A 144,179-nucleotide genomic window follows, 5' to 3' on the forward strand; every position below is an offset into this window, starting at 1 on the left:
AGGCATCATATCTAAAGCTAATGTGCCAGCCTCCAGTGGATTCTGGATTGTTAAGAACTTATAACCTTTATATATAGTGTTTTATTTGGAGAATTGACAAAGTCTGAATAGACTGTAGATTAGATTAGATCATAATAGTGTACAAATGTCAAATGTCTTGATTTTGTGCCGTGATTGCTCATGAGAAAGTCTTTGTTCTCAGGAAATATACACTGAAGCATTAGGGATGAAACATCACCATGTCTGCCACTCAGTCTTAAGTGGTTCACAACAAAACACACTCACACCTGTCTCTTTTATCTCTTTCTCCAATCCATCTATCGATAGAAATAAAGGAAGAGAATAAACAAACAACTAGGGAAAGGGGCAAGCTGTAAATAATTGAATGTGAATAAAGGGCATGTCTTTGTTTTACAACGCTGTAATAGGTTGATAAGAATTTACCAAAAACATCTGCAAACTATGCAGTTTGGTTGCATATTTTTTCTATCGACACTGCCTCATTTCAATGAGGACTGAAACAGCTTCTTTCTCCCTTTTCCAAGTAGAAAAGTAGATTAAATAGCTTGAAGTGAATAGTAGCATATACAACATGCAAAATCAGAACTCTTTACCAAGGACAAATGGAAATCAGATTTATTAAAATCACTTTATTCTTAATTAAAGAGATTTTATGACTGCCTTACTTAACCATGACTAGTCCATCAGGTGCAAAACCGCAGAGGAGAATATTATTGCTTAGTTTTTTTTTTTTTTCTTTCACAAAGAGAAAATCTTCTAAACAGCTTAAACTTGCCTAAAGCAATTTCAAGATGACCTAACTCTCCCCAAGTGACTTCTCAAATTCTCAAACTATTATCTTTCTGTTCAAACCCCTTTTCTAACTTTTTCCCAATTATACCAGCCATATAATTGCTAAGCTGCGATTCCTATAGACTATCTCTATCAAAGGATCAGGATAGGGAATGATAAACCTCTTAACAAAAACTTAATTCTGATTCTTTTCCCAGATTAAGGTATCTTAGCAACCTGTGAAGCATTTTATCTGCTGATTCTATCATTTTGAGCACTTTGTTGAACCCTTGAATTGACCTTATACCTGTGTGTTTCCTCTCTTGTTGGCTTTATTGGTCCAGGTTATAAAAATGAGGTTGGCAAACAAAAAGCAATGTGACCACACATGTGTAAATGTATTTAGCCTTTAACATCAAAATTGGTTATTTATAAACTTATGGACCAGAATCTTTATTTCTGTTGTTTGTCTCCTGGGAATAACAGGTCTAGCCCTGCTCCATGGGTGGCAGTGATGAGGAATAGGGCTTGGTTTTAGCTAATACAAGGATTTGAGATGAAAGAAGGGTCAAAGCTAAATACAGCCACAGTTGCTTTAGCTGGGGAAGCCTGAGCTGTGAAGCACGCATTGCAGTCTAACCTTCAAGGCAATGTCCCTGGTTACAGTCTTGCAAGATGGGTGACTAATGATAAGACAGCATCCAACTTGTCCAAGCAGGTTCTAACTATTCTGGCTCAGAATCCCAGGCATACCAACTGCTGAGATCCAACAGCCACTGTCAGTGGTATGGGTAAATTGTGTGTGATATAAGCAACCACATTTGCCGTTTGTGACACTTTCTTCATCTTGCCTTTACCACACTGGCTACTCCGTCTCATCTCAGTCATGAATGAGTCATGAATCTCACTCCGCATCTCGCAGGCTGTGTGAGAGAGTTGCAGATTCTGTCTTTATCCTCTTTTCTTCTCTCTCTCCTCTCATTTACTAAGTGACTATATCCCCTCCCATGGCCTTAAATATCACTCATTAACTAGACACTCTTTTTTTTTTTTCCTGTAGCCCAGACTTCTCCAGGCTTAGATTCCAGACTCTTACAGAGAGCTTTACTGATACTTTCCAGGTAGATACATGTAATCGGTGTCCAAAACTTCACATATTAAGAATAAACTCCTGATTTTTAACTTCTACTATCTGTGATTCCTTCCACAGATTCTCAGCTTTCATAATGAGCCATTCCATTCTTCTTGTTACTCATGACAAATTAGTTTTTGACAATTTTCTTTCTCTCATACCCAACATGCAATAGTAGCAAGTCTGGAGGCAGTGCCTTTCAAAATGTCAAAACTCAGAGCACTTTTTATCACCTTTATCATCATCACTGTAGTCTGAATAACATGATGTTTCATCTGGATTATTGCAATAGCTACACACTGGTATACCTCATTCTACCCTTGCTCCTACCACAGCAGCCAGAGGGATCCTTTTAAAAAATATGTCAGTTCATGTCACTCCTCTGGTTAAGTCTCTCTGATAGTTAATCCAAACTTATTCTCATGGTGTGGTGTGGTCCCCACTCTCTGATCTATTTATTACCATGACAACAATTTTGTCATTGGCTCCAACTTAGTCTTACTGACCTTTTTGCCATTCTTTAAACAACCAAACATACTTTGAACTCCATGCCGCCACTGGCTGGGACGCACTTTCCCCAGGTATAAGCTTCTAGAGCTCTCAGAGAGTTTTCCTAACCACTCTCAAGTACAGCGGCAAGACCACCATCACTCAGGTCACTGCACGTTCTACTTTCCTATTTTATTTTTTCAGTAGGTATCATCACTTGCAAATTATTTATTTGTTTCTTGTCTTCCAACTCCACCATAATACCCACAAAAGCACAGACCTTTGTTTGCTGCTTTTCTTTATCCCTAGGAGAGTGTTAGGCATCAGTAGATGATCAATAACCAATATGTGTTAACGAATTAATTGCACTTATTTTCTATGTGGAAGAAGTAGTTATAATAAACAGCAAGCCTTTTCATATTTTAGATAACATTCTAGAATGGGTAACTGAAATGAAGACTTGTAATTATTGAAGAAAATATGAATTCTTGTTATTTGTGTGGCCTCTTTTAAGCTCATCTGTAAACTGGGGACAATCATATCTTCTAGACTACTGCAAAAAAAAATGATATGAGCATTAAATGAGATGACATCTAGGAAGCATTGGTTTTTATTCAATATTACAACATCTGGTCTTTATATGACCATCTTGTGCTTGAGAAGTCCTTTGTGCCTCACTGAACCTCAGATGTTTTTTCTGTCCTACTTTTTTTTCCTGTTCAGCAAAAGACTGTTTAACACAAACCTGGAAGATTTCTTAGTAGAAAGCAGCAGTATTTGCTTTGTCCAATTAACATTATTTTCGATAACCTAGATGAAATTTTTGAAAGTATGTTAAATTTCACAGATGCTGAAATTCTAGGAAGAATAGCCAATTCAATGAATTATGAAATTAATATAAAAAGTGTTGATGAGTGCAACTGTGGGCCAAAATATCATGCTGCACAAAAGGAAGAGAGAGCTGTACTTTGACATCATGCTAGTTATTTCACATTTATAGTTCATGTAATGCTCACGATAAAACTAAACAACTAGATATTATCATACTCTTAGCCAAACATTGAAACCAAATCTCAGAGAGGTTAAGTAACTTTTTCAAGGTCATGGAGCTAAAACCATGGAGACTGAATACAAATGGATAACTCTCTGACTTTGAAGTTTACGCTTTTTGCTTTATGATGCAAAGATTCGTTTGTACAATGTGAAAAACCCCACAACAGTCAGATTCAAAATGAGGGCTCGGTGGCAACACAGAAAAAAAATGATATTACCCTTAAGCCATTAGATGTGATTGTCAAAAGATGACCAAACTCAAGCCTGAATTGTTTTCCCAGATGTAGAGATGGAGGAGAGAAGCCAGATCTATACTGTGCTGGTCAGACCACTCCTGAAATTTTGTTTGAATTTGGATGTCGTATTTTAAAGATCATGGAATAGCTGAAAATTACTCTAAGGGAAAATAACTGGGAGACTAAAATCCTTACAAAATATAAGAAGAGAAATGGTTGATGGAATAAGGAATGTGTTAATTAGGGTAGGAGGGGGGAGAGAGTCAGAAGTTACTGACAGTCACATAGATCAGAAATTTCAGTCATTCAATACAGCTCCCCAAAATATTACTATGAAAGGCTAGGTTTCTTTTTTTTAATGTTTATTTATTTTTGGGAGAGAGAGGGTGAGAGAGTGGGGAAGGGGCAGAGAGAAAAGGAGACAGAGGATCCAAAGAGGGCTCTGCGCCAACAGCAGAGAGCCCAATGCTGGGCTTGAACTCACGAACCATAAGATCATGAGAGTGTGACCTGAGCTGAAGTCAGATGCTTAACCCAGAGAGCCCACCAGGTGACCTAGGAAGCTAAGTTTCTTGGGTGAAATATGCTTCTGCAGGAGATCTCAAGTTCTCTGTACCTGGAAGAGGTCAAAGAAAACACACGTGATCATGGTAGGGAAGTTTCAAGGGGCATCCAAGAGGAGACTGAACTAGATAAACTCTGGGTCTGTCCTGACACTCAGATTTCATGTTTTATTAGAAGAAGTGCATCCCCCCCCCCCTTTAGAGGGCTTAGGGCCAGAAATTGAGTGGCTATCTCATCCTACTTAGAACGATAAATGTATATATAATTAAAATGTTATCTGGAACTCAGCTGAGGTCTTTGTGCTCTCCAAGAGCAGAATAAAATAGACTTGAATTTTATTTTATAGAATATACCCCCAATTCTATGCCTTGAGGAAATCTGAGATACTATATTATGTAAATTATTGGAGGGAAAGACGGGTCAGGAGGAGAGGTTTGCATGTTTTAGATTGCCAGGTCCCTGAGCTAGTAAAGAACTGAAACTAAGTTTTCCTAAAATCCAGAGGAAATAAAGCAAAGCAACATTCCCACCACATTAGTGAGTTTAGTGAAATTTAATAAAGTTTAAAGGGGAGGTGGGTGGAGAGGAGGCAGGGTTTATATGGTAGCAAAGTAACTAAACTGGACATGAGCGAGGTCTGATTTTAAAATGTCTCTGGGCCATCAGCCACACTGGAATACTACCAGCCTTTTAATCCACATTGGCTTCATCTTCTTAAAACTCAATGACACTTCTTTCCCTTTCCTCCTCATCCCCATCTCTACTCATCTCCTGCTTCAGAATTGCCTCAAGAATTTCAATTTCTCCCCACTCCTGAAAGTCAGCTTCCCTAACTCTCAAACTCTCAAATTCACCTAGACTCATCATCACAAACGCTGACTTACTAAGGTGCTCAGTAGAGTTGGAGGGCCTGCTTATGGTAGAAATCACCATCTTTAGAAAGAGTATTAGCATGAGAACCATTTATTAACATTTCAAATTTTATTATTTTAGTTGGCAAACAGTAGAACGGATTTTTTAAAAATATGAAACATCTGGGGTGCCTGGGTAGCTCAGTCAGTTAAGGGTCTGACTTGAGCTCAAGTCATGATCATTCGTGGTTTGTGAGTTCGAGCCCTGTGTCAGGCTCTGTGCTGACAGCTCAGAGGCTTGAGTGCTTCAGATTCTGTGTCTCCATTTCTCTCTGCCTCTCCTCTGCCTGTGCTCTCTCTCTCTTAAAAATAAATAAACATTAAAAAATTAAGAAAATAAGAATACTAAACATCTGAGGATATTTTTTGCCAACCCGTCTATTTCAAGATCAAATAGAAAGAGTCAGCATAATGTAGTGATCTGGAGGCAAACGGATTTTATTACCAACTTTGATGCTGCTTGACCGGCTGTGCCACTTTGGGCAGGTTACTTAACTTCTCTGATTTTTTGTTTCTTTCGTCTTAAAATGTGATTAATAGCGATGTGTTGGTGCTGTCTGGGTTAAATCAAATGATGTGCATGTAGAGCACTTCACAACTCCTTGTCTTGTGGTCAGTGTTCTATAAGTGTCAACACCATTACTAAGAGAGTTTCCTCACTCAAAAAACCTTTTCAAATTTTTTAAACTCAAAATAATTTTTTCAATGACCACCAAAAATTTAGCTTGACAGACTTTGAACAATATACTGAGGATATTTACCACTAATATTTTTTCTTCTGCCTATCATTTGCCAAACTGTCACTAAGATTTCTTGAAAATGCACTTCAATGGTTTCTGTATTGAGAGCAATTTATTTGACTGGCAGAATGATAGACGAACTATTAGTTAAATACATTTTACCAATTCTATGACTTTCCCTGGTAGCATGGTATCAAGATTAGATACTACGATCCTAAAAATTCCAGCTGACCTTTGGCAACATTGTAAATTAGAAATAATTTAATTTAGTACCAACTTTCGTTTTACTAAATCCCTATCCCAGCCTTAGACAAAGCTCCAGTCCTGTGCTGAGGTATGATAGTCACTAGCACATGTGACCATACACAGTTAAATTAAAATTAATTAAAATTAGATAAAATTTGATATTTGAAATTTAGATACTCAGTTGGACTAGGCACATTTCACATGCTCAAAAGCCATGTGACTAGTGGCTACTATTAGAGCATGTGCATGTAAAACGTTTCCATCATTGCCCGAAAATTCGGTTGGACAGTGTTGCCTAAAACTCAAATAACTTGTATCCTTCCTCTGTCTGGCACCTTCAAAACTGCTTCTTGTTAGGTGTCATCACTCTCATGCCTTCTCCCTCTGAGATTTTCCTGTCCTTTGTTTTATATTATCTGCTAAGAGAAACTCAGGTGCTGAGGTGCTAAGGAGGAAGCTCTGGGATCATTTCCTGGTAAATGAATGGCTAACTATCCATCTTCTATAGTAGTATTTCTCAGAAAGTGGTTCTAGGGTGATTGCTATCGTAATCAACTGAAATAATTATTTACATGTGAAATTCTTGGCCCTCATCTTAAAACCTCTCAATCTGCCTTGTGAGTCCACTTTCTTAGTCATTGTTATGGAGGGCAGAAGTTTGAGAACCATTCCTGAGAGGAACAACCACTATCCATAGCCAGTAACCAAGAGCCTTATATGTTAGTTTGCATAGGAATAAATGCAATGCCAAGTTCAGGTAGCAGAGAAGATATTTTTGGAAGGATTGGGTTTGTTGACCTTCAAATTATACAATAGAAGGCCATTTGCTCTTAGGCTCATTGCAGACCTACTTACTAGCACAACACAGTTGGTAAAGCCCTCTTACCCATTAAGAGAATTTAAAAAAGAATTTACTCTTGACATGTATTTTCTTTATTAATGCTTTAAAAATCATGTTTACCTTGGGGTGTCTGGGTGGCTCAGTTGGTCCAGTGTCTAACTCCTGATTTCCGATCAGGTCATTATCACAGGGCTGTGGAGTCGGCACAGAGCCTGCTTAAGGTTCTCTCTCTCTCCCTCTGCTCCTTTCCACTGCTGGCATTCATCCCTCTCTCTGTGTCTAAAACTAAAAACTAGAAAATTAAAAATTAAATTAAATTAAAAATTACCTATTAATGCTTTCATTTTATTTTATTATTATTATTTATTTGTGTATTCACTTTATTATTTATTTATTTGTGGGAGGCTTCATGCATTTGTGTGTCATCCTTGCATGGGGTCCATGCTAATCTCTGTATCTTTTCCAATATTGGTATATGAGCTGCTGAAGTGAGCATTATTATTATATATTGAAGGACACTCGACAAAGTTGTAAGATTTTGAATCGTACAATGTGATGATTTGATTTATGTGTACATTGTGAAAGGGGGAGTCATGTTAACATCTGCAGCTTGGTTTTATATCATTTATAGTTTCATTTTATGTTGTTTAAACTTCCCTTAAGAAACAAATAATTTTAAAAGAATTTTTAAAGGAAAAATTAATGAAAGAGGAAAAAACAGGAAAAAACAAACAGAAATAGGCTTTTAAAATAAAATTGAAAATGACTTAACCAACTACACACACACACGAAAAGTCAAAACCTAAGCAGAAGCAAATAATGGAAAATTTTCTTTCAAGTCTCATCAAAGAAAAAAAGAAAGAAAAATAGTTAAACAATACTAAGAATAAGAAATGGAGAATGTAAACATGGATATAGACAATATTTAGGTGATTACAAATAAGGCAACTTGGTAGAAAAATCTTAAGTCAAGCTTTGTTTTATTAGTTATATAGACTTATCATAGGGCTATATAATAAAGCAGAGCAATTTGCCACAAATAGACTAGAACAATGGAATAGAGAACTTAGAAGCAAGCCTTCAAAGATGCAGAAGCTTCTGTAAGATAAGAGTGACATTGCTAAGCACCTGGTGAAAAAGTGTGGAAATAAGTAACTAGCCACTTGGGAAAATAAAACATTAAAGTCTGAGCTTGAATCGTAATACAACTTTAGGTGCATTAACGTTTTATGTTTTTTAGTGTCTATTTATATATTTTGAGAGAGAGAGAGAGCACGATAGTGGAGCCTGATGGGGGATTTGATCTCAAGAACCTCAAGATCATGATCTGAGCTGAAATCAAGCGTTGGATGCTTAACCAACTGAGCCATCCAGGAGCCTCTGGATGCATTAACATTTTAAATGTGAAAAATCAAACCAGTAAAATAAAATAAACTGGAAGCAGTTAAATGAACTACTCTATATTCCTTTCACCAAATCTGTCAATTTGATTACCTCTGAACCCTTTCTTCTGACAAAACGGATGAAGTATGAGATAGAATATACGATCACGGAAAGATCCTTATAATTATTGTTTGCAAAGCTAATTTATAGAAAAAGGCATTTTTGTTATCAAAAACAAACACAATGAAATGAAGCACATGTCCCAAATCTACATAAATATTTGGAGACCGTCCCAGTCAACATCTCAGATGTATAAGAAGTATCTAGTTATTTATCGTCTCTGTGTGTAGGTGAGTCAGACTCTAGACTCACCCTCTTTGTCTTATGGATGATTCAATTGCAGCTGCCTTGGGTCCTGCCCCCTTCTCACTGGTTGCTGTCCCACACGTGGGAGGAAGAGCTTATCTTCAGTCCATCCCTCTGAGCACCAACCATTTATGTTCCAGGTGAGAGATGGACAATTGAAATCTGGTGCCTTGCACATGGAGGGCAGAGGAATTTTTACTGAAGTAAGGACACTTGTCTGGGGCCCTGCCCTCTTAGGGGAACTCACACAGCCATCCTGGGAAGTTGGGATGCCTGGCCAGCAGGAGTCCTTCACTTATTCCCGAGATTTCCATCCTTTATTTGGGGGTAAAATTGTGCTCCCTGCTCTAGTAAACCTCAAAGATGGCCTGTTTCCCTTCTGGTTTCTTCAAACATACCTGGATCACCTCTTAAATGATTTAAACTTAGAAAAAAGCCTAGAAGAGACTGTATTAGAACCACTTTTGCTTGTACCTTAAAAAAAAAAGAAATCTTGAGGAAAATAAAGGTAAAATCTGTATAACTGATTGAATCAAAGATGAGCATGGTATATAAGATGAAGGAGGGAAAAATAAGGAACATAAACAGAATTGTGATGAATGTATGCTGATATTCTAATTGAGTATGTGTGTAGGAAAAGATCTAGAATTATACCAAATGTTTACAAATAATTACTTTTGAGATTAGGAGCACTTTTAACTTCATATAGAACTGTAATACTTTAAACAACTATAGGCATTTGCTACTTCTATGAATTATAAAAAAGGTAAACTCAAGAAGCAAACTAGACCAAACAAAAGAATAATTTTTATAAAATTTCAGTTTTATGATGATTAGGCCTGTAACTAAGTCAAGGAAGTGGTCTAAACTCCCTAAGATACTGTGCCCTCTAATGAAGATGTAGAGATAAAAGGCTGAATGTTTATTTAAAACAAATTCTTTATTATTTTTGAAGTATTTGACAAAATTCCAGTAAGAAAAAAATATGAATATAACATGTCTGTTTCCAAAGGGCACAATTATTTGTTTGTTTGTTTATGTTTATTTAGTTATTTTGACAGAGAGAGAGAGAAAGAGAGGGAGAGAGAGAGAGAGAATGAGAGAGAGAGAGAGAGAATGAGAGAGCATGGGAACATGAGCAGGAGAGGGGGAAAGAGAATCCTAAGCAGGCTCCGCACTGTCAGCTCAGAGCCCAGTGAGGGGCTCAAACTCAGAAACCTTGAGATCGTGGCCTGAGCCAAAACCAAGAGTTGGACACTTGGCTGACTTAAGCCACTGAGTTGCCCCAAATGGTACATGTTTTGAAGCTTTTGATGTCCTTGGGCAGGAGATAAAGTTCAAGTAAAGATCTAGCTCTTCCATGAAAAAGAAAAAAAGTTTTAATGTGCTTTGGGACACTGAGAAATGTCATACATGTTGATTATTTTCTGGAGACTGTTAGAAACACAAGCAAGATTCTGAGAGGCTAGTTTTGATTTGCTTTAGGACAATTTCTTCTTGCTCAGTAGAATATAGGCCTTAAACTCTGAGAGCTGGACAGAGGATATATGTTTGCCTCTGAATCCCAGAGTTCTTTGTTCTAGAAAATGCGAACGGCAAAGGGCCAAGTAACCAGAGTAATTTTTTTTTTTTTTAAATCAGTTGCTTCAGTGAAGGTTCAGAAATTTTACAGGTTCCAACACATGGACCCAGAGTCTACCTGTCTATCAGGAACCTGGAATTTGGAGATTTCGTTTGGGAAAAAACATGAAGTCCAGTTGGGCCATAAGAAGATACAACTAAGAACTAAAACCTTTTCTTAAGCCCCAAATGATGGTAGTTGAGCAAACCAACCACCTTCAACAACAAAGAAAAAGAGGTACGCATGGTTTACCATGAGTTAATTCAAGCGCTGAATGATTATTACACCATCAAAATTAAATCAGAAAACTTCATGATTCCAAAAGGGATGAAATATTAGGCTAGTGCAGTGTGGTAATAACAAAATACCACCAGATTCATGCTTTTCCAAATACTTTGCTTTGCTGCCTAAATTGCGAACAAAACAAAATTCTTGGCTCTAGCATCTGCCTCCCTCTCTGACTACAGCTCTTGCCATGGCCATACTTCCTGACATTCTTCTGCTCCTTCCATTCTGTCCTCCTTGCTCGTCCCTGAATAGGCTGAAGTCTGCCTCCGAAATGTTGCCTCTTGGAAACTAAACTGAAAAGCGGATTACTTATTTAAATTAAAAACAATGACCCAAAATTGGTGGTGTAAGTTATTGCATAATTTAAAAAATGACAAGTTTTCTTGGTTCTCAGCATGAGAGCACTAACATTAATCGAGCATGTCACTGTGTTGAGTCATTTCTCATTCAACATTCCATAAAGAAGCTGTAATTTTTATCACTGTAATACAGATGAGAAAACTGGGAAAAGCTAGGAAATGTCAGAGCTGACAGTAAAACTCTACCTCCTTAACCAATATTCTGTACTAATGCCCTGAGTTTATGTATGAATTGGGTTGTAGGTATATAAATGAAGATCCCTTGCAGACAGATACATTTAAAAAATCCCAAAACTTCTAGAGTTTTCTTGCAGTGTTGGGCATAAAATTTTGCTCATTCTCAATATAAAAGGATTCTTTGTCAGTGTACACACACACACACACACACACACACACACACTCATGCACGAGTACTATCCATGTTTTCCCTCAAAGCTATAAAAAGGTTACCTAATCTAAAAAAAAAGATATTCAGCTTCACATCTTATGAGATCCTCTATAGTTTTAATATCTGTCCTGCCCTGAAGCTATCCTCCAGCAATAAACTATACATAGGAATCATGGTGTAAGGGAAAAATAAAGATATATAGTGACACCACTATGTGAAAGCAAAACATCTGAAAATTCAGTGAAAATATTAATAAAATCAGAGAAAAATTTGGTCAAACTTTTTGATATTATATAGACAAAAATAAATGAATAGTTAGCTCAGTTGAATCAACATTTTGGTATTGTTTTAAAATAAATTGACCAAGTATTCTAACTATTGTTTCCAGATTAATCTTTTGTGAATTTTGCCATTTAATTTTAGTCTTTGGACTGTTTACTAACAGGTGAGGTATAAGTAAATGTTTAAAGTTTTGGTCAATGGATTGCATTCTCAGAGGAATAATAAATAAATTCTGTATTTCCAAGGTTTTCATTGCAAGAGGCATATTTTAGAATATTCATCTGGGAGTGATGGGACACATATAAGACATTTGTGTATGGTGGTCAATAGCTCAAATCTCGTGATCATATTAAACAAGTAGAGTCTTCTATAGATACTCTTCTCCTCCTAAAGGTGAGATGAGCCAGCTTAGGGAAATTTTGGCATATAGCCTTGAGGTAAAGTAGATGGCCAAAGACAGAAGGAAATCCCAGAGATGGACCCTGGGGATGAAAATGGTGGTGGTTTTGAAAAGCAACAACTTGGAGGAAATGGAGGAAATATGTGAGAATGTGTCTGGAGGATCCTGTGGACAGGTAGGGAAGTTCCCACAGAGAAGAGAAAGACATGTGCCTCCATTTTTACTTGGGTTTCTGATTTTTTTTATTATGGGAAAACACATATAAAATTTACCATTTGAATTGTTTTAGATATACAATTCAGTGTCAATAAATATATTCACTTTATGGACCATTATCCATCTCCAGAACTTTTTCATCATCCCAAACTGAGACACTATACCCATTAAATAATAATTCCCATTTATCTCTCCCTTAGCCTCTGATAAACACTAATCGACTTTTGGTGTGTATGAATTTGACCATTCTAAGTACCTTATCTGCCAGGGACTGAATATTTTTGTCCCTCCCAAATCCATATGTTGAATGGAATATAATCTCCGATGTGATGATATTAGAAGGTGGGCCTTTGGTGGGCTTTGCCATCATGAAGTTCCAGAAACTTACCTGGTCCCTTCTGCCATATGTGGACCCAGCAAGGAGATCACTCTCCCTGAACCAGAAAGCAGGCTCACGCCAGACACAGAATCTTCCAGTGCTTGGAACTGGACTTCCTAGTCTCCAGATCAATGAAAAAGTAGTATTTATTATTTATAAGCCAGCAAGTCTATGGTATTTTATCAGAGAAGCCCACACTAAAATATTTTGTAAGTGGAAATATACAATATTTGTCCTTATTTCACTTAGCATAATGTTTTCAAGTTTCTTCCATCATGTAACATGTATCAGAATGTCATTTCTTTTTAAGGCTGAATAATATTCCATTGAATGAATATACCATATTTTGTTTATCCATTCATCTGTTGATGGACATTTGGGTTGTTTCAATCATTGGGTTTTGTGAATAATGCTCCTATGAACATGGTATACAAATATCTTATTTGAATTCTTGCTTTTAGCTCTTTTGAGTATATACCCAGATGTGATGTTTTTAAATTTTAAATTTTAGAACTTTTTATTGACATATAGAATGGTGCACAGGTCATAAGTGTACAACTTAATGAATCATTCTTAAGCAAACACACCCATGTGATCAGAAGACAGATCAAGAAACTGAACCTCAAATTCCACCCCCTTTCAGCCCCTGTCCCTCCCCAACCTCCTGACTTAACCCTTGAGATCAGTCTTGTCTGGTTTTGAACGTCACTGAATGGAACCACACAATATGTGCTCATTTTTTGTTATGTTTATGAGACTATACAAATTATGTTTCTAAGGTTAACATTTGTGAGATTTAAAAAAAATTCATATTGTCACAATGTAGTTTTAGTTTATCCATTCTCACTGATACATACTATTCCCTTATGTAAATATTGCACAATTTATTTGCTCATTCCATGATTCATGAGAGTTGTGCTTCCATTCTTAACTTTTATTTTCTCCAGTTTTGTTGGAAAATAATTGACATGCATCACTATATAAGTTTAAAGCATACAACATGACGACTCAATTTACATATATTTTGAAATGATTACTGCAATGACTCTTATTTTTACAAATACCAGGTGGTAGAGAGTCCTTGTAGAGGGAATCGAGGTGTTGGACTTCAGGTCTTACCACTTTTACTTCTTCTACCATAAGAAAAGAAAATAAGGAGGCAGCTATAAACTTTGTCTTTTAAAAAGCAACCAGTTACCATTTGGCTTTCAACCCATAGGTCTGGTTCTCCTTAATCTGCCAGGATACCCATTCACATGGGGCTTCCCGAGACCAGAGAAATTCTCTTCTTTTATCCTTAACCTTAGGGATACCTACCTAGGCAATCTGGCAATTTTTCTTTTCCCCTCAGTATCAAAGGGTGAGCCAGTATTACTCATTCTATATTTTAATATGAATGCAGGTTAGAGGCCTTGCCATCGGTGTATTTCATAGAACTGAAGTGGGGCGGCAGTGAGGTGTTGGGAGGAAGAGCAGGTGTCCAACCTGGGCAGCCATCTCTTGCTTCTTCTATCATAGCCACAGGGTTTATGGGTCCTGGTACTCTCAGTGGACTCTGTGTGACTCAACTCTCCCTCCAAACCTCTTCTCCACTCTGTTAGCACCAGACCACCAAAGCACAGGGTAATTCACGATCATCCCACACAATCATCCCAGAGGGATTCTAGCTTATTTCTCTAGTTTCTACAGTCCCTTGCTACCCTAAGCCCTTACTCCTGCTCCCACTGACTGTGTTGAAGAGTTGCATATTTTCTTTTTTTCATAATTTTTTTTGGCATTTTTTAGAAAAGTAAGCCTTAATGCCCAATGTGGGGCTTGAACTCACAATCCTTAGATAAAGAGTTGCATACTCCACCAACTGAGCCAGCCAGGCACCCTGAAAAGCTGCATATTTCTCTTGGTCCAGCCTGTCTTCTGCCTTCAATTATTTGTGTCTTAAAAATACTCCTTTTGGATGGATAGCACATGACTTATATCTACTGTTTGCTTTATAACCAGAATTTTATATTTTGGATGATCAAGAAACTCTCATGATAGGGTACAGAATAGAGGGAGAATGGCTAAAAAGCCTCAAGATTTTGGGTAAGTCAGATTCAGAACTTCTCCTTTTTTATAGATTGCAGTAATGAACTCTATTCATGTTGGTTCATCTTGAGTTTATGGCGGTGAGATTCAGTGCAAAAACATGAATGCTACCGATTGAGTTGTGTCCCACCAAATTCATATGTTGAAGCCCTACCTACAATGTGACTATATTTTGAGATAGGGCGTTTAGAAGGTAATTGAGGTTAGATGAGATCATGAGAATGGGGTTTTAGTATTAGTGGCTTTATACAAGAGGAAGAGAGAGAGTTTTCTTTCTTCTGCCACCATGTGAGGGTACAGCAAGAAGATGGCCACCTGCAAGCCAGGAAGAGGGCCTTCACCAAGACCTGAATCTCCTTACACCTTGACCTTGGACTTCCCAGTTTTCCAGAGCTCAGAGAAATAAATTTTTACTGCTTTAACTATCCAGTGGGGCATTTTGTTATGGCAGCCTGAGCTAAGATACTGTGTCTTACAACTGAAACTCTTGAATGAGTCACTTCTGCTTATTAGATGAAGTTTTTAAATTTACAGATTGTTAGTAACAGTCCTTATTTCCCCCAAGTAGCTGGGGAACTCACTGAGATAACATATCAGGAGTATGACAGATACAGAGTAAATTTCTTAAAAGTTACTTCCTTTCCCCTCCCCTCCTTTGTTTTTTACCACCTGAGCACAACTGTAAGATGTAAAGGGAACCATAGGCCACCACCGCTTTCCAAACAGGCATAATAATGAAAATGGCTAAGACTTATTGAGAATTTACTATGGATCAGATGCTACAGCTACCACTTTATTTGCATTATTTTGTTGAGTCCTCACAGACACTTTAAAATAAGCATTGTCATTCCCTTTAACAGATGAGGAAACTGAGGCTCAGAGAAGACAAGTAACTTCTCAAGGTTGTATAGCTATTATATAGTGGATCTGGGATTTATATCCATGTCTGTTTGACTCCCTGGGCTGTGTTCTTAATCATTTTTTTTTATTCCTAAGTATATGATTATTGTTCATTCAACCCGAAGGGCACAGGAGATTGAATCACCGCTCTCATGCACCTCACTATCTAGTAGGAAAGGCAAAAGTGAAAATCAATAATCAGTAAATAGTGTGATCAATGTTAAATCTGCACAAGATGTTATTGAGTACAGAGGACAGATACCAACTGTCTGAGAGACCAGAAAATTCTTCCCCAATCAGTTTGCTGGACTGCCGAAGTTGAGAAGGACATTTCAGACTGAGGGAACAAAGTCTCAGAGGCATAAGGGCAAGGCTCATTGGCGATCCACATGTCATTTTGGGTGTGTGGAGCGAAGGACACACACTAGGGAAACATAGGAAATGAAGCAGGAGAGGTCTGGAGGAGCCAGATTGTAAAGAACATTTATATGACATACAAAAGCATTTAAACTCTGCTACAGAATATATGTTTTAGAAAGTCGTTCTTGTATGTCTTCTCCCTTGACACAACTTTATCATAGAAAGGAATGTGTCTTGTTTAACTCTGAGTAGCTAAAGTCTAGCAAAATAGCTCTTCAGCATTTATTTGCCTGAATGAAAAAGTGAATGGATGAAGGAGTAAATGAACAGCGTTAATCACATCACAATAAATATTTTGACTGCAGGGGTTAGAGGGTGCCAAGAATGGGGTAATAGATAAGAGTGAGGAGGAAATTATCCGGCAAAGGTATAGAGAGATGGATATTGGAAGGTTATTTAGGAAAGGGTCTGTCATTTACCAATATAAAATTATCTAGAGGGCTGGTTGGAGGCAGAGTGACGCAAGATGGAGAAGGAGAGAAGCGGCTTTCAGGAGAATACAGGTGGGTGTTGGATACGTTGAGTTGGAAATGACTGGATTTCTGGTTGTCACTTGAGTTTGGAAGCTAGAGGTCATGCTCTGAAAACCATAGCAATACTTGTTTACATTGAAAGAGAGTATGTACAGAGTATGTACAGACTAGAGTGAGTTCTGCGGTTGAAACTTAGGAAAACAACAAATGCTTTCCAGAGGTTAATTCATATTATAGAATCTTACTAGTCATCAAGGATAGAGAAAGAGGAGCCTAGAATGTGGGCTTAGGAGGAGTAAGGGATAAAACGAATCTCGTGGCATGAATCTAAGGACAATTCAAAGGGGTATGTATTCAACAGCATCATACTCTGCAGAGAGGAGTAAATTTGGCACTATTCTGTTACATGTTGTTTGACAGTATATTTATTGGGGAAATTATGTGATATCTATGGAATTAATTTTAAAACAATTTTAAGGGCCTGCTTTGCTTGGTACTATATTTTTTCCATGAGTTGGACGCATTTTATATTCAGCAGTGGAAACTGGGCATTTTTAAAAAGTAAATCATATCCACAAATGACAGTTCCATGAAAAAAAAAATGAGGGATGTTAATACAGTGTAATACCATGAGGATACAGTAAATGCAATTACTTGTTTGCTCAAGGCATCATTAGGTAAGCTGTTGGTAGGAGCAAAAAAATAAGAGACCCAAATGGAAATTTCAGAGCAACTGGTGTGTTGACTTTTCTGGGAGCAAGTCTCCTTAGGATGCCGACTGTAGTAAAATATCTCTGGAATAGATGGGAATAGTCTCAGAGGCTTTGAATAGATTGAAACTATTACAAATGGAAGCATCACTGAAGATTCCGCATAGTAATCTATTTACAAAAATAAGGATTGTTTTCAAGGTTGTGGAAAACAGTTAAGTCAGTTTCTAATTTTTTTTTGAAATTTGAGTTATCATAGTAATTCAATTTTTAAAATACTTGTTGAGACTAAGGGATGAATACATGTACCTATCTAGGTAAAGTATCTGTGCTATGCAAAGGAAAAAGAAGCCTATAATTTAAAAAAATTATTGAATATATAATATGTACAAAAAAAGTGTGCATAAACATACCACTCAATGATTCTTTTTTTACAAACACCACTGTAAAATCTACACCCAGATCAAGAAACAGACATCAACAGCACCCCAGATGTCTTCTTTAATCTGCCTCCCAGTCACCAAGAGTAAACACCATCTGGCTGTACAACATAAAATCTAAAATTTTAAACACTAGATTTTATCTGATTCTCTGCATTTGCTTGTTTTCTTCTTTATTTGGGCTTTAAGCTTGTCCATGATAGGGATTATGGCTTACGCTGCTCATCTTTGCCAAAAGGGCCTAGGGCACAGGTAGAAACACTGTAGGCATTCAATATTAAATTAACTAAGAAAAATGGAATGCAATGGGAGCAAAGAAAACTTGAGGACAGTTGGAGCCAGAAATTATTCCCCGTGTTAAAGGCGTTTTGGTCTTGGTGGCAATAAAGGGCCAACAATCACCTGGACCAGTTCTCATTCTGAGTGTGACTCAAGGTAGCACAGAGAGAGAATAACAGTTCTCTAGGGCTGGCTTTAGGCCTTATGTATGTTAGGATATCAGAGATGGGGGGTTGATAATAGCACCATTTAAGATATTCTAGAACAATCTGACAGAATTTTTCTGTAGTAGTGAATGTGGACAAGATTTTTTCTTCCATTCTTCAGGGAGGTTAAAATAGTCCCTTTCCAGAGACCACAGGAGGTTATAGTTGAAGGAGATGAATTTCATATGTCATTTAATATGTCATTACTGTTCTTCATTCTACATATATTTTAGAGTTTTCTCTCAGTGCATTTACTGATAAATATCAGACACAGTTAAAATGATACAAAAAAGGAGAATAATCAGCTATGTATTCTCTGCATTTAGTTACCTAAATGTTGTCAATAACCTTTGTTTTTATTACTTTATTGTATCACTGACATTTAATTCGATGATACTAATAATAATTAAGATTAAGTGACTGCTTACTATAAACCAGCCCTGTAATTTACATAAATGAGCCCATTATAGCCTCGTAATTATCACACCTCATATTATATGCTGTCCCCATTTTAAGGAAATGAGGCTTAAAGAAGTTCAGCTACTGGCCAAAGTCATAAATCAAAGTGGATCTTTGACTAGAGATTCAAATCCAGGTCTGTCTAGTTCCAGAACCTGGACTTCTACCTTCTATAAGATACTTCAGTATCTTATCAATCCTGACACTTTGGGCTTTTACCCATTATTCAATACTCAATACTATTTACTGAAGTTTTGTTTCGTTTAATGACTCAGTAGATATCTTTTTACTGAGAAAATACAGCAGTCCTGGGCGGTGGCTATCTCTAGTGTTGGTAGTCATTAAGAGAGATTTCTATAACACACCAGAAGGTTGGCTATAAATCTGGAGCAAGGATACAGAACTAGAAAGCTAAATCTTTAGTATTACATTCAACTTAAATTGGAATATTACGGAAGGGCAGTTTTGATAACTACATACACACATACAGCATTTTAGATTCTGACCAATTCAGTTAACTTTTTGGATACACTTGTTGTCTCTGGAAGTTTCAGTTCAAACTAAAAGGCTATCTGGTAATTTCCATTATTACTGCAACATGAATTAAACTAACACATTATAAGAAGCTTCAATAAAAAGTATCACACCAATGAAAGGCAAACTGCCAGGTAGGGGTGCTCAGAAAGACAAATTAGTCTCTTGAGATGAAAAGGCAACAATTTCTTAGGCTCTGATGATCTCCCCAATGAGGAAGATTGAAAGGAGAGGTGGTTGGTCTTCTCTGGAGATAATGAGAGCATAGCTCAAAGTGGCTTCTGTTCTTCTCCCGGAATAGCGTAGGTGACCAAGGTGAAATTTTCTTCTATATAAAACCGATCCTGGACTCCCTTTAGGATGAGTGTCCATTTCAACTTATCACCCAGCTCTTGGTGGCCAATTCTCAAGCCTGTTTCACACTTTGCTCTCACCATGGGTTTTTGGGCATCTTTGAACTTCCTCCAATGTACCTTCAGACATTTCTTAAAAGTGCTTGAGAACCATTTTGAAGATGGCAAGCTAATGCTTATGTCTATGCTTGCTAAATTTCCTAAACTACTCAAATTCCATGAAACAGGGTTTTGACTGCTGTCATCTACAACTGTCTCACGTGTAATTTTAAGTACGGCAAGACACCAGAGAGGTGACAAAGAAGCGGGTAGTAATAAAAGTAAAATACTGTTGTTTGGTCTTTTAAGAATGAATCACATGTGTGAAGAAATAAATCTATTCCTTTAAAGCCTGGTAGATTATTTTAGGGCATATCAGGAGAGAAATAGAATACGTTCAATTAAAAATGATTGAGAAATATTATTCTTTACTTTAAAATAGCTGTCACTTCAATTATTTATCATTTTTATTCTCAGCTCAAGAGTAAAAAGACAAATTTTCTATAACTGGATTGCTATTATAAAGCTAACCAGATACCTTTGTCTTTCTTCTTGCTTTTATATTAAGCCCTATAGACTAAGCGCTTGGCTATAAATAAAACTATTGATGTTAAAAGGTCATGGATGTGACCTTTCACATGTTTCTTCTCCACTGTATCTATATACACTGTATACTTTACCCAGAGAAGAGATTCTTTATTTAAGAGAGCTTAAACTGTTCAAATTTGTAATGTACTGGGGATTTTGGAATGTCTAGGGGACTTAGTGGATAAAGAACTGACCTTTCATCTCTGAACCCAGACACAGTCCAACCTCAGATAAGTGAAAAAGTTTTGTGTCAGTCGCCTGTATGATAAACTGGTACTATCCACTATCTTCCAACCCAATTAAGCATTACTGGCAGATCTGGCCTCAAGAGGCACATGGAGTATAGAAATGGAATTACTTCTACTCCTGGAGAGGGTGTCTGAACCTTCAAGATAGGATTTTAAGGTTATAAATGGGAAGCATTGGCCAAAGTAGCATCTACAGATAGAAATCCATAAGCCCATGTGAACACCAGCCCCCTGCCCCCGCCCCAATCAAATGCAAATTTGAGATACTGGGATATTTCCTAGGTTCATCATTTTAGCTTCCATTTGCTATGTCTTCAGATGCAATTTGTGAAATATTTTTATTTTAATCTACAGGAAAAAATAATTAGAATGTAGGAGACAGTAGCAGATGTATGTAGCAGTAGCCAGCAGTGAAATTTGGTGCTGGTAGAACCAGCCTAATGTTCACAGAGAAATGCAGACAAGAGTTTCTAAAATATTAAATAATGCACAAATTCCTGCATTTATACTGGGATACATTATATGAAGTTGTGACAAGTTTTCATTTTATTATTTAAGTTTTACTTACCTAACATTAAAATGAACTCCCTTTTCAAATAAACATTCGAAATAATGAAAAGAACACTGAAACTTCTTGAGGACATGATTGCTGTTTCTTGACATCTTTGATTTTTCAAATATGTGACCTCACAATGCAAAGATGATGCCCACTATCTGCTTTGTCATGAATGGATGAGTAATGGTTGAATGAGATACTATTGCATGTTAGATGGCCATTGTGAGTTAGAAAAAAATGGTTAAATGTTTCAGTGTTGAAGAATTAATGAGAGAGGGGAAGTTGAACAATTTCTATAAAAATATTCAAGCAATTTAAATTTTCAACAATGAAAGGTGTCAGAATTAACCTGAGAAGAGCCTTTTGTGGAAAGTAATACAGTGATTAAGTATCTTTATTTTTCTCCATTAGAGAGAAAACAATGGCCATTGTCATTTAATTTAGTTTAAGTAGAGCTTCATTTACATACTAATAAGAACTTTGTAATATGCAGTTATACAGCAACTATTTTAAAATTAACAAAAGAAAAAGAAATAATGTTTTTTTCCTTGGGGATATATGACAAGGAAAAACTTGAGTAGACTACTGAGTTAATCTCTTTGGTTGGATTAGAGTTATTTTTTTGTTTGAATTTCAATATTTTTCTATATCTCTAAGTGTTGTACGGTAAGCATATTTATTACTACTTTTTTAACCAGGAAAAATGACCTCCGAAACAAGCACTGCTCCCTAAAATCTATCTCATTACAACTTTCTCTATGTCCGTCATTCATGTTCGGAAAACTAAAAACAGTATTCATTCTGTAAATTTGAAAGTCACGTACTTTGGACAGCAAAGGGAGAATACTAGAAAATGTTTCTGTGAGTAATTTGATTTGAAAGTTGAGAGAAGGTGAACTCAATAAAGGTGAAGAATTCAAATTCAAGAGCAGGGGTAAGAAAGGCTGGAGGGGACCAGGAACTTAAAAATACTTGAGAAGAATTGCACTAAGTGGTTCCAAAGAAAAGACAGTAAGCCTATTTTGATCTATGTACATAGAGGATCTGGATACTTTCTATTATTGGTGTTAAAAGACAATACAGGAATCATAGACCCCAAATCATCTGCCTGATACATCAGCTTCCTTGAAACAATCTACTCTCTACTAAAAGTTTCCTTGCTCTGCCTCCTTCTGCTTATTAAAAGCCTTTGAGGGGCGCCTGGGTGGCTCAGTGGGTTAAGCGTTTGACTTCGGCTCAGGTCATGATCTCATGGTTCGTGGGTTCGGCCCCGTGGCAGGCTCCGTGCTGACAGCCAGCTCAGAGCTCGGAGCCTGTTTCAGATTCTGTATCTCCCTCTCTCTCTCTGACCCTCCCCTACTCACACTGTCTCTCTCCTTCTCTCTCAGAAATAAATAGAACATTAAATTTTTTTTAATTAAAAAAAAGCCTTTGAGCTCCTTTCTTTCTGCTGGATAGGACGCTGCCCTATTCATGAATCACTGGATAAAGCAAATTAGACCTTCAGATTTACTCAGTTGGATTTTGGTTTTAACAACAGATCTGGCCAAAACTGATTAAATTAACCAAATTATTACTCATATTGCTTTAGTTAAGACATTTAATGTGAATGGCAAAAATAGTAGCAAAACAGGAATATTAACAAAGAAAAGAAGTAAAATCTAGAAGGTAGGAGATTGAAAGATCAAGATACAAAATATCCAAACTGCCATCAAGTTGGAAGTGAGAAAATGGTCCCATATTTTGTCTTCAAAGAGTAGATTGGAAATACACCCTGAAAATCTGAAAAGGATTGGAGTATAACATTTTTGTGAGAAAAAACCGAAAGCCAAAATTCAGATTTTGTGACTAAGGATTTTTGGTTTTATGTCTTAAGATGATCTATTTTCTCCATATGGCTTTTCAAAGGGAGACTGGATGTAATCACTGAGAACCATTTAGATATGGCTTATTTTGGAAATATTATCTTCTCAACACTCGCAATTTTTCCTATCTCACGTGGGAAACTAAAAACGAAACCCCGAATTCTGATTCCAGCACACAAAAATTCCAGGCAAATCTTTTGCTCCTAGTTGGAGTTTTTGCTTGTTTTTAGAAACTATAGAAATACAGCTTGCAGTTAACTTTACTTGGGGTAAATCAGTGCATCCTCATAACAGAGGTATACAACCACGGATGATGCAAAAATCACATTCATGTGAATCACATATTTTCATAACCTTTCTCTATGCATTTCCTTTATAGCATGCATAACAATTATAGTTTAAAGAGCTACTTACTTAATTATTAATTTAATATATGTGTATCACACTGGGCACGAACACCTGCCTACTTTTGCACCACTGTATGCAAGGTGCACAAGTGCATGACACATAGTAGGTGCTTCCTAAGTGTGGAATCGATGAATAAATAAAGCACTTCTTCTCGAGCTTTCACTTTGACTTAACTGACACATGAGAAAACCGATGCCTGTAATCAAGTGGCTGTCCATTGCTCAGAAGTGTTTTTCACTATTTGAAAGAAAATAATACTTTTTAATTTTATCGACTTAGAGATATGGATTTTTCTAGAAACGAAACAGAAAGCGAATAGACAACCACAAACTCCACAGAAGATATTTAATGAACAAAATCCCAATTTCACTAAGAAAACGCAAGTCACTGATGACTGTTATGCATGTTTTCGTTTAAAATGTCTTCGTATTTCTCACATGCATAAAGGCTTGTTTAGAAATGTCATAAATGGTCATTTAAAACCATGTCCACTTATTTAATGTCCGCAGGCAGTCCATGCGTAGGAAAAGCCAAGAGAACGCCACTTGCTTTAAAGATGACAATACCTTTGGAATGTTAAGAGCGTCAAACTTTCTAAAGGAAAATTATTTCTTTTGCGAACAAGGAAAGAGTCAGGTTGGCTTAGTCCGTTTTGCACCTTTGTGCTAGGGAATCTCTGGGTTTAAATTACAGCAGCTTCAGTCTTTGCTTTTCAATCCCTTAATCCTCAAGGAGCATAGGTTTCAGTTCAAGACAACTTCACACAGAACATAAGAAAAGACTCTGTGAGCCTACCTCAAGTATGATGATCTTTTTTTCAGCTGTGATCTTTCACTTGCATCCCATAGTCAAAATGACTTTGAGGCAAACCAGTGTCAAATAATTAATGCATTTTCAATGAAGGACTTTTTTCCACTCTGCTATAATGCAATGCATGAACAGCAATAAATACTTTCATGTAAGCCACTTGTACCTGTGGTTTTCATCACTGTTTCACTGGGATCCTTCACATTAGAGAACCTTTGTGAGGTGCCTAAGCTGAAATGGAAAGAAAGGCTGGCCTCGGAGGTTTTACATCTGGTAGCCTACCCCATTACTTACAGGCTACATGTAAAAAAAAAAAAAAAAGTTATACAGGTTGAATTGGGGCAATTATGTTCTGATCTAAGACATATATATTTGTCGATTATTTCCAGGTGTTTCTTAAAAAAACATGTTTTCTTGATCTATAATTAATATTTTGCTGATGGTGCTCTAACAAAATGCCACAAAACCACTCACCATTTCTCCGCGCCGTAAATGATATGAACTAATAGCAACCATATTAAGATTCTTAGGTTTTTAAGCATTATCCTAGTTTGTGTCACAACTATTATTTAAAATTATAATAACCAGGTGTTGTATATGGTATTTGATCAAAGGGAATGGAAATGTAATGAGTTATAAGTTTTCTCCCTGAGGACCCAAACTGTACATAATGGGAGAGGGTGTGATTTATTTTCTGAGTCATTCTGGAAACAGTTAGAAAAACCTTTAGTTAAATGTTCGTAACCGGGGTTATTGAATCTGCTGATATTTACCACTTACAGGGGGGTTACAGGAGTGCTTTTTTCGAGGGGAAAACCGAACTAAAGAATCTTTACAAAAAACCTCTACCTATCAGAAAGCATTAGTATCACCTGCTGATTTTTTAACGAATATTTCCAGACTCCGTACGACATGTTCACAGAATCAAAAACAAACAAGCAAAAAAAAAAAAAAAAAAAAAAAAGACTTTGAAACTGACCTCTAGAGATAACAAAAAGTGACATTTGGGTTTTTTTTTTTGGATGGTGATGAATGCATCCTCTAAGTGACAATGAACAGTAGAGCTATAATTTTATGAGAACATTTCTAATTTTTCCCACATTAACCTTGTGTTAAGAAATGCTGACAACTTTGAATTATAGGACTGCATCCACTTCCCGTTCTTCACCATCAGTGAACATGATCAGTCCTTCCCCTTTAAGCAAATGCAATAAGGAAGCATCAGAAGTGGGTTGAACACTTTTTTTTTTATTTTTGATCTTCCTCAAATATTGTTTGACCTTAATCACTGTCTTCCAACAAGCTTAATGTGACATCACCTTGAAACAAAAACACAGAGCTCTCAAGTCTGGCTCTGGAATGAAAAAGCCCTGATTATTAGTCCTCTGTGTGATCTTTTCAGATTGCACTGATGAGATGAAGTTTAATCTCGTTTCTCTCCTCTCCAGCACCACAAACCACAGGCAGTTTAAGGCAGCCTGAAAATCTCTTACATCTGGAAGAGCAATAATTCATGGGATTTCGCCTGACAGCCATGACAGGCAGCAGGGCAGCCAGAAACAACCGTCTCTTATGTTGTGCTATTTGCAAAAAATCAGAAGAGGAGGAGTCGGCACAGGACCACATCCTTCTTTAGCATATGTTAGTGGAGAAAACCCTTTTATTTTCTGCCAGATGCTTCATGAATAGGTCCTAAATATTACATAGACAGTAGCTATCACTTCCAAACAAAATTCCTGGGTGTCTGCTAAGCTGCCGAGCATATGAAGGCCTATTGTCTGGCAAAGGGTCATGGTTAAATTTGCACAGATTTTTTAAAATAGATATCTCAGATTCTACATGTAATTTATAGGCGTTTGCACACCCTGCTGTGCATGAATATGATACCATCTTCTGAGCAGGATTATTGCATGAAATGTATATGGGATTTAGCTACAGTAACTTTTACTGGGCAGCTTTGAATGGCCAGCAAAGTACTAGAATTTACTGCAGCCCAGCTTGTGCTGTCAGGCTCAGGGTTGGTGTTTATGATTTCTGCAGAAGCAGAAATAAACAACTTCTCCTTAATGGCCTTCTTTATGTGTAAGCAGCAGTGGCCCTATCTGCTCTCACAACAGTAGCTGGTGCAGCGGTCTGTCCTAATTCATGTGGAACCAATGTCTGAACATTTGCATTTCTGCTTTTCTGAGTTTTCTGCGGCAGCCAGAAAGGGGGAAGTAGACTGCGAATGTCTGAATGGGTAGCATTCCACTCTACTGTTTTTAGTGCTATAAATACATTGTGGATAGAATGACTCAATTTTAAGACTCTTGACAGCAAGAAGAGAAGGAAACGACCGGATTTCTTTTCAGATTGGCCATTGCCGATAAATCCTGTAAAAATACTCATCAAAGAACATTTAAATGACTTCTTTGAGAGGCCTGTCTGTCCGCAGCCTGCCAGACAGTTAAGGCACCATTCAGTATGCATGTCAAGGTATGTGAATGCAATGGTCAGAATTGTCTGGGGCGTAAAGCGCAAGCGTAGGAATATGTGAGATAGAGACTTTTCTACTTAGGCGCAAACGTAAAGAAAGTAATTACAACCGTTTTTAAAGTTGTGAAGAATGTGGACCTACGTTGTATGTAGGAGCAGGCAGAAAATACATTTTTAAAAAACGAGACAACTGATTCATGCCAAAGAAAAACAATTCAGTTGCCAAACTACACATTGTTAACTTAAAATGTGTTCCATGTGGAAATAAGAAGACTGGTTTTAAGGAAAGGCTAGTGATCTGAAGTCAGCTGGCTCCGTGCCTGTCAACTACACATTTTGGCTTCTAGTTTTACAGCTAGAATTGGAAATATTTATTTCCCCTATTTAAGAGCAGTTCTTTTCCTTTGCCTAGTAAACCAATGAATTTGCCTGTAAACATGCATATAGGAAAAAAAAAAAAGACTTCCAGGCAATACGCGAGGGAAGAATAATTGAAAATCTCTTGTAGGCAACATATTATAGGTTGGAAAGATTGCATTTTTTTCTATTCTCATTTTGTCATGCCCTTTGGCCAGCAGTTTTGTATACTCATCACATTTTCTGGAAAGAAATCAAATCACCCAAACCTTCGGCTTTTGGGTTTGAAAGCTTATGACCACAAGACAGACACATATTTGGAAGACATATCTCTACCGATGACAATATTTACCTATCACCACTGTTTAGAATGATCGACGTCAACAAGCACGCAGAGAGCCTGTTACTGGCTTCTTTGACGTAGTCACCACATTGTCGTGGTCTTATGGTCTTATGCAGGTAACAGATGAATTCTCAGAGGCAGCATGAATCCACAGCGATGAGCCGCTGTTGGGAAGACCTTACAGAGGGAGTGAGTCCTGATAGTGTTAAAGAAAATACATATATCTAAAATTCCTTTGCTAGTCATACCACATTTACCTTGGATCACTTAACTTATCACACGTTTTTCAGTATTTGATCTTGGCAATAAGGAATGCAGGCAAAGGATTCATCACGAGTATTTTCGTGTTGTTTTACGTAATAGGACGTGGTGGGACTTAGACCTTCAAGTACGTGTAGTGTTGTAGCATTGATTTCAGTTTTCGCTGCCTAAAAGGCAAAGCCAGAGGCTTTCGGTAGCCAGATTTTAGCAAGTCTGAGTGGGCAAGAGCTATTTATTGCAATTCTGAGAGCATAAAGCTCCTCCTTTTCACACATACCCCTTTGCTGGAGAACCCAAGTTTTATTTATGATTTTGGATTTTATTTCACAGCATTCCAGTTCAGTTTAGCATGATGTATTTAATAACCATGTCGACTGTCTTAATTACCCTATAAAGCAGGGTTCCATTGGCATTTGACCCTCCACAGCATTCCAGAGAAACTGCAGGGCCATGATAATTACGAACCGCCTGTGAGAAAATTAAACAAAAAGGCCCAACTTTTAAACCACCATTTTAAACGACCTATTACATCTCAGGAATAAATCATTGATGAAATAGCCTGTTTAACAGGAAAATAGCTATTCCATAGCAAAGAATTTCCCCTTGCATGATCATGAAGAGAATATTAAGTATTCTTCAGCTCAAAAGGTTAGATTTTATGTCTGTCCAATGCCTTTTAATGACACATTTTTGTGTAATTTTACTGTAATCAAAGCCTTTTCCCACAGAGGTTACAGACGGTGGATATTTGTCAGTCTTAAACGTTTTGTTATCTGTGAAATATTTAACACACGCATATGTGGCCAGAGGGAAAAAAGCTGTTTATAATTGGAAAAAATTCAAATTAAAAAAAGATCTATGAATAGTCTTACTTCCTTTGATTAGCATGGGCACTCACTATAAATTTTGGGAAAAGTGCTAATCAATCACTCTGTGTGATAAGATTGATTTATTAATTGCTGCCATGGTCCAAAAAACGAGTGACCAGCTTTGAAGATCTAAGTGTCTGGATTAATTTGAGAGTGGTGTCAATATGTCATAACGAATCGTAATATATTGTTATATTCATTTCTGTGTAATAGTTCTAGCAGTCTGAAGCTCAATAAACATAAAGCTTAAGTTCTCCATCCCTTTACATTCCCCCCTGATAAATATTTGTTTTGTGCAAGTTGATATTTTACATATGTTCCCTATTATGGTTCCCCGTGTGACATTAGAGATATACTACATGACTCTTTTCTGATCTCACTATAATCCAATGATTAGGGTCATCACTTCTTTAACAAAACAACTGACTACAACTTAAGTAAAGACATACAAGAATTGTAGGCTTTTGTTCTATTTTGTGATAACTTTGACTCCGCAAAAAGGAAAATAAACACATGTGCCTTGAGGTCATGTAAAGTCCATTTCCAGGTTTCTAACACTGGCCACTTTTTTTTTTTTCCTACTGGCGAGTTGCCTGGGGCCCAAGGAAACTGGCCAATGGGTACTAGAAATAATTAGGCGAACAAGTATGCTTTTTTGGCAAAAATCGATGGCAGAAAAGACAAGTACTCAATCTGTTGTCAGGCACCCCAGCACCCCACATTTGTTCTGCTTAACAGCTGTGTGATCTTCAATATATTACTAGTCTTCTCTGTTTCAACGTTCTCACCTGCAAAATGGAAATGATGGTAGCAGCTATTTCACAAGGTTTGGGGGAGGATTAAATAAGATGATATGAGTAAGATGCCTACTGCAATGTCTGACTCATACTAGTTACTCAGTTTTTGTTGGATTGGGTTTTTTGGCTCTATCCCCAGCAGAGTTCACAGTAATCTGACTAATGCTTTGCTAAATGTTTTCTTATTGAAAGCCACTCAAAACTGCCAAGGTTTAACACTGAAAAGAGATTGCCAATTAGCAAGGAGTGGCTGATCAAGGAGCCTTAATCTATTTCCCGGACCATTCATGCCACATAAATTACTATGGCTGCCAATGCCAATTTTCAGTGGTACATTCCTCACTGTTCTTCAAAAATTTGTGCAAATCATAGATTATTTCCTCGGTTCTTTTTAGCACAGCTGAAAAGGGCTGGCGGCTTAAAATAATTTGAAAATACTATGAAGGAAAAAAGGTAAAGAAGGGAGACTTTTTAAAAATATTAGGTTCTTGAAGTAGAGATTTCTGACTCTTATCATAGTGAGCGCTCAACAAGGCCTGTCTTGTTCTAGATCTAAATCTAACATTGTGTTCATATGCCTTCAGTCTATGTTTCCATACTCTTATTTGTCCACTAAAAGAACTCTTTTTGACACATTCAGGGTTAGCGCTAAACATTTGCCTTGCCACACACTTAGGACTTTTCAACTCAAATCAAGGTTTACTTCTGAGAAACAACCTTTTCTCAATGGGAGGACATCCTAAATTATTTCACTTATCGGGTGAGACCTATAGGAAGTAGTTAGGTCAATGAAGCCACCACAATCTGATCCAATTCCCCAAGCTGCAGTTACTATAATATTTATGAAATGACATTTCTTATCAAAATATATCTCAGTATTGGCCCTGGTATAAAATTATCCTGGTGAAGATGGACAATCTTGATCCTGTAGTTCCTGAAATCCATTTTTAATTACGGTTCTTTCAAATTATGGCCTCACTGACGCTCTAGTGAAGCAGCGTCTGGAAGCCATGGACCCTAGAGAGATCCTCAATAGGTTTCGGTGGGACTGATGACTTGGGTGGGAAAGATTATAGCTTTATTTTCACTAACCTCAGACTAAAATTTATAATTCTGTTCAAATTTGAATATAGACAACAAAGCACAGAAACATTAACAATACCTGTGATGTTACTAAAGTAAATTGCAGGTATTTTCATATCACATAACACATATGACAGGTATCATCTACATTCATCAACATCTCAAAATTATATGAGGCTGTGAGTAGGTCTGCTACTGCATCTTATTACTTAATGTGTTAATAATGAAGCAACTTTGTTTCTGTATCACAAATTATTTTCAAAACATTCAATAGCTATACTTAAGTATCGTAGCTTTCCTTTGTCATCCTACACTTTACAGTTCATAGATATAAGTGCACTGTTTTTGGATGGGCTTTTTAGACTTCCTCAGACTGTCAATGGGCTTGTGGCCCAAAAGTTCGAGAACTTACCCTAGTGACATCATCTTTTTTTTTTTATGTTTCTTTACTTTGAGAGAGACAGAGACAGAGTGTGAACAGGGGAGGAGCAGAGAGAGAGAGGGAGATGCAGAATCCAAAGCTAGCTCCAGGCTCTGAGCTGTCAGCACAGAGCCCGACGCAGGGCTTGAACTCATGAACCGTGAGATCATGACCTGAACCAAAGCTGGACGCTTAACCGACTGAGCCACCCAGGCACCTCTATTGACATCATTCTCAACCAGGAAACTGCTCTGCCTCTGGTGGTAGACTCTGCTTTCCTCATCAATTAAGAGAGAGACAAACGATTCTAGCTGGGCAAGTTGTTTTCCCCCAAATTTTTCAGGCTAGAAATGGCAATAAAATGCTCTTTTCTTTTTGATGAAGCTGCGAGGATATGGGTCCACAGAGCCATGTTTATGAGTAGGTGGAGAAACTTCAGTGGTGGAAGGAAACAAAACACAACAAGCAAGATAAGAAAAAGAGGTGACGAGTAGAAACAGCCAGGTTTTCTTGAAGCCCAAAGTCATTCATGCCTCTCCTGTCTTGCTATGGGATGCAATAGTGTAAATGACACAGCTCCCTAGCTCAGTCATCTGCCCTCAGGACTTTCAAAGTTGTACCTCTTTTCTGTTTTCCCTCTTTTGAATGAACAAATGAGTAATGAGTGAACCAGATCTCTTTGAATTTGGCCCAAACCTAGGATTTACCTGCTATACCCACGACAGCTACTGCCTCAGCTGTTTACCTTTGTTCATTTTGCTTTTTACTCACCTTCCTCTTTCCCAAGCTCAGCAACGTTTGGCTCCCCGCACACTGTCATGTCAGGCTTGTAGCACAGTCCTTAGGTACAGGATAGAGATGTCAAATAGGAAAGGATGACAGTGGAAATAAGCTTAGAGAATGCAAGAAGAATAAAAATGTCTCAGTTCCCATACTCCTCAGGTGCTTAGTTGTCCAGTTCATTCTTAGAAAACACATCTGAATTATCAATACCCTCACCCCTAGGGCTGAGACATCTATTTGGCATTTTGATTTCCTACTTCTGGCCTATCTCCGAGCAAAGGACACCATCTTACAGGCATCATACAAAACGTCTTGGTACCTTCAGGGTCAAGACCAAGAAAGTGATATTTTCACAGACCCCATCAGATCTATACCTTCTCAGGTCTTATATCTAGTGCAAGAAGCTCTTTTGCCCCAACTTACTGTCAACAGGAAAACCTCAGATTTTACATGCCTTTTATACTTTTCAGACTCTCTGTATAACCAACATATTCCAGGTCTCTTTAGTCTGTGGATAAAAATAATTACATATGATTATTAATGACAAATTCTTTTTATAAATTAGGTTTCACACCCAGTGCAGAGTACAACACGGGCTTGAACTAACACTATGAGTTCAAGACCTGAGCTGAGATCAAGAGTCAGACACTTAACTGACTGAACCACCTAGGTATCCCCATGACAAATTCTTTTTATTTTTTAAAATTTTTTAAGTGTTTATTTATTTTTGAGACAGAAAGAGACAAAGCATGAGGGGGGAGGGCAGAGAGAGAGGGAGACACAGAATCTGAAGCAGGCTCCAGGCTCTGAGCTGTCAGCACAGAGCCTGATGTGGGGCTCGAACCCACAAACTGCGAGATCATGACCTGAGCCAAAGTCAGATGCTTAAACGACTTAGCCACCCAGGAGCCCCACCCCATGACAAATTCTTAATTCCAGATAAATATGTCATAGTATTGAGCACTTGTTCAGGGCAAGACACTGTACCGTGTGCTGGGGATATATTAGTTAAATGAGACAATAGTATTACTATCAGCATATTGTTAGCCACCTAAAGAGAAGGGCTGGCTTCAGACAAATCATTAAAAGCGTACAGAGTATTACAAATGTTTAGTGGGATTTAAACTAATCTAGGAGGTCAGAAAAGGCTCATCAGATGAGGTAACATTGAAGGATGAGCACTGAGTTAAACAAAGAATCTAGAGAAAGTCTTCCCAAACACAGTGAAAGAATATCCAAAAAGGACAAGGCAAGGGGATTGAAAGTGTCAGTGTGGCCAGAGCTTAGAAAAGCAAGAGGGAAAATAGCCCACGGGGAGACAAGGGAGGTGGGAAGGAGCCAGATTTTGGAGAGGCTGCTAAGCTATGTTAAGATTGTTTTTAATTAAAGTAGACTTGAGGAAAACTATCCAGATTTGGAACAGATGCTGTGGGAAATGGGAAATCGCTGTTGAGAGAGGAGCAAAGGGATTGCCAGTGTTTGTGAAGGCCCAGCTGAGGTTGGACATCATGACAATGTAATGAAAGCTATCAGCACGGCTATTCCATTTTTCCAACAACACTTAGCGGCCTCGAAATAGGCATGCTGAAAATGGACCCCTAGGTTGCCTTAGAGTTAGAGATTGGCTTGGGATGTGCAAATGCATGAAAGGAAAAGAAATGAAGGTTGTTAGTATATAAAAGGTGTTAAGATTAACCATGAGATCTCGTTTATGCGAGGAAGGAGTGTTTAGAAAAGACACACATCGTAATGAACACCAATACAACACTGGGGCCCTGACTGCCTTCTTCACCTCCCAAGGTCAACAGGCTCTCATCTGGAGGAAGTTAGTTCAAAAGTTTGAGCTACAAAGGGTAGCTTGGTAGGTCTTACCTAATGATTTTGTGGGGAGAAAAAACTGAGAAAACTAAAACAGTTTAGCCTGGGCCTAGCATATTGTAGATATTCAACCAATGTTATTTCATAAGGAAGAAAGACAAAGTCAGTATGTGAGAGCCTGAAAGACTTGAGGGAGAATTGATGCAGGATAAGTGGTCCTGGGGGAGTTGAAGCTCCACACTAGCAGATGGTGGAGGTAACAGAGATGGAAGGATTTCAAGAGAAAGTTAGAGACTGACCTGGTGAAGAACGGAAGTGACGTCACTTTGAGTGGTGCAAATCCAGACACCACAACAAAAGCAGCATTTCATAGGTTGTTGGCTTGCATCTCATGATGATGACAAAAGAGGAAGGGAAACTGTGAGCCACGGACCCATATCCTCAGTCAAATGCTTCATGGAAGGCATGTTGTAAGATCAGGTATCCTCTGCCATAGGATCAACGGTTGTTCCATTTCAGGCCTTCTCTCCCTTAATTGTCGCCTTTCCTTCTTGGGTCTTCGAGTTCTATTCTTCTTCTGACTCTTACCCCGAACCACCTCTTAAAATCCTGCTCTTGTGATGCAAGAGTAAAGGAACTTTACTCCTTGTCTTTCCTGGCTATGATTCTCATCTGCTCTCTCTGCTCAGAGACCAAGGTCATGTGCATGTGTTCTCCAGGAACTCTCTTCTTTTTCCATTGCCTGATCATGCTTTCCACAGGGGCGGCCATCAGGATTGTCTGATTGAAGCTTGCACTCCCACAATGCCTTTTTATTCACTACATTTCACACTCTGAGCATAGCCTGCACTCATTTGTCCAAAAATATTTATCATGAGAGTCTGTCAGTCCAGCTCGGGGTTGGGTCAGGTGCTGGGTCAGAGTCATTGTGGTAACCCCTCTGTAGCTTTTAACACTGGGTTTCCTCCATGTTGATGACACCCCCCATTTGTGACTCTACACCACCTAATTTCCCCCACTTTTCACGACTCCTTCAGTGCACCATTGTCCTTGACCAGTTTCTACAGAATGAATAAGCTTAATGTGCTGTCTGTGGTTCCTGATTTTCTCCCTACAGACTTACCTAGAAGATTTCTTTCAATTCTCCTTCATTTAGCTATCACGTTCCTACAGATAATTCTCAAAAAGACATTCCATTTCTGACCCGGTCCCCAAGCTCCAGTCTACATTGCTGATAACTCACCCAAACTAAAATTAAACGGATAATGACAGTAACTAATATTGACTCAGTGCTGTAGAATTTACAAATTACTCTCCCATAACTTCTCTTAGGGCTACTATCAAATTTATCGACATACTGAGTGATGTATATTTCCCTTCTTCCCTCCATCTAGATTCAGGATGACAAGGTTTTATTCTTCTCTTCTTTGTGATGTACGTTTCCTTTCATCTTACTTTGTTATGTCATCCCCCCATCTCACATGACAACTTTTGTCATCAATTGTTGCCACTTTCTCCTGGGTTTTCCATCTTGATGTTTTCCTTTGTTTCCTTTCTTCAGCCAGCAAATGTGCTCACAACATCCAGCCTCCCCATTCTGAAGATGACCTCCTTTCAACCTTGACTTCCCTGGCAACATGGCCTCACTTCTCTGCTCTTGCTTTCTCACGTCATTACTCTCAATTCCCTCCTCATTACTGTCCATCTTCTGTGCCCACCACATGAATGAAGCCTTAAAAATCATTGCATTGTGATGCAGGGCCCATAAGTGTGAACTTACCATTTTGAAATTTGACTATTCCTTCCATGTCAGGAAAAGAGAGGAAATCTGTTCATTCTTATACTCTACACCCGTTTCAAAGCAGACTTTGTCCTCTTCTAACCCAAAGGAAGTGATGTTATGGCCAAAATTCAAAGAGAAAGCAGGCAACTTAATTTTTTGCTTTTGTGTCCAAAGCCCAACTACTGAAGTCATAAGAAGTACTGAAAATTTCCTAGGATAAATTGGATGACATGAGGTTATCACTCTGATATAGATTTTATTTCATTTTAGTTTTTATCAGTCTTTTAAATGTTTATTTTTGAGAGAGAGAGAGAGAGAGAAGAGGAGAGAGACAGAGAGGGAGACGGAAGATCTGAAGCAGGCTCTATGCTGACAGCAGTGAACCCAATGTAGAGCTGGAGCTCACAAACCAACTCTGAGATCATGACGTGAGCCAAATTCAGATGCTTAACAAACTGAGCCACCCAGTCACCCCTAGGTACAGATTTTAGAATGTTTTCCCTGTAATCTGCTACTCTAACATATATCTTCATTGCAAACACCAATAATCTAAAATTTTCATCTTAGTTTTTAAAATCTTTTAAGTTTATTTATTTATTTTGAGAGAGAGAAAGAGCCTAAGTAGGGTAGGAGCAGGGAGATACGGAGAATTCCAAGCAAGCTCTGCTGTCAGCACAGAGCCCCACGGGGCTAGAACTCACAAACTGTGAGATCATGACCTGAGCCGAGATCAAGAGTTGGATACTTAACTGACTGAGCCACCCAGGCATTCCTCAAATTTTCATCTTATTTACTTGTTCTCATCTTATTTATTGCTTGACGGCACTTCTTAAAACATCTTTTTTCTTTGGTGCATAAAAACATCACCTTTTCATGTTGTATTTTTATCTCTCTAGCTACTATTAAATTTATTTTACTCCCTCATTTTATTTTATTTTTCCCTTTAAAAGTAATTTCCTCCAGAGTTCTATTCTCAACACTTAACCCTTCTTGCTGGCCCCAGTTTTTCTAAGCTGTCTCACCTTGTCCACCTAACCCCGGGTCTGTGTATTCCACTGCCTCGCAGGCATCTCCACCTGAATATACCAGAAACATCTTATACAAAATATGTCCAAATTTCAGCAACTCTGTTCTTTCTCAGGTTCCAAAGTGAATTTGAGTGCCGGTTCTGATATGAAAGTAGTGGTAGGGCTCCCTATCTTATCTCATGTAACAATGTCACCTGCCTACAGTCGCACAAGCTAAACATCTTATCATTTGGGACTCATTCATACATAACTCCACACATCAAACATTTTAGAGTTCTAATCTGTTCTACATCCTGGATAATCTCGAAATCTTATTGCTAAAGCATCCCTGCTATTTGAGCTATTATACTTCTCTTGTTTCTACTTATCCCATATTATTTCACTCAGACAAAATTATTTTATTTTAACAACCTCCAAAATATCAGTTTATTTGCAGCTTCAGTTCCATGTCTATCATAGGACACCTTGAGTTCTTCACTGTGGAACTTCAATCTTGGTGTTGAGGCAGAGCAAAAAGAAAGGACAGAACCATGTTAATAGGTCTTCAAGTTTCCCACAGAAGGGGTTAATGTTCTTCTTCTCAGTCACATTTCATTGGTCAAGGAGAATCCCAAGGCCAAGTTTTATACTCATGAGTCAGGAACTGTAATTTTCCCCACTGGGGCAGACCAGGAAGGGGTGCATTTGGTAGAAATGTAACCAGTAGGAAAGGGCAGTGAATATTTTGAACAAATACTGCAATATGCTCTACACTCTCAAAACATTCTGGTGATTGCACTCTTTGTTCATGTGTAATTCTATCTACTATTTAAGGTGATCTCACCGACATCCAGGTCCTCAGCAATCACTTACACATTGATGGCAGTCAAATCTATATCTCTAGGCCAGATACCTCATCCAACTTTGAGAATTTTCATTCCAAATACTATTAGCTAGGTCTATGTAGCAATGCCACAGGCAATTAAATTTCAGTCTGCCTCAAATTGAATATACATTCTTTCTCCAAATCTGTTTTACATTTGCTCTTACATTTCTTATTTTGATCAACATTTATTAAAGCACATGCCACATGATATTTTAATTGCATTGTTTATTAAACTCCCTTTCTCCTCCCTTTTGACCCCCACAAGACAGTGAGCTCCTTGAGCCTAGGACCATGTTTTTGTCTCTCTGTCCCCGGAGCCGGCTCTATGCGTAGTTCCTGACAAGTATGCAAAAAGTGTGTCTTTGTGGAATAAATGAATGATGTGAGCATTCTTCTAAGTGGTGGTCATCTAGCTGCTCTCTCTCCAGTGAAGAATGGTCTCAATAATGGCATTCTATTTCTTTTCGGAAACTTAGAATACATTGAATGGCATCCTATTGCTGGTATCAAGAGCAGACTCCTTAGCATGGCATCCAGTTTTCATTCCTCTACAGCTTAAATTTCCCTTTTTAGCCTAATTTCCCACCACATTTTCCACTTCATCCAACCCCCATCTAGCTAGTTGCATTGCCCAAGCCTGCTGGTTCTTTGCATCTTCCTACTTCCTCCACCTGAAAGAACTTAAACCCACTCCTCCTCACCACTTCTATTTTAGCCTCCTGCCAAAATTCTCAACTTTCAAAGTTAAATGTCAAATCATTAAAAAAACAATCTTCCTGCATGGTTTTCTTGATAGACCTGACAAAATTAATTTAGTTTCCTATTGCATTTCCTGTTTTATTATATGATTATACCTACTTTTAAGGTTTGCTACATTGTATCACAATTATTTACTTACAGGTTTCTTTCAATAGGAAGTAGAATTCTAGGTTTGGGGGACCAGGTCTTACCATCTTTAATCCTAATGAGGGCTTGGTTCAGAGTTCGATGGGAGCCAAACACAGGCCTGACTTCCTGAATAAATGAAAAGGCATGGTCCCCCATCTCTGGACCCATTTGAAGAGGAGCCAGAGACCGTGGGAGGGAAGGAATTTCCTATAGTTTTTTTCAGGAGGCTCACCCCAAGTAGTCTGCAACTTTTTTGAGAATCAGAGGGTTGGAAAGGGTTGGAGAGCTGAGGACAATGCTGAAAGCCTAAAACAAAGCATTGCCAACGTCCCCTGTAGTAGGAGTTCTCTGCATTAGGGGGTGCTAAAAAGCTCTAATTGGTCAGTTAACATTAAGGGTTATGAACTTTTCAGGAAAGTCCCAATGTAGACCTTTCCCATAATGCACCCTTCCTGAATGCCGAGTGAAAAAAATGAAATAACAGTGGTAAAGATTTGGAGACTGGCAAATTGTACATATATAGGGACTAGTAAACGATATCTGAAGCTCAAAAGAGCATTAAACATGAGCCTGTGAGGGTGTCCACAAAGCAAGGTGTGTCCCTGTGACAACTGATTGTGAGAATATGTCTAAAAATTTCCCTCCTTTGAGTGAATCAAACCTTCCAAGCATCACTTCTTATGTTTATTTGTAAAAGTATCACTCATGTCAATAGGCACTAAATAATTTATTCCAACTCATTTGGTTTTACACACACACACACACACACACACACAAACATATATATATATATTATATATATATAATATATATGTAATCTACATATCAATGTGTGTGAGTATAGAATTATACAGTTTTGATTCCCTAAGGTAAACAAACCTCCTTTGAAGGTTTCTTAAAGTAATTCTGATATTGCTATAATTGTTCTTATAATACTTATTTGCATATAAAAATTGCAGATGTCTGACAACAACCTTGAATATTTGAGGAACATAATAATGAAGATCAATTTTAGATTTAAAAACAATCTAAATTCCAGGAATAAATTCAGGTAGCAATTATAATTTGAAATAGCATCAATTAAAATACTTAGCATTGGTTAATAATCAATGCATATTATAATATAAAAGTACTATAATTTCCCAGACCAACACTGACACTCAGATATAAGGCTGTACATGAAAAGCAATTAAAATAAACATCATGGGACTTTAAATAATTCTGTTTTTGTAGAACATTTTTACAGTGACTGCAGTGTTCGAAATTATACCTATTTTGCAGTAACAGGAAACAAAACGATGTCGATCTCAGACTTCTCGACATGACATAGGAAGTTATAAAAACAATATAAAACAAATAAACAACAAAACAAAACACCTGGAATTTAATAGGGTAAAAAATCTTTATGTTTATTCCCAATAATTTTTTTTTTAAATCCCCACGCAGTGTGGTGTATTTGATTTGGAAACATAATTTTTGGGAGAATTTCTTGATGGAGTGTTGGGGAAGGGTAAAAGGAGTGGTTGTTAGGATATGCTAAGTTATTACGGGGAAGAGGATTGGGAGTGGAGGTACTAACCTTAACCCTAACCCTAACCGTAAATACCCAGAAAGGCGATGCATAGCTCATTCCGGGACTTGTCTTTTTTTCCCTTTTTTTTTTTTTTTAAGTTTATTTATTTATTTTGAGAGAGACATAGACAGTGCAAATTGGGGAGGGGCGGAGAGAGAGGGAGAGAGAAAATCCCAAGCAGGCCCGTGCAGAGCCCTGGGCTAGAACTCACAATACCAGGACATCATCATTTGAGGGGAAACCAAGAGTGTGCAGGTTAACTGACTGAGCCACCCAGGTGCTCCTGCTCATCTCAGGACTTTTCTAAACTCCTGTTCCTTCACCCTGTCTCAAGGCAAAGAAAGGACCAGAAATCAGAGCATCAATTATTTCCAAAACTGAGAAGGTAACCGTCTATGACAGAGATAAAATTTGCAGATTGGAATTGCTTATGGCAGAGATTTTGATATAACTAGATCAAAGAAGAATGAAAATTATGCATATACATTATCTAAGAATACCAGACTAGGTTTGCTTCAGATAAAAAAAATGACTCCAGTGAATTTAATTATTCATTTCCTTTTCTTATACCTTTATAGTTAAAAAAATAGTAAATTAAGAAGTCTGATTACATAAAGCTAAATTTGATAATTCAGGTACAACCTTAAGCTTTGTGAAAGAAAAAAGAAAAAAGACTTGTGAAATCATAAGTGTTCATGAAAATAGTCTTGCATGAAAAACATAACTTATAATTTGTAAATAAAAGTATGAATGAACAATTTATTAATTAATTTATGTTATTTGCTATGGGCATTTGACATGGCCAACTGTTACGCAGAGGAAGAGACACATTTCATATACAAACAAATACACAGAAAATCTAACTGTATATTCTTTTGTCTCTTGATTTCAGCGAATGGTCTTTTACAGCAGTTTAAAATAATTTTTTTCTTTACCTGATGTAAGCTGTCTCCTTTCAGGTTAAGGAAACATTCATAAAAGTTTATGAACTGGCCTTCTATCGTGAACATTTATAGGAAGAATAATAAATGTGTATAGCATAAGCCTAAGCAAATCAATTAAAAATTTAGGATTCTTCAAGAAATACTGGAAAACCTGGTGAGAATTAGCACATTGAATGTAGTATTTTTTAGGGTAAGCAAGCCACAGTTCTGGAACAAATGGACACAAAATGGACAATGGCTCAAATACAGTGAGTTAATGCCCCTTGTCTCACATAGCAATGGTCTTTCAGAGTGCTCCTCAATGTGGCCAATCAGGGCCGGCTCCTTCTTCCTAAACCTCTGGGGTCCTATCACGTGAACTCTCACCATTATCTGCTTCCTGTAGGAGACAGGAGAAAGAGAAGTGGAAGACAAACCTACTTTTTATAGACTGTGGCCCAGAGGTAGGGTGCAGCCATCTGCTCACCTTCCAATGGCTAGAAGCCGTATAGCATGTTTTACCGCAAGGAAGCCTAAGAAATATAGGAGTCCCTGGTGAGGCAATGCCTTTCTAGTTACAGCTGTTCATATATTATGAATGGAAGAACATTTGGGGGGAAAGTTAGCCTTTTGCCACAAGTATCTACATCTGCATTTGGCATTCAGTCTTAAAACTCAACAATCTTAATATGGCAAACTGTTTCATCTCATTGCCTATGCTTTTATATATAGGTCATATTTTTATCATTCGCAGCTCTCTGGTAGTTATGGTGGATAGATTTGGTCAATAAATAACAAACAGATTTGACATGGTTAGGAATCACAACTGATTTCCATAAGCAATTATTCACCTCTTTCTTGAGGACTGAATAGTGAATTAGATGACCTTCTGTATGTTTAACTCTTGTCTGGACGTTGATATGCAGGAGTAAGCAAGAAAGACACAAAGCTTATATTCTTGTGGGGGGGGGTATCAAAAATAAAACATATGAAAGCAGAAAACAAGAAAACAAATAAATAATAAGGCTAGTAGTGATAAGTGCCATTGAAGAGAGTGAATGGGAGCTGGTCAGAGAGAACGCTCTGAAAGATGGTGGTTACGTCACGATGTGAAAATGAGAAGGTGTAAGCCATGCATATGTTCAAGTGGAAAGTCCTCCCAGCCATTCTCCTTTGCCTCCTAACAAAGGCAAATAATGTTGAGTTGGGAGCATTTATCACAGTGTCTGTGGACAATGGATCGAAGCAAAACGATCCAGAGTAATGAGAGAGGGCCAAAGAAATAGGGACCAGGTCACATAGGGGTTTGGAGGCCATTGGAAGAACCCTGACATTTATTCTGTTTGGAATAGGAAACCACTAGAGGTTTTTAAGCAGGGGAGTAGTATGTTCCAGTAAAACGTTAAATTCTGCCATAAATAGAATAAGGGGGGGTACGGAAGTACGTGTAAGAGAAGGCTATATATGTATGTGTCAGATGTCCCATTCCACACAAATGGGCAACTGAGAGAGCCTTGCCGGAACAGGTGATGGGTGAGCTTGAGTTGTGGAGGATTAGCTTTAGCTGCACAGTCATGCTGGGTAAATCTGGCCAAAGAAGCAGAGCAGGAGATAGCAAATCGAGTGTAAAAAATTGTAAATCACACTGTAGCACAAGATGAGGTGCAGAGGCATCACCAGGACTATAGTCATGAAGGGCCTTTCATGCTATACTAAGGTATTTGGGTTTTAGATTCAAAATAATAGTGCGGTGGGTGTGGCATGATCTGCTTTTAGAGGGAGCCCTTGTGATACTCTGGAGAGAATGGGCTGGGTGGAGAGTAGTTGCTACATAAAAAGTAACCCAGGGTCTAAAGCCCCAGGCAGAGTCCACAGCTATGTGTGTGGAAATGTTAAACAGCAATGAGAAGAAAAAGGAAATGCCTAGAATATTTTCCAGGGCCATCTGGGTGGCTCAGTCGGTTAAGGTGCCGACTTTGGCACAGGTCATAATCTCACAGTCCACGAGTTTGAGTCTTGCATCAGGCTCTGTGCTGACAGCTTAGATCCTGGACCCTGCTTCGGATTCTGTGTCTCCCTCCCTCTCTCTGCCCCTTTTCTACCCATGGTCTCTCTCTCTCTCTCTCTCTCTCTCTCAAAAATAAGCATTAAAAAAATAAAATGAAAGCCTTAAAAAATAGAAGATTTTCCAGTTCTCTGGTGTTGTTCGCATTTTCAAAGGTAGAGAATACAGGAAGAGAAGCAAATATGAGTTGATTGGGGAGAGAAATGAACTGTCATGAGGCAGAGAGCTTAACGTGTGTAAGAGAAATCTTATTTGCAATAAGAAACAAGCTTTTAGGAACAAATGGTAATGTGATAGTTGGAAATTCGGGTACATTAAAAGCTATTGACTTTTTTCTATCAACTTGTAGTCTGTATATTTAAATAATACAAGATCATGTACTCAAAGTTAAATATTGTTGTTGTTGTTTAAAAATACATCTCATAGCAACATTTGCAAAGCAGCTTATGAGGGTATTTTAATATCAATCAACCAGTCTGGCAAAGATCATACCTACTATTTTGATACTATATTAACTCATTATGTTAATAATCATGTAAATAAGTAATAGCTAACATTTATGGAACACATGACTTGTCAGCGTGCTAAATATGTATATTAATAACCTTATTCAATCTTCTTAACAGTCTTGTCAAATGAGAACTAATATTATTCTTACTTACTATCTGTTGAAACTGAAGCTCATAGATGTGTAATTTGCTCAGAGTCACCAGCTAGTAAATGGCAGAGGCGGGAATCCTACCCTTATTTTGAACTACAAGGTAATAATCTCATCACATTTTTTTCAATACAACATGGTGAGTCCCTGAGATGTCTTCTTGGGGGAATCTTACCATACGGCAGGCTGTATTTAAACCAAGCTATTAGCTTTGGAATTAAAACAAATGTAAACTTGTTTTTTCATTGTAAGCCAATTTAACATCATTTTAATTAGGCAAAATCCCTACAAAACTAAGAGTCATCAGGATTGGTTTCTCTGGTGGAAAGAGCAAGGGTCTTGAAGTCAGCAGGTTTGGATTCAAACCCAGTTCAGCACATCCTGACCGGTTTATCTCAACCAAGTTTCTATTCTTCTTAGATTTCACATTGGAAAAAAAAAAAAAAGATTTTACATTTAATTGACAGCTCCATCCCAACTCTCTGCTGGGCACACAGTAGGCATTCAATAAATATTGATGGATGCTTTTATGGATTAAATACATTAAGTTGGAAGCAGAAACACTGAACTAACACTTTCCTCATCAGAACTGAAACTAGCGGTTGGTTGCAGAATTTTCTTTTTTTCTTTCTCTCTCTGTTTAAATCAAGATAAAGCATGGTCTCTTTTCCGGTCTTGGTAACTTTGTCAGTCTTTTATATTTCCCTCCCCCCCAACCCCCGTGAACAAAAACAACATTAAATGAGATGATGAACCCCGATCTTGGGATGCCGGGGCCAGGGACTGGAATCTGCCGTGAGTGTGCTTGTCACCAGCTCCTTCTCGCTTTCCACTTGGCTTTTTGCCCTCCTTTCCCATGTGTTGGCTGTTCTCATTTCCAGATCAGAGTTGACCTTTTTTGTAAGGTTAAAAAAAGCGTTAAAAGCCTCTGCCTTTTTACTGTCATACATTATTAGCTTTCTCATCACATCAAATAAAAGAGCTGCATTCCCCTTTACCCAGCTCTTGTGACTGATGTATTTAAAGGTCTTTCTCTCCTTTATTTTCTTACAGTTTACAAAAAAACTCCGAACATCACGAATAAGTTTAATGTAGTAAATGTAGTAAAGTAGTAAAATAGCCCTCTATCTCCGTATAGAACCCACGATAATTAAAAATTAATTCTGAGTTGCTTTGAGTCGATACCCTAAAAATGCCAACATAATCACAAAATCAGGGCAGAAGCTCTTTCAATGTCAAGTGCATATATTTTAAATATTTCAGTATAACTTGATGTATTGAGCGACACAAGTTGGCAACAAAAGATGATATTGTGGCATAACACAATTTTTGAGCTCTTTATTTTGAGATAATTGTAATTCACATGCAGTCGTAAGAAATAACACAGAGAGATCCCATGTACACTTTGTCTAGTTTTCACAAATATTTTTCAACAAAGTCATTTCTATTTGAGTGTGCCACTGCATAGTAACTTTGATAAGCCCAGTGTACTCGCTTTTGTTTGAGACCTGAAAAGAATTTCTTCAATGTCAATACAGTTTTTGCCTTCTCAGCAGTCACATGCTCACAAATATTAGTTCCTTTGTTCTCTGAGAGAGTTCTTGGGAAAAAAAATACCTAAAAATTCAATATAAAAACACCAGAATTATTTACCATAAATGCAGTTTTTAAAGTCCATAATATAATGACAATATTCAAATAAACTATTTTACCCACTCTAAAATGTCTGTTACTTATTATATAAAGCATGCAGAAAAGTTCTCAAATACCATTGTATTACAATTGGTAGTTACACTGTAACTTATTGTATGAGTGTGTGTGTGTGGTGTGTGTGTGTGTGTGTGTGTGTGTGTGTGTGTGTGTGTGTGTTTGTGGTTACTTTAATTTGTAGATCATAAATTGTGTGTGTGTTTAAAGTGGTAGTCTCTGTTATTTTTACTGTGACATTTATTTTATTGAATTTTCTACAGGATTAGAAATCTCTCCAAAGATGGCTATCTTTGGAGACAGACAAACTGAATGAAAGCTCTTTCAAAATAGAGGGGTTAAAACTCTCTTCAGAATTCTACAATGTTTTCCATGACCTAATCATAAAACTAAATTATCATGGTGACAGCCTTGCATAACTGGTTCCTCTGAGTCTCTTTAAATTAATTCAACACCATTACAATTCTGGGAAGCTAGAGGCTGTGACTAGAGTCCAATTAAAAACATAACATAATTTAACTATTAATAAAAAGATAATCTTAGAAAGTTCATTTTCATGGGAATTATTAAAAACTTGATATAGTCCACATGGGAATAACAATTTTATTTCACCCCAGGTAAGGAAAGTAAATGGAAATAAATTCAATTGTAAGTACAACTAAAAAAATTGCCTCCAAAAATATAATTTGGATACTTACACTGGTATTCTTGATGACTGACAGAAGAAATTCATGCTTTTCTTTCTAGGTTGAAAGTGGAAACACAACCAAACAAACGATAAACCTAACATAGCTTTAGCCCTCTGAATCTCACAAACCAAAACCGCTGAACAGAAACTTCTCAGTCCAGAATGGACAAAGCTACTCGATCAGCAAACAATTTTGGAAATGAATTTATAGACCATACGAGTTCTTAGTCATACTAATCGTTGAACTGTATGTGCAATAATTTGGGTTGACTATTAACAATGACTATCCCTGCTAATTAGGTAGACAATAACTCATTTTTGGTTACAGCCTTCGTTGAAGCACAAGCTTATAATATCTTTTATTAACTCCTCTATCAATTCTTAACTAGTGGGATTACACACTCCTATCTTCTGACAGTAGATGTCAGGAAATAGTGACTCTTACCCATTTTCTCCATTTGGCCTGGATTGGCTGACCTCTGGGCTTTGGCACGACAGAGGAAAGGGAAGAAGAAGACAGTCAAGGGAACACCCAGTAGGCTAAAGGGGAAACTGTGCCAAGGTTTTTATCTATTTTAAAAATATAACTTATTACTTTTGAATAGTCCACGAACCAGCTGTTTGTCCATAAAATACTATGTAAATAAAAACAATGACTTTCCACATTTGTACTGACTTAGACATCGACAGTGACCAAGTTTCCTATTACGATCTCTAAAAAGAAGATTTAACAAAACTAATAGTGCCAGTAGCGTCAATAAGCTATATTCAGGAAAATGTATTTCCAAATATTTGTTTTAAGCCTCTCATTCTTTCTACTCCAGCACCAACCATCCCCATCCACCTGCCCATCTTCCCCTTTGATCTTGAGCTCCAGAGCAGACTAAGTATTGAAGAAACTGATCCATTTATGGTAGCCCACTGAGGAGTCCAGACTGAAGGGCAAAGTGTGATGCCCTAAATTTAACACAGGTGCTTGATTTGGTTTATCAGTCAGTCACAGAATGCTGTAGAAACACATTCTAATAGGACCATACCAAGGGAAGCAGTTAGCAACAGAGAAAGCCACACACAGTGAAGGAAGATTTCAAACCGTGGTCTAGGGTGGAAGCGGGGTTCCCATAACTGAGGTGGGTGGGGGCTTGCAAGAACAAAGCAGCGTTATTCAGATTCTAGCTATTCTGTCGCAATACATCCTTCTGCGCTAGAGTTGGATGTAGAAGACATTGGGTTATGTGAAACCAGCACATTACAGTGAACTTGAGCACAGGGCCCTCTTAGCCTAGTAATGCATTTAGGATGAATGCCTTGAGGGAATATTGTAGAAGCCCCAGATGTTGCTCTAGGGCATTTTATTGTTGATTTAATGGTAAGGTCAGTGGGTAAAGAAGCTGAAGCAATGAAAGAACTTTCTACCTCAAATTCAGATTGAACTGAAAACTGGTAGAGAACATCTATCGTTGAAGGGAAGTAGATTTATTAGTGGGACACGGGATGCTATTTACTGGGCTGAGATGGGTGCTGACATTCAGCATTTGCTGTGAGCATCCAGTGAGGTTATATTATTTTTTAAAAAGTGTTTAGTTACTCATGAATCATTATTTTAATGTTGATTAATAGCTATTTCCGTAATACTTCCACTGACTCTAGTTTCTTAGGCAAATGACTTTAATTCACGAAGATGCACTCACGTGATTGTTGAATATACACAGTCTATTGAAACATCAGTTTCACTTTGCTGTTTCATCCTTTTTCCCCTTGCATACCAACCAGAAAGTGGCAGATCAGTACCTGAGGCCTAGATCCATTCGTATTTTCTTGAAACTTGTAAAATTGTAAGTAAGTGTGCTGCAAAGCCCCCAATATTTCTCTTAGGTTTTTGCTAACCTTTCTGGAAATTCTTACAAATTCTGCTTTTGACTCTTGATCTTTTTTTTTCTTTCAATGTGTGCTTTGCTTATGTGCCTTTCATGACACCATGCTACTGCTTGTTTTTTGCTTCTATTCTAAAGTTTATCTTTCCTGTGACTGGGTGCTCAGTCGGTTATGCTTCCGAGTTCAGCTCAGGTCATGATCTCACGGTTCATGAGTTTGAGCCCCGCATCGGGCTCTGTGCTGACAGCTTGGAGCCTGGAGCCTGCTTCAGCTTCTATGTCTCCCTCTTTTTCTGCCCCTCCCTCACTCATGCTCTGTCTCTCTCTCTCTCTCTGTCTCTCTCTTTCTTTCTCAAAAATAAACATTAAAATTTTTTTTAAAAAGTTTGTTTTTTCTGATTGCCTCACTGTCTTGGCCTCTGTAAAGATTGCTAATGTTCGCATGTGTGTATTTCTCACGTGGTCTCTTTGGATTCCTCCTTTATCACAAAAATTAATTCCATCCTCTCAGTTTTCACGGTGTGGCTTTTACTCCTTTTAGTACTACTTTCTTAATCTCAGCTAAAGCTACACCTTGTTGTATGGCGTGATTCTGAAATTCCTTTTCATTGCTTGCATGATAAATTTACTTACCTGTTCTGTAAGCAGGGATAGAACAGGGAGAAAAACAATTATTCTTATAACATTTTGGGTTCTAGCATACTTTGAGATCTGGTTAAAATTATCACAAACTCTCAAGAAAGAAAGTACATATACATACATATTATTTTTCATATTAATTTTAAGAGGTTTACCGCGAAGTCATGTATGAATCTATTATATTTGTCCAAGGGAGCTTGCACAAAGATAAGGTCTTTCTCATATAAAGAAAAAAATACTGATAAGCTCTGTAGATAGATCTGAGTACAAGTCCTGATTTTGCCTGTGTGATTTTTAAATGAACATGTCTCGAAGCTGAAGCTTCTTCTTCTGTAAAATAAGATTAACAACATTTATTTTTCTAAGTTGTTGAGATTAGAGATGATTTGGTTATGTCCTGGCATACAGATGTCCCTCAATAAACATAACAGAAAAACAATGTGTCTCATCACTTTCTGGTAGAACATTAGGTGGAACATCAAGTTCACAGTATTGAGTTTGTAGAGAACTAAGTTAAAATCATATACAAGAAATTGCTTTCCCATAATCGTTTCCCCATTAGATTTGAACTATGGGTTTTTGCTAATTTTCATGCATCATTACATTAATGTATATATGTGCTGGTTGTATAAATAATAATCAGTGTTGCATCGAACCTATAGTAAATGCTGTAAGTTCTATTTGGCAAAACTAAGGAGGATTTCTTAACTGAGTCTAAAGCAGAGCATTTCTGTATCTAAAACTTTGTTTCTTTAGGCTTTTCACTTTTAGTTGCAGTTTAATACATTGATTGAGATTCATAGAGATGTGTGTTCTAACCTTAAGTGTCTAATATCCACTTTTTTAAGTTCAGTTATCATTTCCATTCTGATTTACTAAATTGGTACCCAAAGGTTCTCAAGTGGAACAACAGTTTACATTGTAAAGTTTTGTTACATATATGGGATGAAAGGGCTGGAGTGTATCTAGATTAGTGCTGCTCAGGTCACAGTAATCGTGGCAATAGACTCTGGTGAAGATAGTGAGCACACACTTCCCGACCCACGGTGGGAATGTCGGAAAATGAGCTGTGAGGTTTCCTTCATCTACACTGATACACAACCACGTCCTTCTGGACTGAGAAGGAGAGCAGAATTATTTTCAGTTGTTTAAGCAGTTGGGGTATTCACTTCATCACACACTTACAAGTACCCCTTATTGTTCAGTCTCTGTGCTCAACCTTAGAGATATGAAGATGTATAACACATGGGTCTTGCCTTCAAAGGTGACGCGGAGAATGAGCCCTTGACTTTTATTTAATGAAAACCCGCAAAGCATAGTAGCCAAGCACACACACTTTACTGTCTGACAGACCTGTGTTTCATCCTGCCTTTAAAACTTACTGTTGTGCCAATTTAACTACATTACCAGAGCACTCAGAGGCTCAATGTTCTCATCTGGAAAATCGGGGAATAGTTTTTGAGTTGAAAGATTGTTGTAGGGATTAAAAAGAAGTAAACTATATGATGTGCTTAGCAAAATGGCGGGAACATACTAGTTGCTCAATGAACAATGGTTATTATTGTTGTATTATCTATGTCACCTTAACTCCAAAAATGGCCGTAGCTTCACAATGACATTATGGTAACTTAGGGAGCTGTGTTGTATTATTGGATGACTAGCACAGGCATGAATTGCTCTTAGGCATCTGTTACTTGATAAATGTTATTAAAAATAAGCAAACTAATGATTTCAACCCCAATGATCAGTTGCTAATGAAGAATTTCATCAGATATGCTTTGCTAGATATATTCTGACAATAATCTAAGGCTGAGGCATTCCAATTAAAAGAATCAATTTTGTGACTTGTTTTCCAAATCCAACTTCAAGAATAGGTACAGTGAAGGGAAAATACAAAATTAATTTTAAATAAAACCTGCCCAAGTGTTTTATTATCATAAACTCTGAAGCAAACCTGCTAGCTTACATTCTGTCTCTAAAATGCATCCAACTGGGGCTCCTGAGTGGCTCTGTAGGTTAAGCATCTGACTTTTGATTTCAGCTCAGGCCATGATCCCACCTTTTGTGGATTGAGCCGCCTGTTGGGCTCCACACTGACACTGTGGAGCATGCTTGGAAGTCTCTCTCTGTCTCTCTCTCTGTCTCTCTGTCTCTCCTTTCTCTCTGCCACTCCCCTGCTCCACTCTCTCTCTCACAAAATAAATAAATAAACATTAAAAAGTAAAATAGGGGTGCCTGTGGGGCTCAGTCAGTTAAGCAATCAACCCTCTCTCTCTCTCTCTTTTTTTCCCAGGTGAAATAAAACTTTGGGTTCTATTCACGGGACCAATTGACCCTTGATTTCAGCTCAGGTCATGATCTCATGGTGTGTGCCATTGAGCCTCAGCATTGTCAGGATTGAGCCTGCTTGGGATTTTCTCTCTCTTCCTCTCTCTCTGTCTTCCTGCATGGTCTCTCTCAAAATGAATGATAAACTTAAAAAAGAGTTAAAAAATAAAATAAAATGCATCCAACTGTTTCTATTCATAAAACTACTGATTTTTATATATACATACATAATGATATTTAGTTAGTAAGCGTCTCACTTTCTTGGTTAGACATTAGCAGCTATGTGGGGAAAACTGCACAATGTCTGTATTTTTTTCCCTCACCGTACAACTTGTAATGAAGGCAGGTGAAAACAAAATAACCCCAAAACTGAATTTTAAAATACTTCTTACATCAGCTCCCCGTTAGGAACCTTAGTTCCTAAGTGAAAATTCCTGGTTTCACAAAATATTATTAAAAATAAAATTGCCTTATTTCTGTTCTATATTATTATTATTGTTATTATTATTATATTATTTCTTATATTATGTTTCCTGTTATAGTATCTATATTTTCTGTTATATTATCTATTATATTTTCTCATATATATAATATATATCTGTAACAGTAATGTTATAAAATATGGTTTTATTGTCCATGTACATTATATATAAAATCGTCCATTTTTTATACATGTAATGCAATCATTTTAAAACATCATTATTAAAAACCGCAGTGTGCTTCTTCTGCTGCTGCTACTGACTCTAAAGTTATTGGTAATTTCTTGAATGTTTCCATGACACCTGACAAATATGTCTAAGTATTTCCATAATGCCTATCAGAGTGGTATCTAGGTATTCCGGAAGAAGTGTTAGACTCTAAACATAGTGAATTAGGGAGAGTGCAAAGCTCATGTGTTTCCACAACTCATTTGGAGCCGTTCAAATAGTTCTGGGTTAGGAAAAACTGTAGAGGGACAGTGCTTTCAGTTTATAAAGCTATAATTGCCATTTGGCTGGAAAAGGGAGAGAATTGCTACTTTCTTGCTTTGGTCATAGGACTTAGAAGGAGTTATAACCTTTATGAATTTTATAAATGATAAAACCAGTTTGATTTTTTAATTTTTAAAAGTTTTAATAACTTATTTGCAGTTCTACCTTGCTTTGAACAGGGTTTCCTGGTGGAATGACAGTGATGAAAGAAGGATTCAGATCACAGGGAAAGTAAGGTTGGTGAAGAAAGGTGAGGGGCTCCTGGGTGGCTCAGCCGGCTAAGCGTCAGACTCTTGATTTCTGTTCAGGTCAGGATCTCACGGGTTGGTGAGTTTGAGCCCCACATCTGGCTCTGCACTGACAGCATGGAACCAGCTTGAGATTCTCTCTCTGTCTCTCTGCCCCTCCCCCCCAAAAGTAAATAAATGAACCTTTAAAAAAAAAAAACGAAAAAGGCTAATAAAGTGGGATTGTCTAGTCTATACAAAAGCTATTAAAAACAAAAAGCAACAACAGTTAGTCAGCATGTAAATATTTATTATGTGGAATCATGGTGCTGTATATTTAAGTTGCACTTCACTTGGTCTAAGCCCTCTTTGCAGGATGTTTGTTATGCGTGGTATGCATGTTATGACAGAGGGAAAAAAATCAAGTAAAATTGGACTTACTGTTTGTGTTAGCACGAGGAAGTTGAGTTTTATATAAAGTAGAACTTCTGACTGTGACATTTATTAAGAATGAAAATGAGGGGCGCTTGGGTGGCTCAGTCGGTTAAGTGTTCGACTTCGGCTCAGGCCATGATCTCACGGTTTGCGGGTTCGAGCCCCGTGTCAGGTTCTGTGCTGACAGCCAGCTCAGAGCCTAGAGCCTGTTTCAGATTCTGTATCTCCCTCCCTCTCTGACCCTCCCCTGCTCATGCTGTTTCTCTCTCTCTCTCTCTTTCTCTCTCTCTCAGAAATAAATAAAACATTAAAAAATTGTTTTAAAAAAGAATGAAAATGAATTGATAAGGGTGATTGTGGAAGTTTTCAAAACTACCTGGTAGTTTTGAGGCTTTGTTAGAAGGTCAAGAAGTGGAACAGATGATCTGGCAAAGTCTCTTCTGTTTCTATAAAGTTCTACTTAACTGTAGTGTGAGGAGCACTTGGGTGTCTCAGTTGGTTGACTGACCACCTTCGGCTCAGGTCATGATCTCATGGTTTGTGAGTTCGGGCCCCACCTCTGGATCACTGCAATCAGAGACTGTCTGTGCAGAGCCCACTTAGGATCCTCTGCCCCTCTCTCCTTCCTCCTCTTGCAGTCTCCCCTAATAAGTAAATATTTATAGTGTGACATGATCTCAGGCTTATTTTCAGTTTTCCCATTGAGTGTTTGAATTTTGAAAACCAGAAAAGCGATTTCCAAGAGGTGAATGGCTGTTTTATTGGTAATTCCTGGCTATATTCCCAAAAGCTTACCAAGACATTCTTCCTCACCATCGGATCACCTCGAAAAAGAAACAGAATTGTTAACTAGAAGTACCTAGTACACATTAATTAAGAACAAGTCAGGCCCACCAGGGAACCAAAGGGTGATGTGCACAAGGCAATGGGAGACATTTGATAGCACATCTCAAGGAGACCCCGTGTGTGTGGCAGGCCGACACAACCCTAGAGTGGCACAATTGAGCCAAATTCTTTAACTGGCAGCCTCCTGCCACAAGACTCCTTGTTGGGGTTTTTCCAACTCAAACATTTTATTAATGATTTTAGTATGTGTGCTGCCGAAGCGGGCACTATTAATGATTTTGAAGAAGAGGGTTATGATTATGAGGAAGTGATCACATTTGTGGAAAGGCAAACAGCAAATGTCTTTTATAATATGGTAAGAGGCGATGTCAATAGTTAAGTCTGAAGGGGTAGAAGAATTTGCGTGAGGTCTGAGGAAAGACGATAAGGTACAAAATAGTCATCATGAGGAGTTTAAAAACTAGCCTCGTGAAGAAACACAGTATGATTGTGTGGAAGAGCTGAGCATCCAGTTGAGGCTTTTTGATAATGAATCTACAGTAAATTAATCATCTAAGGGTGGTTTACTCCAAACAACTGCCAGCACCTCAAAGCAGCAGGGTTCATCTGCTGTTGGGATTTTCTGGGGGAACATTATGAAGGAGGATAGGCAGGAGAGAGCTGAAGTTATTTTGAGAGAATGATTAAGTTACAGGATGTGAAATCTATATTTGACAATGAGGGGAATTAAGATAGCTATGGAGTTATGGATGGTGAAATAGATGTAGGGTAATGGGTTGGGAGCTCAAAAAACAACACTAGTGTCCTTACAGCAAGTTAATTTGTAGGATTATATGTAGTAATGAAGTGTCTGATACTGAGGCTTCAACACTGTTACAGTTTCCAATTATGATAACATCTAGGATGTGACCATGGCAGTAGGTCACTGAGGTAAAAGGAAGAAAATTGTCACTGCAGTTGAGGTCAAAGACTAGAAGACCAGGAGGTAGGGATGGTTGGTAACATGGATGTTAGGATGTTGGGTCAACACTGTGCATGATTTCTCTTTCTAAGTGCTCATGTGGTCTTAGGATGCATTAATGAAGGTATAGTGAGTAGAATAAGGGAGAATGATAATGATGTTCTGTGGAACCCTGGTAAGCCTTTGCGTTACTATTATGTTCAATTCTGTGTGCCACACTTTAAAATAGATAATGCCAAACAGGAAAAGAATCCAGGGCAAATGAAAAGAATAGTGAGGAAGATGTAAAATGTATCATAAAAGGGGTAGTTGAAGAGATTGGGGCATTTAGACTGGAAACGAGAAAAACTGTAGAGGAAACATGAGCATTGTTTTCAAATATTTAAAGTGCTGTCATGTGGCTAAAAAAACCTAGATTCATTCTGTCTAGTTTCTGAGTGAGAACTGATCAAATATTGGATGTTACAGGCAGGAATATTTCAGCGCAATGTTAAAAAAAAAAAGAAAGAAAGAAAAAGGAAAAAAAAACCCAAAACTTTTCTACAAAGTTGTCCAAAGGCAAAATATATTTCCTTGGAAAACATTGAAGTCTCAATATTCAAGAATCAGGGTTTAACAGCCTTTCATTTGTCTACTGTCTACATGGACCTCAAAGTCTAGAACATTCTAGCATTCAAAATCACAGTTTTTAATATGGTGATGAATCCTTTGTGATCTATGTATTTGGTTGTGTGATATATTTTACTTATTTTATTTCACCTTTTCAAATATCCATGACAAAGTGAGAGTGGTTGAGTCTTAAAATGATCAGAACTAGAATTAAAAGTGTCATAATTGAACTCCAGCTGTTGTGTTTATCTGTTCCTTAATTTTACTTAACTTCACTTTTACACAGATATAACATGAAAATAACTGCTGGTTAAGGAGGCTGTGAAAATAACTTTGAGAGAAACAGAGCCAAAAAAAAAATGTTAAAGGCCAAGCAAAAGTTATTCAGTTTTGTATAGATCAGTGACTTCTTCAGAAGAGGGTGGAGTAAATTAGATTTCTGTACAGCATACCAAGATCCTAGTAGCTTATGAAAGTTCTAGAAGTTTTTCTGATATTCCTACTGATGAAAATAAAGTAAAAACAAAAACAGAAACAAAAAAAGACTTTAGCCAAACCAATAGCCCTATTATCCGACCTAAATAATTGGCTCTTTTAATATTCCCAGCACTTGTAATAATTATTTCTTAAGTCAAGGTATCTAGCCTGAGAATATTGGTTTTATGACAATTTACAAGATGAGGAGTGCCAGAGCTAAGGTAATAGCGTGGTCACATCTCCAGGCACAGGGTCACAAGGGAGCTATTAAATATATAGAAGATGGTAGAAAACTAACTAACAACCAGCCTATACCACCCCGGAGACTTTATATAATAATATGCAACTTTCTCTACCAATCTTTCACATTTTTTACATTGACTATCTCTGTTACAGTCTTCCTATCTAAAGCTTGAGAAAATAGAGAAAAAAGATTTCAAATCACTCCACCACTTAATCCAAGTTAAAGAAAAAGAAAGCTATTTTGCATAATTTTGTCACCGAGGTTGAATATTGATTTGGCTGGACAGAGCCTCACCATGCCTTGGGGTGAAGGGCCCCGGATTTGTTATTAGAATAGTTTGGGTTTGAGTTCTTTTCTGTTGGGCATCTTTGGATTATTCCTTTAGTGTTCTTGAGCTCAGTGCTCTTCTAACATGGTAATGATTTTAGTGTTACCTACCTCATAGTTTTGATGTGAAGATCTAAGTAGAAGGGCTATATTTGGTGAAGGGGACTCTAGGTAGATGCGTATACATGTGTCATTTCTTTTCATTTCCCATAGATATTCTTCACGGAAGATATTGATTTGTACTTCCTCACCCCTCCCCCACCCCTGGAAATGATTACTGAGATTCAGAAATCTACGTCACTTACCAGAGGTCACAGGCAATAGCACAACCATCACTGAATACTAGTTTACTAATTTCAAAGCCCAAGATTTTTCCACAGCTTCAAAATGAAGCAGTCTGCACCAGAGGTTACAAACAGCAAAACATTTATTTACTCCAGGAAAAGCAAAAGGTTACCCCAGAAAGGAGACATAACCAGAGTATACACTATTAGCTCTGAAGTGAATAATATTTACAAAATTACAGGACAGCAAACCCTGGCTACTTATATAACTAAAAATAGCCATATTGACAGGACAGGATTTTGGAGGATAATGACAAAAATGGATAAACCAATAAGCAATGATATTAGCATGTTATTTAAAAATCCATAGATAATTACTAAAAGAAATTGGCTAAAACAATGACATTGAAAGTAAGGGGTTATACCAGGGGTGGAGGGCACAGGGATGGGTAACTAGCTTTTCATCGCTACTAAATTTTTAAACAATATCCACGTCTTACATTGATAAACATACAAAATGAAAAACAGAAAACTTTAAGAAGTTTAACAAGGCCACTTTGTAAATATGCTGCATTTTATGTGGAGCTTTGGGAGCATGGTAGAATTGATCTTGTTCTGCATATCTTCTCACTCTGACAATTTGGAGTATTTGGTGTCTCTTCAGATTTCAAACAGTGAGGGGCTATTATGTCCTGATGAAAAGTCCTCTGATGTTTGCAAAGTTGGAAAAACTGAGTTCTTCGTCAGGAGCCAGTATTTGATTTAACTATTGTTTAGAGTCAAAAGAGCACATTGCTTTCTCTGCTGCACAATTTGGTTTAAGGAGAAAAGTCAGAACAAGATGAATTTGGAAATCTATAGTAAAGCTGTCTGAAATGTTGGTTATGATATGTCCAGAAATACTCCCATAATTTCTGTTCCTTCAATTAGAGTGCCAAACTTCACTAGGTATTCTTGGAGTTTAGGTACAGGTAATGATGAAATGATGTATGAATTCCTTGAGGGCTGAAATTATATGACCAGGAGAAGACAAGCCTTTTCTGAATCACAATATGAATGTGACAGGTAAAGTACGGGGTCTCATGCCTGACCATACTCAAAAAGCATAGGAGAAATGGGCATCTTTAGCTAAAGGCATCTGTCTATTTTTAGTTGGCAGACGGATAAAATGAAAACAGGTGACAATGATGGTCATGTTTCCTAACTTTTACAGAGAAGGTTTTCCTCCATGTACCTGTGTATCTATATATAAGCACGCCCAGGCATAGGCATGATATACTTAGATTAAAAATATTAATATGTAAAAATTTATGACCATTTTTTAAACTTAACATACCAAAACTTATATATGTCAGTCCATGTTGTCCTTTGGAGAATATTCCTCTTGGAAATCTTTATACTTGTTCTAATAATCTCCCTAAATTTAGGAGTCTTTTGTTGTTGTTGTTTTGTTTTTGAATTGTCTCCTTTGAAAACACATTTTACCAAAGACCACTGAAGATAGGTATTGGAGACTCAATGATTTTGGAGAAGAGACAAAAGAATATGGAATGAAGCTTTATGAAGTTGAGTGAACAACCTGAATCATAGGTTTATGAGTAATCTATGAAGGTTGATGATCAAAGGTAAGATTACATTTCTTGTTGGTCAAAATATCCTCATGGGAAATCCCAAATCAAGCTCCCCATGTGCTTTTTTAAAGATGGCACCATCCTTGAGTTATGTCTTGAGTCTTAAATACTGGTCATGTGCAGTTGAAAATTGTAATTTTGCTAAATGCAACCTAAAAAGCAATCACACCCTACGCATGAATCCAGAAATGTTGGCAAGAGATAAATGTTAATAATACGACAGATGAATTAAAGACAGAAATTCTAGAGCTAAAGAAATCAGCCAGGGGGGAGGCAGAAAGAGATGCTTCGCTTGATAGCATGCAATAGGTCTGCTGATCATTTAGCAACACCCATGGAGGGCCTCCAAAGAAATCAAGACAACCCAGGGCCAAGGGGGAGAAAGCAAATGGTTCATGACAGTCCTTGTCTTCTTTGGTTCAGCTATGCCTGAAGACATATAATCTTTTTTTTTTTTAATTTTTTTTAACGTTTTATTTATTTTTAGGAGAGAGAGAGAGAGACAGCGTGAGCAGAGGAGGGTCAGAGAGAGAGGGAGTCACAGGCTGAAACAGGCTCCAGGCTCTGAGCTGGCAGTCAGCACAGAGCCCGACGCGGGGCTCGAACCCACGAACGCGAGATCATGACCTCAGCGGAAGTCGGACGCTTAACCGACTAAGCCACCCAGGCGCCCCTGAAGACATATAATCTTAAACTCCATAATTAAATAGGCCAATCAATACACTTTACAAATATTATTATTGTTACTATTATTACGATGGGGGAGGTAGTAGAGGAAGAGGAGGAGAGAGAAAGTGAAGGCAGAAGACTGGGTTTGAACAGAAAAGAATTGAAAGGCTGAATGTCCCCAGGGAAATTACTGCTACCTTAGAGAGAGATGAAAGAGTTGGGAAAACAAACAATTTTGCAGAATTGGAGAAACGAATAACCCAACATTTAAAAAGGCTTAATTTTGATGTTTTTTCCGAGGCGTTCATATTGTTTACTTCTGCTTATGTTTCAAGTGTCACCTCAATTCGAGAAGTTACAAGCTGAATGGCCCTTGCTTTAAAGTACTTTACTGTTTAATATCAAACATAGTTTCTATTTCCACAACCTTTTTAAAATAGGTACCATTATTCCTTGCATTTTCTAGATAGGAAATCTGGGGATTAGCAAATTTAAACTTGCTCAAACAGTACGTTTATGAGCTAGAATTTGATCCCATTCTTTTTGACTTCAGAGGACAAGTCCTGGAAATCTTTGTTATATATACACTTTCCAGCATATATATTTGCATTTTCTGCAACCTGAATTTCATTATATATTCCTCATATCTTTTGTAATGGATGTAATGCACTAGAAGGGAAACCTAAGACAGTTTGTATGGCTATAGATTTCAACTTAATAAGCTTGGTGAAACTAATAATAAACTTTACATGACTTGTCCATATTGTCTTGAAATGAAATAAATTCAGTGCTTCACTCCATGTTTATCTATAAAACCCAAACTAATAATATGTATAATTGTCATCAGTAAAATATCTTTTTTAAATAAGAAGACATTCAATCAATACTAGATATAAGATGACTACAGATTTCTAGCTGGAAATTATATCAGAAAAGTCTGTGTAATTCCAATGCACTCTAAATACTATACATTTGTCCCTGATCTGTGTACCAAACAAAATCTTAATGTTATTGCTTTTGCTTATCACTTTTACTCATAGCATCTCTTTGAACTAAGCTAATAGTACTATCTGCATGGTGCTTTCTACTTATTAAGCACTTGAATTATTAAAGTCTTTCTTTATCTTTCTTAGTACCACTGGTGGCAATGTCAGCACTAATCTACCCTTTACTCCAAGTAAAAGTTACTATTTCTTTCGTTTTCCTAAAATAAAAATTATTCTGCATAGAACAAGTTAGGGGGAAGGTATAAAAATGTCACAAGGAAAGTTAAGGTTTCTACACCTCTTCTTATGAGAAGACATTACCTTCATGGATAATCTGCATGGATAACCTCATAACCATAGAATCGTATAGCTGGCAGAAAAATGACAGATCATCAAGTCTATGTAACACTAATACAGGAAGCCCTTCTTCAGCAGTACTGAAATAAGCTTCAGCAAGAACAACTGAAATTGGAAATCCCTTTCTTTTGAATGACACCCATCAGTTTTGAAGATTAACATTAACTGAATGAACATGTTTCTTATGTGATTGGAAATCAGTTTCATTGATGCTTAACTTTTTAAAGCAGTAAGCTCAACTGACAAAAAAAGTGGGTACAATTGTTAACTCCTTTTGATATTTTTCCCTAGGGAAGGCATTTAAAGAGATATTAATTATAGCTGGAGAAAAATCTCCACAACTGTTAAAACCAACTATTGGGAATTCATCTTCTACTCATCACTTTCATAATAATTATTTCAAAGTCATGAAGTTTATATTTCTAAGACCAGTGGCATGCTATTTTAGGACTATACTCAAAGAAATGATTCTAAGATGTAGCACTAGTATTGTATTTGCATATGGATGAAATTAAAGCTAAAGATGGGTTTAAAAAAATACTAGAGGTATACCCAATCTCATACTTCATGGTAATGCTGTCAGAATTTCAAAGGTTTCTTACATGTTTAATGAACCACCTCACATGGTGTTTAAACGTTTTTCACCTTTTTAACAAGGCTTCACAGATATTATGAAATTGACATGATCTGTTAAGAATTAATGTAGCAATTTGACATACTCTTGAAATTTCAAGCATAGTCTAATTACTACGCAAGTAAAAAAACCCCAAAGATTATGCAAAACCATTCCTAAAGCTGGAGAGAGAGTTTCTTAAGCATTATTTCAATATGCTAGCTTTCGTTTCCATAAAGCTGCAGAAAACCATTGCCATTGTCTTTTCATCAGCCTGTGTGTCTGTTGGGCTGGAGGACGGACCACAGAATTAGACACTCTGTGGAACATCCAGGGTTGGTTTTAAGGTCAACGTGGATCATTTGAAGCATCAAGAAAAACAATGAAAAACTACAGTTTATAAGTATCGTTTTAGTTGTTCTATACTGTGTGTGTGTGTGTGTGTGTATGTGTGTGTATGTGTGTGTGTGTGTAAATAGAGGTAGTGGCTTTAAGAAGCACTGAGAAAGGTTGGGGATGATAAAGCTAATTAGATCAAAGTGACAACCCATCTGGATGATTTAGTCTCTTATGGGTGTTTCTTGCCCTGAATCGTACGGCTTTTCTTGTCTGTCCCTCTTTCTACAAACTTTGCCTCCTAGACCCAGTCACACTTGCCATGCAATTGGTTACAGCTTTGCCTCAGAAAACTGCTTGGGTCATGATAGTCCAGTGACCATGAAGAGGGTTTTTGGGACACAGGACTTTCAGTGCTAAAACTGGCAGAGTCCTGAATGTGTGTGCTCCGAGGAGCCAGGCACATTGGCTGCCTTTTATGATACCTGTGTCCGGTCTGCTCTTCTGCATTGTATAATTTCAACTGAAATCAATGCTTTATTTTACTGAAAAATATATTTCCTTACAATAAGAATGTATAAGTCACTCTATTTATCTAAAAGCAAGCAGAGAGGAAGAATCTGTATTGTCTCGTGTAATCTTTTTCCCTTGGAAAACTTGCGGCTCATGAGGCTGTGGTCATGATTCTGTTCATCATGATGCAGTTATTTGATTATAAACAAACCCTGCTCAGCAAAGGTGGCGAACTTGCTAAAATCATCTGACAGAACCGACATATGGAACAGCATTTTGAAGTGCATGTCCTGCCCGAGTTCCCCAGCCCCAGCCCAATATTCTCGTTTCTGCTCTGGGTAGGTAGCCTGTACATAAACAAAAGGATGCAGCAGTCACACGCGAGGGAAAAAAAAATGAAAATAAAACATAAAATTCTTTTGGAGGGTTTCTGTTTTCTTCGTTTTCTTATTTTCTTCCCTCCTTTAAATAGGTAGTTCATTTTATTTTAATGGTCATGTCTTGGATCCAGCAGGCGAACCTTTCTTACTGATGGGGTCTCTACTTAACTGGTGTCTCTGTCATCAGCCTGACCTTGCAGCTTTCTCTAGTGCCATTATACCCTGGGTGCTGGCTGATTTTCATACAGCAGCCCCCTCTGCTTGATCCCACTTCATCTACTTCACGGACACAGACATTTGTTGGGCTTATTAGCTCAGCAGGAGCCTTATCATATTTTGTATCTGAGGCTGTTGGAGATGTCAGGAGATGGAAATGCTGTAGCTTTTTATCCTCCTTTCTTTCAGTTTCTCCTAGAGCCCAACACTGCATTTGGATTCAGTACTCTCTTCTTCTGGCTGCTGAGATCTCTTTAAATATGTCTAGCTTTGCCATCTGTACCAATAACACTGCAAAGGCTTAGCCATGATTAGGCTGTCAAGATTTATTAAGTTAAAAAGTATCAAAGTTTCTTGCTGCAACCCCAGACCTTTTAAGAGTCTACCTTCTTTGGAATCCCTTCCCCCTCCTCTCTAACATTACAGTCAATGTGCTTTGCTTGACCTTGACCAAAATCTGCACCCAGGGAACACTAATGAATTTGGGCCAATTCATCTCCAAACTCCAAATTTAATCAAGCTGACATGCCAGGGAAAGCAGGCTATAATTAACTTCTAGCGTTTTAGGTAATCTGTAAATTTTCATAAATTTTACCTGATAGGGTTTACCATGCTTAACATTTCAGTTTTCTTTAAAAAGACACAATATTAAACTAATCCATGCATATTTAAAAGCTAATTTTCAATATTAGAGAAGCGAGTGAGTGTGTGTATGTGTGTATTTTTAATTTGAGAGTCATACTGAAATTCAACATGTCTTTACTCTGCAATAACACCCCGCACAAACCGCAAAACTGTTACAACTTTATTTCACTGTTTAGATTGTTTGTTTTTCAGGTATCTGTCATAATCATTTTAATGAACTTGCAAGAAATGGATGTTCACAATCATAAATAAATTCTAAAGGCATGTACTTAACCATTTTCATTTGGCCATCACACTATCAGACGGTAGTGTCATTTTTGTAAGATGTTACTGCATTTTTTATTGTTGTTGGACTTAAACAGGAAGGTTTTTAATTTGACAGAAACTCCCATGGCCCCGAATGAATTGGGCAGTTCCCATGTAATCATTTATAAATGTCATTAATTATTATCATCCCACATCATAATCCAATTTGTCCTTAATAAACCTATAAATGATGCAAGTCTGTGCAAGTTTGTTAGAGAAAGTAAGCCTGTGTGCCTTTGTCACTAAATGAGAATGATACAGTCTTCGACAATGTTGTCATTACATCACTTCTATTACGTCTATACTGGTGTTGTTTTTGAAAATGAGAACAGTAGTATATAATAAAAAGATCTTTAAATATCGAAGTATTCTGCATTGCAAGAAAAAGCATGATAACATTGTATTGTTATTTAATATCCTATTTTCTATAAACAACTCCAAAATCTAAGGGTGCTTTTTTTGTGAATGGTACATGGTAAGTATTTAAATATATTTAGTACTGTAAAGAACAAAATCTGTACAAATTTTCTGATAACTGCTTCAAAAATAGAGGAAACTAACACTGATTTCAAGAAACACAATTATAAATATCGTGTTTTTCAGTGAAAAAGTTCAAATTTGTGTATAGAAAACTCTACTGGTCACACATTTTTATTTTTATTTTATTTATTTAATTAATTTATTTTTTTAATGTTTTATTTATTTCTGAGAGAGAGCTAGAGAGACAGTGTGATGAGGGGAGGGTCAGAGAGAGAGGGAGATACAGAATCTGAAACAGGCTCCAGGCTCTGAGCTGGCAGTCAGCACAGAGCCTGACACGAAGCTTGAACCCACGAACCGTGAGATCATGACCTGAGCCGAAGTCAGACGCTTAACCAGTTGAGCCACCCAGGGGCCCCTGATCACACATTTTTAAACATGATACACATAAGGCTAATCTCATGTGTCTATACTGGCTAAGTAGAATAAAAATTTTGATTCAACATTTGCATATAATTTTTATAATATTGTTTGAAATGCATTTTAGCCTTAGTGATGTGCTTTTTACATGAGAGAAAATTTTGTCACAATTTACCTGAGAACCATAATATTATAACTATTAACATTGTATAACTAAATTTTGTATATTTGGAAACATTTGGAAGAAATGGAAGTTTAAATGATACCATTGTAATAGTATATTCTAATAAATCTTTCAAAATACTTCTTTGGAGGCAACTAATTCTAATATTTAAAAAATATGAGACAATTCTTTATGCTTTTCACAACTGTTAAATTCTTCTCAATTTTTTCAAGAGTCAACATTTTCTTCTTTCAATAAAAATGACATTACTTTCTTTTAATTTCTAAAAGAGATAAGCCAAGAATGGAAGTGCTCAACTACTAGTCACCTTAAATCTTTAATACGTTCATTTACCTAAGACCGCATAACCAAATTTTAACTTGTGGGCAACAGATATCAAATAACAATGAAAAAAATGTGTGCTTTATTATATTCCTTTTAAGTAGTTATATTGTTACTGTCTACTTTCAAATTTCCTTCATTTAACATTCTTCCTCATATAAAGAGCTTAGGTAAATGCATTTACTAACATATATCAGAAATCGACAAATGAGGCACCAAAATTTGACAAAACTTTCCTCAACTTAAAGGCCATACATTTTTGGAAGGTTGGTATTAACAAAGGAAGCAATCGTTGTTGGTTTTTTTTATTCCTACTTTATTGCTTTGTTCATAAAACCATGTTGCTCTATTAAAGGTACAAAAGAATGCAAACGATAGGTAGGAATGATGTAAAGTACGTAAGAGGGAGCGGGGGAGGGTTTCTTTGTTCATCTGTTTTCATTTTGTTTCCTTGATCTTACATATTTTGGTTTGAAAGCCCTGGTCAGAGATAAAAATGGTGTGTGAGAGAAAAATTCCTTGTTAAATGGCATCAGTATTAAATCAGAGATTCTCGTGGAGTGAAAAACATGTTACATTTATAAGGTCTGCAGGTGCTGTATTAATGTCATCATTCCTGTTCAATTGGTGGATAACCTAAAATGCCTAAGGAATTATTTAAGATGTTCCAGGTCTAATGTAAACAGTAGACTTGTACTTTCTAGAGATTTTCATATGTAGAAAAATGTCTTACTTAGATTTATATTTGTTTAATATTCACTGAGGAGTCATGTATAACTGGCTTAGGAACACTGATAGGGAATCCCTGATAGTGTTTCTGTTTATATAGGTAGATTTTTGGGGGGGCGTCTATGGATGCTATTTACATGGCATAGTCCAAATTATCTACTGGGGATTATGATTTTTTTAAAATTTGTAATGCTTTTTATTTATTTTTGAGAGAGAGAGAGAGAGAGAGAGAGAGAGCAGGGGTGGGGCAAAGCAGGCTCCAGCTCTGAGCTGTTAGCACAGAGCCCAATGTGGGGCTTGAAGTCACGGACCCTGAGACCATGACTGAGCCAATGTTGGATGTGTAACTGACTGAGCCACCCAGAGGCCCTGCGAGTGGGGATTATTAAAGTTGAAAACAATGTAAGCAAAAATCTCTGGTATTTTCATGCTAACAGTAGTGACAAAAGATAGTGCTGTGGCACATAACAGTGTAGAGCACTGTCACATACCTTTTGCTCATTTGATCCTTACTAAAATTGCATAAAATATTGAAATTCTTCAAGATGCCCCACAATGTCAACTTATGCCATCCGGTGAATCTGTGTTTACGTCTTTACCCTGCCACTAGTTTATTTAACTTGTCTAGTGAAAAGTATCATCTTATATACTCAGGATAAGTGTGTTTGGCACTCAGGTTAGCTGTTATCATTATTTGAAGACTAGGACAATGTAATTTTAAATTCATTCCGTCAGCTCCTCGCTTATTACCTAGTGAAGTACATAGGAATCTAGTTATGTTTGTTGAGTAAATGAATTTTAAATAGTTAAAACAGAGTAGCAGAGTCAAATGATGTATTTAAGGCTATGTACCCAGGAAGCAGCAGAGTTGAGAATCAAGTCCATGTTTCTTAAAGTCCAAGGTTTCCCTTGTTGGTTGCTTGTGCTGAAGAGTGTGACCACTGACCTGCCTTCCTATCTCAGGTGACGGGATTACTCTTTACCTACCAGTCACTGCGTAACCTTTTTTTTTTTTTTTACTACCTTAGCATCTTCACCACGGATATCCAGTAGTTATTTGTTGTTTCAAATCTTCAGCAAAGACTAAAATCTGGCACCAAATTATAAAAACCCAAGCAAGTAACCAAAGAAATTGCTCAAACTTATGCCATGATGTTGGATATACCACCCCCTTTACGTACAGTCTTGCCTCTCTGAGCGATGTCAGCTGATCATAGACGTATTATCAGGACTTTTCAAAGCAATCACATTTTCATGTAACACATCATGCTCTTAAAGAACAAGAGAGAAGAATCTCTTTCTGGTTATGAAACTACAAGAGGGGCACCTGGGTGGGTCAGTCAGTTAAGCATCCGACTTGGGCTCAGGTCATGATCTCAGGTTCATGGGTTTGAGCCCCACACTAGGCTCTCTGCTGACAGCTAGCTCAGAGCCTGGAGCCTGCTTCAGATTCTGTATCTCTCACTCTCTGACCCTCCCCTGCTCATGCTATCTCTCTTTCAGAAATAAATAAAAAATGTTTAAAAAATTAAAAAAAAAAAAAACCCAACAACTGCAAGAGCCAGAAGCATGTGCTATTCCACATTCGTGAAAAGCTAAAGATTCATAATACACTTGTACCTTGAACCCCTCGTAACAGAAACCAAACCTTAAGGAGAATTTGGGGAGCCACAATTCTATAAATGTAAACACAGCATCAAGATATTAGACACCCGAAGTCCAATCACCCTCAGGACGGTATAGAACAAAAAGCAGCAAAAACGTTAACGACAAAAAGCCTCACTACCCTCAACAGCAACAAAACCAAGAAATAAAACAAAACCACACAAGAAAGAAAGCAGAGAGGCAAGGAAACTTAAAATTTCAGGCATTGCCATCTCCTTAAGATGAATTTCTCTTTTACTTTCATATGATTTACTTGGAAAATATAATTTTATTCATAATTTTTTTCAGTAATTTTTAACGCTAAACTTCATATGATCAAGAAAGTCATTTAAAATGATCACTGAGTGGAGATGAATAATAGCTCTTATGGAATTCTCAATAGATGACACAAAATTTTTTTTTACTAGTCATACAATTCTAGCGAAGTACCTATAGTGCTGATTAAATCAACTGGAGATTAAAGCATGGAGAAGAAATATCTACTTTTTATATATAGGATGAATATAAACTGCTAGATTTGAAAATCTTTATTGGAAGAAAGGGAAAGGGCTATCTTTACGGTTGCTCTATCTTTTATTCAAAGATGGGAGCCAGCAAGATATTGAGAGAAGAGAGAGGAGGGAAAAAAAAGAAAAAAAGAATTGACTCTGTGCTATGTGTTCAGCAAAAAGTGCTTTGGACAAAAAATAATAATAAAAGGTCACAGTTCAAATTAAACTGCCAGGCAGTCTATACATGACCCCTGCTCATTATATATTTATTGTTTCTTGACTATGGAAAAATGATCATTATCATCATGGTTTTCACCTGACTTTCAAAAATGAATGCACATTATCTTTCGCATTATCTAAATAGAATAGGCTATGTTCCATGCGGTTGCTAAACTTAACATGATAGAATGTTCATTTAGCCCGTCTGTCTTACCCCCTCCTCCTGTTGGGAGGAAAGAAAAGGGGAGACAGTCTTTTCCTTTGGGCAGGCTGGTAAGCAAGCATTTGCTTCAGCAATCAATGCCAGTATCATCCTATGAGTCAGCAAGAGGCGTTTAACGCTCTCTTGGATGGGGGCTCACTCTATCACTCCCCAGGGCTTTAACCTCCTCTGGCCCAGTGCCAATGGAGTTTGAGCGGGGCCCCAAACCTCTGGCCAAGGTCGAATCTCACAGCTCTGCAGAGCATCCTAGACTGCCTACATTACCACACAGGACATTTGCCCATATGGCTAAATGAGGTCTCTCGTTTTCCACATACAGCTGACATTTTTAAAAAAAAGTGTTTAAAGAAAACCTTCTAATTTATGAGGCATGTACTAAAAACGAAAACCACAAGTTAAATATGATTTTAAAGGAGTCCGTTGTACCCTTTCGACTATTGTCTTCAACCCCAGTTGAAAATAACACAGGTGTTTTGCAATCTGCAGTTTAGGTCTGACATCTAGTTTTTGATGTTCAGGGTTAAATTTAAATCCACATGGTGGCCTGGTTACCAATCTCCACAGTTGCACCCAGGCAGGAGTGGGAAAGATTGATGATTGTGATTGCGAGATTAATCCTGTAATGTTTACAAGACTCCTGAGCTGAAACCTGGTTGGTCATATCATGCTACCCAGAGAAGGCCGCTTGGCTTGCCGGGGTAATTTCTTCTGATGCAGTAAATAACTAAGCATAATGAAAATACTCTGATGTATTCCATTGCCTGATTGATGCTCTGCATGTGATACGGTAAAAGCAGTGCACTTCCTATCACAAATTTACATATACAAACCAGCAGAAGACACATGATAATGTCAGCATCCTGCAGAAGCCCTGGGATGGTACACAATTTTATAGCAGTTATGAATTACTGTTGACCTTTCTGGCCTCTTCTCCCAGTATGCTAGACTTGAGCATATTGAAAGTCATCAGTCTGAAGCAGTCATTCTTTACATAATTATGGCTATTTGTGTGGGGGGAGGGCGGTGTTTCTTTTATTGTTAAGAATCAGCATTAAGGGATAGCACTGCTGTGGCCTACGACAGTCTCTGATGCTTTGTACACATTTTAATAAAAGCAAGAAAGAGGACACTGCAAATACTTCGGCAGTTTTTCAAAGCACAATCCTACCAAAACAGAAATGCTAACTGCTTTTCAATATGTTCTTAAACATCAGAGAAAAACAATCCTGGGAGCCTGTATTGATTTTTTTTTTAATGTAGTGGCTTAAAATTATTTTTTAGGATTTCTCTACAACACTTAAGCCAAATTTTCTTGTTGGATTTTGTGTGCCTGTGAAGTGGAAAAACAGTTGGTAAGACTGAAGAAGACTTTTGAGTCCATGCATAGATTACATTTTCGAATTCATGTAGATGTATTACTGAACACAGCTCCATACTTCATACTAAATATTTGAATAATCAGGCTTTCAGAACATCACTAAACGCAGCTCCTTATTATCATTTGCATTTTAATGTCCTTAAAATTATTACACTAAGGGAAATGTTTTTGATACATTACAGCATTTCCTCTAAATGTGTGATTATGTTAATGAGTTTTCAATCAGTATCCTAGCCTGACACCATAAGAAAATTTATGCAAAGTTCATACCCTGTCAGGGCCTTTAATCAGGACCATTTATTAGAGCCCTGCCTTCTTTGATGGTTTCTGCTGCCTTTATTAAATATACTGACTTGGCCATCTGAAGAAAAGGACAATAAAAGGTTACTGGGATGAAAGCATGAATGCTATTTGCTCATGTTTCCTTTACAGACACTTCTTCAATAATTAAGGAAGAGCTTTCTTTGGCCTTTTAGGCTTTTGAAGTGCATATCAAACATAACAGTTCTTGTTTTTATGAAATACTTAATACCTAGCATTTAGTCTTAAACACAAGTAAACTAACTTAGAGGTTGTAAGCACAGGAACAGACACACACACACATGTAATTTTTTTTTTCTCCACCAAGAAAAATCACAACAATCTGGTCAAATAATGTGACATTACACCACTGGGTTTTTTTTTTTTCCCTAAGGGGATCAGATATGCTTTAAATCAGATAGAAAATAATTAAGTCGAAAATGTTGCCCCTGTTTTTCCTTATTGAGGGTAGATAGCTTTTCCTTTCTTATTTTTCCATATGGGGACTTAGGCGGGGCCGTGGTTCTGGTGTATTAGTGAATTGTGAATTTGACAAAACAGCTTTCACTGAAAGAGGTGTATTTAAGCTTCTGCCATTAGCACTAGTGACTTTAAACAATTAGTTAATACACTGCCTATACATTTATACAGGGGTTGAAACTGACATGAACGGTGCCATTTTCCTGGATTACATGCAGAGAAAAACAAAACAAACAGAAGCCCTAGCTAAGCAGTATTGACAACCTGGGGTTTGGATACAAATTCAATATGAGAAAACAGACTCACTTCAGTGAAATACAAATAAACAACAAATTCTGTTTTAACATGTCTAAATAGGAGGGAGGTGACTGACAGGCTTGGGTCTCCTAGGAAAGCCATTAGTTGAGAACTTGATAGGAAAACGTTTGATTTGAATGCACGTGGCGTTTCCCCTCAGGGGGTGAGCTGAGTGGTAGAGGGGGATTCACAGGCACCCTTTCACTGAGCATGCCTGCTGGGCCATACCTCAGAAAATGAAATCTGTAGGGTCTCCTAATACTAACAAGTGTATAACTCTATCATCAATTGGGAAGGCATAGTAATTACAGTTGTCTGCTGATTGCTCATTTTCTTATCTTCCTTAAATCGAACTCTCTTTCCTTCCGTCCAAATTTTAGAGGCAATTTTATGGCTAGAAATGCATCCATCCTCAAGTAAAAATTAGTTTTCAGATTCGCATTATGTGTTGATTCTAAAAACTATTCATGCCCCTCCGAAGGCCATTTCTAAAATGTTTATTTAAAAGAAGATGGCTTGTCGTCTAAGATTTGGTAAATGAATTGAGTATGGCCACACTCTCCAAATGTTTTCTCTTTCCAGTTAGCGTGGCTAACTATATCTCTCTATTCAAGTCTATAAACAGCAACTGCTAAGCCTAAAATATTGTACCTTGAGTCACTGTTTTTTTGTTTTGTTTTGTTTTGATTAGTGATGCCTGTTATATTTTCCATCTGAAAAAATAAGCCTTCTACAGACAGGCTGCTAATTTAGTAATTTAGATTTTTTAAAATGCAAAAAATAAATAGTGACCTATTGGCTATATTGATTATTATTTGGACTCAGAGATTCATAATAATAAAAGTTATAACATTAGTCACGCCATAAACTTAAGCATTGGTGCACAAAAGAATTGGCATTTAAAGACATTCTGAGTTAATCACATTTATGTAGGAATGAAATTAGTTTAAAGAAAATCTTAGTAAATGAACCCTTTGACATCAGCACTGTGTTTAATTTTATGCATGTGTTTCTGATATACCGCGTCATGTAACAATCATTTTCTCTGACTGCTGGTCCATCTGTAGCCCCTCCCCCCTTACCTTCACCCTGCCGACACACACACACACACACACACACACACACACACACACACGCCAGGCAGACCAGATGAATCAAGAAGTGTCTACTGGTTTGAAGAAAAAAAATATATAGAATGCATTTCTAAGCACATCACAACAGCCCACATCACGTCTCTGTTATTATCTTCAATATATTATTATAGGGTGCTGAATTATTATTTCACTTATTTTGGAGTTAGGAATATATATGTCTTGGGCTTTATCAAATAAAAAGGAATATGGCACTTCAATTCACACGGAAGAATGCAGAGAGGATACATGAATATTAAAACTAATAAACCTTGACGACAAGATATATATTTTTGGCATTAGGTATTTATTCCTACCACTCTGTATATCTGGGCAAATATTCAGGCTCTTTCTAAATATGTATATGTAAAGGGAATGCATGTACACAGAGCTTCCCCTCGCCCTTCCCCCTCCCGGACGTTGGAGTCTTATGAGGTGAACAATAAGAATGAAAATCAGCTTCTGCAAAAGGCAGCAGCAATCCCATAATTCCATCTGAGCCAATCACTTAACATATCATTCATAATGCTAGCCTGTTCCCATCACATCCTTGCCCTGTCAGTAGTATCTTTCTTCATTTTCTTCTGCTCCTCAGTTCCAAGAAAGTGGAACCACTGTATCATTTACTGTCCACAACCTAAGCTGCTGATTTAAGGGTTGATTTGTTATTTTCCATAATGTCCTGTACAATTCTTTTTGATTTCAATGCAAAGTTTAAGTTGTAGAAAAGCCTGGGATAATTCTGACAGTGGCAGGTTTGGATAAGATTAAATTTATCTATCGCTTTGAATTGCTCTATATGGTTTTAGGCATTTTAAAAGATTTAAATAAGTGTTTTATGGTAAGTGGTCCTTTTCTCTTTCTAGACTATTATATACTAAGTGAACAAAACAAATGACCTCAGATATCTTTAGCACAAGTTAAAGGAAATCTTTCTTATCACTGAAAATTGGTGACTCAAACATGTCTATAATGAGAAGGAAAAGCATTTATTCACCATATCCTGAAATAGTTATGGTCCCATTATGTCTAACAAGGCCTCCTGAAGGCAAATTCGTTATAATTTGTATCTTTTCTTATTATTTTTCACGGTGGACAGTGATGACTCTGACTTAAAACCTAATCACCGGTGCCTATTAAATTTGGGTTTATACGTTGCTGAAGGTAGAACTGATTATCATAGCCAATGAAATACTTGTTTGGCCTATTCCCAGAGGGCAAAAAGTCATTCTTCAAGGTGATGCGTCTCATTTGAGGAATACATTAACAATTGAAGGCAGTTAAAAATACATGTGAAGTCCCAGTGAGGCAAATCTGAGGTTGACCACATATATTTACTGGCTCACTCTGGCCTCATTCAGGGAGGAAAGCTGTGATATGGAAGGCTGGTTTCTGCAACACGCCATACTTTAATTTACAACTCTCATGTAGCACATGGATCATGTGTGCTTAGAAAATATTTAGATTCTTAGTACTCTGTATAGGTTTGGTATGCTTGTGTATGTCATTCAAGTGATAGAAAAAATGGTTAAAAAAGGGAGGTCCCAACAGCATTAGAAGTCAGAAAGGTTTAATTAAAACAAACCTCTCATTTCCACAATGTACTGTGACTCAAATGATGTCAGAGCAAATATATAGGCAGGGATCCAAAAGCTTACGAGAAAATGCACAAGGTATAAATTATTTAAAAGACAGAATTATTGGTAACATAGAACAGGTTAGATAATGATTTTCTAATTTAGATTGACATCCCCAGTCAAACAGAGAAGACACGGTGTGATTAAAAACTACCAACATGAGTTAACATGCTTCTTCATTTTAATGTGCTGTTTTTTCTTTGGTACAAAAAAAAATACCAGAATTTAAAAGTGAAATTACAACTCTTTGAAAATGAAGAGGTAATTCAGCCCTAACCATAGGCTTTTCAGTCTTTATCATTCCTAACATATAACAGATCTAAAGAAATCTAAGAGTCTTCTAATCTAATATATATTGCTTTAAATGGCAACAAACCGCACAGAACTACCAGCAGTGAATTAATTTGTCAGTAAGCAAATTTATGAAAAGCTAAAATTTATATTAAAAATGTAAAACTATACATTTATTTGTAGAGTTCTGAGGCTCCCATTGCAAAAAAAAAAATCTTTTATGTATAGTGCTGTTTTAGAATGCTTTCTCATGAATTAGCTCAATTAGTTCCCATGAGGACTCTGGGGTGTGGACAGAGACATCCCATTGGTGTGCAAACCGAATATCAGAGGATATGCAACTCACCCAAAATCCAGAGTGTGGATATGCAACTCACCCAACATCCACACTGCTCCTTTTTTCATCAAGTAGAGACTGTGAACATATTTTACTCTGTGTGATGTATAGGTTTATTGGGAGAGTGACACAACAGAGCAGTGAAGTGCAAACCATAGAAATGAAGTCATGCATAAAGCTGTATAAGAAATATGTATATTGGAGTCCCATTTCATGAAGGTACTAGGGCCATGCGGTTTTCTATATTATTTATGAGCACATTGCTATTCCTATATTATTATTATTATTATTATTATTATTATTATTACTACTATTATTTGCCTTATCTGATATGCCATATTGTTTTAAATAAATTGTGCCTCAGGCAATATGAAATATGAATGGTGCACTTTGATTAAAAAAATGAGCGAAGAACATTATCCAGGTTCAAGTGCTAAGCTCCTCCCTTGCCACAATATGAGGGCATTCCAGGTTCATTACCAGGAGGGAATGTACTTCTGTCTCTAAGGAGGGCATCGTTTTCCACTGTGCTGTAAAAGCTGAGACCAGAAATGGCAGTGATTGAGGATATGAAGAAGTGAGGGAGATAGAGAAAACAACCAAAGGAGCCCCCATTGCCCTGAATGAAACCTACTGGTTTGACATTCTCTTTGGATCGATTTTGAAAAGCCTGACATTTCCTAATTCATTTCCATGTCATTAAAAGGAATATAAAAAATTTTTAAATGGAAGGAAAACTAGAAAGGATATGTAAAATACCTTCAAAAATATGATAGTACTGGCCATTTCTATTTTTCAGTGTGCATTCAAATTTGATTCTTACGATATTTTAGATTCCTTTAAAAAACCAGATGTTTGATGTCTGACCATTTTGCCTCTATTAATTTATAATATTAAAGTATTTTATTTAATAATTAATTTTTAGTTTAAAAATGCTATTAGGAGATTGAGTATACCATTTTACTTCCTAAATTAATTTAAAATGCAATATATTAATAACATGACTTTTATTTTTAAAAATAAAATCAGAAGTACTTATGAAGGATTATGTATGAAACACAGTAGCCAAAGACAATTTTAAAGATAAAAGGAGGCAGGGACGCCTGGGTGGCTCAGTCAGTTAATCACCCGACCTTGGCTCAGGTCATGATCTCACAGTCCGTGGATTCAAGCCCTGCGTTGGGCTCTGTGCTGACAGCTCAGACTGTTTCAGATTGTGTTTCCCTCTCGCTGCCCCTCCCCCACTCATGCTCTGTCTCTCTTTCTCTCTCTCTCTCAAAAATAAATAAACACTAAAAATAAAAAGGTAAAGAAAGGCAGTATAGCACATTACTAAAGAAATGCCCTCTGGAGTCAAAAGCCTAGATTCCAATGCCGGCGTCAGACAACTTTCTCTTTATTAGTTTTCTCATCTGTAAAATAGAGGAAAGTACAAAATCCTATTTCATAAAGTTGTTGTGAGGATTACATGCAAATACTTAGAACAGATCCTGGAAAATTTCAAATACTTAATACGTAACTTTTTTTTTTTCCCAGAAGTACACAGGCACATCTCGTTTTATTGCACTTTGTTGTACTTCACAGATACTGTGGGGTTTTTTTGTTTGTTTGTTTGTTTTTACAAATTGAAGGTTTGTGTCAGCCCTGCATCTCGCAAGTCCATTGGTGCCATATTTCCAACAGTGTCTGCTCACTTTTGTGTCTCTGTGTCACATTTTGGTAACTCTCAGAATCTTCCAAAATTTTTCACTATGTTAATTTCTTTCGTGGTCATTTGTGATCAGTGATCTTTGATGTTACTCTTATAATTGTTTTGGGGGCACCATGAACTGCGCCCATATTAGTTGAGGAACTTAATTGATAATGTTGTGTGTGCTCTGCTCCATCAACCAGCCATTTCCTATTTCTGTCCCTCTCTTGGGCCTCTCCCTGTCTGTTCTCTGAGACATGACACATTGATGTTAGGCCAATTAATAGCCCCATGATGGTCTCTAAGTGTTCAAGTGAAAGAAAGAGTCGTATGTCTTTCACATTAAATCAAAAGCTAGAAATAATTATGCTTAGTGAGGAAGACATGTCAAAAGTTGACATAGGCCCAACAGTAGCCCAGTTGTGAATGCAAACGAAATGTTCTTGAGGGAAATCAAGAGTGTTACTCTGGTGAACATACAAATGGTAAGAAAGTGAAACAGCCTTATTGCGGATATGGAGAAAGTTTGAATGGTCTAATAGAAGGTCAAACCAGCCACAACAGTCTCTGAAGCCAAATCCAGAGGAGAGCCCTCACTCTTTTCCATTCTATGAATGCTAAGAGAGGTGAGGAAGCTGTTGAAGACAAGTTTGAAGCTAGCAGAGGCTGATTCATGAGGTTGAAGGAAAGCAGCTATCACCATAACATCAAAGTACAAGGTGAAGAAGCAAGTGCTGATGTAGAAGCTGCAGCAGGTTTCCCAGAAGATCCAACTAAGCTAATTAATGAACGTGACTACACTAAATAATAGACTTTCAGTGGAGATGAAATGGTCTTCTATTGGAAGAAGATGCCATTGAAGACTGTTATAGCTAGTAAGGAGGAGTCAGTGCCCGGCTTCAAAGCATTAAAGGACAAGCTAATTCTGTTGTCGGGGATTAATGCAGCTGGTGACTTTCAGTTGAAACCAGTGCTCACACATGATTTCAAAAAACCTAGGGCCCTTCAGAATCATGGTAAATCTTCTCTGCCTATGCTCCAAAAATAGAACTACAAAGATGTATGATGGTACATCTGCTTACAACATGGTTTATTGAATATTTTAAGCCCACCCTTGAGATCTACTGCTCATAAAAAAGATTTCTGTCAAAATATGACTGCTCATTGACAATGCACCTGGTTACCCAATAGCTCTGATGGAGATGGACGATAAGGTTAATGCTGTTTTCATGCCTGCTAATACATCTAGCCTGCAACCAATGGGCCAAGAGTAAGTCTGACTTTCAAGACTTATTATTTGAGAAATACATTTTGTAAGGCTGTAGCTTCCATATATATATGTATATATATATATGTACATATATACATATATATGTATATATATGTATATATATACATATATATGTATATATATGTATATATATAGTCCATATGTATCTATATCCCATATATATATATATATATATTTCCTCTGATGGATCTGGGCAAGGTAAACTGAAAACCTTCTAAAAAGGATTCACCATTCTGGATGACATTAAAAGGATCTGTGTTTCATGAGAAGAGGCCAAAATATCAACATTAACAGGAGTGTGGAAGAAGTTGATTGCAGCCCTCATGGATGACTTTGAGGTGTTTGAGACTTCAATGGAGGAAGTCACTAAAGATGTGGTGGAAACAGCAAGAACTTAGAAGTAGAGCCTGAAGATGTGACTGAATTGTGGCAATCTTATGATAAAACTTGAACAGATGAGTTGCTTACTATAGATGAGCAGAGAAAGTGGTTTCTTGAGATGGAATCTGCTCTTGGTGAAGATATCATGATGATTGTTGAAATGCCAACAAAAGATTTAGAACATTATATAAGCTCAGTTGATGAAGCAGTAGCAGGATTTGGGACAATGGACTCCAATTTGGAAAAAACAATCGTTTATGCAAGGAAGAGTCAATTGATGCAGCAAACTTGATTGTTGTCTTATTTTAAGAAATTGTCACAGCCACCCCACACTTCAGCAACCATGACCCTAGTCAGTTAGTGACCATCAGCATTGAGGCAAGACCCTCTACCAGCAAAAAGCTTATGCTATACTGAAAACTCAGATTATGGTTGGCATTTTTTGGCCATAAAGTATTTTTAGTTAAGATATGTATATTGCTTTTATTTTAGATCTAATGCTATTATACACTTAATAGACTACAGTATATTGCAAACACAACTTTTATGTGCATTGGGAAGCCAAAAATTTATTTGACTCACTTTATTGTAATATTTGCTTTAATGTGGTGGTGTGGAAGGAGACCTTCAATATCTATGAGGTACGCCTGCACATTTAAATGGGGTTATATAATACAATTGAGCCCAAGGCAGTCTTGTCCCAAGAAAGGGTAGGAGTTTGAAAGATTCCAGAAAGAAGTGCTGTTCAAGCAGTTTATAATGAAAGAAGTAGGAAATTGGTTATAGCTTTGAAGTCAGGCAAGCATATTGTGAAGGCTTGTCTCTTATTAGACATATAACTTTACGTGTTCTTAAGCTGCTTCATCTGTAAAAATGAATGCTACTATATAGGACTTTTCTCTCACCTTCTCTTTTTTTTTTTTTTCCTTGCAGATAAAGAGAAAGACATCAATATAAATAATTAGCAAGTGCCTGAAGACAGTAGACTTTTGAGATATGATTGTTGTTATACTGGTGGTGGTGGTGGTGATGGTGGTACAAATCAGGCAGGAGGGAGAGCAATTCTAGAGATACAGAGCACAGAACACAGCGCAGTTACTTGCAGAACTGAAGCTGGGGTTTGATTAGATCCAGCTTGTAAACAGTTGAGACTCAATCTATCTCAACTCAGAAGGGAAGTTTTCCTGGGGCCCAACAGCCCAGTCAGCGTTAGAGAGATTGATTTGGGGCAGCACCAGGGATAGCTCCCAGTAGTCCTCTAAAAGGCAGGCCACTTGTGTTTCTTCTCCCAGTGTCGGCTTGGGCTTTCAAAGGTTCTTTTCCCTTTAAGACTATTTCCAACTTCTGGATAAAAACCAGATGAAGTCCCTCATGCATCCAGGAGCCTCCGTGATGATGAGATGAAGGCTATGGCCTGCACTAGATGGGGCCAAAGCAAGGTTTCTCTCTGTCACGATGAGAGTTGTTGCATAAGCCTTTTCATAATTCTTTTAGTCATCTTATTCCTTTAGGTTGGTGGACTCTTAAGGCCAATGTCATACATCACACAGGACGTAATTTTGCTAGGATCTGTTTTGAGGTTATGTTGCAAGTATTATGTAACCAATAACAAAGTCAGCCAATGCTGTAGTTTGTCAATGATTTCCATTTTAATTAATTAATCAATTAATTTTTTAAAGGCCGACAAGTCCAGTTTGTAGACCTATATTCATTTTTGAGAGAGAGACAGAGCATGAGCAGGGAGGGACAGAGAGAGGGACATACACACAGAATCCGAAACAGGCTTCAGACCCTGAGCTGCCAGCACAGAGCCCAATGTAGGGCTCAAACCCATGAACCGTGAGATCATGACCTGAGCCGAAGTTGGATGCCTAACCGGCTGAGCCAGCCATGTAAAATGATTTACATTTTAAAAGAAACAAAATATTTTTTGAATTAGAATTTTGAAGTTAGAAAGAAAATCATAGAAAGTGATCCATATTATGATAGAATTTCAAAAGAAATTCAGAAAAAGAAAATAAAATAACATGTTGCTTAGGAATATATACATACCTGGTGCTGAGTGAAAAAAAAGAGAGAAGGATAAACACAAAATTCAAGATAGAGGTATCTCTGTTTGGTGGCAGGTGAATCAAATCAGGGAGGAATTCACTGGTAGCTTTCTTTGTGCTGGTAATATATTTAATTTTCAGCAAAATATTTTACTTGACTTTTTTTCTTATCCCTATTGTTCTACATAAGATAATACAGAGCCATTGTGTCTATGTACCAGTTATGAAGGTAGACGTCTTTCCACCGAAATTCCATCAGGCTGGCTCCAGATGCATCAGCTTGTTCCCATATCATTTATTGTTCCAAGAATACTTGAGAATTTGTGCTAATAGTAAAAAGGCTTATAATGCTTATCATTATTTACTGTATAAGAAACTCATTGGCGCATATGCCTAGAGCTAAAGCTTTGGATAACTGGACTTCGAGCTCACTGCCTTAGAGCGGGATTAATTTTTATTGTTATCATTCCACAACTCGGGTGACATATAATATTTAAGGATGATTCAACCATGTCCAATTATGACTCCTTCTAGAGTTGATTATGGTGCAGAAGGGTTCTCTGTTTTTCTTTTTCTATTTTGTTTTCCTCTCCTTTTTGAATGCTGGGTGGCTTGTGGCCTTGCATTTCTTTGCTTTGAAGTTCCTGCCAAATCGATTGGGCTCATTGCCCAGAGAGATTAGAATCGAGAGGTGAGTAGATAAATTAACACCCAGTTGTGATCCAAGGGCCTTCTCAGGGACTAGTTTCTCAAAAAAAGGGCAGATTGGTGAGTGTTCAATAGAAAGTATCCTGAACTTGAAAAAAAGAATTCTTGAGTTCAAGTACAAACTCCAGATATTATCAGTTGCTTAAGATCCTGGTTAGGTCACTTAGCCTCTTCAGTCTGTTTACTCTTCTGTAAAATTGAGAGTAATCACAATTTTCACTTCTTCCATAGTGTCAGAATTGAGTGAAATAAACATAACAAGTTTTGTGTGCAGCAAATAGCCATGCTATTGTAGGATATTATGATTATCTTCCACTTCTTTTTTCTGTTCTCCTGTCTGATCTCTCGCATAGCCCTGTCAGTTTTATTTTCTAGATATCTCTAGTACGTGTCCACTTCTCTTCTTTCACTGCAGCTAAACTGAAGGTACCCTTTTGTTTCTAGTAGGTTATGGTTATAGCTTCTTATATGTCCTTCCTCTCCTTATTGTCATGCAGCTCATTTTCCTAACTGGAGCTGGGAGATCTTGTAAGAAATGCAAATCCGATTAGAACACTCTTCTGCTTAAAACCCTTCTCTGGCATCCCGTCATTACCAGGATAATGATACCGAACCTTAAGTTGGTCTAAAAACTCTGCATGGTCTGCCCCAAATAACTCCTCCTGCTTCATCTCACTCCATATTCCTCAAAGGCTTAGTCACAATGGTATGGCTATGTAGACAAGTTTCTTTCCATTTTTTTTTTCTTTTCCCCTTTCCCCTATTTGCTTGGATATTACAGAGCTCAATGCATTAATCGCAGTCTATTCATCACACACCCTACTTTAGGAAACAAGATTTAAAAATAAAACAAAAGACGCAGGAAGAGAGAGATGAGATTATATGTGCTGGGAACGTTGATGGGTCTCTGAACGTTGTTATTTTACCATTACCTTATTCTTGAATTCAAAGCATTCTGAAGATAATTCACAAGGTAATATATTTTGGGCAAGTATTTGATAGTGAGGTAGAAGGCCCCTTGATGGATGGGGCTGGGAAACCTTCATAAGCTCACGGATATTGACAGAATGACATTTTATTCTTCTGAGTAGTACTTACTTCCAGGTAATAGGTAGGGAAATTTAGTATGTTGCCTGTCTTTTCTAAAACATTTTTTTATGCTTTGACATGTTGAGTTGGATTGATTCACCTGTGTAATTGAAAAGTATAATTTGGTCTTAGTGTAATTGGTCTTCTCTTGGAATGCTTATCTGACAGGACAGATCAATTATTAGGTTGGTTCTGCCTTCTACCTACACACAGATCAGAACATATGTAAATTTTCCTGGAAATTCACTTATTAATTATATCCATATATAAACACACCTGTGAGGCTTCCATTATATCTACCTACTAGGTACTCTTTTTCTTCCTGTCTCTGCTTCTGTCTCTGCATATATATGTGTATTTGTACAAATATATACACATAAATTAAGTTTACATTCATATTTATTACTTCTCTTAACAATAATTTTACCATATTTCATAAGGTTCCACCAATATTTGTAATATGTAAATGCAGAAAAAGCAAGAAGGGTGGTTAATATTGATTATCTTATAAATTCTTAATAATTAATAAGCCAATATGAAAAATGCATAGGTCTTCTTATTCAAGTTACTGACTATCCATGAACTTAAAATTACTCTTACTCTTACATGTCTTCCTGTCCCAACCCACCTACTTTTAAAATAGCCATCAGAGTTAACTTCCTAAGAAACAAAAAACTAATGGTGTCACTCTCCTGTTTATTATGAATCTTGCAAACTCCCTATGACCTAATGTAAAAAGGCCAAACTTCAAAATCTCACCCTGCTTAACTAACATATGTTGCCATTCTTCCTTTATACACACCTCAAATCTCAGTCACAATGAACTTCTCAGTATTTTCAATGTAATCCGTATCTTGTCATGAGTTGGGAATTTTTACATTCTAGCAATACCTTTATTTTCTTTTATATCTAGAAAAATATTATTTATCCTTGAAGACCCAGCTAAATCTCTCTCTCTTTCTCTCTCTCTCCCTTTCTGTTTTTTGTTTGTTTGTTTGTTTGTTTCTGTGAACATTTCCTTGATTTCCTTAAGCAGAGTAAATTGATACCTTTTTCATGGAATACTCAGTTTATACTAGTTTTTAAAGCACTTGCCAATTAATACTGCAATCATTTGCTAATATATTTCTCTTTTTTTAAAAAAATATAATTATTTATTTTTGAAGGAGAGAGAGACAGAGGTTGAGTGGGGAAGGGACACACACAGAGAGAGAGGGAGACACAGAATTTGAAGCAGGCTCCAGGCTCTGTGCCGTGGGGCTTGAATTCATGATTCATGAGATCATGACTTGAGCCGAAGTTGGCCACCCAACTGACTGAGCCACCCAGGCACCTCTTTATTTCTCTTTTTTGATTGTAACTTCCTCTGTTGCAAGAACTTGATATTAGCTAGGATACAGTGAAGTTACTGTAACTAAAAAACAAATGGAGAAAAATAAAGTGGCTTAAAAAAGATAGGATTTTTTTTTGTATATATCTGATCAGAAGCAGTTCACCGTTGACATGGCAACTCCACAATGTCAAGACAAATGTTCCTTTTGTCTTTACCTCTTTTATTTTCCAAATATCGCTCCATCTTCTCATCTAAGGTACTTGCTCTAACTTCTGCCATTACATCTATATTTCAGTCTGTGAGAGAAAAGAGGAAAGATAAGGGCAGGTATAAGACCCAGATTTTGACTATCTACATCACTTCCAATAACATTTATTTGGAGGCTGGGAGATGGAAGGAGATTGGCTATCAATCTTTGCCTACTCAGGGGCACCTGCGTGGTTGAGTCTATTAAGTGTCCAACTTTGTCTAAGGTCATGATCTTGGAGTTTGTAGGTTCGAGTCCCTCATTGGGCTCTGTGCTGACAGCTCAGAGCCTGGAGCCTGCTTCTGATTCTGTGTCTCCCTCTCTCCCTGCCCGTCCCTCAATCATTTTCTCTCTCTCTCTCTCTCTCAAAAATAAATAAACACTAAAAAATTATAATAAAAAACCTTTGCCTACTCAAAATAATACAACCATTCAAGAAGTGGAGAAAAAATACTGGGCAAATATATGTCACTCTCTAACGTAGAAATGCATCTTTGATTTTCCAGTGCCTAGCATAGTGTTGGTTCATATTAAGAATCATTAAATACTTGATGAACAAATGGCTGAATTACGAAAATCATAGCAATTTAGAACCACAATGGATGTGTAAATCATCTAGCTCTACCCTCCCATTTCACAGGTGAGGCAACTGAAGATCTTGTGATTTTGCTGATTTTACTATATAACTGTTATGTTTAGAAACTTATTAGTAAAAAATCTTTTTCGAAGCAGTAAAATTACTCTGATAATTTCAAGAGATCTTGAATAGAAGAGTACTCTTTTTATTTAAAGAATTTCTTTTTTAAAATGTTTATTTTTGAGAGAGAAAGAGACAAAGCTTGAGCAGGGAAGGAGCAGAGGGCAAGGGAGATACAGAATCTGAAGTGGACTCTTGGCTCCAAGCTATTAGAACAGAGCCCAATGTGGGCCTTGAACTCACAAACCATGAGATCATGACCTGAGACGAAGTTGGGTGCTTACCCGACTGAGCCACCCAGGACCCCCAAGAATTTATTTTTTTAAATGTCTATTTAGTTTTAAGAGAGAGAAAAAAAGAAAGAGAAAGAGTGAGAGCAAGCATGAGTTGGGGAGGGGCCGACGGGGTGGGCACAGAGAGAGGGAAACAGATGACCAGAATAGGGCTCTGGGTTGACAGCAGTGATCCCGATACTGGGCTGGAACTCACAAACCATGAGTGAGATCGTGACCTGAGCCGAACTCGGTCGCTTAACTGACTGAGCCACCCAGGTGCCCCAAGAATACATTTTTTAAAGGGGAGATTATATCTCTGTTGTATTTCATTGAAAGCCTCTCTGTAATATGCTCCTTTATTTTCAGAGACAAATGGTAAACCAGAACCAAATTAGGCAAGTTTGGACTGAATCTCCATAGTGAAACATTTAAAAAATTAATATTTTGAACTTAAAAATGATTAATTTTTTTCTTAAATGTAATACAAGTAGAGGACAAAATTGACAAGGTGATAGTGTGAACAGTTGATGAGCTTCCACTCCTCCCACAGCCACCTGGTTTCCCTCCTCAGGGCAATCGTTGTTATCAGTTTCTCATATATCATTCCACGATATTCTATGCACATAAAGATGGATGATGACATGCAGTTTTGCATCTTGCTTTTTTTCACTTCATTTCTTTTGGAGATCTGATAAGGCATATTTTAAATAAAGAAAGGCACAAAGATGGAAATGTCGGTTTACTTTTTGTAATGAACATTTTGTTATGTTCAAAAGATAATCTTCAAAATATATTATATATTCTCCAAAGAGCCTTAAGCTTTGTTTTCCCCCCGTAGCTATCACCTCCTATTTTTCACTTCGGGCTCTTGATACACTACCTTTTTGCCAGTTTCAGGAACAAGCTGGCCCCTACCCAATTTTGACAGTTTTCGGGTTTCGGCTTAACTATGCATTCTTCAGAAAGGCTTTCCATACTGCTATTTCTGAGAGTATACTGTATGTTTAATTCATAGTACTCACCAAATCCAAAATTGTGTTGTGTATTTATTTCTTCACTTGTTTACTGCCGTAGTGAGCCACTGAAATATGATCTCTGCAGAGGTAGGAGAAATGTGTGTCTTGTCCACCTTGTATACCCAGCATCGTGCTTGGTACAAGGTCAGGATCAACGTGTATTTGGCAAATTAAAAAAAAAAAAAGTAAAACAAACACCAGAAAGCACATGAGTGATAAACAAATTCCTCTTTGAAGCCTGTTCTTTAACTAATCTGTGCCCCCATCTTCATTTTGCTGACTTGTTTTTTAATCCCTTACATACTAAGCTATATAAAATAAAAAATATGTAAAGACAGTTGTGAGGGAAGATATAATATCTCTTCCCTTTTGTCCCAATACATAACTTTACAGATATATTTGATCTGCTGAATCCCTTCACATAAGATTTCACACAGCATCAGATATTTCTTAAAGGGCAATATTTTCTCAATGATCTTGTCTCATCCCATATTTACATTAGCTGTTTTTTGAACTTCTCTGACATTAAGTAAGTTAACTACTACCTAGGAAACCTTGACAAATATGGGTGGCAAAGCATTTACCAAGATTCTTTTTTTTAAGTTTATTTATTTTGAGGGGGAGGGCACAAGCAGGAGAGGGGCAGAGAGAGAGAGAGAGAGAAAGAGAGAATCCCAAGCAGGCTTGTGCTGTCGGTGTGGAGCCTGATACAAAGCTTGGGTGGATCCCACAAACCGTGAGATCATGACCTGAACAAAATCAAGCACTGATTGCTAAACTAACTGAGCCACCCAGGTGCCCCAAGATTCTTTTAAAATAAAACTAGATAATCATTTCGAGGATCAACAAAGTGAATCGTAGTTCAGGGATGAAGTAAAGTTAATAATAGCGAGGCAGCAATTGAATGATGATATAATTTGATGTATCTATTAATTAATTTCACATCAGTATTTTTCACAACATCATAACTCAAGAGCCTAGGTGCTTATGATCAAGATGCATAAACAAATACTAAGCCATATGTGACTGTATGGAAGTCAGTACCACATACATGTTAAAATAAAAATGTCTATAGTTACCATTTGTTAACCAATGTCTTTGTTTTGTGTGTAAGTATATTATCCTTTTATTCCCTATTACAAATATTTCTCCTAGTTCAGTGCCTTAACATTTTTTTGGTTGTGCTTTATCTAAAGTTTGATTATATTTCATTCATGATTCTCTTTCTTTCTTTTCATTCTCCAACAAACATTAATTAGACACTTGTAATATATCAGGCACTGTGGGGACACGAGGGTATGGGATATGCTACGAATACCTAAGAGTAAAGCCCCTTTTTTTCCTATTGCTAAGACCTATGAACAGATTTTCAAATCTTTATTTTTCTGCCAAATTGAGTCAAAGACATTTCTTGCCACATACACAGTAACTTGTAAAAGGTATGTGTTTGAATTATCATTTTAAAATTAGATGTAGTATTATAGGTTCATTGGAGAAAAATTAAAAGTGCAAACAAAGAAAAAAGATAAAAGATACATAAAATGTGAGTAATTAGAAATCTATCTCTCTATCCTTCTAATCATTTTTCTCAAAATAGGTCCATGAATATATATGACTACACTATTTGTTTACAAAATGATTTTATATTACACATGCAACTATTTTATGTAACTTTTTCTTTTACATAACCATCTACTGTGAACATATTTGAATAAATAAATGAACATATTTATTAGGGACATATATGATTACCCCATTTATTACCACCATTTGTTTAACTAATCCTTACTGTGCATTATTATTCTGTTTTCCAATCTATTATACAAATCACCATGGTGAATATGTGTATGCATACATCTTTCTTTAATTATTTCTTAAGCTAAGTTTCCTGAAGGTATAATTGTGGAATGATAATAATAAAGCCTTACTAAATGCTTTAAAAATACTTACCCAGTTCTTGGTTTATATATTTTCACTCATCTAATCCTCAGAATGACCCTATAAGGTAGTTTCTAAGATACTGATACATAAAGAAGACCACATGTGACTGAATGAAAAGGCCATCAATGGTAAGAAACACATGACATGTGTTTAAAAAAGAAAGCAAATATTGCTGGTTAATTTCAGAGTGAATTCACAGGCTCAGAGATTATGACTACCTACTCAGGTAACCATATACTAGGGATAGGGAATACACTCATTTTTTTCAAGGGTTGTTAGATTCTGGGTCCAAGTTGTCTCAAGTACCTGGGTACTCAAAGTGCCAGTGTAGATCCCTCTTAGAGTAGGGCCACGAGTGAATAAGGTAACAAAAGGAGTTCTTAATCAGGTAGAACCCACAGTGGGAAGGAAATTTGTCAGTCACTTCCAAGTTTCCAAATGTATGTTGCAATAGACATACTTAACAGTTGGCAAAATTCTCATGCTTGATCCTTGACTTAGCAAGAAGAGGCATTATAATAAAATAAAAGCTATTACGGTAGAAAGGCCACATGAAAGTCCCTGAAACTGCTCTAACCTTCCCAGCCAAAATGGTGACTCAAAGACAGTATCATACCCTGGGGGAGATGACAGTTGAATGCTACTTTCAAAGATGAAGGCTTGGTGCTCCCCATCATAACCTATTTAATTTACCAGTTTGGCTCCTGCAAAAAATAAGATAGGCCAATGCAACTGACAATGTACTACTGTAAACTTTATTAGTGTTAATCCTAGTTTTGACTACTGTATATTGGTATCTCTACTGGAGTAGATTAACACAGTAATCTGATTAAACATGATATGTTGCATGTGAGTAGCCATCAAGTGAATGAGTGGTTTTATTATTTTTTAAAATGTCCGTCAAAAATTCCTCAGAAACAGTTCATATTCAGAGAATTTATTCATGGTCTTACCCAAGGGGACTCGAACTGTATTTCAACATTTTATAGAACAACAAATTGGTGCCACGATAACATATTAACTGGAGCAGGTTAGCAAGAAGTGGCGGGTATTCTATATGTCATCCCATCTGAGTGGCTGGGAGGGAAGCGGCAAGTAGGTATCTTGTCAATGCATCTGGGGCCTGGGCAGCTTGGTCAGTTAAGCGTCCGACTCTTGATTTCAGTTCAAGTTATGATCTCATGGTGCATGGGATCCTCTGTTAGTGCAGAGCCTGCTTGGGATTCTCTCTCTCTCTCTGTCTCCCTCTGCTTCTCCTTGTCCCCTGGAACATCTGCAGGAACACGTTCTCTCTCTCTCTCTCTTTCTCTCTGTTTAAAATAATAAAATGAAAAAATAATAATAATAAAGGAGATTTTGGATATGCATCAAGCTGCAGACAGGGCAGCTGGTCATCTATTCTGTAGAAAGAGAAAACTGGCCTGAGATAAAAACATTTATAGATTCACGGGTAATGGTGAATAGCATAGCTAATGTGTTGGGGCCCTCAATGAAGATGAGGCAAGGAAGTCCAAAGAAGTGGCATCTAAGTAGACCTATGGGGAGGAACAAAGTGTCTTTTATTTTTTTTAATCACACCAGACAGAATCCACTGTGGAAAAGACACTAAACAGCCAAGTGATCAGGATGAAATGAACAGTTGATGTCAATCCACCAGCCATCCACATACATCAACAGAAATTCTAGCTGAAAGGAAGGGAGTCTCTAAGGGGTGGGATAGAAAAGACTTAATGAAGATTAGTTTGGCCTCAACATCAACTACAGCAATAGTGGCTGGAGTTTGTCCAAATAACCCCCTTTCACAAATTCCCTTCAACTTTTGACTAATCAGAAATTATCATCACATATTTTAAATCCTATAAATGTATAAATTGTGCCAGAAAAATACTATGGCATATTATAAAACACTATTACATGCTCTTTCAGGTCATATATGAAATACTATAAACATTGCATGATTAATGAATCATTTTGTTTACCTTCTTGAATTTCATAAACACTTGGAGGGATAATTTACATGACTCATTTTTTAAAAAAGCAATCATACTTCCCCAAATTTCAAATAAAATATGAGATGGCTTTATAAAATAAGCAACATATATAGAAGAAGATATTTAAAATAAAGATAAGAGAGGTCTTGGAAATAATAGAGAATGATATAACTAGTTGTGTCAGAAATTTGAAACAGTTATTGTACTGGCCACTGTATTTCTTTCCAAAAGTGAAATTCCCAGCAACTAGGGCATAAAGGGAAATAAAATGATGAGAGAACTTGATGTGATACCAGCTATCATGTATTCATATAAAAATTTTAAAATATATTTTAAGTATATTCTTTAGGAAGAGCTTTTTATGATAATTACATAGTGAACTTCGAGCAAACATCATAAAAACTATCTTAAATTGCAGATTTGGCAAGGGAGGGGGAAGAAATAGAATTCGTTTTTGTTGAATAATTTGTATTTGTTAAGCATGTTTTGTAAGTGATGTTATAGAGATTTAGAGAGATTTTACAATTTATCCAAAGTTATGTAAGTGATATACTGTGGTCTGAACTTGATTTCAGTCTTCCAAAGCCTACATGTGTTCTTTCTACTTTATTAGGGTGTAGGATATAGATCATGTTCTTCATATGACCCTTCTGTATATTGATTTTTTATTAAAAATGGCATCCATAGTTTACATTTTGTAATATAACAAAGGCATACCTTGTGTATTTTAAGCTAATGTAGACTAAGTATAACATCTTCTTGATCTAAGTTAATGTAGGTTGAACCACATGAAATTGTCAACGTTGATCATTTTTGATGCACATAAATAGATACACAATATTTCAAGATAATAGGAGAATAAAGTTCTAAGAAGGAGAAAAGCAATCCCTAGTAGCTGAGCCTAACATACATGCCTTGAGGTTGCCAGGAGCTAGCTGGCCTGGCACCTATAGGTTGATTGGAGGTTACTTGTGGAACATAAACTATCTTAAAAGATAGTCAGACATGGTTGTTTTGTGAACATGGCTGTGAGACAAAAGCAAGCCTACTTTCATATTCTTTGAGCACGAACAAGTAGAAGGCCATTGTGCAAACTTTAAAAATGACCAAATATCCTCATATATCAGCTAATAAGACAGGCTGTTGCTTCTTTACCAATCACAGCTTCAACCCTGCTTTATTCCTCCGGTCTTTCTTTATAAAAATTATTAAGATACATAATCATAGTATTACCTCCCTTTTCTAAGAGCACCCAATCTAGAGCAAACCCTGCTTCCCTGAACTCTCCCTCAAAATCACCTTCAGCCCAAATCTTGGAAGTTCCTTCCAATTCCTGCCTGGTGAGACATCCCAACTTACCTAAGTGTGTGGTTTCCCTTGTTACAAAGAATGAAAAAAACCAATGTTTGACTTTCAGGTGTGTTGTTAGTATGCTCTGGCCTCAGGGCATGGGTAGAAGTGGAGGTTCCCAAAATTCATCTGAGATTTGCTGTCCTAGACCCAGGATCCACTACAGAATAACAGTGTACATGTCTGAGTACCCTTAGGTATCTAGCTGTTTGAGGCACCACTTTCTGTTCCTGACGATTTGGTCTGGATTGCTCATAGTCATTAGCTCAGAGAATCTGGACATATGTGCTCCCTCCAATAAACTATTTCCGTCACGCTGCTGCTGGATACTGGTTAGGTCAAAGGGGACCTCTTTGACAAATACCTCAATCATGGTATATTTTAGAGTTGATTACAGAAAGATATTGTAGAGAGATGGGTGAAATAGATAAAAGGGATTAAGAGTAAAAAAATAAAAGCTACTGTACTTCAAAACTAATGGAAACTGGTGCCAAGATGACATGGGACATTGAGAGTAGGGAGTCGAAGGCATCAGGCTGAGGCAGAGGATCATCCTACTTCTGTAGGAATATGGGCTATAAGTATATATATATTGAGACAAAGTCCAAACTGAGGAGGTATAATTTTCTTACCTACTAGGACTCACCCAAATGTAAATGAAATGCTGGTATACTGCCTTAAAAATCATGGAAGACCTTATCATGACCTAAAAATAATTCAAAGGTGAATATTATTAACTGGACACTTTGACCATAAGGTTGATTTCATTATGAAATATATAAAACATTTGATTTTCAATATATATCCTCAATAGCTGAGGGAGCAGTGATTTATTATGACTGCTTTAGCATTTGACAATAAATCTGAATATTGAAAATTGAGGGCTTTATTTTTTTTATAATTTGTAATTATAAAAATATTCCAAACATAATACTTGTATATCGAACCCAAAGAGAGTGGTATATATCACTCAACTTCAGCATTTTGCCATCTTGTTTTATTGGTTACTCCATCCTTTTCCCCTCCCTGGTGGATCAATTTAAGACAAATCCAAGGTGTGGTCTAAGTTCAACACTTTACTTCTGGAATGGATTATATGAAGATATATCCGAAGATAATTAGTCCAGGGTCTCCATGTATTTGAGGGATGTCTATTCTCATATATCAGTGAAGCAGTTTCATTTATTTAGAAAAGGCTTTTACCTTCTTCACATGCTTCTCTGCTAGGGCAAGTGGGAAAATATCACATTATTTAGATATAAACTGTAGAAGAAGTAGCAATGTCACTGGATTTAGACTATTTATTGCTTAATTTACAAAAGACATGTAAGTAGCAATATTCTACAGCATCTGAAAAGAAAAAAAAAACCTCTTCTGTTGATTTTCTAATTCATAGCTTGGTTCCATAGATACTGTGACTGAGTAATCAGACTGATGATAGATCAATAAACAGTGAGTCACAACCTTTTATTTCCCATCCTTAAAAGTAGTACAGGTTTATTCTAAACCATTTGGTAAGTAAATAAGAAAGAATACAATTTTTATATAAGCATGTTGGTGCATTTCCATTCATGATAAAACCTAGTTTGGGCGACTCCTTCAGAATTCCACTACACATACACACACTGTCATCTTCTCCTCCTCTTGGTGACATTGCTAATTTCTTGACCCTTCTCTTTTATTTCATAGAATTTATCACTTTTAATTTAATACACACACAGAGATAATTTTTGTCTCAACATCTTTTTATATTACTCTATTATCTATCTATGTATTTATCAACTATCTGTTATCTTTATCGTCTCACCTAGTCACTTCCTGTTCTAGATTTAAAGCTGCGTAGGGGCAGGGAATTTTGCCAATTTTAATTAACATATTTGAAACCCTTAGAAGAGTGCTCAGCATCAAGTAGGCATTCAATAAATATTTTTAAAAGACTTTCCAGGCATTTGTGTGGCTCAGTGGGTTAAGCATCCAACTCTCAATTTCAGCTCGGGTCGTGATCTCAGTTTGTGAGACCCAGCCCTGTGTTGGGCTCTGTGATGATACCGTGGATACTGTTTGGGATTTTCTTTTCCCTCTCTCACTGCTCCTACCCTCCTCCCCCCAAATAAATTAACACAAACAATAAAATAAAAGAAGACTTTCCCTAGATTCTATTCTTCCAAGAAAACACATGCAAATCATTTCAAATAATTTTTAATTTTGCCGTTTTTGTCTAGCTATGCATTATCTTGTCATTATTTTACAAAAGGCATAATTTTAATGGATGCACAATAATACAAACCATGCATTTATTATAATTTATTTTGATATTTTCTGGTTGTTAACAATTTCTATTTCAACATCTTTTTATAGAAGCCAAGATGCATCTTTTATATTATTTCTGCAAATGACCACATGGGTCATTCAGCTGTTCTGCATTATCCTCATAATAAATCTCAATATCTTTTGCAAGGCACACAGTCCTGTAATAATTAGCCCCTTCACCTTCTCTGCCTTATTTCTCCATTTCCCCATGTGATCCACTTTCTACCCATGTCAAGTTGCTTCTCCCCTCTTCTCCGGGGAACACTGAGTCCATACATGAAGGTTATAGTAAATAATCTCAGTTAAAATTGAAGAAAGGAGCTTATAGCATAGTATAACAAAAGCGGGTTAACATGAAGACTGATATTATATTTCCTTACATTAGAAAATATATATTCATCATACACACATTTACTGACCACCTACTAGGGAAAGCTATATGAGACAAAGAAATATGGAATGTGATTTAGCCTGTGTAGTAGTCAGGGCTCTCCAGAGAAACAATCAATATGAGACAATATGATAGAGATATAAAAGTAGAGATAGAGAAGAGAGAGAGAAAGACAGAAGGAAAAAGAGAGAGAGAGTGTGATTCTATGGAAGCTAAGTCCTCTGATGTGCTGGTTGCAAGCTGGAGACGCAGGTGTAGTAGAGTTTGAGATCAAAGGTGTAAGAACCAAAGGAGCCAATAGTAGCATTAGTCCTAGTTTGAAGGCAGGCAATCAATATCTCAGCTCAGGCATTCAGGCATAGAGAGCAAATCCTTCCTTCCTCTGCCTTCTTATATTACTCAGGCCCTCAATGGATTGGATGAGGCCCACCCACACTGGGGAGGTAAATCTGCTTTACTCAGTCTGCTGATCCAAATGCTAATCTCATCCAGAGAGACTCTCACAGATACACCCACAAATCATGTTTAACTAAATATCAGGGCACTCATGATCCATTTAAGTTGACACATAAAATGAAACATCGCAAGCCTGCAAATAGCTTATATTTTCCAATGGAAATCGGAAAATGTCAAATAATGGAATTTTGAGTATTAAGAGAGGAATACATGATCTATTAGAGGTATCAAGAAAAAAATGTTCCTAATACTAGGACGCATACTTTTTTCAATGCTATAAACCCAGTGCCTCTCAAACTTCTTGGGAGGGGCAGGTCATAGAAGACTTTCGATTGATATTTATTTTGATAATGAGTGAATGAGCTACAGATTTCATCTGGGAAAGGAGGTATAAAATAACCTGTGCATTTGTTAAGACTTCTTCAGGATTTGAACTGGTTAATATGTGTAATATTTTGTGTGTTCAATAAAATGCAATTTACCATTAGTAGGAGTTTTAGAAATATTGGATTAAGGAGATTTTAATCCAGTGGAAATCTTTCCTTTTTTCTTAACACTTTACCTTTGTGATTTCCTTAGTCCACCTTTTTTTTTTTCTGTCAACATATAAAAAAATATTTTTCTTTGAAAATCATTTAAGAAAGGGCTGTTGCCACTTTACTCTTACCACCTTCCATCTCAAGTCACAAAAGCATATATATTTTTTTAAAGAGCCAAGTGGATATAACTTCTGGGTGAGTTCCCATAGATTCACATCTTCTCTACTTTTGATAGTTTTGAAAGTTTTAATAATACATATTAAGGGATATGTTAAAAAAGATCAGATGAACTGCCTAAATACTGTGCATATGTGTTGATAACAGATGTTTAAAGTGATTATTGAGTTCACCTTTCTGCTAGTTTGCAGATTTGTATGCATATATGAGTGGGTTGGACTACCATGGGCATGCAATACTCGTATATTATTCAATGTTCACTTCTGTCTGATATTTGTCATCTACCCATGGAACAGTTTCTCATAAAGCATATGTAGGGAAAAAAGTTAAAAGCATACATTTGTTCATATTTTAAGATAATAAATATAAATGCCAAACTCATGCAAGAAAGGAATTTCTGAAAATTCACCTTTAATTAAGAAGTACATCAAATATGATAAAGAAAGGGGAAACTTTTTTAAAACTTAACGTAACCCGACATTCTAGATTTATCAGTAAATACAGATCAGGATTGGAAGAAGCAACATTTATATTTTATTGTGGGGGCATAACACTACTAATATAAACATACTACCATTCTATTTTTAAAAAATGTTCACGTTCTGTAAAATTGCTGATTGACTTGCTGACTGGTAAGGAAAGGATGCATGGTCCCCAAAATAAGGACTTGTTTCTGTGACATACATTTCTCTCTTTCTAAAGCAGGAAGATGATCTGAGTAGCATATGTATCAGCCTGAAGATGTATTTATTTTGCCACCTACATAGGACTAGGTAATTTTTTTTAGTAACATATGTTCCAAGTTCTAGAATTTAATTTTCTACATGCTGGAAGAGTGCTGATTTTAGAAGATCCTTAAGCTTAATATCTTTGACACATTAAAGCAATTTTGTTTATAACTTTAAGCTTCAGGTCTTATTGATTGATAGTCTCCCATAGATCAAAGATGCATGATTTCCAGGCATGAGAACATATGAGATTTCTCTCTTATTTTTCCTTCTACCTTGCCAATTTGGGGGGCAAACCTCTTAACATGTGGTTAGCTCCAGGTAAAAAATCAAAAGGAGACAGAATCTGGGGCAGGTGGCTACACGATCATTGTGCGTTAACTGAAAAGGGTCTGACGTTTTACTCTACTTGCAAACTAATGAGCAAACTTGCCGCAGTGTCACGCACGGCGGTGGGGACACTGGAGACTCCCGTGTCAGAGACAAATGTTTTTATTATTAGCAGCAATAGCAGTAGCCAGAGTTGCAGTCTGTGCCAGTTCTCTGAGCCCAATTTCCTGGAAGGTAAAGTAGAGTCAGGCAGCACCAGGGCACTCAAATTCAGAGGGCTGTGTTACAGGAGAGGAAGGAATCTGATCTCACGGAGCCGGAATCTTTTATGATGAGCAGTAAACCAGCCTAATGTTTGCCCTAGAGGGAGACATGATCTGCTCTAGAATGGACAGTCAGCACACCTGCCCTTTGCTCCTGAGAGAGACACAATCTGTCACTTTCATGTTAGTTACACAAAGATTCTTGGAAAGATAGTCCAGAGCAAAGGTAGTCTATGCCTCTGCTCATAAGATGTGCAAAAATCCAAGGGGCCCATTGTAAATCGTCTCTTGACAGACACAGAAAGAAAAACATGAAGAACGATTTTTTTCCTAGAGTAGTAATCAATTGTGTGCCACACACCAGACAGTGGCTAGAAACAGGAAGTTAAGGAAGCCCAAGAAGGAGAAGAATGACTCCAGATGGGAGCTGGAAATAGAAGAGTTGATTATGTTTACTGCTTGAGAAAAGGAACCAATAGAGAGAGGGAGACAGAGAGATGAGGAAAAGCCCACAGGAGTGTCTTTCCATGAGCGAATACTATACTCGTGTAGACAACATTGCTTTTTTTCCCCTCTTTGAAGCCTCCTCACACAGAGGATGCACATATCTCCAACTGAGCTTCGATAAGCTCTCACCTGAAATTCCTTAACTCCTGGACTTCCTTTGTTGTTAGAAGGCCAGTCAACTCTAACCTGTTCTCTTTCTCTCTGTCCTTAGGCTTTTCTCCAAAGATATAAGGTCAATTTAATTCAATTTAACTGATTTGACCTGTTGGTGTTTATTGATTGCTCTGCCACTGATTAAGCATCCTACCTGCTCTACTTCCTAATCATCCACAGTTTCTTCTTCCCTGGAGTTGGAAAGAATGACTCTCGGGCTGTTCAGGCCTCCAAGTCATTCGGGAGAGCCCTTCTTTGATGGAACTATGGATGAAGCCAGAGTTATCAGGTTGCCTTTAAGAAGGGATTCCCATTTCACTATTTTCCATGTATGAATTTTGCAGACAAAGGCATCATGTGTATGATAAGAAGTCAGGATTGATTTCCATTTCTTATTTGCAAATGAACAAAAAATAGTTTGTGAAAGGCACTAAATGAAAGTCTCAATTTTATCTTGGCAGGGGCAGATCTAAATATCTTAGTGAAACATAGTATCATATTTGTGCTGTTAATTGAGATGAAGACATTTCCCATCTTCTGCCTGAGACAATACACATTTATTGAAATTCAGTGGCATTGCCTTTTTCTCCTGCATTTGTGGAGGGGAAGTGTACATGTAATCTCCAACAGTGAGAAGAATGGGGAGGTTCCTTCCTGGGTGCACAAGAGACAGCCATTTGTACCATGTGCTACACAATCCCTGCTCTCACACTTACTGTGACTGGAACATGTCACTGAACTGACATTTTTTAAAAAAATTATTAAGAAAAAAAATTTTAATGGTATTTATTTATTTCTGAGAGACAGAGAGAGAGAGCATGAGCAGGGGAGGGCCAGAGAGAGAGAGAGAGGGAGATACAGACTCCGAAGCAAGCTCCAGGCTCTGAGCTACCTGTCAGCACAGAGCCCAACTCGGACTCGAACCCACCAGCCGCGAGATCATGACCTGAACCGAAGTTGTACGCTTAACTGACTGAGCCACCCAGGTGCCTCTAAAAATTATTTTTGAGAGAGAGAGAAAGGCAGAGGGGGAGAGAGAGAGAGAGAGAGAGAGAGAGAGAGAATCTTAAGTAGGCACAGAGCCCAATGTGGGGCTCGATCGCGACGTGAGACAAAACCAAGAGTCAGATGCTTAAGGTGACTGAGCCACCCCGGTGCCCCTGAACTGTAATTTTTTAAACTACATCTCAAATGAAGTGACAAATGCCTATCCTGCACTTATTAATATATGCAGAACACTGAGTCCAGTGTTGGTGTGTTAAAGAAAAAATAATTTATTTTGTTACTATTAATTGTTAAAGAGCTACCAAAGTTTCAGGAGGGGGAAAGAGATTTCGCATGATGGCCATCATCTACCCCAAAGATACATTCCTACTTGTTTGCTCAGAGGGTTTAAACAAAAATTCACACCGCCCTCCCCGATTAGAGTGAAACCCAATTCCTTTATTCATTCATTTGTTCACTGAGGAAACACTTCTATTTTAGCATGTTACAGGCTAGCTGAGCATGGGGGAGGTTGGTAGCCTTTCAGGGGTTAGGGAGCTTTGAGAATATGGTGTTAATCTTGAAGACTCAGCTCAAAAGTTTTCAACTCCTTAGTGGATATTTCCCCAAATCTCCACCCCAAACTTCAGTTCAATGTTTCTCCTCATTGTTACTTCTACACTTTGTTCTTGCACTGTCCCCCTGTGTTATGTTAATTATTTAGATACCTGTCTATCCACTTACATAATGAGCCCTCAGACCATGTCCTTGACCTCTAGCACTGGGAAGGTGCTCAATACTTGTGTGAATGAACTCATAAATAAATAGCGATCTGAATAAATTGATTAATGACAATAGAGAAGTCCAGAATGGGAATGAAACATTAGCCAAGTTCCATTACAGCAGGGAGTCTGACATCTTTACCTGCACCGGGACAGCACGAAGGCAGCCAGGCATGCCCCTAGGTGTTATCTGAGACAGCTATGTCGCAGGGGACCAAAACGAAAGGATGGGCCTTGCAGGGGATTGGGTTGAATTAGGGCCTTTTTCTCCTGGGATTCACTTTCCCACCCAGTCCCCTACCCCTCTTCACCCTGCATTATCCTGTTGAAAAGAGTGTGACTGAAGAGCAGTCTTGCTCAGTCCTAGTGAGTGATCTGGTGGCCATAGCAAGAGGCCAACGGGGCTGCAAAGCAAAGTAGACACAGTGTCGGGCGGGCAGCAAAAGAATCCTAGCCTGTTAAAGCAACCCTGCCCCAGGGGATGTAGTTAGCGAAAAGGGAATCGGATCCCTCAAATCGCCAGGTACAAAATAATCTCTCTGAATTATGATAACAACCCTTTAGGATGAAACTGGGGTGGGTAGCGATCTCAAGAAAGAGAAAGGAACAGCTCTGAGATATTTTTAGAGTTGATTAATAGTAATAAAGTTACATTTTATGAAGCATCTCCTGTGCTCCAAGATTAAGAGTTTTGCATGTTTTATCAGTTTCATCTTAAATTTAAACTCTATGACGTATGTGTCCTTGTACCCATTTTATAAGTAGAAATCAGGATCGTCGAGGAGTTAAACAGCCTGTCTCTGCTCCCAGAGTCTATAAGCCACAGAGACTAGGTTCAAACTGGTGTCATTCTGACACCAAATCCCTGCTCTACAAAAACTTTGAACAAAGCCTTCCCAAGTGGGGGGTAAGGAGGCTGCAAGTAAGGATTACGCCATGGTTTGAGTCATTATATCTAAAAAATGATGGTATTTTCAGAGCTTTGGTACAACAATTGGAAAGGATATTTTGAGGAAAGATCATTTGGATTTGTACATACTTTAATATTGTTCTCCAGTATATGATCAGTGGACCTTTGGGAATTAGCTACAGTTTAGTTCATTAATCTTGTAATGGATATATTTGTATTAGATTCCTCATAAGCTTGTTGTAAGGATGAACTCAGTATCATTATTATTATTCATTTATTATTTCTCATAAGTATTCGGTTAAAAAAAACAACACCATGTTTACTTCTGGTAATGAATATGCTTTTGTTTTCAGCTGTTTGAATAAATGTTCTGCATTTGACCAGCAATGATTTCCTTCTACCCTTAAAGAAAAATAGTATGTTAATGATAATAGTGTGTTATTCTTAATTGAGCCCTGTAAGTCAAACTCCATGTAAATGTTTTAATTACATTATTTCATTTACTTATTTCTAAAATTACATATATATCAATTAATGCTGGAGATAGATTTATTTTTTAAAAGCATCTTATGTGATGCCTGGGTGACTTAGTCGGTTAAGTGCCCAACTCTTGGTTTCGGATTAAATCACTATCTTTCAGTTCATGGGTTTGAACCACTTCTTGGGTTATTCACTGCTTGAGATTCTCTTTCTCTTCTCTCTCTGCCCCTCCCCTCCTCATCTTCTCTCCTTCAAAATAAATAAACAAAAAGTTTAGAAAATAAAAATAAGTACTTTTTACCACTAATATGTAGTTCATGGATGAGTTTCAGAAAATGATAAATTTAAAAAAATTCTAGATTGTGTGTGGCAGTGTGTATTTGATCTGTTTCTCAGTGGAGTCTTATTACCCACTTTCTCTCACCCAAGTGATTAAAAATTGCTCTTCTATAGGTACTGATTCAAATCCTTTTTGGAATGGAGCAGTGTTCATTTAATGCACTAAAATGAAATAATTGCAGAGTGCTTCACCTTCATGCAAATTTGTAGATTGTTTAAAGGGCTTCAGGAATAATAGCAACAAGATCTTTCTTCCGTATTTATGACAGACCTAAGTTATTAACAAATTCCCAGTGGAAGGTTTATAACACATATTTAATTATGATAGGATTCTAAGCCAATCCAGGGGGTGAAAGGGTTCTGTTCTTTTTCCAAAGTCCAAACAAAAATCCTTGGTGTTTCAAAACAAGGGAGCATGTACAATACTTTGAGGCTGTGGTATAAATATGAAGCAGGTGGTTCATGGCTTCGTGTTGTCATTTTGTATGTATCATTTATGCTAATCTTTTAATAGTTCTTTTTTTCTTTTTAACCAAGTATAAGGTCCAATTTAAGATTTAGAACTTTCCAATGATGCACAAAAAGAAGGAGTTGGTATTACTTGGTGTTAGTTCTAGCTAGAAGACAGCATCTAGACAGGAAAGAATTGGAAAAAGGACTTTTAATACTTCTCTTTCTAAGATTTTTGGTATAATAAGTAGTTAACATGTGCCAAAATTTTCTGTTTTTATCTTTCATTAAAAAAGTCAATTGTGATTTCTATCTTTATCAGTATTTTCACAGCACATAAAACAATGTGTCTAGTTTTTAAAAATAATTTTATGTCATTTGCCTAATTGTCTGATCCATTCAATCTGGTGGGGCAGAAAGCCTGAGCTATGCATTATCTTGAAATCATAGTTATGGTCCCATTAGATCTTTAGGTCTTTTCTTGAATTTCAGTGATATGTTAAAGATGATCTTGAAGATTTCTTTGAGCGCTGAGATTAGGTGATTCTTTAAGTGTTAGTTGTTGACTGGAATCAGAGTTTTAAAATTTAAAAGTATGTAAAAATCATCTACTTCTGGGGCTCTTGGGTGTCTCAGTTGCTTAAGAGTTGGACTTCGGCTCAGGTCATGATCTCATAGTTCCTGGGTTCGAGCCCTGAATCAGGCTCTGTGCTCACAGCTAGCTCAGAGCCTAGATCCTGTTTGAGATTCTGTATCTCCCTCTCTCTCTGACCCTCCCCTGCTCACACTGTCTCTCTCTCTTTCTCTCTCTCTCAGAAATAAATAAAACATTTAAAAAATTGCTTAAAAATATCATCTGTTTCCTAAGCACCAGAAGGTAACTTTTTGACCATGATTACTGTGTTAAAGGGGACAGCAGTCTCTACATTAGGTCTCAGTATTTAATCAGGTAAGTCTTCCCTGGCATGGAAATACTGGGACTTTGTCTCTGTGTCCCACATGTGAAACTCACATCCAAGGGTAATGTCATGAGGCCTCAGAGAAGGTTCCTCACAGAATTGTGTTTCGGTTATGCACAAAAATATCTCCAATTAGCTTTGTGTGTGTGTGTGTGTGTGCGCGCGCGTGTGTGTGTTTGGTAAAAAAATTTAGATTTAGATTTAGCAAGTTGGACTCTAAACTCTAAACGGATCCCTATTTTGTCGGCAGTATCCAAAGCATTGTAGTCAGGAGCCAGTAGAACATATGCCTTCTTCTCTCCATCAGGTTTGATCAGAGTGTTAACCTTGACCCCGTCATAGAGCTTCTTCACCGCCTGTTTGATCTGGTGCTTGTTGGCTTTGACATCCACAATCAACATAAGTGTGTTGTCTTCTATTTTCTTCATGGATGACTTGGTAATTAGGGGGAACTTGATGATACCATAGTAGCCAAGCTTGCTTCCTCTGGATACAAGGATACAGTATTTGGGCTGCCTTCAGATATGCAGTGTCTTGGGCTTTGGGGAGGTAGGTGACACACGGACCTTTTTTTTCTGACTCTAGATGCCTTTCACCACTCCTTTTGGCCCTTCAAAGTCTTTGCATTGACTTTGGTTTGGGGAGGAGCAGAGATTTCCTTCTTCACCTTTGGCGCCATCTTCATGAAGGGTCTCTAGTTAGCTTTTATGAAAATGAGGATTGGGTTATAATTTTGAAGAGGTAAGAAGTAAAATAAAGGAGAAAAGTGGTACTTATAATAGAAATAACTGGACTTTTGCATTGTTGTCATCTGTCTGCAGGACTCTGTAAAGTCTCTTCACTAGATATTTCTTTGAAAGATCTCTATTATTTACATTTCTATAGTGCTACTTATTTTTCTGAATTAGGATAATCCACATCTTTTAACAAACTTATTCACAGCCACTTTTATAGAAATCACCTCCTTAGTGCAGAGAGATATTGGAGCATGGCAGGGATAGTATGAGGAGAGAAAGATACTGGAAAGAAATGGGAGATATAAGGTTACTAATGTAAGTGACTTTTTAAGGAAGTTCCTATAAATTGAAAAAAATAAAATAATTATTATTGAAATCCTTTTTTTTCCAGGTATTTTGAAGTTAAACATTAAAAATATATTTTGTTTTTTTAATGAGGGCAATCTGTGACTAGAAACATAAATGAGAATGTTTACCTTTGTATATCTTTAAGAATTCAGTTTGTGCTGAGAGCTTTTTAGTTAATCAATGATCTCATATTCTTTAACTTAAATATCGTTTCAAGGAATATTTCCCCATCTACTCATGGGTCATCTTCTTTCTTTGAAGTGTGTGACACAAAAGGTGTAATTTGTAATATAAGTTTGTATGGAATGGAGACAGAGATAAATGACCTCACAAAAAAGGAAAGAAAAATGTAGGAACCCTTTAGGAATGGGGAAACATTCCTTGAATATGAACCTTTGTGGGAAAAATGGTCCTTGTCGTTCATTTTTGTATGAATGAAGGGGTTTTGTTTGGTTGGTTTGTGATAATAAATTTAAAAAAAATTAAAACTACAACCTAGCCTTCTCAAGGGCTAGATGTAGCATTCATTTATCACATGCAGGCTTTGAAATATTCCCATTCATAAAGTTCTTATAGATCCCTTTTTTCAAAAAAGATGTACTTTTTCACAAATAACATTTGGACATGGTACGGCTGTTAGGAAAAAAAAAAAAAGCAATGTATTAAAGCTGCTGATCAAGAGTAAATCTCCCTTCTGCAGATTGGACACATTGAAGTGTAAGAATAAATGGGCAGGACCGTAAATACCTAAGAAACTGGGTCCACAGAATGTGTACTTCGAGTTGTGCTGTTTCTCCATTAACAGCCCTACCATATGTCTCAGATTGAGCTGATTTTATTTTCAGAAGATAAAAGGCGCCAAATCATCCACCACACTGGCACCTTTAATGAGCTGGGGTTATTTTGCCTCTTAGCTTACATGTGAAAATCAATGGAAAAGCTCACCCTTTCGCTTTCAGTCAAGCCTGGACACACTGGGACTACGGGTGCAAAGTTTATTTGTGGTCCTATCATATACAATAAAGAAGCTGGAATGGTTATTTTTCTGTCACCTTTGTTTGACCTGAAAAATTTTAATAGGATCTAAAGTATCTCATGCTTGACCTATTACTGTCAAATAGCAATCAAGACGCTATGTTTAAAACTGACTTTAAAGCAGTATAACATCCCATTTGCTAAGCAATATTGAATGAAACGCAGACTTCTCAGTAGTTTCTAGTAAAATCATTGTTAGGTTGTGTAAATCCAAGCTTAAGGAATAGAGAGTAAGTATAACAGGAGGAAGCTTGACTTTTTTTACTTTTCATACAAGGTAACTCAAATCTTTGAAAATTAGTTACCTTTAGACATGTGTTCTTAAAAAACAAATAAATACACGTGTATCTGTTAGTTTAAAATATGTTCAAAAATAAAATAAAATAGGGGCACTTGGTGGCTCAGTCAGTTAAGCGCCTGACTTTGGCTCAGGTCATGATCTCACGGTTTGTGAGTTTGAGGCCCACATCGGGCTCTGTGCTGACAGCTCAGAGCCTGGAGCCTGGGTTTTGGATTCTGTCTGTCCCTCTCTCTCCGCCCCTCCCACCACTTGCACTCTCTCTCTCCCTCAAAAATAAACAAACATTAAAAAATTAAAATAAAATAAAACAAAATACAATAAAAGTATGTGTTCACTAATTTAACACGTTCAGAGCAAATTCTGAACTATTATATGCTACCCAGTAGTTATTTGTAACATTTATAAAATGCCACTCTGAGGGAGATATTTGATAGCAATAAGTGATCTAACCAATAGCCAATATCAATATATTTTAAAAATGAATTTGGAGAATTTATATCATGCCATAGTTGGTAGGAAGACAGAACGTACAGATTTCAAATGCTTAAATGTGTTATGTTTTATCATTCAAACATTGTCTAAGTGACATATAGTGCACAGACCCTTGATCTTCAGATGCACTTCAGCTTTTTTCCTTTAATTTTACTGAGGTATATAATGTTTGACATTTTGATTGCTCATGTGGAAGACTATGGTTAGCTGTCGGTTAATAGAAACAGTGTACCACGACTGCATACAGTAAGTGTTGAATCTGCTTATAACGACATGTAAAAGTGCACCCTGCTAGGAACTCTACTATTCATGCTGAGGTTTAAACACTGGAATTGGGTTCCCAGTGGATTTTCACTTTCACAAGTACTTAATGCAGCTTTAGGTGTCTCAGGGGCAAACTGAACTGGCCACTGAATATCCTTTTTAAGGGGAGTTAACAATGGCTTAGTTCTACCTCTCTTGAAATACAGGATTCATGTTTTTCTCTCTTAAAATTTAGTGTTCCTAGAGGCAGTCGGGAACATTAGAGAATGAGACTGTATTTATCCATCCCAAGCTAGGTACAATGCAGGTGAGGGCAATCCAATGTTCCCTGCGGTGCTTTGTCAAAGCTTTTTAACCCTACGCTGAAAGGAGAACCACTTCAGAGTGAGGTTACAATGGAAACTCCAAACCTATTAAAAACTTGGGCCTTTACATTGGTGCAGGCTTTTGATTATAAAAAAATTCTGTGTACTTTTGAGGATGTACACTTCTGTGCTAGAGGTGATATTGTGAACCCTGGACTTATTACAGGTGCAGCCAATTCTAGGATTAGAACCCAGACCTTAGATCCTTTCTTTTTGAAAGAGATTGTGATTTTATTTTGGGCTAGAAGAGTTATGAGGCAAACCAACTCAAGTGAAAGTCATAAAGTACACATATAAGTGGTGCTAGGGACCTGGCTGTCAGAGAAAATAGAAAAGTCATACATCGGATCCAAGATATCCCATGCTAAAAAAAAATCACACGTGCATATACACATATACATAAATAGATCATAGCAAAGAAGTCATGGCAGTATTGTGCTTTGGAAATAAAAAAAACCCACTTTGAATATACTAGTCAGGATAAGTTAGGCAATGCTGTGGTAACAAACAGCTCCGAGGTCTCAATGAATCCGAACAAATATAAAATATTTCTCTTTCACAGGAGTCATGGAGACCTTATAGGCATCTGTCTACCATTCGTAGTGATTCAAATTCCCAACATCTCAGTTCAAGTCTTTTGCCTTCATTTTTTTTTTTTCATGAAACGGGAAGAGACAGCCTGAAATCTCACCAGTGTAAATAAATGCATTCATCTGGAAATGGCACATTACTTCCACTGGCCATGTTTCACTAGCCAAAGACTATCTTTGGGGGCCGGGGAGGGGGGGGAAGGGAAGTTAAAAGATCGCTAAACTGAAGGACGAGAACTGGAAATACCAGTGAGTAATTCAAATCTCCATCAAATAAGAGGTGGTAGAATTATAGGCAGGAAATCTAAAGGGGGATTTTGATAGTATTCATAATGATGTCTCTATAAAAATCAATAACATAATTTTTATAGAAACCACACAAATATGCATATTTATAAAGTACTGCATTTCATTAAATATTCAAATGGCATTTCAATATTTAAACAAAATCCATAGACTAATTTCATTATCGTCACAGGCAGAATATTATATTACTTGAAAAGTGCTCAATAAGATTGATTTGTGTTCTCTGTAAAATGTAGTCTCCACTGACCACTTGCCAGGTTGGGTTACAAGAGCCTTTCAAAACCACAAACTGTGCTGTGGTCTTTACAATGCAATGCCTGGAATGCCTACACTAAGCTTTGAAACACTACAAAATATCAATGGCCGGTTCACAGCCAATACCCATCCAGGTGGAGGCACTTTGGTGCAGATCGTTTGAAGTAGCTATTACTGTAAATCAAAGGTTTAGCGTGTTCTTATTTTTTCCCCCTTTGCCCTTCTAGAATATTCATAAGCAAATTGTCTATCTCTGCACCCAGGAAAATACGGCCACCTGATAAACCTTTAGCTATCATAATTTAATCCCTCCTCCAACTTTTAAATAAACCCCATCAATACTATTAATTATTAATGAAAGGTAGGATGATTCCTGGATGAAGTTTTAGTTCAGGCTGCAAATCGATACTTCTGACCATGTCTGTTTCATTATTGACAACGTCTACCCACATTTACTCTTATAATTAAGTTTTAGTTCAACTCCTAACTTTTCTCAAGTGTTTGAAATGGCTATATGGTGTTCTTAATTTCAGCTGCTGTTTCATCTTTCTCAGTAGGTGCCTATTTTATTGTTAAAGGTCATACTCATTTGTCTGCTCCAACAAAGGCAGCCCTTAAAGTTGGCTGTGGTTTTGACAGACAGTGGTCCCTATAAGTGATGGCCTTAAGGACAGAGCTGGCACTGGGAGTCAGTCACCACAGCAAGGGGAATAACAGATAACAAATCATGCCACTATTTTTCCTCCTGGCGTGATTGACGACAGCACAGCGGGTGTAACTTTTCAATGTCCTCAGATTAAAAACCCCTCAAACAAATGAGTTCTGAAAATACTGCCCAGGGGCATTAAAGGGAGCTGTTGGCCTCAAAATACTTTTAAAAAATAGGTTTTTTTAAAAAAATGTACAATTTATGGCCACTCAATGCAATTATCTAATTTTAAGTGATACTTTCAATTTTATACACACAAAGCTCAGCTATAGATTTGAGGGGCTGTTGCTATCTAGGATGTGAAGCTTTTCAGAGAGAGTATACAGCGCTTTGCAAGGCAGAGCAAACGGCATTCTCAAGGGGAATTTGGTGTTTGTCAAAGCATCACGTGCATTTCAGGGTACTACAGGTTATTTTTAGAAGTATTGTTTACACAATTTATTAATTATCTTCTAAAGGAATGGTAGAAATAAAGATCATCAAGTGACCAAGTTACATGTTAAATCACCTCTGTATTTTCCTGGTCTGTCGTCAGCACACCCAAGGGCAGTGCAACATAAAATACACATATTTATGCTTGAATATATCAATTCCACTTTCCCTGACATAGTATCTTGTCGAATATTTTTTTTATTCACTGAAAAGTATAGAATGTGCAAATTCTATATTTCTAGTTTAAAAAATATAACTGGGTATATTTATTCTATACTTGTAAGTCTAATTACTATAAATGATTAGATAAATAGGACATATAGCAGTCATAATCTTATGTGTGTATATATAAAAATGGTGTGTGTATATATCACTCCGGTGTATAAACCATGAGAAAAGGACACCATTTGTCTGGAAGTTTTAGCCATTTTAATAGTTTATGCCTGAGCAGCTTGCTGTAAACAGTGATTATGGGCCTCTCTCCCAGGAAGATTGATTCAGCAGTTTTGAAATGAGGCTTGAAATCTGTATTAATGTGGGTCTTAGGTGATCTAGATATAACTTGATCGAGCTGTGATTGGGGAACCAGGGTAGGCACGTTGACGTTGGATTAGCACTCTTAGGTCACAGTGTTTTGTGCAGATGTGCTGGCTTTGGAGTCAGGTGGACGAAGGTTTGAATCTTGGTCCTGTCTTACTAGCTATGTGATCTTCGGCACGTTACTTAACTTCTCTGAACCTCAGTTTTATAGATAGTTCCGTGGCAATAACAAATTATATCTTGAAGGAGTATTGGGAGACTAATGAAGCTGCTGAATAAATGCAAGTTGCAAGTGGTCTTTACTTGCTGGAAATACAACTGAAATGCTTAAACAACACAATCAGGAGCTTGAATTCAAACATTTTCTTGGAAGATAAACGGCCTCTCCCACCTGTCCCTGCCCCACAGCCCCAGGACTATTCTAAGGCACCTTAAGAGTCGCCTGTATATATAGATGAAGTTATCTTGTCTCAGTTCCAAACTCTAAACCTAAGACCTAAGTAAGTCGAGTTGTTCAGATATTTAGTCACTCTCTCAATCTTGTATTTCCTTCGGGCTGCAGAGTGAACCTGGGCCTTTGGTAACCACTCATTCAACACACTTATTGAATCCTGACCATACACCAAGGCTCAGAATTTCCTCCTCAGAGGTTGACATGAGCCACACTCTCCACAGACCAGAAGCCCTTCTGGGTGGGAAGGGGGCTTGCTTTCCTTGTCTCACATCTCCAACTTTTAATAGTGTGGGGCAGGAGGCTCTAATTTCTGGTAGTGCCTCGATTTCCTCATCTTTCAATGGCAACAAGAACAAGCTTACCCATTGGAATAAGAATTAAATGAATCGATATATCTATAAAATGGCACCCAGGAAGTGACTTGCCCAAGGTCACACTACTGAGACGTATTTGTTGGATTTGAACTCAAGTGCTGGAGTCCAGCCATTGTACCTCTGCTTTTGCTTGGGTCGTTTACAACTCCTTGCTCTTACCTGACAGTGTAAATCCAACCAGAAGGGAGAGCAGGTAGTAAGACATCTCAAGTTATGTAACTAGACTTATATAAACAAAACGAGATAAGGCAATATATTTAAAAATAAAATGAAAAACTGTACACTATTTAAAATTTATTTACTTATAAAAATGTATATGAAGAATCATACTTTCTTGTCTGTTTTCTAACCTCCCTCTTTTTCCAACACAATGGGAGTACTATTACAGATTCCTGGGTCCCTTCAAGAGGTGTCGTCAACTATGCAGCATATATGTGTATAGATATTATGCTATGAAGTTGGATGTACCATACTATATTCACTCTTCTGCCCTCCTGCTTGCATTTGATTCTATATTTATTGTTATAAAATTTTTAATAGATTTTTATTTAAAAAAATTTTTAATGTTTATTTATCATTGAGAGACAGAGAGAGACAGAGCATGATCATGGGGGGGGGGGGGCGGGGACACAGAATCTGAAGCAGGCTCCAGGCTCTGAACTGTCAGCACAGAGGCTGATGCAGGGCTCAAACTCACAAACCATGAGATCATGACCTGAGCCGAAGTCGGACCTCAACTGACTGAGCCACACAGGCGTCTCATTAATAGATTTTTAAATATAGAAGTATATAGAATATAAAAGGTCTTTCAGCACTAGTTGAAATTGTCTTTATAGAAAAAAAAAAAGGATTGATGTAATATCCTTGTTCTGCACCTTGTTTATATTTTTATTAACATGTTCCCAAAGTAGAATATAGGAAGCTAACTTAGTTTTTAATAACTGCTTAGAATTACAATGTTATACTGAAATGCATGTATTCCCATGTCTTTTGGTAGGCATTTAAGTTGTTTCTAAGTTCTTAAAACCATTTTCAAAGCATTACATTAAGTATGTTTGAAGATATATCTTTAAACTCTAATGATTGTATTTTTGTAGGAGAAATCTCTGAAATTAGATTGCTGTCATAGGGTATATGGATTTATTATTTTGATTCTCCTGTCAAATTTCTTTCTAAAATCTGTACCAATTTATGATACCACAACTATTGTAGGAGAATGTCTATTTTCTATACCCTTGGAAATATTTAACCATATAAATTTTACATGTATAGATTTCATCGATTCTTGGATATACTTTCCCCCCATTTTTAACAGCTCTGAACTTTGTATATGTTTTATAATCAATGACATGTAATAGTGAAATCAGCAGCACTTTCACTTTCTCCATGAGGCATAAAATCATGATCATGTTTTACAATTGATGATGACTTGGTGTCAGTGAAATGTGACATTTTCCAATTTTACAAGTGGCGAAAATCCAATCGTAATGCTGTTTATGTTTTAGTGTATTAATTTTTAGTGAAGCTGTGCATCTTTTCCATTTTCCATATATATTTTTTCTTTTTTTAAATTTATTTCTGACAGAGAGAGAGACAGCATGAGCAGGGGAGGGTCAGAGAGAGAGGGAGATACAGAATCTAAAACAGGCTCCAGGCTCTGAGCTGACAGCACAGAGCTCTACACGGGGCTTGAACCCACAAACCGTGAGATCATGATCTGAGCTGAAGTCGGACACTTAACTGACAGAGCTACCCAGACGCCCCTATTTTTTCTTTTATAAATTGTTCATAGCTCAACTCAGCTTGTAATGGTCCCTGTAAGGAAGTTATACCAAGGATGCTGGCTATTGAAGGGCATTTTGTGGTGGACAGTCTTTACAAAACTGGGTACATCAAAAACTTTCCATGAACCAGTCAGTGTCTTGTTAGGGCAAGACTGTTTTCAATATGGTATTATGTGGGGTCTGTTCCCACACAAAACATATACATCCTCACAATGACTATCTTGTTAGGAAAAAAGATTTAAAAAATTTTTCTTTTTCACTGGACAAAGAGCATATTCTTCAGGGAAAAGCGGGCACTCCTCTTTTTCATGAAAAAACATCCTTTGTGTCCTAGAATTAGCACTTTCCTCTCTAAGTTAGAGTAGAACCGGGGCAGCTATGCTTGCTTGCGTTTTTCCAATACTGACAAAATCCATGGCTATGGGTGGAAAGAACCCTTTGTTCCTGAATCGGATATCCCAATTATTATCTTGCTCTCTGATTGTGGTAGTATATATTTTATTAAGGTTTATTCTTCTTCATTCAAATCAACATTCCTTCCCCTTTTTATGTCTCATATACTTTCAGCTCAGTAGATCTTACTGGGCATGATCCACAATGGGGTGGGGGTAGTTTGGCAATACGAGAGACTTTTTTTGTTGTTGTTGTTGACTGGGTGGAAAGAAGGGTGAGCAGCTACTGGCATCTAGTGGGTAGAAGACTGGGATGTTGTGAAATATCCTACACTACATAGGACAGCCCCCACAACAAAGAATTATTCATCTAAAGTAGCAAGGGTGCCACAGTTGAGGAACCGTGCTTTAGAATCTCGTTTTAAAATGGTCTTAACTTGCAAATCACAGTGTTTGGAATTTCCGTATAATCTCAGGGATTCTCAACACCTAACCCACCCTCTCCCGCCCACACCCCCACGCATACACACCAAACACCTGAGTGATGTAACATACCTTTTCTTAATAATAGCTTCCCACAGGAATGGTGTAGGAAGGCGGGGTCAGTGATGCCATGCCTGTAATTTGAAAAGAGCTCCCAGGTGATTTTGATACCACTTCCTCCTCCCAACAGTAGAGTTAGCACTGTAATTTACAAGGTCTGAAGACAGTGATTGTCAAGGTCCTTTGATTTACATCTCTTCCCACCTCTTCCCATCCTTAAGGTTTACCACTCGTTTGTCTATGGTTGCTTTTGAAAGAGATAAAATATCTTAAGTCAGGATTCTCTACTTATAAAACATTCACTTTTGTTGGGTAGTGAATTTGGCCAAAATAGGACGTAAATTTTCTGAGAAATTAAAAAATACACACACATACACACAATTCATTCTATGATATTACTTCAAAACTTGGACAAATAATACTTCCTTTTAAAAGTGGATGACTCTCAGGAAGTTGATTTTAGTTGGTATTAAGTACTTTTACTTAAGCACTTACTTTTAGATCCCTAGTCTCTGATTACATGGGATAAACCACATTTTTTGGCTTCGAGAGTTTGGGTTTTTTTTTCATATAACATTAATATGTCCATTTCTATAGTTCTTCTAGAGAGAGAGTATCCATCTCTGTAATTACGTCCTGCATACACTCAAACCCCTATGTCAAAGGAGTCAACTGCTATATCCAGCCCTGAGGGGACCTGGAATCTGAGGATGGCAAAGGCCACAGGGACAGAGCTCGGAGGGTAGGGCTCACCATCCCCATGGAACACAGCCACTGTCCCAGCCTCTCCGCCCGTGTTCTCTGTCTCATCTACCAGCATTTGCCCTTCATGTCTCAAATATGGCCAAAAAAAAAAAAAAAAATGGTCTGATTGTGGCGCTGGGGAGGAGGGACAGGATGAGAGGGAAAGAGATCTCCACTGGTTATTCCTAATCTCTGCCTTCCTTGGAAGCCTTTCTTTCTGTGCTCATAAGGATGTATCACTGTATTGATTTTCCCAGCAGCTATTTTTGGGGTCACTCTTACTTATTTATGTATAGTGGTACCCACACTTTCGAACCACTTATCAGAAATAACCAGTTTAGAACACCCTCAAATCATTTGAAAATGTCCTGCCTCTTGAGCAAGGGTCACATAGTATGTAAATATCAATTGCCTTGCTAATCATTGAATTCATGTATCTGTTCTTCTGATATCTGGTCACCGGAACAGCAATAAAAAGATGACATTGAGTACAAATACGGTAGGGAAAACCAAAGGCCTCTGATAGTATATTGCAACAAAGGCTGAAATATTTTGCAAAATTGTCTTCTAAGAAGTATCTCAATGTGACTTTTCAAACATGATATATTCATCAGAACAGTAGCTTGAGTTCATCACAAGACAATTACCATGCTTTCCATTGAACGAAAAGGGAGAAAGTGGATTCTAAAATGTAACTTCCACTTTACTGCTTTCTCCTCCTTTTCATAATCAATTACAAGTTGTTGTGGGTTTTCTTGTATTTTACTTTAAATACACATAAATTAAATGATCTTTTATGTTCATATTGTTAGCCAGAACTGAGATATAAATATAGGGACTCTTTTGATTTAAGGCATTTGTTTTTATTTATTCTCAAGCATACCATCTGTCAGAGAGGAAAGAAAACAACAACAACAGCATATGGATGAATTCTCTTTGTTTACCTAGATACTTTGGAATCAGTATGTTCCAAAATATGTTGCCAGACTACATGATGTCCCTGATCGCCACTGCTTACAGTTGGGCCTTCGAATTAACTCGCAGAAGATAAAATTTCAACCATGCAAGATGTATTCTAGGTATCAATACTAAAAGACATGTACAACAAAAGTAATTTCCATTTTCTAAAATCAAGACAGGCTTCAAGTAACTAGAAATGTTGGATTTCATTACAATTGTTTCAATAACACATGTTTTTGTAATGAGGTATCTAAAGCTCCTATAAAATCTTCATAAGCCTTTTGAATTACTAAAGAAAGATTAAATTGTATAGTTTAGCATAACATGATGCTTTGTTGTATTATAAACTGGTAATCCAGGTATAGTGTAAAAGCTGACACTCGGTTGCTTATTAGACTGAACCACCTAAAACTGCCATTTTACTAGGTAAAAAAAATAAGATGGACAGAACTGTGAATAAACTAGAAATATGAGGGTAGCCAAAATGCAAATAGTTATGAATTGTCTTTTCTTTTTTTTTTTGACCCAGTTGTTACATCTTTATACCAAACCATATTATGATTATTATGGTTATTATTATTTAGTTTGGGTGAGCGAGCATAGGACCATATGTGGCTGAACTTCTGCAGACAGTGGTTAATACTCGCTTATTTTTCTTCTTTTTAGAATTAAAACATTGAAAAAGATTCGATTTTGAATATACTTGTGAACAGTAGACATTGGTGAGCCAGTTCTGTTCGGCAAATATTTACTAAGCATCTCCTCTTTTCTATCTTTTTTTTTTTTTTTTTTTTTTTTTTTACTTATTTCTGAGAGAGAGAGACAGCATGAGCAGGGGAGGCTCAGAGAGAGAGGGAGACACAGAATCTGAAACAGGCTGCAGGCTCTGAGCTAGCTGTCAGCACAGAGCCCGATGTGGGGCTTGAACCCACCAACCGTGAGATCATGACCTAAGCCGAAGTCGGCTGCCCAACCGACTAAGCCACGCAGGCACCCCAAAGCATCTCCTGTTTTCTGAGCAATGCTGCAGCTTCTGTGGTCACACAAATGAGTACGACACACTAATAATTTGAGGGCCCTTACTTTCATGGGAGGGAGCAGCACGTGAATGTGTTCCAATGTAACGTGGTAGTCTTCACTATTTAGGGCATGGACTTTGGCCCAGTGTCTCCGTTTGTCTAGTTTTGATACGTGCAAGCTGAGTGACTTGGGCAATTTCCTAAACAATTTCCGCTTCAGTTTTATTGTCTGTATAGTGGCGGTCGTGAGAGCACGTATCTCTCAGTATTGTTACAGGGATTCATTAAACTGATGCAAGCAACACACTTAGTACCGGGAACAGTGTAATCACTCCAAGTGTTAGCTGTTACTATTATTAATAATCAAATCGTGTAGGAATAGAGGATATTTGCTTTTCCCATATTTAAAATCTTTTTGTTAGGAAATGACTTATTTTGGGGGCTTGTCAATATAACTGGAAAGTCACGGGCATTGTAGACAATCTATTCTGGGTTCAAATCTTTACTAACCATGTGGTTCTCTATTTTCTTATTTGTAGATATAGGGATCATTCTACCACATTTTGGTGGGTATCATGAGAATTTAATGAGACAATGTTGATAACGACCGTCGATAAATACTAGCTATTGATATTTATAAGAGTTAAAAAATCCATTCACACCTATGTATTATCCCCAAAGAAAATAAGAAGCACTATGAAAAATGGGTTGTTATTCAATTAAAATAACTGTATTATGCATTTAAAAATATAATTTAGAGATTAAATCATTCTCAACATTAAATCTCACTTTGCGTTTGCTTCCTACCAAGTTCTGTCTTTTTGGACCTTATAGAAATAGTTTTTCTTATTTGCATAGTACTGTATAAAAATTCTTACCAACAGAAGATACTCCCTTGTTTCTGCATTTTAGAATGGAAGCTGCCCGTACAAATTCATAATGTGATAGAGTTTATGCTAATTTTGCCATAAGCTTCATGGGTATATTGGAGGCTTGTTAATAATTTAAAAACTTTACTTCTTCAAGTTACAAATAAGTATTACAGTAAATACTTTCCAATCTTTATCTGACATGACATCTTACCAATACAGGCATCACAAAATAAATAATTTATGAAAAATATTTATTTAAAGAGCTGTAATTTACCTTGCATTTACCATATGCCATTCATCCAAGTAGCAATATAAAATATTCATTAGAGAAACTCATTAAAACAAACTTCTATACAATGAGGTGACGGGCCAACAAAAAACATCAATCATAGCAAGGCTTTAAGTTTTTATTAGTGCATATGGGCACACTAATATTTCAAAGTAGAAAATTATGAATATTTTGCCCTGGCTCTGGAATGACCATGCTGCTGCAGAGACAAATTTGATGAGAGTGTAACAAGGACAGGAACCGGTTTTTCTTCATTTGTTTTCATTTTAGTCAAGAAATCAGTGACAGTTCACTGAGATTTATTTTATTAATGATGAATCAACCTGATGCTATAATTAATGGGAAATCTATAGCTAATCTTAGAGGAAAAATAACTAGGCACATAATGATATTTAAGCCTGGCAGAGCCGACCTCCGCGCCTCTGTCTCTGGAGTCCGTGCGTAGAAGGCAGGGCAGTCCTTGTGAATAACAGCAACTCTCTATTGCACTTCCAGGCACACGGGGTAATACCAAGTTCACTCCAGCCTAAGGAGCAGTGATTACAAAACACCACAGATGTTGGACTGCAACCGATTGTACTCACACCAAGTAGCTGCAGAATTATTGCCTCCACACATGCACGTGCGCATGCGTGTGCGCACACCCGTCAACTTTACAATTCTAGTGAAATTTCTATGCAGAACAGTGTTAGAATACATGAAAAATAAGCCCAAATCAATACCTTTACGGGATTCACATAAGGAGCGTTGTATTTCTCTACATTTCCCTATATAAACTAATTCACAATTCATTAGGAAGTTCTGTTAAGTCTCTGCTTCACATTCACTGCCCTTCTATTACACTGTTGATCTGCGATTAAATGTTCTAATAAAATTAACTGGCTTTGCTACAAACAGAACATCTGGAGCTATGTTTAATTTCATGTCAAACATACACAGGAAACACCTGTCTAGGTGAAGTAATTTAAAAAAAAATGACATTAATCCATCTGTTTTGGAAAATGGTGTCAGGGTTGTCACATTAAAAGGTAATATCAACAAACACAGAAACCCTAAATTGCTTGGGATCGTACGTTTTCTAAAATTAACAAAAAGGTGGCTTATCCAAATGTTATTGTGTCCGTCTTATTTTGTGCTGAAGAGTTAGAGGCCTTCTTTAATTCAGCAATTTCCAATACCTGCCCCGTAAAACTTCCAGATGTTAAGTCAATCTCTACTTAAAAGATTAAAACCACTGGTGTGATTCTTTAAATATCTGTACTGGGATCAGACGAACACGGTCCACTAATTTCCTCGTACCTATAGGTAGACTCTACATGTATTTTAAAGTATATGAAAGTACGAATAAATGATTTTTATATGATGTCAATGAACAGGTTTTTTTAGAACTTAGGTCTTCACATGTATATAGAGTTAGCAGTAGCTTTTAATGGAAAGATAGGAGTACACAATGTAAGCCTGAGAGAGAAAGTGGCAATATGTTATTGATGATCTTCACCCCTTTCCGTTCTTGTTTTGATATTCTCAGCTTATTGGGTTCCAAAGGGCTTTCTCGGTATCTTCCTTCTAAATTCTATTTCTTGGTAGAACACGAGGGGGCTGTCAAGAAGGTAAGTTGTGCTTTTTTTTCTACATGCCTTTCAATAACGGTTTCTTGATTTACTTATTTTATGAGTTGTACTATATTCTCATATAAGAAATGAGGCAGCTGAAGAGTAAAAAAGCAAAATAACTTGACCAGGATCCCCAGACCTAAAATGTCTTTGATACAGATGTTCTTTGCAAACTTTTGCATTGAAATGCATCCTGAGCCAAAGCGGAAATTCTTAGTAGGGGGAGGGGTTGGTGAAAAAGTGAGAGGTTTAAAGGTCTCATCTATGCAGCCTGTCATTATCTTGTATATTTTTAAAAAGTAATTATGAACTTCTAATTCTGCTCCCCGGTGTTGTTATACAGGTAAAAGGGTGCCACTTTGTTTAATGTTGTTTTTCTAAAATGCTTTTTAAATAAATTATATGTTCCGAGAAGATTCGCCTTACAACTCCCAGCTCTCCTGAACCAGGAACTTCATCTATTCACAGCGCCCAGGTTTGTGTCCTCAGGGTATAGTCACTGGAGGAAATCAAGGGGAAACATTTTTTAAAGGCCGTCCTGCCAGGCTGGAAAGTGTTCTGGAAAATTACAATAGGCTTTTACTTTACAAATATGGTTAGTAGAATGAAATGATACAGATTTGTGAACTATAAGAATAGATTTGGCACAAGTAACAATCTTAGAATACTTTTAGACTTAATTTGAAATGTTACTGTTTAACTCTTGGTCAATAAATTACTGGTGTTATGGATGTTCCTAGTGGTAAGTGACAGAGTTTTATGCTGTTTACTTCTGGAACGGCTGAGAGACATAGCAGAGAGGTGCAGGCTGTGGCTGACTCTTGGCTGAATTTGAACTGGAGGAGACAGGAGTGTTAAAAAAGGGAGACTGAGAGTATCTCTGAGTTGTAAGTTATGTATATGAAAGCAGACTAGAGATCTACAGGTAGGGAAAGGGGCCAAGTGGAGGCCGCAAGCGTAGAGGCATTGTAGGGAATGACAATCAAATTAATAAACTATTTCTGGTTGTGGAGTGACAAGAATTCTTAGCACAAGTTGATAGTAAATCCCTGTAATGGAATCTCTGTGCCGGTGAGTCGATACTCCCCGAGTCACGGTATGTAGAGCCTGCATTCCACTGCCATATGTCAAAATGTGTCCCTGGGGGTGGGAGGAGGGTGGGGCAGGTAGGCCTTGGAACTGCTGCCTTATATGTCCACCAGAACAGCTCTTTCTGTCTCCCTTTCTGTGTGTGTGTGTGTGTGTGTGTGTGTGTGTGTGTGTGTGTCTGTCTCCCTCCCTCTCTCTCTCTCTCTCTCCCTCTTCTTTATATAAATTGAGTTTCTTTATGAGCCGTTTTTTTGTAAGTGGTATTTGGCTACTAGAATTTTTGTTTTGGGACACCTGGGTGGCTCGGTCAGTTAAGTGTCTGAGCTTAGCTCAGGTCATGATCTCATGCAACATGGGTTTGAGCCCCGTGTCAGGTTCTGTGCTGACAGCTTGGAGCCTGGAGCCTGCTTCAGATTCTGTGCCTCCCCCTCTCTCTCTGCCCCTCCTCCACTGGCATTCTGTCTCTCTCAAAAATAAACATTAAAAATTTTTATAAAAATTAAAAAAATGTTTTAACTACTGGTTTGGCCGAATCTACATTTATTTATTTATTTATTAAAATTTATTTAGTTTTGAGGGAGATAGAGACAGCTTGAGTAGGGGAGGGGCAGAGAGAGAGGGAGAGAGAATCCCAAACAGGCTCCACCCGTCAGCACAGAGCCTGATGCAGGGCTTGAACTAAGCAACAGTGAAATCATGACCTGAGTCAAAATCAAGAGTCGGATGCTTCACAGACTGAGCCACCCAGGAATCTTATTTATTTATCTATTTTTAAAGTTCATTCATTTATGTTGAGAGAGACAGCTAGTGGGGAGGAGCAGAGAGAAAGGGAGACAGAGAATCCCAAGCAGGCTCCACACTATAAGCCCAGACCTCAATGGGGATCAAAACCAGGAAACCTCGCGACCATGGCCTGAGCAGAAATTAAGAGTACAACGATTGGGGCGCCTGGGTGGCTTAGTCGGTTAAGCGTCCGACTTTCGCTTAGGTCATGATCTCGCGGTTCATGGGTTCGAGCCCCGCGTCGGGCTCTGTGCTGACTGCCAGCTGGGAGCCTGGAGCCTATTTCAGAGTCTGTGTCTCCCTCTCTCTCTGACCCTCCCCTGCTCACGCTCACTCTTAAAAATATTTAAAAAAAAAAAAAGAGTACAACGATTAACTGACTGAGCCACCCAGCCCCTCCCCCCCTGAAACATCTATTTACTTATTAAAAAAAATTTTTTAATGCTTATTTATTTTTGAGAGAGAGGGAGAGACAGAGCACAAGGAGGGGAGGGTCAGAGAGAGAGGGAGACACAGAATCCGAAGCAGGGTCTAGGCTCTGAGCTGTTAGCACAGAGCCTGATGTGGGGCTCGAACTGACGAAACCAGGAGATCATGACCTGAGCCAAAGTCAGAGGCTTAACTTACTGAGCCACCTGGGCACCCCTATTTTCCATTTGTTATGTAAGTTGCTTTCAATTTTCAATCACAGCAACTCTGACTCCATAAAAGGTAGTGTTTTTACTGATTATTTAGCGTTTTAGTGGTGAAACACTTTACTGAGATTGAAATTAATGCTTCCAAAAATTATCCAAAGGTAGTATTTGTATTCATTAAGATATAATGATCAATATTAATTACTTACACCAGAGCTTGGCACAGTTTTACTGTAAAAGGCCAGTTTATGTGGGTTTTCAGCTTTGTGGACAACATGGTACCTATCACAACTACTCAACTCTTCCATTGTAGTAAGAAAGAAGATTAAGATATTAAAAGGGGGCATGGGTGTGTCTCCATAAAACTTTGTTTATGCAAGAGGCAATGGTCTGGATTTGGCCAGCATACTGTGGCTTCCCACTCCTTGACTTAAACTATGGAAATCTATGGAATTCTTAGACCATAAAATCAATAATCATCATATAAATTAAAACACATGGATCTCAAAATGTAGAAACACTGCAATGTTGTCTCAATTATATGCATGCAATATTATTCTTATCCCATGAAAACATTATTTCAAAATTTTACACCTAAAACAAGTCGGGCATCCTTGGAAGGTCCTCAATTTCCAAATCTAAGTGGTGGAACGAAAGTAAACGCAGCTTTCATAGGATGAATTGTTGGAGCAACACACAAAAGAATATAAGTAAGTATAAAATGTCATAAATAACTGTAATACACTTCATAGAATTGATCCAGAGTGTACATTTGCAAATTTATTTGCTAAACAAATAGCTAGAACATGAAATCACTAAAGTCTTGTGAATTCTAGGATAATTTTTTCATTATAAAAGCAAAAACTGATGAATCACTATAAATATTTGATTTTCTAAAGGAGACTGTTAGTTCTTTTGAAGTCTAAGAAAAGATAAATTAGCTGGCTCATTATAGGAGACAAACAAAGACAAAAACAACACAAGAGAAGAACAAACCTCCAAACCAAACACCTTCATATAGCAAATGATTATGGAAGTGTCCAGCATTGTGGCAAATCCTAAATCTCTAGATTTTGTTTCTCTCAACTGTTGATGGTGGTCTTGGCATTAGTGTGATATCTCTTCTATCTCTAATTTTCTGATTCAGTTATGTTATTAATTCCAGGAGGGGGAAAATCAAAACAAAGCTCTCCAGAACAATACAAGCAAATATACTTAGAAACTAAAATAATGGAAAATTGATGTCTGCATTCATTTAAGGAAACTTCTTTAATGTCTTGATATGGCATATTATATTCTTTCAATTATATATCTGTCTTCCATCCATTACTGTGCAATCCTAAAAGGCTGGCAGCTGCTTCCTGACTCTATTCTATGTCTCTGTCAGTTTTCACTATGTATCCTCTGTAACACCTTTCTTCGGGTGTCTTTCTTCTGCTTGGCCTTCAGGACTGCTTAAACAGTGTCTTGTTGAAATCTTTCTTAGGACCCTGGTCCTCTTCAAGGTTAATGTTGATCAGTCTCTCTTCTCTGAACCTTTTACATAAGTTTACTGTTAGTTTATTTAACATATGAGGAAACTGAGGCTCAGAGAGGTTAGATAACTGGTAAGGAATGGAGCTAATATTCCACACCAGGTCTGTCTGATGCCAAAGCTTACATGACGTCTGCCATCTTGTGAGAGACAGGATGACTGGCAGGTACGGGTAAAGTTAAAGTGGAGGTCACAACTTTTCTAATCATGAAAGTAAGGCATGTCAATAGAAAAATATTCATGAATATTGAAAATTTTAAATAAGAAAGGGAAACTGTATTTCCACAAACTCTTTCTTTAGACTCTAATTTTCATAGTGTCCTTTTAATATATGTAAGGTATACAATTTTGTATCCTGCTTTTCTAACCTAACATGTAGTAAGCAATTTGCATGTAATAATTTTATTTTCTACACAAAATAATTTTCAAAGTCTTCATAATCATAATATTTGATCAAAAGGATATAGCACAATTAAATAATTTCTGAACACTATGATTATCTTGAATTTTCCCATGTATAGAATGTTGCAATGAATACATGTATATACACATACATATATATCTATAGCTATATATCTATATCTATATCTATATATATCATGCCATTTTTGATTCTTAAAATTGGACTGAAGGAGTCAGAACTATGAACACTTTTATGGCTTTTGATAGAAACTGATAAAATTTATTCTTGGATAAATGGATAAAGGAATACTTGGATAGTAGAGTGCCTAGAACATTGTGAAGATTCAAAAAATAATACTTGTATTTTCAAATTGCTGTCCAGAAGGCTGGTATTTCATCTAGGTTATACGGGCAGACATCTCACAATCAACTGACTACTGCTGACTGCTTAAATGTTAATAATCATTTAAAATGTTTTATTTAATTGATTGTTTCCATTGTTATCTTTTTTTAAATATTTTTATTTATTTCTAGGAGAGAGAGAGAGAGAGTGTGTGAGCAGGGGAGAGTCAGAGAGAGAGGGAGATACAGACTCTGAAATAGGCTCCAGGCTCTGAGCTGGCAGTCAGCACAGAGCCCGACACGGGGCTTGAACCCATGAACTGCGAGATCCTGACCTAAGAGAAAGTCGGACGCTTAACCGGCTAAGCCACCCAGGCACCCCATCCATTGTTATCTTATTATGACTAAGTCATATAGGTCAGAAATATCAAACCCCCCAATTTTTTTTCAAAATGTATTTATTTATTTATTTATTTTGCGAGAGAGAGAGAGAGAGAGAGAGAGGAGAGAGCATATACATGTGAGCTGGGGAGGGACAGACAGAGAAGCAGAGAGAGAGAATTCCAAGCAGGATCCACCCTGTCAGCACAGAGCCCAGTGCTAGGCTGGAACTCATGAACTGTCAGATCGTGACCTGAGCAGAAATCAAGAGTCAGACACCTAACCGACTGAGACACCTAGAGGCCCCTCAAGCCGCCCCATTTTTTTTTATGATTTCCCCTCAGGTTATCATTATTCATTTCTTAATAGGGGAGAAAATGATGTATGAAATTTCCTAGTCCAGTCATATAATTTTCCTTTTAAGATACTTCTCTGCTTGTAGTTGTAACATATAGGAGACATATCTCCTAGTATCTCCTAACTGCAATATTCTGAAATTCAGAAGCATATTTATAATGTTTAATTTTCTGTATAAACTTAAAGACAAAGAATAGTTGGGCACTTTTTGTTATTAGTTTTGAATTATATACGTAATATTCAAAAGTCGTTTTGACTGCTACTAACAGCAGATGAACTAAAACCATCCTGTTTAAAATTATACTCTGAAATTAACTCAGGAAACTTAATTTCAATTTGCCATGGTTAAATCTGAGAAATCATCAATATTCAGTAGTTGATTATAAATAGCCTCATGTTCTTTGATTACCAATGTGTTATTTGAATTTGCATATGGTTAAGGTATTTAGCTTTGTTTATTACTCTTTTATTATTTTTTCAAATGCACTTTTCTCTCTAGAGTTTAGGAGTCTTGATATAATTGATGTTTATAAGATTTCTTTTGATCGAGGCAGGATTTGTTTAAAATAACATGTGGAATAACAATAATCTGCTTTTCTCAAGTGCAGATGTCCTTCTATCTAAGACCCAATAATTCTACAGCTAGTACATGGCCAATTTACTCCCGACAAATATCTGTGTTCTGGAGCTTTATTTATATGATTTAGTTTTCTACAGTTGGACTTACAAATTTATACCCCAACAAATTTGATTCCATGCTAATCCATGGCATATTTTGATCATTCCTATGTAATAAAGTTCTTCTTCTTTATGTGGGAGGAAAAAAATCTCCTGTCTAATACAAACAACCTTATCTCTAAAACTGTGATACATCATCATACATGCAAAACCAAAGCTGCGCGAGGCTAGACTGGCAGATTAGATGAACCACTTCAATTTTCCATCAATCAAATTATGGTTTATTGTTCAGCTGAACTACCTCAGGCAACACAAATCTAAAAAACTGTCATTTTGGAAACATTACATTTTTTTTCTTGTCACATTATAACCCAAGCTATAGCCATAAAAAAGAATGTCATACCATTACTGACTCATAATATTCCTTAATTTAAGAGGAGCTAATTCATATCTGTAGATTGGGCTCAGTGTCTATACATAAAGATGATAGCGTGGGTTACAATACCATACAGCCACATTGCTACCTTGATTACTTTCAAAATAATGGAGATTTAAGACCTTTTCAATTAAACAAAGGATAGTTGCTCACAGAGGTAGCCTAATGACCAGAGGAGAGGAGAATAATGACAATTTTTGGTCCATCTAATATTTCAATTGTTTTGTGTGCAACAGTTAAGTAAAGATTTGATCTCTGAAGATACAATAATAACTTACTTTTATTTTTCTTTATTTTTTGGAACAGGGAAAAAACGAGCCACCAGATTGAAAGTTTAACAAAAACAAGCAACAATCAAAGTCTAATATACAGAATATTAAAAGTCTGATTACATTCTGTCTCCTGTAAATATATCAATACATTTTCTGACATTTATTCCGTAAAGTTCCTCTTAGGTGGAGGAATTATCATTGATGCTGTTGCATTTAGAAAGCTTTACTCTCAGTTCATCTTAGCTGTGTGAAACAAGCTGATGGCATTTCTATAGCTAGAGATATTTAGTCGAATGCAAGCAACACCAATGATTGCTTTTCTTTGTAGCATAGGTATTACAATTTGGAAAGTGAGGAGGGAAAATGACAAAATAAATTTTATTCTCAAAATACAATTCCCTCAAAATTGAATGAGGTATTTGTGCAATAATGAACCTTGTTAAAACCATGGTGGTTTCCAGTTGCTATAGACTCATATTTATACTTAAAATGTGTTCATGATTACTTGAAGGCATAAACCTGCTCAAGAAATAATACTCATAAATAATACATGCTAAAGCCCAAAGATAATCAGGCAAGTTATAAGAATATACCTCCCTCCACAAATGTATGTCATTGCTACATTTCATGAAAGGCCACTTAATTGACTACCAGATAAAGGAATAAACCTGCTAAAAGAATAGATTTACTGTGCACTGAGGCAATGCATTTAAGAGGTCTCCACTGAATAAAAAACTAGTTCCATTGGCTGAGCTAAGATATGTTCTTGAACGCGTTGGGACTTATTAACTGAACTTTTATGTGCCTTTTATGCATCATTTATTTTTGAAAAATCAGGAATTTTCATGATAGCAATTACTTATGTACCAAAGTCATGCGAAATTCCTGTGGTTGGTACCACAAAATCCACCCCAAGGAAGGACCTTACCCTCTTTTTAACACCTCTGGAGTTTAGGACAGAAAAAAAGGAAGTGAAATAACACCAAAGGAGGTGTATACGGCTCCACTGAATGCTGTGGCTTTTCTGTAAAAAAAAGTAGCCTGAAGACCTTATGCTAACCCTTCTGTAGATTTTATTTTATAGGCATGGAAGCCAAAAAAAATATTGAATCATTTTTTTGCAAATATGATGATGATAATAACACCTAACATTTATTGAGAGCTTACTATTTGCCTAAGCAAATTTGTAACATTTGGTTATTTGTGCCAGTTTTTGTGCAAATATGTCTATGTTTGGCATGACTGTAAACATCTTCATTCTGTCTTATTTAGCCAAGATTTGTGTTTGCCTGCTCTGAAATTCATTCCTCACGATAGAAGTACAAAAACTACTGGCAGTAAAGCTCTGTCTTTGGTTCAGCTTCACTATAAAATCCAGTGTTTCTCAACACTGTGTAATTAAATGCAAATGCTAGGTTATAATTATATTATGGGTGCGACTAAAACAGACCGAGGGAAGGAAATTCTTAGTTAAATCTGTTTCTACCTTGTTGTTTCTAGGTTTCCTGTGGTTTCTTTGCTCAGCTTTTAAACTGTATTTGATCCAAAGAATCTAACTTAACCCTTCAAGACTTCATTAAAGGTTACACTGAATGTGCAGATTTTCAGTCTCCCAAGTAGACTCCAGGACTAGAAGGATCAAATCGCGTTGTTCCGTTGAAACCGTCTGTTCCGCTCCTGCTTATTCCTTCTTATTTAGGGACACACAAAGGGTTGCCAGCGGTGACTCTGTTTGAAGCCGGTGACCCTTCATGAAGAACAGTGCCTCATGTGGCTTGCTTTTAAATAAGGTTCATGTGGGGACACCCGGATGGCTCAGTCGGTTAAGTGTCCTACTTTGGCTCAGGTCGTGATCTCCCCTTTCACAAGTTCGAGCCACATGTTGGGCTCTGTGCTGACAAATCAGAGCCTGGAGCCTGCTTTGGATTCTGCGTTTCCCTCTCCCTGCCCCTCCCATGCTGACACTCTGTCTCTCAAAAAATTAAAAACTTTTTAAGTAAGGTTCATCTGGTCTTGTGGTCAGACTCATCCTTCCTCTCCCTTGCACTATACGTATGTCTGCTCCCGACACTTCCTTCCCCTTCCTTGTTTATTTTTCTCTACAAAGATAGTGTCAGCAGGACATCAGGAATAATAGTTACTATAAAAGTGAGATGCTGGGGCACCTGGGTGGCTTAGTTGGTTGAGCGTCCGACTTTCGCTTAGGTCATGATCTCGCGGTTCGTGGGTTTGAGCCCCGCGTCGGGCTCTGTGCTGACTGCCAGCTCAGAGCCTGGAGCCTGTTTCGGTCTGTGACTCCCTCTCTCTCTGACCCTCCCCTGCTCACGCTGTCTCTCTCTCTCCTAGAAAGAAAAAAAAAAAAAGTGAAATGCTTGATAAAGTAGAATCAAATAATCCTGGAACATTTTTTTTCTCATGAAAGGCAATTTAAAATCTACTAATAGATATATGTGAAATGTCCTATGTCAGGTAGAGCAGCAGTCCTCACCTGCTGGCATTTTCTCCTGATGCTTGAGTGGATGAGACCTGAGAAAGAGGCTTTCTGGAGGATTGAGGTTCCCAGGAGCATCTGTAGAGTTGGTCAGATTCAGGTGTCTGACTGTTCTCAGAATACTAGCATTGCAGAGCTCCTCAGGTCTCATTCCTAAATGAGAAGCCTGAGGTCCAGAGCTGTGGAATGACTTGGGCCATACCATACAGCCTTTGAGTGACAGATTGGGACCAATTTTGACCTTCAGGTTATTTAAAAAAATGTTTTTAAATGTTTATTCATTTTTGAGATAGAGACAGAGACAGAGTATGAGCAGGGCAGGGGCAGAGAGGGAGGGAAACATAGAATTCGAAGAAGGTTCCAGGCTCTGAGTTGTCACCGCAGACACCAATGTGGGGCTCAGCTCATGAACTGTAAGATCATGACCTGAGCCGAAGTCGGACTTTTAACCGACTGAACCACCCAGGCACCCATGTCCCTCAGGGTAGAAGACTTTTTCCCATATTTTGGTAGTTGTCTGGTATTGGCCATTACCCTGGGGCTAACCCATGAAGTATGCATTCGTCCTCAACTAAATGAAGAAAAACCACAACAAGGTGAATTTTTCCTACAGCTGACTTTATTTCATTAAAAAAAAAAGTGTCTTAGACTTCGGTGTGGTGGTGTCTGTTCGTGTGTGAAATGGTGGTGAAAGTAGTTTATACTTGTTTTGCCTTTGTTTGTTTTTAAATGTCTCCTCTTGGCAAAATTAAACTGTTGGCAACCCAGTGATGAAACTTATATATTTATCTGAAATTTCATTGCTCCATGAAATCTAAAAGTCTGGGAAGCACAGCATAGGCTGTTTCCCTCTCCTTCCCCAGTCCCAGATGGGCTCCGCTGTGAATCCCTCCTTCTTTCAATTTCCTTCTTGGCAGAATATGTCCTATGATTTTTGGCTGCAGGCTATGGAAACCTCCATGGGTGGAAGGGTTAGCGGGCTGAGGGCTTAGACTCCGTTGTGCCACCGATTAGGGTACTGCATTTGTCAAGCTGTTAGCCTGGATTTTGTTTTTGTTATTTCAAAAATGAAAGGATTGGTCAGGTTAACTTGAGAAGCTTTAGTTTTCCCTTTCTCCTTGTGTGTGTTTAGAAGCTTCAAGTTCTATTTGTGAGGTAGGGCGTATTAGACTAACATTTCATCAATTTGGACTAAAGAGACTCAGTGTAAGAAAATAGGTATGGGGAGAGGAAAAGAGAGGGAAGAATCAATTTTATCTCCACAAAGAGAGGACATTCTATGACCAATGTACAGAACTCTGAGTTGTTTGCTTCATTTATTAAAGTACACATGTCTCTTTTTGGTCCTTCCTTTATTCACATTTTGGTGCTCTGAGTGTCTGGCATTTGCTTATAGAATTACATTTGAATTCATGCGCATTTAAAATTCTCCTTAATGTATTCCCTTTGCGAATATATTATTGTTTTGATAGAAAGAATCTGGAATTTGGGCCTAGGAGCTGAGTTGAGAATCCAGCTCTGTCGTTTAGCTATTAGGTGACTCCACGTGGATTCTGACTTGCATATGTATCTGAGAGAGTGTCTTCTTTTATGAAACTCTAACAAATAAATGTGTTCTAATTATGGACACAGATTGTAAACTATAAAGATATCTATATATATCAGGCATTGATATTATGCATCTGATCTATATTTTATACATGGTCCACATGATGGATTGATACTATCGACATATCTAGCTACTCTACAATTTTTAGGTAATAACTACATGATCTAGGGATTGATTGTTCTCTCTCCCTTTCTTTTATTATGAAAAGTAATAAATAAATATCTCTCTCTTCTTTATTATGAAAAGTCCTTGCAATGTAGCGCCTGTAGGGTTTGTCTACATGTTTCTCATCTTTTGGCCTTTTCTCTTAGGATCAGGAATCACTAAATACCCTTAACTCATTTAAGCTATTATGGGTCACTTTGTTGTCTGCAAAATAAAACACAAGTTTCTTAGCAAGGTATATCAAAACTTTCGTGTGTTTACTCCAAAATATACTTCCAATCTTCTCTTCTCTTTCCCTCTTGTTCTGAATGGGCTTCCCAAACTGCCCTTCTGAACCATTTTTGGGCTGAAATTCCTACCCTCCCAATCATCTGGCAAATTCCTACTCTTCCTACTCCATTCTTCTAAGTCTCCCAGGAAATGTTCATCTCTTCGGTGAGCCCCTTGCATCCCCCTCCCCATATCTTTATATCACAACATATGTGTATTATACTGTAAACTTATGCTATTATGCCTTATAGCTATGAATAGTGTCTTATGAGACTTTCTGTCTTTTGTTACCTATTAAAGCATCTGGCAGATACCAAATACTTAGTACATGTTTGTATGTATAAAGTACAATGGTACCAGTTCAAACGTTGGTATTTTGTCCCTTAGACTTTGCCTAGTAAATTTCTTTTTATTTAATTTAAAAAATATTTTTGAGAGAGAGAGGCAGACGGAGCACAAGTAAGGGAAAGACAGAGAGAGAGGGAGACACAGAATTCGAAGCAGGCTCCGGGTTCTGAACTGTCAGCACAGAGTGAGGCTCAAACTCATGAACCATGAGATCATCATCTGAACCTAAGTCGGACACTTAACCTACTGAGCCACCCAGGTGCCCCAACACTTTGTCTAGTAAATTTCAATTAAGATATGATCAGGGTTTTTTTTTTCCCCTTGTTTCTTTTTTTTTTTTTTTTACTCCCAAACAAAAAAATTTTTAAATTCTGAGCAATCATTTTCAATGTGGTATCTTTGGTCATGCTTCATTATTAAGTCACTAAAATATGAGGCTGAATATTTAAGTTTATCTTAAATATTCAGCTACATCGAGTAAGCAAAAATCCAATTGGTTGTATGGTGGGCAATTTTCAAAATTAGTAACAACAACATAACCAAGTTGAATAATTCATAACATTCCCATTTACTGAGTTCAATTTTTAACTTGTCATTTCACAAAATGAATCCAGAATGGATTTAGGTAGTGATTTCTAGACATTCAAAGACTTGTTTCAGCTCAACTTCTTCTTATATCATCAACTGCTCAATAGTAATAGTTGCAATCAAAATTGAAGCCCAAGTCACAAAGAAAATGATGTCTTTGAATATCTTTGACCTAATTTATTCTTCCAGATTTTTTTACTGGTGTAATTTCTTACTGCTATACAGGTGTAGGTGTGTGTGTGTGTGTGTGTGTGAGAGAGAGAGAGAGAAAGAAAGAGAGAGAGAGAGAGAGAGAGTATGTGTGTGTTGGTACAAAGGAGTTAGGGTCAGTGATTAAAGGATTCTGAACTGGGCAACTCTAGCAGTTTCCAAACCTCAAAATCAATGCCTTTAATTTGGTTGTTTATCCAACCTCTCTCAACTGCTTCAAATCCTTTAAGGAATGTGTGTATGACAGATAAGGAAACTGAATATCTTAATTATTTATTTGTTTATTCTTCTACCAAGGAACAATTCTGTGATAGTTCATATTCCTTGAGAAACAGACTCTGGAAAATGCATGCACCATTTATTGACAAGTGATGTGAGGAACAAGTCTTGTGAAGGAGTAAAGGGAGCAGGAATGGGCAGATGGTGGAGTTGAACTGTAATGCATTTACAAGAAAGGCCATATTAGATTCATGATGGAGATGGCCCTTCAGAGATGTTCCAAGTGGGGAGAGGGAGCCATCACTTTGTCTACTACCTTATCCAGTCATTAGTTACAGATTCCTCCCCATCCAAAGGTCATCCCCCTTCTCCAGGTGAAATAACTAAAGCTGTTACCCTTGGCCATGAACAGTTTCTGGGGAGGGACTATGTATTATGTCACAGACCAGCAACATTGCCAGCACCTGGAGAGATGAGTGCTTTGGTCCCCAGGGGAAGGATCCAGTTCACGTGCCACAGCATGCACAGCAGTCTCCCATTTGAGTGTCATCCTCGACTAGGTGGAGGATGTAAACATAATAGGGTATTTCTGACTAATTTTTATTGATTATTCCAACTCTAGAGATAGCCAGTTTATCTTTCCTCTCCATTAGATTGTCTCTGAGTTCACGTGGGGTGTTATAACAAAGTATCACAGATGAGGTGCCCTATAATCAACAAACATTTATTTCTCACAATTCTGGACGTTAGGAAATCCAAGATCAAGATGCCACAGATACTGTGTCTCGTGAGAGCCTGCTCCTTGGTTCATCGATGGTTACCTCTCTGTGTCTTCGCCTGGCAGAAGAGGCAAGGGAGCTCTCTGGGGACTTTTTTATAAGGCACTAATTCCATTAGTTAAGGCTCCACTACCAGACTTAATCACCTCCCAAAGGCACTGTCTGCAAATACCATCACACTGAAGAATGGAATTTAACATATGAATTTTGGGAGGGACACAAACATTCAGTCTATAGCAGATAATAAAGACCTTAAAGCTTGAGTCTTATCTATTATTTTTCTTATTTCTTCGGGAGGTTGTGGCTTCAGGAGATACATGATGAATATGTATCTCTTCAGTTAAGGCACACTTTTCTTTCTTTTTCCTTCTCCTCTATTAAAACTATCATCTTTTGTGTAACATGATTATGCTCTAGTGTGTTTCCCTCTCAGAAAATTCATTAACACATGATGAATCTGGTAGGTAGAATAAAGGCTCTGCAAGGATGTCCATGTTGTAATCTTCAGAACTGGTGAATATGTTACCTTATCTGCAAAAAGAGACTGCAGATATGACAAAGGTAAGTATCTTGAGATAAGAGATTACTGCATTATCCAAGAGGGTCCAATGTTAAGCATAAGGATACTTACACAACAGAAGAGGGACACAGAAGGTTAAAATCAGAGAGAGATTTGAAGATGCTACATTGATGGATTTGAAGGTGGAAGAAGGGGCCAAACGCCTATGAATGCAAGTGGCCTTTAAAAGCTGGAAAAGGCAAAGAAATGGCTTTTTGCACAAAGCTTCTAGAAGGAATGCAGCCTTGTGAAACCTTGATTTTAGCTCACTGAAACAGATTTTGGACTTTTGACATCTAGAACTGTAAGGTGATGAACATGTGTTGTTTGAAATCCCTAAATTTGTGGTAATTGTTATACTCACAATAAACAACTAATAAAATGGGTTTTGTCTATTTGAAAGTCTGTACTGGTTGTTTCTATGCTTCTGTAACAGTAATTTCTTGTAAAGTTCTTCAAAGTCCAAATAAGGAATAAGACTTATACAAAATATAGCATAGTCGGAAATATGAAAGACCAGCGATCCTTTTTAGTTTAATACATAGCCTATGTTTATCATTCTTGGTGTTTTCAAAATTTGAACTAAAAATTTAAAATTATCAGATTTCACATATAAATGTGGATTTCCAGCTTTTTTAAAATTTTATTTTAACATTTGTTTATTTTTGAGAGTTAGAGAGACAGAACATGAGCAAGGGAGGGCAGAGAGAGAGGGAGACACAGAATCCGAAGCAGGCTCCAGGCTCACAGCTGTCACCCCAGAGCCTGACGCAGAGCTTGAACTCACGAGCTGCGAGACCATGACCTGAGCTGAAGTCGGCCGCTTAACTGAGCCACCCAGGCGCACCTCCAGCTTTCTTTTAAAAATAAAAAGTCAACACTGAGCCCAGATTTCCAGATAGCATCACCATTTTAGAGCTAGTCGTAGCTGTGCTTAAGAGACACAACACGACCTCTCTAGATGGTCATCCTCTCTGCTCTCACACAGATGTGCTTAGCACTTCTGCCTGATCCACTGCACTCAGCCTGGCTTAATGAAGGAGCTACACGTCTCTTTTGTTTAGTTGGCGATGCTATATAAAGTGCTATGTTGACTAGCATTGTTAAGATTTTAAAATCAGAAATAAAGTTGATACAGAAATTTGTTTTATGGTAATCTAGAAATAACTATTTAAAAAATTCTCTTTGTCTTCTAGTTACATAGCTTTTCATTGAAACAAGAGATAGTTTTCTGGTTCTTTGTTATGGATTCATGCTTCATGCTTCTGGTTAAAATGGTGCCTAGGATTCAAGGATTTAAGGGAGAGGTGTCAAAGGTCGAGTTTGCTGTAATATATTTTTTATTGAAATATGATTGACATACAGTGTTACATTAGTTTCAGGTGTACAATACAGTGATTTGACAACTCTGTACATTATGCTATGCTTACTACAAGCGTAGCTACCATCTGTCACCATACAACACTATTACAATACCATTGAATACATTCTCTATGCTGTGTCTTTTATTCCTGTGACTTATTCATTCCATTACTGGAAGCCTGTATCTCCCAATCCTCTTTATCCATTTCTCCCATTATTCTGATCTCTTACCCCTCTAGCAGCCATCAGCTTGTTTCCTGTATTTATGGGTCTGTTTCTGCTTTTTTGTTTGTTCATTTGTTTTGTTTATTTTTGCACAATAAATGGGCCAAGAACTTTCTATGAATACCTTCATTTTGAAAATCTTCACGGGTGTCTGGTTTTGATAAGCAGTCTCATGCAGTTAAGAGTGTACACTCTTGAGGCAGCCTGCCTTGGTTCAAATCTAACTTCTACCACTTATTAGCTGTGTGTTCTTGCTCAAGTAACTTAATTTCCCTTTCAATCTCCTCATCTGTAAATGGGGGTAATACCTGCCTCCTGATTGGATATTAAATTACTCGATTCATGTAGAACATTTAGAACAGTACATTATACAAAGCAAATAATTACAGACCTCACGCTAGTACTATTTACCATCTTTTAATCTAAATTACTCATCTTCTACCTGTGTCCTTCCTTGATTCTAACCAGCAACCCATACATCTAGCCCAAACTAAAATATGCATTTACTACTAAACATGGCAGTTTACACATTCACCTAGTTAAGCTCACATTTAGTGGAAAGACAACAAACAAATGATAAGGTGAGGATTAAGAAAAATTGATGATCTCCAGGGGAATGCTGATGGACTCAGAAGCAGGAGACCACATGCTATTCTTGGGATAAGGTTGCTCACTGGCCCCCAGTGGTATCTTTTTAAAATTACTGGCCACTGAAGCCTCTGTCTGACAGTCCAATTAAGATTTTGTACAGTATAGGAGCTTAGTTTTTATGAAATAGATAAATGATAATTTGTAGCAAGTGTGATGAACTGGCTATTTACATACACATATTTGGTAAACTAATCACATATAAGGTGTAATGAATGCATAATTTATCCTATGTTTCAGATGGCAAAATAATAAGCCAAAAGACATTTAAAATAAAATATGCTATACTATGAAATAGAAAGTGTAAGAATTTTCTCACAGATTTCTCCCCCTAAATTTTAAAGGAATCCCTACTAAACATAATAACTTGGGTGAAATCAGTTTAGATTTCCATACAAATAGAAACCATAGTTATGCAAGAAATGCATGTGCCCATGATGACATTTTAAAATTTCTGTTTATTATATTTATTTTTTAAGTTTGTTTATTTGTTTTGAGAATTGGGGGTGCAGAGAAAGGGAGAGGGAGAAAATCCCAAGCAGGTTCTGTGCTGTCAGCACACAGCCCCCACACCAGGCTCCATCACACAAACCATGAGATCATGATGTGAGCCAAAATCAAGAATCGGTTGCTTAACCAACTGAGCCACCAGGCGCCCCACATGATGATGTTTCAGAAATATTTTTCCCTTAATTTTTGCCTCTGAGGATTTCCCACAAAAGGTATAAAATTTGTAAATGAGATTAAACATATACCACAGAACCTACCACTTTCTTTAATCTACTGACTAGTTTATGAGACCTTCTGTCATGAGTCTGTAGGGCTTCTGCAATAGAAATTTTCAGTTTATTTTTTTATTTATAATGTAATTTACAAGAATGTATCTGGAGTGAGGAGTCAAGTTAATGTGGTAAGTGCATCTGGGTTTTATGTACTCTGGATTGAGGTTCACTCTATATGTTTGAGTTTAATGATGTAGCAGGTTTTATATCTTATACATTATATATTTATATAATTTATTTATATATTATAAAAGGATTCATATATTATTCTCCTAGCCTCAAACCATCACAGCCCAATAGCCTGCATGGGGAATCATTTGGGAACTTTTTTTTCTTTTAGCTTATATATGTTAACTGAATTCCAAGTGAAAGTTTTCAGATAATATCTACCTTTGGACATTATTTTAGTGATCTATCATGTGGCTGAGATAGTGTCACACTATGTATAATTTGTTCTCCTTAAACATAGGTGATCTTGGCATGTAAGTTAAAAGCTAATCTGAGGTAATTTATAAGTAAGAGTTTGGAGTCCACATGTTTCTTGGCTAAACAGCTTGGAACAGGACTTTGTCTTTTAAGTGTTTGTTGTGTGATCTTCTATATCTGGAGGTTTTGCTTTTTGTGACAAGCCTTAACTTTGTTAATGAAGTTATAGTGTTCTATTAAAGAAAGATGCGCAGAGAAATCATTACCTTTATAGCCACAACAAATAGGACAATTGTTAATTTCCCTCATATTTTAAAAAATATAGGGGCGCCTGGGTGGCTTAGTCGGTTAAGCGTCCGACTTTCGCTTAGGTCATGATCTCGCGGTTCGTGGGTTCAAGCCCCGTGTCGGGCTCTGTGCTGACTGCCAGCTCAGAGCCTGGAGCCTGTTTCAGTCTGTGACTCCCTCTCTCTGACCCTCCCCTGCTCACGCTGTCTCTCTCTCTCTCTCCTAGAAATAAATAAAAAAACAAAAAAACAAAATATAATTAATTCTTCCTGCCGCCTATGGATTCATTGTAAAGAAAATAAAAGCTTCCATGTATATATAGAGGTTACCAACTTCCCTTTCTGGAGGTTGTAAGACTTACTTTATGATTTGTAGAAAAAACTTAAAAGTTCTGAAAAGTTTCCAGTTCCCAGACTAGCTATTTTAAGTGGGCAGTAGACATAAAGAGACAGAGGAATTACCGTTTTACTTGTTAGGAATTAGAGTCAGAAAAGGCAGAACAGACAGAACAAGTTTTAATAGTTCATGAATTCCGGAAAGTTTATGCTTTACAAACTATTCTACTGTTAGATGATCTTAGCAAATTAGAATTTTCATAAATAACCTGAATAATGATGTGCTTCTATATGTGCTGAAATGACCTCAAAGAAGTTAGTGAATGTGAGCCACATTAGTGACCACAAATTTTCAATGGTTTTTCAAAGTTTTCTGAACTAATTTTATAAGGTGTATAAACTATGATTGAATAATTTTGGGCAATAGTTTTATCTTTGTCACATAGGTATAGTCTGAGAGAGATCTTTACATGCAGTCTTCCAGTCCTGGGGGCTCCAGTAATGCACCAGAGAGAAACACAACTATAAACATGTCATATCAACTTTTGGCACTTCGACAAAGTGCCTGAAAAAAAGGTGATCCAGAAAAAGGCTGAGCTTTTCAGTGATTTATTTTTAACTGATTCAATCTCTACCAATGATTGAGTTAAGAATTCAAAACTAAACTTGGCATCTTATGGGCATGGCATAAAGAAAACTAAGAGATAAGAGAACTAACAAAAAAAATAGTTAAATTACAACCTAGAAACATCTTGAAGAATTTCTTGTTCATGAGAACTTATCACTAGACACTAGATTTTGACATAGTATAAACTTTTCAATAAAGATGCATGAAACTGACACACAGTGTACTAATATTGCATTGGATAGTCAGAAATAGAAAAAAATCATCTGTTTTCCATAGAAGGCGAGATATAGGCCAGTAATTCTTATATTCTCCTAAACACTTAAGACGCTGGATCTCAGCATGATAAAAAAAAAAACAAAACAAAACAGAAAACCATATCCCATATTTCAGCTTTTTATTTATTAACATTTTGTTATTCTACTGTGAATCTGTTGTTTGTTGCATGTTTCAAGGCCATAAAAAAGACCCAAAACATGGAAATGATTGAAATGACTCTTTAGAGAATACAGGCTAGACAGAGTAGGAAGTGAAAATAACAGGATACTAGCATATAGGAAGAATACAGAAGGGTGGATGGCTAGAGGTACTAAAAAGACAAAACAGGTGTAGTTACATAATGACAAGAGCAAGATGGAGGCATAAGAGGTTGAGTACAGAAATGGGAAATTTGTAGGTTTTCTAAAAACGTTTTAAAAATTTTTTAGTAAAAAGAGAGAGGGAATGAGGGGGAGAGAGAGAGAGAGAAAGGGAGAGAGAGAGAGAGAGGAGAGAGAGAGAAAGTGAGAGAGAGAGAGAGAGAGAGAGAGAATCTTAAGCAGGCTCTGGCTCAGCACAGAGCCCAATGAGGGGTTGCATCCCACAGCTCTGGGATCATGACCTGAGCCAAAATCAAGAGTTGGATGCTCAGCTGACTGAGCCACCCATGCACCCCCAGAAATGGGAAATGTTGAATAAGAGTCTCAGAGCTAAAGTATGTCCAGATGTAACTACATCACCGAGTGACTACATCACAGTGGAGATAAGGGGCATGAAATTTAGATGCTAGTGTGTTGTATGGATGACTCACAAATATGCTGATTTTACCAGAGGATGGCAGGATTTGGATGGGCTGAATGATTTGACCATTGACCATAATTTTACTGAGTCTGAAAGATGTCAGTATATGACAGTTTTTAGATGGTGTAGCTTATTGCCACAGGTCCCCAAGGAAAATGAATGGTAATAGGCGTTCAGGTTCTTAAGACTGAACCATCTTCCCAACTTAGAGGATATTCTGAGTAAATAAGTAATCAGGTCTTATCTCAGGTAGAGTGGGTTTCCTAAAAAAATGTCTCAGCTCTCCTAGACTTAAGGCAAAGGGGACTGTATAAATGATATGCCACAGGTTTTCTACTTACGAAGTCTGTTCCCCGAGTGTACGTATTTATTATTCATGACTACCGTCCCTTCAGATGAAAAGACCATCGTGCCAGCCACCAGGCCCAACTATCTCCACTCTCTTGCCCTGATATGTTGGTTTGGTTCCTCCAAACTGCAGACAGAATTAAACATGAAAGAGAATGGTGGAAATTCCTGTGAAAGATAAAGAGGGAGGGAGTAGGAAAAGGCAGAGAAGGCCTTCAGACCTCAATGCATGTCCGACACCTTAGAGAAGAGAGAGGGAAAGAAGGACTGGAAAGAATGAGCCTCAGTCTAAAGGGAGGTTTACAAAATCTTGGCCAGGCTGGCTGCCCCAGGGTAAAGGTTGCCCATTTGGGTAGCTGTCTTGGCCAGACCTGGCCTTCGGTAAGACCTCCATCTGCTGTGCTCAGTATTGCTTGGGAGCAGGCCACGCGGAGCATAGCTTTGGAGTCAAAGCCACTGGTGAGTGGCTGGGTGGCAGCTGCAGGTTGTCAGCAGAATCTGCTGGGGTAGCATGTCCCCTCAAAGCCAGATCTGAATGTGCACCTCAGGGACCACCACACTTTGAGGAATGTTTTTCAGTAACAACCTGCCTCACTTCAAACACCGAGCCGGTTGGCACATCCTGGGTGACCCCGGAGCAAACTGCATGGTAGTCTCAGAATCTGAGGAACAGAGTTAGAGGTTATATCGATTTTTACCTTCAGCTATAGAATTTTGGATCTGTAATTGATTCAACAAATATTAATTGAGCACTAAGTGCTTCCTCTGCACTGAAGATACAGCAATTGATAGCAACAACATGAGGACTGTAAATTTAAAAGCCAGTAGCCTCCCTCCTTTCCTCCACTGTCCGTGTTACACAGCTTCAACCATTTTTCACATTAAAATGTGTGTTACTCTTACTGCTTTTTTGTATTTCCTTGGCTTTTTCTTTTTCTCTCAGTATTGCTTCACACGTTCTACCTTCTTCTGTGTCCATTTTTTCTCTTTAAATGTAGTGTATTATACTTTAGTAATTTCTCAGTGATGAACTGACAAAACTCAATTGTCCTTCTCCATCCCATATTCCTTGGAACGAGACCGCGTGGTTATTGCTAAGGGTACAGAGGTTTCACATTTAGAGATCATCTTACCATCATTTCTCAGGTTGGGTTATTTGTGTTTTGAGCAATATCAATTCAGTCTCCAAATATGTGTGTGGAAGAAGTTAGGAATCTTCATTTATTTGGGGAATTTTTTCCCATCCAAAGTCCCAGGCAGATATCAGCATCCTGTCTATGTCCCTGAGCTACTGCATTTTTTTCTAGAGCCTATTGTGTGTCTGGACCAGGCCTACTAGAATTCTGTGCCTTACTCAGACTCAACGTTCTCTTATCCCTGCATAGCCATTAAAATACTGACCTCTATATGTTAGAGTTTGTATCTAATAGGCTCCTCACTGGCCCCTAAGATAGGATCTTGATTATTTAGTTCCCTGGCTATAAATTCCCTACCCCTGATTCTTTCTATGTAGCTTGCTCAAGATTTTTTCCCTCAATTACATATTTATATGTTCATATTAGAGACGGATCTGCTTTGTCACCTTTGATGTAACATTTATATCCTCCCTACTTTTTAAAATCTTTGATAATGACACAGTAATCTTTTAACATTCTTATTTTAAAAGCTTACGTGATCAAATCTTAGAACCTTTGGATACATTTCTAGTTTTCCTCAGGCTAGTTGAATTTCTGTTTTTTGTTTTGTTTTGTTTTTGGTTTTGTGCAAAGAGAAAATTCTTGAAGGAAGGAATTATCTTAAAAATAAACATGCAGTTCCATAAGAGAGAATTCTACATGACCTCATGAGGTAGGCAAGCATATTAAAGATACAGATAGGAATCTAGTGTCACTTTGGATTCTGTCCCACCTGAAAGATTTTAAAATATGAAAAAATATAGGAAAACATCATTACATGTCTATGTGGTAGAGTTTTAAAGTTTAGTAGCTCAATTTTAGTATCAAGCATAAAAATTGACTTAAAATATAACCCCGGTTTCATTTTCTTGCACTGGTTAAGAGCATGACCTCTAGATGTCCTTTCCCGGGATAATTCATGGCATGACTTTGAGCAAGTTTTTAAACCTTTCTCTGTCTCAACTTCCTAATCTCTAATATTTGAACAATAGTAGCAAGTTCCTCAGAGAGTGGTTGTATTAAGTGAGTTAATATATCTAAAGATTTTAGAACAGTTTTTTGCATATAAGAAATTTCTAAATATTAGCTATTTTTAGTTCTATTTCTATGCCTATTTTTAGTGGTTCTCAAAGTTGGTATTCTATAGAATAAAAGAGGAAAATAAAACAAAATAGGGGCCTAGCATAAGGTGTTCAACATTTTAGTGACAGTAGAAAAATAATTACTACCATCTACTATTGCATATATGCGATAAATGTTTTAAGACATAAAAAGTGAACAAAGGTGGCTTTATATTAGAGGAAAAAACCTCATTGCAATGTATTTATTATTTTATTTCACCATGAAGCCATGGAAACTTCATCATGAAGCACCAGTCTGGGATTTGAGAATCATTGTCTTAAACATCATTGACTGGAAGTTAGGATAAATTGCGTGAGCAGGGTGGTCTACGATAGCTTCGAGGTAATAGAGGAATAGCCCCTCATAGATGAAGAATAGCAATCAAATGCCCTGGCTTGAAAAAGAGAATAAATTAATCTGCAAGGATCAATTAGGGAGGTTCACTTAAAAGAGAAATAGATTGTTTACGTATAAAATAGGAATATACTATGTATAGGTCTGAAGAATAATTAATATGCTGCTTTGAAAAAAATTATACTGAGAAGACTCCAAAGGAATTTAATATGAAGAAGGAGATCATTCAGCACTGGTCTGATTCATTATAATATAATGCCCAGCCCTGCACTCTCCAAACTAAAGGACAATTAAAGAGCCTGAGGGTTCATTTGAGCAATGCAAGAATGATTAAGGGACAAGAAAGTAAAATAAAAATCTTAAGTAAAGGACATGGAATTTAACTTATTTTTTTTTAGCCTGAAAAGAATATGACTGAGGATCCTTTTAGGAATTATTTTCAATTTTAAAGAGGGGTTATGATGCCAAATGAAGATTTATTTTTATGAGATTTCAAGTTGATTAGTGTTTACTCTTCAGAGGGACTGGACCATCTACTGCCATTCACTCACACAATGAGTGGACTCTATTGGAAATACCCTCTGTGTAAAATACTATGCCAGGCTGATGGAGCACATGTACTGATCAAAGATGAAAGATGTGGATGAAGTGCCCGCTTACTACTTTTATGGTGCTTATTTATCTATTAAGGATATTGATATGTCTACACAATACAATGATATAAGACATTATAAAAAAAAAAAAGCTCTATGCAAATGAGATTAGGGAATAAGAAGAACCTTTCCATTGAAGCAATTGGAAGACCTCATAAAGACATTTCAGATTCATGACAAGAAAGTAAAAAGAGGAAGTGTTGGAGTGAGTATTCAGGCAACAATAAGGCATGCTCATTGAAAAGCAGATAGGCTCACTTTGCTAGTAATATATTGGCATTATAAGAAAGCACTGGAATATTAATGTGAAAGAATAGATTGGAGCCACATTACCTGTTGGATGGATATCAATACCTTTAATTCAGGAGAATCATTTCTTATATTTTGTGTATTTTAAAAATATTATTAAAATTTCAGTTAAAAGGTCAATATATTTTACCTAAACAATAATAGAAAATTGACTATCTGGAAACTATTAGTGTTTGGCATTGAATATACATAGTATTATAAGCATTCAGAATACTTTTCTCTTTTCAATAATTGAAATGGCCAGATTTAGCAAATAAAACTGTTGTATATTATTTGGCAATACTACCAACAACATATTTTGGCTCAGTCTGTTCTGTGTTAATGGCTCGGTCTCTTCTGAATTGATGCCTTTATGAGTTGAAATATTTAAAAATAGCCTTTCTTTGGTTTTACAGGATGCTAAGAAACTAATGATAAAACTGATCCATTGTCAGTTTTTGGTTTGTGATGGAGGGCATGTCAATGATTTGTCTTACAAATCTGTAAGTCATCTCTACTTTACATTAAAAATTAACTATTATTTATCTTGAAACTAATGTAACTAGTACTCACGTTAACAAACAAGGCAAACTATATCAAAGCATACTTAGTAAATACTGTTCCCCTCCAGAGCCAGCTGTTTTTATCAGCTTGTGGTCCTTCTGCCATTTTTTTATTTAAATATATCTTTATTTAAACATATCTTTACACATACAGAAACATATTACATATATTCTTCTACACCTTGCTTTTGTCATTTGGCATACCTTGGCAATTGCTCCATATGAACAAATTATAGCTTTATACTATTATTTTTAATTGGTACATAGTATTCTATTATATGATACACCTTTTTTATTTGAACATTTCCCTGTTGATGCCATTCAATGGCCTCCCTTCACTGTTGATTTTGCTTTATGTATAGAATTGAAATAACTACAAAACTATTACTTGCCATCTTTATTTAATGTTTTCCATAACCATATTTCCACATTACCCCATAAATGAAAATACCATTTCCATTTTTCAACACTTTGCAATTTAGATAAAGAACACATTGAACATGCGAGGAAAAACCAGTGTGCATCAATTGCCTACTATGTGCCAGCTCTTCCTTGTGCCATCACTTCTCACTATCCAGAGTTGGATTAAGCAGGTATTTGAGGCATAGCAGTGACCTGGCCATGCAGGCATATACTTTCCACATGGCCCAAACCTGATTCATTTTCCTCCATGATGATTTAGAAAGGACAAGTCACCTGACCGCGTTCGGGTGGATTACCCAGAGCAGTTTATTTAAATCACATCCTCAGATGGGGAGTTTGGGTGGCTCAGTCAGTTAAGCATTTGACTTTGGCTCAGGTCATGATCTAAAGTTCTGTGGGTTCTAGCCTTGCGTAGGGCTCTGTGCTGACAGCTCAGAGCCTGGAGCCTGCTTCAGATTCTGTGTCTCCCTCTCTCTCTGACCCTCCCCTGCTTGTGCTCTGCCTTTATCTGTCTCTCAAAAATAAATAAACACTAAAAAATAATAAACTAAAAAACCACATCCTCAGTGATAATAGGACGTCTCCGATTTCAATATTAGATAGAAGGAGATAAATGCTGTAAAATAAATACAAAATATTAGAGCTATGCAAAGGAGGATTTGGGGAAAAGCCTTTAAAAGAAGGGCTACCAATACCAATAATTTGCTGTCCCTAAGCTGCAGAAATAAAAACCATTTTTACAGGTCAAATAACTGTGGTTATATTTCTGTCTCCGGAAGACTTTGCTTTCGTCATTTCAGTAATTGCAAACAAACAAAACAGCTCCCTTCTCTCCCTCCCAAACACAGCTCGTTTGAGTTTCTTATTAATATTTCAGGATGGATTATAATTAATCATTAGGGGAGGAGATTGATCTCTATACACCCTGCCCCAAATTCATCACACTGTAAATGTTATAAAGACAATTTCATTTTTGTTTAGTGGAAGAAAACACAAAAGAGTTTGAGTAGATTTTATTAAACACCATACTGATGGGGTCTAAATGGATGGTTAAATAAATAAATAGCTTCTGTAAACATTTTATGTATAAATTTGAGCAATGAATTGGATTTTAGGGATTTTCAACATACAGTGTGAAGACAGGCTGGCAGAGAAAGAGAACTTACAAATGAAGAAAATCATGACTGCCCAAAAGGACAATGCTCTTATTTCTGTATAAAAATCATACAACATTGATTGTAAGCAAAACAAGAGATCATACAATAATTCCTTCTCATTAAATGGACAAGAGAACCAAGGCATAGTGATGTTGAATATACCCTTACCTCACAAAGCAAATTTGTTGGCATCAAGGCTGGGATCCAAGGCTTCTGTTGGTCTGACTTCAAAACTCTTATGCGAAGAGCCCCTCCTCAGTTTCACGAATTACTTTTAAATTGCTGTTTCCCTGTGTTTCTGTTCTGCCTAAGATTTAGACAGGTCCTTTTTGGTCAGCACAGTTATCAATTATCTGTATGTAGTTGATTACATCACAAGACTGATCTGATAATGTTCACTTTGAAGACTGGAATAACTAGTCAGTGACTCACTGAAATGATCAGTGATTATTTTTGCCAATATAATGACCAAATCAGCAATCACTCATTTACAGCAGTTCAAGAAAACTAACTAGGTATGCAATAGAGGAGCATCATATAACTATAGTAGTTTTCGATTATGATGAAATAGGTTGGACTTCTCATGCCATGAAGGGTTCGGAATGGGAATACGATTTGCATGCATAATGTTGTAATAGTGCTTAAATAGAGGCTGGCTATTAAGCAGATGGTATGTATTCACTATTCCTTAACTTAGAGGAGGTTGTAAAAGAGTTATATTAAACAGCTCTGATATAATGAGAACACTGGACTTTATAAAACCTGGATATAAATCTGGATTCTGCCATTTACAGGTCTTGTGACCTTGGAAAAGTCATTAAACAAAGCTGTACTTTTCTCTTTTAAAATATAACAATAGCTTATTATCTTATTGAAAGGGTTAAATAAATTGCAAAGCAATTTGGAAATGGTAGATGTTGCTATTGTAGTTTGTAATGAATCCTAGGTCAATCCTTAAGGGATATTGACTATCAGATAATGATTAGTGCACATCTGTAGCTATGTTGTTAGTTCTTTAAGCAGCATCTTTTACAGCATGCCCCCAGACCTCTAGAAACCCTGAGCTACTTCAGAAATATGAAACTGTTTTCATAATAATACTTTTGTTATTTTCTTTTTTCGTGTGAGTTTAAAATTTGTACACAATGCCGGAGGCTTAGCAGTCCAAGTTTCTTAGCATGAATCAAGTAGCCCCAAACTATATTGGAAGTCATGGTATTCCTCACGATTATAACCTTGAAATAAAAAAAATAGTCCTTGACTTTTGATAAACAAAGTGAGTAACACCAAGGGATACCACTTATAGTATTTGTTGTCAATAAAATTTTAGCTTTCAGGGAAAATTTGAAGTTTGGAAAATTTATTTGTTAATTAAAAAATTTAATGTTTATTTATTTTTGAGAGACAGAAGCAGAATGTGAGCAGGGGAGGGGCAGAGAAAGAGGGGGACACAGAATCCAAAACAGGCTCCAGGCTCTGAGGTGTCAGCGCAGAGCCCGATGCTGGGCTCAAGCCCACGAACCATGAGATCATGACCTGAGCCCAAGTCAGACATTTAACTGACTGAGCCACCCAGATGCTCCAAATTTTGGAAAATTTATACCTGCCATTATGAGCTCGACAGATTCCCAATACTTAGTGAAATTTCTTATGGGATCATGATAGTAATATTAATGAATGTGATACTGTATAGTGAAATGTGTCAACAATTGGAAGATCTGCCTAACTCAGTGGACCATTATTTTCCAATCGATTAATTCATGGTATCATAAAATCATGCATCACTCAAAGATCTATTAAGAATGAAAGATAAATAATGGAATTTAACATAAAAATAAAGAAAAACTTATTGATATAGTTTCAAATTTCACACTGAAACTTACCATTTCTTTTTTATTTTTGAGAGAGAGTGAGTAGGGGAGAAAGTCAGAGAGAGAGAGATAGAATCTTAAGCAGACGCCAGGCTCAGTGCAGAGACTGATCTCACAACCCTGCGATCATGACCTGAGCCTAAATCAAGAGTCAGATGCTCAACCAATTGAGCCACCCAAGCACCCTCAGATTGCAACTTTTAAAAAACTACTATTTGTGAGTATTCGGTGTATTTCATAGTTAGAGGAAAGCCCACTAAAATGTTCATCTCTTTTTCAATTACAGATTTGTGAGAGGCTGAATTTCCCTTAGATCCTCACATAAAATATTGCAAGACTAAATGTAAAAGCAGATATGAGTATTCAGCATCTTCTATTAAGCCACGTATTAAAGAGATTCACATAACAATACCATTTTCCTTCCTCTTCTTAATTTTGGAAAATATGATTATCTTAGTGTAGTATATTATTTAACATTTAATCAGTTTGTAGTTGTTTTTTTAATGAATTACTAAATAATTTAGAAATATTTTTTACTTTAATACACATTTAAATTTACATTTAACTATAATATACATAAATAACAGCTGTTGTCACCTTGATAATTTTTAATAGTGTAAAGCGGTCGTGAGACAAAGAGTTTGAGAATGTCTGCTCTAACCTGTCATTGCTAGGGATGTTTGAACTGCCATAGTATTACCAAATCCAACTGGAATGGAAAGTTTATATTCTGTGTAGGAAACATTTTAAATTGTAATTTGACTCCCCAAAAGCCCTTCATAGACGTGTAAGAATGGACAAAATTTCTAACTAAGTTTTTGTGTTTCTTCCTGGGAAGATTTTCCCATTGCTTGCTATTTTGTTTGTATATTCCACCTGTCTACTTCATCTTTATAGTCATATTGTTCCACAAAATTGCATGACACAAATGGGGCCATAATAAAGCTATGTTGGTTTGAAGAATAACTGAATGCACACAATTACACATGGGACATTCTGACTGATATAACATGAAAGTCTCAGAGCCACCGTAATGATGCGAATAGATGCAAATGAATGAGTATATCATGAACGTATTGTTCATGATTGCTGTCAATTATATTGTTTGAAAATGGAGGGAATAATGCTGCCCTATATCGACTCAATTAGTAAAGGCTTCATGAAAGGGGATTTTAAAAGCAAAAAAGGGTGCTGT

General features: G+C 37.2%; 1 non-coding gene and 1 pseudogene across 1 annotated transcript; both read right to left on the reverse strand.

Annotated features, from left to right (window-relative positions):
- Positions 1–7,395: 7,395 nt before the first annotated feature.
- Positions 7,396–7,500, reverse strand: LOC120224714. Its single transcript, XR_005526647.1, has one exon. It is a non-coding gene; the product is annotated as a U6 spliceosomal RNA (small nuclear RNA).
- A 36,283-nt stretch (positions 7,501–43,783) lies between these two features.
- On the reverse strand, positions 43,784–100,394 carry LOC120224713 (annotated as a pseudogene).
- Positions 100,395–144,179: the final 43,785 nt, after the last annotated feature.

This window comes from Hyaena hyaena, unplaced genomic scaffold, assembly GCF_003009895.1.
Source record: "Hyaena hyaena isolate Hyena2069 unplaced genomic scaffold, ASM300989v1 scaffold_1225, whole genome shotgun sequence".
NCBI classification, from domain to species: Eukaryota; Metazoa; Chordata; class Mammalia; order Carnivora; family Hyaenidae; genus Hyaena; species Hyaena hyaena.